At 55.4% G+C, this 138,107-nt stretch overlaps 7 protein-coding genes and 2 pseudogenes across 11 annotated transcripts in view; 4 read left to right on the top strand and 5 right to left on the bottom strand.

The window, feature by feature from the left end:
- Positions 1-6,731, bottom strand: part of LOC107510249 (CMRF35-like molecule 5) — a 6,786-nt gene extending 55 nt beyond the window's left edge. Inside the window, exons 1-4 of the mRNA XM_016143573.2 lie at positions 6,544-6,731; positions 4,175-4,504; positions 2,692-2,821; positions 1-635 (exon numbers count right to left, since the gene is read on the bottom strand). The exon at positions 1-635 is cut by the window's left edge and continues 55 nt beyond it. Of these exons, the coding sequence (XP_015999059.2) occupies positions 515-635; positions 2,692-2,821; positions 4,175-4,504; positions 6,544-6,622 (660 nt within the window). The 5' untranslated portion in view covers positions 6,623-6,731 and the 3' untranslated portion in view covers positions 1-514. The remainder of the gene's footprint in view (positions 636-2,691; positions 2,822-4,174; positions 4,505-6,543) is intronic.
- Positions 6,732-15,863: 9,132 nt separating this feature from the next.
- Positions 15,864-22,328, top strand: LOC107510250 (CMRF35-like molecule 5). Its single transcript, XM_016143574.2, has 4 exons — positions 15,864-16,096; positions 18,137-18,466; positions 19,788-19,908; positions 21,430-22,328. The coding sequence occupies exons 1-4, from the start codon at positions 16,018-16,020 to the stop codon at positions 21,572-21,574; spliced, it is 675 nt and encodes a 224-aa protein (XP_015999060.2). The 5' UTR covers positions 15,864-16,017; the 3' UTR covers positions 21,575-22,328.
- Positions 22,329-34,074: 11,746 nt separating this feature from the next.
- Positions 34,075-44,366, top strand: LOC107510252 (CMRF35-like molecule 7). Its single transcript, XM_016143575.2, has 4 exons — positions 34,075-34,228; positions 39,369-39,698; positions 41,511-41,595; positions 42,004-44,366. The coding sequence occupies exons 1-4, from the start codon at positions 34,168-34,170 to the stop codon at positions 42,164-42,166; spliced, it is 639 nt and encodes a 212-aa protein (XP_015999061.2). The 5' UTR covers positions 34,075-34,167; the 3' UTR covers positions 42,167-44,366.
- A 990-nt stretch (positions 44,367-45,356) lies between these two features.
- Positions 45,357-47,795, top strand: LOC107510241 (annotated as a pseudogene).
- A 14,198-nt stretch (positions 47,796-61,993) lies between these two features.
- On the bottom strand, positions 61,994-74,424 carry LOC107510255 (CMRF35-like molecule 8). The gene is given in 8 exon segments (XM_016143585.2): positions 61,994-62,726; positions 63,408-63,455; positions 63,457-63,513; positions 63,950-63,987; positions 66,374-66,462; positions 68,774-68,945; positions 69,825-70,145; positions 74,240-74,424. Coding segments are annotated over 8 exon segments (918 nt in total). The 5' UTR covers positions 74,301-74,424; the 3' UTR covers positions 61,994-62,594.
- Positions 74,425-76,408: 1,984 nt separating this feature from the next.
- LOC107510253 (CMRF35-like molecule 8) lies at positions 76,409-92,425 on the bottom strand. Of its 2 annotated transcripts, none has more exons than XM_016143577.2 (7): positions 92,128-92,425; positions 87,746-88,066; positions 86,432-86,600; positions 84,019-84,107; positions 81,008-81,045; positions 80,467-80,571; positions 76,409-79,786 (listed from the first exon to the last, which is right to left on the bottom strand). In XM_016143577.2, the coding sequence occupies exons 1-7, from the start codon at positions 92,378-92,380 to the stop codon at positions 79,655-79,657; spliced, it is 1,107 nt and encodes a 368-aa protein (XP_015999063.2). In that variant the 5' UTR covers positions 92,381-92,425; the 3' UTR covers positions 76,409-79,654. The 2 variants fall into 2 exon arrangements, with proteins under 2 accessions (XP_015999063.2, XP_015999062.2); XM_016143576.2 differs by having other exon boundaries at positions 76,411-79,786; positions 86,432-86,603; positions 92,128-92,421.
- Positions 92,426-102,820: 10,395 nt separating this feature from the next.
- On the bottom strand, positions 102,821-121,309 carry GPRC5C (G protein-coupled receptor class C group 5 member C). Of its 4 annotated transcripts, none has more exons than XM_036222765.1 (5): positions 120,825-121,309; positions 111,020-112,102; positions 108,695-108,789; positions 106,560-106,709; positions 102,821-104,726 (listed from the first exon to the last, which is right to left on the bottom strand). In XM_036222765.1, exons 2-5 carry the CDS (start codon positions 112,068-112,070, stop codon positions 104,694-104,696), a joined length of 1,329 nt encoding a protein of 442 aa, XP_036078658.1. In that variant the 5' UTR covers positions 112,071-112,102; positions 120,825-121,309; the 3' UTR covers positions 102,821-104,693. The 4 variants fall into 4 exon arrangements, with proteins under 4 accessions (XP_036078658.1, XP_036078660.1, XP_015999073.2 ...); XM_036222767.1 differs by lacking the exon at positions 120,825-121,309 and adding an exon at positions 118,150-118,531; XM_016143587.2 differs by lacking the exon at positions 120,825-121,309 and adding an exon at positions 117,741-118,063.
- A 6,277-nt stretch (positions 121,310-127,586) lies between these two features.
- On the top strand, positions 127,587-133,054 carry LOC107510257. Its single transcript, XM_016143588.2, has 6 exons — positions 127,587-127,624; positions 127,780-127,897; positions 128,796-129,019; positions 130,332-130,463; positions 130,934-131,012; positions 131,709-133,054. Exons 1-6 carry the CDS (start codon positions 127,587-127,589, stop codon positions 131,919-131,921), a joined length of 804 nt encoding a protein of 267 aa, XP_015999074.2. The 3' UTR covers positions 131,922-133,054.
- LOC118604741 lies at positions 129,304-129,422 on the bottom strand (annotated as a pseudogene).
- Positions 133,055-138,107: the final 5,053 nt, after the last annotated feature.

Here is a 138,107-nt window from a genome sequence, read left to right as displayed (position 1 = left end):
GGACCGATACAACAGAAGGTGCCCTCGGCAGACTTCGGTCCGCCTGGCCTGCCGGGAGAAGGGGTCTTTGCCCTCGTAAACACACCCTGAGGCTCGGTGGTCTAATTCAGGGTTTACACTGACTGGTTGGCCCGGAAGTTACTGGCCGGAGTTCCAGGCAGAGTGATAGTCGTGTCTGGCAGAGCTGCTCCAGAGTCACAGGTGAGGAGGCGGCAGGAGGGTCCGCACAGGTGAGATCACAGGTGGCTCCGAGGACCCGGGGTGTACGGGAAGCACCACGTCTGTCCCGTTCTCTGATCCTGCGGTGGGGGCCAGGTTCCAGAGCTGCGCAGAGCAGGGAGGGTGCCGACCGCATCCCCGAGGCCAGGACGAGGGGAGTTCTCACCGCGGAGGGACCCTCGTCTCTTTTGGAACTGCGATCACTGCCCGGTGCCTGATAAGAGGTCAGGAGGTTCTGCTAGTCTGATGTGCGGGCGTCGATGGCATGGGGGCTGTGGCTCCGCTCAGACTGACTTTATTTCCCCCTGGAGTCCCTCTGATGCCTGTTCAGCCATGCCACAGTGCACAGCAGGACCCCAAGGAGGGGCACCTTTATGAAGGTCAGGAGCAGGAAGTGGACGTCACAGAGCAGGGACCTGTACAAGGATCACAGCCACAGGAGTGAGCCTCTTCTGCGGCAGCCCCAGGCCCCTCCTCTCCCCTCCCCGCCCCTCATGCCCAGCAGCCCAGACCAGGGCGACAGGCAAACCTTGGTTCCCGGCCTGGCCAGGAAGGCCCTTGCAAGGGGCTCAGTCATGCTGCCTGAAGCCTAAGCCTTCAGGGGCCTCCCTACCAGCTCAGCCTGGGGTCCAGCTACTTCCTGGTTCCCCACCGTCCCCCACCAACTCACCCGCAGTCCAACCGAGCTTGCTCTCTGCACCCTGTATCTCCCTTTGTGAATTCCTCCCATCTTTTAAGCTCAGATCTAATATTACTTCTTCGAAGCAGAAGACCCCCCCCCCACCCCTGTAAACCAGTTTTATATACTGGGTTCTCCGGGGAGGAGCCTCTGGCGGGTCGGACCCCCATGCAACAGCATATATGGGGGGTACCACCACATGTGTCCCATATAGTGGACACTTGGTATAGCTAGACTATTGGGCCCGGGGTCACATGTGTTCCCTTGGCAGTCCCTGGCAGCGTATAAGGATCTGACCACCCCTCACCCTGCGCCTCGTCCCCTCGGCCAGGACCCCACCCCCAACCCTGCGGCTGTCCACCCTCGTTCTCTTGCTCAGCCTGCCTTGAGCAAAATGAGCCATGCCGATCTCGCTAACGGTTTTCTTGAGGGAGAGAGGGTATGAAGCATCGCATACCCTAAAAATACCCGCTGTGCTCTTTCACAAGTTTCTCTCCCTGCTGCACCCTTTTCTCTCCCCACCAAGGTTCCTCTTGTGCTTCTCTGGTCTCACTGGGAGCCCTACATCCTACACCCTCGACGCAACAGAACGACCGCTCTCAAAACAGCCGTGAGTGGGACAAAGCCGGGTTGTGAAGCGTGGGGCCGCGCCCCATTCGAATTCATCCCTGAACAAATGGTCCGGTGGTGGCACTGGACTGGAGCAGGGAAGGGAGCCCGTGGAGGGCGAGGCTGAGCGGCTGGGCCCACGGAGAGAATGGGTCTTGACCCTGGACTTTATGGGGGCCCGAAGCCACCGGGCTGCGATCGGATGATACCGGGACTGGGAACTTGGTGATTCCCCTCAGGTGCGGTGCCTTCGAAGGGAGCGGGCTCAGGGCGACATGCGCGCCCCTCCCGCGATGGCGGAGGGTGAGGACGCAGGGGCCCCAGCTCCCCACTCCCTCCTTGGGGAGAGGAGGCCTGGAGTGATGAAACGCGTATGTCCTGGCGCCTACAGCAGGCGGAATAACGGTCCCCAAAGATGTCCTCATCTCGGGAACCTGCGAAGGTGTTATAGTACGTGGCAAAGGGGGACGCAGGGGGGCTAAAGGTCGCTAACCAGCTGACTCTGAGGCGGGGAGACGATCCTGGGTTACCTGAGGGCCCCACGTAATCACCAGGGTCTTTCTACGTGAAAAACAGAGGCAGGAAGGTCCGCATTAGAGTAATGCCACGTGGCAAAGGCTGGACCGGCTCCTGCTGGCTTTGGGGGTGGGCGGGGCCGTGAGCCAAGGAATGCGGGAGGCCTCTGTGAGCTGGAAGATTCTTCCCTAGAACCTCTGGAGGAACTCAGCCCAATGAGACTCAGTTCAGATTTCCCATCTCCAGAACTATGAGATCATAAAATTGTGTTGTTTTAAGTGACCAGGTTGGTGGTAATTGGTTATGGCAGCCACAGGAAACTAATATGGAGGACTTCCTTCCTAGTTCTCTGGGGGCTGAACCCCGCCACACTTCCTTTTGTCTCTCCGGGGGCGAGGGGGCAGGTCAGAGGAAGACCAGAGCCTTCCCCGCCACAGCTCAGCTGGAGAGCCTTATTGGGGTTCCCGTGGGAAGTGGGGCGGGGGTGGGGTGCTCTTTAACGACTCAGAGCTGCGAAGGAGGAGGGGGAGGTCCTGGGCCGACTCTGCTGACTCTCCCCTGGGCTGGCAACGCCAGAGGGCCCCGCGGGGGTCCCCGACAGAGCGGCCTTAGGGGAGCAGTCACAGGGCGGACGTGGGAACGGTCTGCCGGGTCCCGGCTCTGCTCACCTGGTGAGGGGGTGAGTCACAGCCATGCTGCTGTTGACGCCCAGAGTAACCCGAGGCGAGGAAGCCAGGCCGGCCCGTTCGGCCACGTCTGTCGTCACCAATTCAGCCACGTCTGTTGTCATAGATTCGGCTATTTGTGTTGACAGGGGGACAGTCACATTTGTTGTCAACAGTACGGACGAGTTTGTTGGATTTAATGCTAACCGCACAGAGCAAAGCAGAGCTCTGAGGGTGACTCAGGTGCCCCCCCCCCATGGCCTTCTCCACAGCCCTCATCTGGGGATCAAGAACCTTTCCCTCGGCACCACTGGTCGGCCACGTCGGTCTTCACGAGCTTCGTTTTGGTGGTTTCTCATCCAAAACGGAACATCGCTTCGTTTAGAGAGATGCACCGCCCCACCGCCCGAGGGACCTGGGGCCGCAGGCTCGGCAGGCCATTTACAAAGGCTCGGTTGAATCTCCGAGCCCGGCCTGGCACAGCCCGGAGTGCAGGAGCCGTGTTCCCAGCCCTCGGAGCTCCGGTTCTCCCTCGGAGAACCGGCCAGGCGGAAGCCGGCTCTGTGCCGCCTGCCCGCAAGCCAGGGGCAGAGGGCCAGCAGCCTCTGCCTTCCCCGTGAGCCTTCCTGCCTCCCTACACATCCTCATTTCAACCCCTGAAGCTGCTCCGCGGAGGCTCGTCTGGCCTGGAGGGCCCCAGCCTCCCCTTCTCCCGGTGCCAGCTCCTCCTCCCAATGTCTCCGCCCCACCTCTGTTGTCTTTCTCAGTTAATTTCTGGAACATTCTAAAGCCAGTCTACCTCCCTGTTGCATGCATATGCACACTATATTTGCATCTCTTCCCAGGCCTCTGTCTTGGGGGGGGGGGTGGCACTGGTGCTTCTGGGGCAGGCGTGGCTGAGCCCCGAATCCCCTCCGAGGCTCAGAGGAGCCTATGGGAGGCTCCTGCACAGTCATGGAGCCTGTCCCTCTGCCAGTAACGAGTTCAGAGTCCCTCGCCCTGTCCTTTGCCCTTGTGCTGCCAGAGGAGGGGCAGGAGGGTCACTTGTCCTGTAGCTGAGACCCTCAGGATCATGCTTTGAGGCACCCACCCCTTCCTGCCCAGCGACCAGACCCCTGGTCGGGCCGGGGCTGCTGTGGGGGTGGATGTGGTGCCCAAATGACCTGGAACAGAGACCTGCTGTTCCTGGCCAAACCTGTCCGAGCTGAGCCTGTCCTTCTCTGAGCCCTCTGAGGGCAACACGTGAAGACGTGGACGGGCCGCGGCTCCCACTCCCCAGGCTCTCGGTGTGCACCCCCTCATGCAGGCACAGGTGTGTGCACGCCGACTCGCACACAGACACACACAGGGACACACACACAGACACACACACACACACACGTCATCTTGGGGCTCTTCCCATCTGTCAGAGCCGACAGAGGGTAAGGTCTGCATTCTCCACGGGTGAGTGCCGGGGCCTCGGCATACGGGAGGGAGCAGCTCCTACCTGGGTCGATGGTCACTTTAACAAGAACCCCAAGATCCACTCCGGTTCTCTCGATCCCACACCAGTAGCTGTCTGCATCGTCTGGCCCGAGCTCCTCCATGGTCACGGTGAACACGTGGCTTCCCTGACTGTCCACGATGGACACACGGCCCTTCCTCATCTCCCACTCTGATTCAGTGGTTTGAACCAGGATCCTGCAGCTACCCCAGGCAGCTCCTCGACACCACCACTTCCTGTAGGTCTCCCACTCTGGATCATAGCGACACCGCACAGTCAAGGAGCCCCGTTCCGTGCCACTCACTTCCTCTGGACCCGTGATGGGATCTGAACCTGGAAAACACAAATCAGGTACCTGTCACCTCCGGGCTGCGGGCAAGGCCCAGCCTCCGCGGTGTGACTAGCTTCAGTAAGTGCAAGGGCCTGAAGGGGTTGAATGGAGTCAAGGAGGGACTAGTCTCCCACGGACAGATCTTTTGTCCTTCAAAATTCCACTGGGTCAAAGCCACAAGGAGACTCTCGTATGGGCACAACTGCAGGTGTCATAGAAAGAAAAATGTAGACACTGAGCAACTCACCCCTCTCCCCCTCCCTGTGGCCAATGTGATCTCTGTATCCCTGGCACGGTGCTTTACAACCATCTCTGCTTCGTACTGGCCTCAGATCCGTTCCCAGCTTGAGAAACCCTGCCCTAAAGCAAGCGTGGGGTAGGGAAGGAAAATCCTCCCCGTGGACAGAGCTTCAAGCAGTGGCTCTGAACTGGACGTGGCCAGGGTTTGAAGCAGAACCGCTCGTGCTCAGCGGAAAAGTCAGGGGAGCGGACGCTGTGTTCACAGTCGAGCTCCCAACCCCGGTTTTCTCCGGAGCCCATCGGGACCTGCTGCATCTCTGAAAGGTCCCTGAGAAACTCCCACCCGTCATCTCCAGTCTTCATGTCCACATCGAAGAGCAAGTGTCCCCGAGAGCTGGACCGGGAGTCGCTCCGAATCGCTCACCTGCCCGTGCACACTTCAGCTGCCTCCTGAGAATAATGGCTGCCCGTCCACATCCTGTTGATATTCTGTGCACAAATCCAACCCACGCAGGGACAGTGACTGGGAGAAATGTGCTGGACTCTTCTCTGGGACGCAGAAGAGGTCTCACGGGGGGGGGGGGGGGGTGTAATTGACGGCGGACGATGGAGCCCTGCTCACTGCTTTCTCAGCTCTGCGTCTGTGCTGTTAAGTTACCGCAAAATTCACGTCTAAGCCCTAACCTCCCCTGTGGTGATGTTCGAGGTCGGGGCCTTCGGGAGGCCGCCGCGTGAGAGGGGGTCTCATGGCGGGATTAGTGGGTGCCGCCCTTATGGGAGGAGACGCCGGTCAGCTCGCTCCCCCTCTTCTCTCTGACTCTGTGTCTGTCTCTCTTCCTCTCCCTTTCTCCCCTCGCCCCTCACGTGTGCAGAAAGCGAAACTACAATAAGAAGGCAACTGCCTGCGGTCCAGAAAGAGAGCTCTCACGATGACCGGAATCAGCCCGCACCTTGACCTCGGACCTCCGAGGCCTTAGAACTGTGCGAAAACAAATTCCTATTGTTTAAGCCAACCAGAGTAAGACGCGCCTGTCCCCCAATAAGTTTGCGCATGCGCATCTCCCTACCAGCGTCATCTCCAACATGTAGAGTGAATAGATCGATGGGTAAATCGATGCGGTCATCTTATCGCCCATGACGACCTCCTCCCCAGAAGAGACTCTGTCTGCATCCCGCCCCAAGCCCTGCGGTTCCCGTTCCTGGGCGCCTCATCTGGGAGGACGAGAAGCAGAGCTGCGGCCGCCACACGGCCCTGCGTCCCTCGGTCCTCCCTGGAACCGAGTGCCGGCTGCCCCCCAAGTACTTGGCGTTCAGCCCAGAAATAGAAACCTTCGACTCTCTGGTCTTCCCTCCTGCTGACGCCACTCTGTGTCTCGGTCTGTGCTGCTTTTGCACTGACTGCATTGGATGCAGTCTCTGTGGCTCGTCGGGAGCAGAAACTGAGGCAGGTGGACCAGCGGGGTTGAGCGACAGACAGTCCAGAGAGCCTGCCACACCCTGGCTTTGCTGTCGCCTCCTCCCTGTCCTCCCAGCACCTCAGAGGACGGGTTCTCAGCTCTAGACACGAGCCCAGCCCAGCTGTGGAGGCTCTGACACCGTCCAGGTCCCGAGCCGCACCTGGCACCTAATACAGAGCCAACCTACGAGGCGGCAGAAACTTGGTTTTCGGTTAACAAAGAAGTGTCTGGATCATGTCCTGGCTGGCCACTTTCCCTGGCATGTGCCCTCCCCCTGGACCGACCCTCGCTGTTCCCTGCCCAGCCTCAGTCAGTCCCGCTCCCAGAGCCGCAGCCCCACTCACCCAAGGCGCCCACGTGAAGGAGCAGAGGCAGGAGCAGCCGCATGGTCCTGCCTGCCTGGGTTCTGTCCCTGGCGAGCATCTCCCTGGTGACCGCCCACCGCCGGTGCCCTCCAGGGACTGGCGACTGAGGGCGCGGGCAAACTGCTTTCCCTTCGTCGAAATCTACTTCCCGTAATTTTTCATCTTCGGTTACTTCCTAATTTCATTAAGTAAGAGAAAAGCCGTCATCGTGGTGTTGAGGAGGGTGACGATGTGCGCGGTCGTGGGGAAGCAAAGCGTCCGGCCCGGCCAGGGTTCCACTCTGCGAGTGTGCGTGTGTGTGTGTAACTGAGAACACGGATGCCAGCACACCAGGCCATAACGTGCAGCGGGGCCCGGGGAGACGTGCTCAGCGCTCGGGCCATGGAGAAACGGAGACATACCCGCAGGGATTTGCACTTCGGGAAAGACGCGGTGCTCAGGGCGGACACCCGGCCTCGCTGGAGGAACAGCCCCCAGCCTCAGCCTCCCTGCCGGCAGCGCCCCTGCCCCCACAGGGCATCTGAGACGCCCCCTCCTTGCCCTGGGCCATTGTCCCCGCCTCAGGACGACTTCCTCCCAGATCCTGAGTCACTCTGAAGCAGAAGCCACACTGGGGAGATTACAAGGAAGGAGAAGTGGGCTTTTCCCTTCAGCTCCATTTCCCCTAGATGGTTTCCCTGTACCCCCCGCCTCGTCCCTACACACATATTTGTATATTTGGGCTGTTGGCAAACTCACCGCACTGAAACTGCTCGTTAAGTGACTTCCACACACCTCTCTCCTCTTCCCTCAGAGGGCCCTGTCCCCCCTTCTCTATCGCCTGCCTCCTCTCGCTCTGCTTGCTCTGCCCCTCACCCCCGGCACCCTCCGAATTCTGTCCTCGATGCTCTTCTCTCCCGGGGAGTGTCCCTGTCCCTGCCAGGCTCTCTCACATCTCCCCTGAGCACAGGATTGTGGCAAGCGCACCCGTTGCCACCCACATCTCCCAGAACACATCTCCGCTCTCGCTGTCAATGACTCTTGGCACCTGTGGAGAGCTACTTAGCAGCTCAGACTAACCCACAATGACATTCCTTGTCACCTTGTCATCTCCGCTCCTCGAATGGATCTGTCACAACACCTAGTCCCCGGGCCCAGGGCCTCCCCCTCCCACCCGCCCCTATTAGATTATAGCCCCCCTAAGACAAGCCCACAGGGCCTCCTCCCTGTCACCTGTCACCCTCTGATGGCCTTGCAGTGCAGGGACTTGGAGGTGGCGCGCAGAGGGCTTTGCCGGCACAGCGCACGTTCTGGGGAGGGCGGGGCGAAGGCAGAAGAGGCGGAGCATCCGATGCTTGCGGTTCTGCTTGAGGGCGGAGCCTTCTGCCCGGGCTGGGTGCCCAGGTGAGCCTGGGTGCCTGCGGGAAGGGGTGGGGGTAGGGCCGCAGGCGGCATTGGCCTCGGCCCTCCCTCCCTTTCTTAACAGTTATCGAGGTTTAATTGGGATACAGTAAACTGCCTACATTTAAAGCGCATAATTTGAAGCTTTCGTCTTGCTGTTTTTGTTATTTTTCGATTCAGTACAGTTCATTTTGTTGTAGACTTTTAACACAGCATTGTTTCATGGATCCATCACCTGAAACATAGCAACAGGTATTTGCGGATTCATCCCTGTGTGGCGGGCACTCACGCCGGTGAGGTAGGACGCCAGGTGCTGACCTGCCCCTGTGGACTGTGTGTGACTCCATAGTTCAGCCTCCGGAACCCTTGAGGTGTCGTTGGGAACTGCCCCGTGTGTGCCACCTAGTGGCCACTCCGTGACACGGTGCGGCGGTGTACCCCCAGTTCTCAGTCTTGGGTATTCTCTTCAGGGTCTGGTCAAATATGCTCCTCTAGGGGTAAGACTGGGCGTTCTAGGGTCCCTTTCTTTCTTTTTTCCTTTCTTTTTGTTATCAGATTAGATGGCAAAGCGTTATGTTTATTATGTAACAAACCTGTATCTTTGCTATAAGAAGACAATATATGTCGACATTAACAGACCAGGAACTCATCACGATATTACCAAATCACAAAACACATTCAGAAAAGTTACAATGAAAAGCTCTCTCTCACACACAGAATTTCTTCACACGCACACACAAAAGAGAAAAGAATAAAAGAAACGAAGGAAATGAGGCCACAACCAAAGTACACGTTTAAGTGGCTCATTTGCTAGCCATGCGGGAAATTTAACGTTGATCGATTACAGCAGCTGAAAAGATGTATCCAGAAAAAAATAAACGTGTTTTAGACCATTAGCCTTTGGGTAAGAACAGCTGCTTACAGTGTCGAGACCACTGGGAACAACGTCAATAGTCAATTTCAATTATTTAGTGAAGGCAAATTATTTTGAGAGGTTTTCCTTGGCTCTTAATCAGATGACAGGTGTTAGGATACTGTTCATTTGTTCCTATTTATTCAAGCAGCCAATGTTTGAAGTGACTGAAGAATTAGCCTCTTTGAACAGACTGCATGAAACAGGTGAGAATGTTTTCGAAGAAGCTGAGAAAACACTATTTCAATACACCTGAAGGAAACACATCAGCTCTGCTGTGTTACAACTTATGGAAGTAGAAACAGGTTTAGTTTAATAGATTTACCCCTGTGAAAATGTACGTCTGGAAAGGTCTTTATTACTCCTTCATATCTAAAAGAGCGCTGTGCTGGATACATTATTCTTGGCTGATAGTTTCTTTCATTTAATAGTTTGAATATTTGATCCCACTCCTTTCCAGCTTGAAAAGTTTGTGCCGAGAAGTCCAGTGCTAATCTAATGGGTTTTTCCTTATAGGTTACCATCTTCTTTTCCCTGGCTGCCCTGAGAATTCTTTCTTTGCCATTGATGTTTGATAATTTTAATACAATGTGTTCTGGAGAAGGCCTTTTGGGGTTGAGATAATTGGGTGTTCTGTTGACTTCTCGAATTCCAAGCTCCAGCTCATTCCTTAGATTTGGGAGATTCTCATCAACTATTTGTCTGAAAATACTTTCTAATCCCTGCTCCTTCTCCTCACCTTCAAAATGCCTATTATTCTTATGTTTCCTGTCCTGATGGTATCAGTTATTTCTTGTATTTCTCTTTCATTACTTTTATTCTTCAGTTTCTCTCTTCTTCCTTCTGATTTATTTCTAGATTTCTGTCTTCGATATAACACTGGTCCTTTCCTCCATGTGGTCAGTTCTATTTCCCAAGCTTGCTGTTTCAGTTTTCACGTTTTTCAGTGTGTTTTTCATCTCCAGAAGTTCTATTTAGTTCTTTTTGAGGGTTTCAATCTCCTTGCTAAAAACTTATTCTGCTCATCTAGCTTTTTTCTTTAATTCCTGAAGTTGTTGATATGACTTGTTTTAGATCTCACCGAGTTTTTTCGGAAGTACCATCCTGAATTCTCTGCCATTTAAGTCACATATTTCTATATCTGGAAGCTGATTTTCTGGAGACTTTTCTCTTTCTTTCTGAGCTGCCTTGTCCCCTTGGTTGTTCATGGTGTTTAATAGACTATTTCTCCACCTGGGCATTAATGCAAGTGTATTCTGCTATTTTTCCAGAAAGATTTATTATATAAAGGTCTCTTTTCAGCCTGTTGCAAAGAAGGAGTTTTTCTTTTGGTTTCCAGTAGGTGGCGTCTAAGCCTCTTGGATCCCTGCTTTAAGTTCATGATAATGCCTTTTTGTCTCATCGATACTCAATCACACTCGCTACCCTCAGTCTCAGTCTCTGTCAGTGTTAGCGGCAGTTTCGGTGACAGTTTTGGTAACGTTTGCTCAGCTTCCCCTAGGACTCTGGGGTGTTCGGTGTTGGAGGGCATGGGGGGAGGGGCCCTCTGATTTGGGAGATGGTGGCTGCGGCTCGGCCTCCTGTTTTGCAGTCGCGAGCTGATAATAACCAACTGTTGTTTCTCTGCTGTCTCCTGCTTCTCTGCTTCCCGCTCTGATGACTAGGCCTTGCCTCCGGCCGCGTGGAGCTCACAGTTCTCCCAGGCGGAGCTGTTCAGGAAATCCGCTGCACCTTCTCCCCTCCCCCTCCTCCTGCAGGGAGCTCAAGCTGCAAGAGGCAGCTTCTTTGTTTCTCCCAGTTCACCGCCCGACACCCGGGTTCCGGCCTGTGGTAGCTCTTATGGGCCAATATCACGCTCGGACGTGCTGGTGTGCAGTTTGGGTGTTTTTTTGTTGAGTTTTAGATGTTCAGCTTATTGTTGTTTCAAGGGGAGCGAACTGGGGACGTCTCTCACTCTGCCATGTTTCTGACGTCACTCTCCTAGGGTCCCTTTCTTAAGCTGCTTCCCCTTCTTGATCCCTGCCCCCTCCAAGCTCTCAGAGCCCCCGACTCCCCTGCTGGTCCTTGGGCAAGAACGCCGGGGCTTTTCTCTCACTGACTGCTGTGTACTTCCTGAGAGCGGTCAACCCCCAGGGCTGAGCAGAGGGAGAAGAGAGAGCAAATGCAACGGTGTCCTCCCCACGCCGGTGTCCTCAGAGCATGGTTCCCCCTGGGCGGAGGGGACCTGCTCCTTCAGTTCCCGGTGTTGGCCCCCCGAGGTTGCAGATAGACTTGCAGCTTCTGTACTGGGACCGGCTGGGACTGGATAGGAGAGGAAGAAAAACCAAACACGAGAAAACTCCAGGACCCCTGCCTCCTTTTCCCCTGCTGGGTCCCCTTTTCCCTCTGTCCCTGCTGAGTGTGCAGTTTCACGATGTGGCCGTGGGGTTCCTGCCTAGGCGAGGTATAGAAACTCACAGCCGGGGGATCCTTCTCATTCTGGTTTCCTTCCCTGGTTTTCTTGGCACCAATGCCCTTAGCAGAATCCTCAGATGCCGCCGCACACATTCCGTCTGGGTTCTTAGTTGCACTCAGTGGGAGGGATCTGCGAAGTGTGTTGACCATCTTACCTGCAGCGTCGAATGCAAGAGCAAAAGGCTGCGAACAGGCTTCATGTAAGAGAGGAGAGGAGGCATCTGAAAAAATGCAAAGGAAAAGGGCTTGCGGAAACGATCAAGTCAGCCGGTTAGAGATTTACCGGATCCTATAAATCTCTAAATGGCCTTCTAGAAACGCTTGCAACATTTGGTGCTGTGGTAGCCATACCCTGCCTGGCCATTTCCTGCTCAAATAAGTTCATTCCTGATTGCCTTCTCTGCCCCCCTCCAGGACTCTCCAGCTCACATCTGTTGGTTCATAGCTTGCCAAACAACTAATGTTCTTCCTTATCTCTGTAGCTGTGTAGGAATAACAAGACTGTATACAACTGCCTGTTATGTTACAACTGGGGCTCAGTCTTTGGATAGGAATCTGCTGAGCAGGTGCCGGCATCAGTGAGTGCTGCTTCCTGCTTTAGAGCCTCGGGGTGTCCCATCTCTCCGTTGGGGAATCCTATCACAGTGCTGATAACGCCTAGGTCGCGGGTTCTGCAAGACAAACGACCTGTAAATAGATAAGGCCAGTGGTCTGGAAATTCCTTCCCTTTTTCAGCCCCTCCCCCCTCCCCCTGAAACTCCCGCTCCTCATCCTGAGTCATGAGGTACACATAAGACCTCAGACAAAGGAATCATGCATCCCTCGCGCGGACGCTGCAAAGATATAGAAGCTGGAAGAAATCTAACTGAGAGGAGCTCATGCTTTGGTGCTGTTAAGCCCCGCATGCTCCGCCGGCTAATAAATTCTCCTTCTTCTAATGAAATTGTCTGAGTGTCCAGTTTCCTCCATCGGGTGTCGCTTCCTGCAGCACACGGACCTCGATGTGGGGATAGTGAATCGTGGTGGAGCCACGCAGTGGGACACTAGGCTGCTATTTAAAGAGCTCAGTACATGTATATGTAAGGGGTTGGGGAGATTTCCATGGGAAAACTTTAACTCTGCACAAACAAAACGCACTCACGCAACCAGCATCTAGAGCAAGACATCGACGTTACCGTTGTCCCCAAGGCCCCTCTCATGTTTCCTTCCAGCCGTGACCTACGAAGTCATGGTGTCATAAATTCCTCCTCGTCACCGCTTACAAGGTCACCACCCTCCTGTCTTCTAACCACCTAGAATCCTTTGGTCAGTTCTGCAAATTTATATCAGCGAATCGCACAGCACCCACTCTTCTGGCTGGCTTCACTGGGTGACCGTCGTGACTGTGAGATTCATCGACATGGTTGCGGTGTAGTTGTTTTTGTTTGTATTTGTTTATTCTAATCATGGTATAATATTCCACCATGTGAGTGGACCACGTTTATCTATTCTACGGTCGACGGGCATTTGACTAGATTGAAATTTTCAACTATCATGCACAGTGTGGCTGTGAACATTGTAGCCCGTGCCTTTGGTAAACACTCTATCTCCCTTAGTAGCATTCAGGGGGACCGTCGTTTCCTTTGTCTGGACCTAATTTTAAGAGAAGCGAAACTTCAGCCAAGGTTAGGTTCTTAGCCTCAGCAAGGGTTTTAGGACAAATATTTCCTGAGAGAAAAGTGAGAGCCTGAGACTTGGGGCGGCACATCTGCCAATGCAGTTGACCACTCGGCCGCCACTCCCGATTTCCTAGAACCCTCTGGGCCTGCAGAAGTGGCCCAGTCCACTTGTTAGGAGACGATGGCTCCCCATGTTGATGCTGCTGCAGAAGTCTGGAAGGAAGCAGATGCCTCACAGGACACCGCTCACCCCCTGGGGATCTACTGCAAGACTCTGCCCGCATTTCCCCTCCTGACCACAAAACCAATACCCGAGGTTATGGGTCAGCATGGCCCCCCTGGGGATATGCTGGGCTGAGGGAAGAGGAGGTGAATACGTCCTGGCAGGACCCAGGAAAGCGAGCCTGGTAGTGGATCTCGAGGTCCTGGATCAGAGTGGTGGAAAAGACTGTGAATTAGGAAGAAGTGGTCGATATGGGGGAACTCGCACACACAACATGGGAGCGCTCGGCGCACCTGCAAAGCCGGGGAGGCTGGTACTCGCGCATGGCTGGGAGGACTCCCAGGAGCTTGGAAACAACGTCGCCCCACATTGAATGAAGTAACCGTGCCAGAACAGCTGTTGGCAGAGCGTGGAAGACGGCAGAGGCAGGTGGAAGCACTTACCTGTCTGGGGCAAGGTGAGCATAATTAATGGACCAGGTAGCAAGTTCTGATGGCACCTACGTTGGGACCAGTGGAGATGACTATGAGAACAAGAGGCAAGATCAAGATCCTGCAGGCAAGAGAGGTGACTACTTGGTCGGTTCCTTGGCTTCTGGAGATATTAATATTAGAAGTGGGTGCACTTAGCAGTCAGTATGATTCTCTTATTGATTTTTTGGGTTGGGAGGGAGATGTGATCGCCCCGGGGAAGGTCAAGTGGAAACCCTTAAACTGCCCCTTAAACTGCTGTGACCAAGAATGTTAATAAAAAAAACACTAGCACATTTGCTGAGAATGCCAGAGCCTCGCGCCACTTTCTAAGACTTGAAGGACGCAAGGTGGTGGCCCCATCACATGTGCCTTGAACTCACCAATGACGATGGACTAGTATGAACTTGACCGAGGAGTGGCCAAGTTGCGGCCTCCGAGCCAACAGTGATAACTTCACTGGAGTCGATGGTGTGCGTGAATGACTACCGATCTGGCAAATGTATCCTTTTCAATACCCACCAGGAGGAAGGAACAGAGGCAGTTCGTGTTCACGTAGCCTGGACAACTGTATACTTTCTTCGGCTTGTCCCAGGACTGCGTTAATTTTCTTCTCTGTCACGGTTTCATCCTAAGGAACCCGGATCATCCAGACGTGCTCAGAATGTAGTTAGTTCACTGTGATAATAATGACGTTGTGATAAACAGACTTGATAACAAGAAGGAACAAGCAGAGACCTGGAGAGGAACCCTACCCAGATTCAGGGGCCTGTCGCCGCAGAAGTTTCAGGTTGGGTGGTCTGGGGTATACTGGACATAACCTCAAGGCAAAGAGCAAGGAAAACACATTGCATTTTGCAATCCCTGCCTCTCAGTGGCCTGTCTGATAAAACTCGGGAGTTTTGAACGCGGAGTCAGCAGACGTAGGTGAGAAGTGGAGCCGGAGGTGGGGAGGCAATCAATTGGAGCTCCTTCAAGGAGCAGTTCCGTAAACTCCTGCGTCCAGGCATATTCCCAATGCCTGCAGGCAGGCTCGCCCCAAGGGCAACATCGGAGAGTTCTTTCAGGAAACCAGGGCAGCTGGTGAGCCCAGCTTCAATCCTCTTCATTCTGGAATTTAGAAGAACCCCACCCCCACCCCTCCCTCTGCTCAAAGGAGTTTGCATGACAAACCAGGTCTAATTTGCATACTATTTTGCTTCCCAGCTCTGAGGTCTCAGTCAGCTGTGTTCTGGCTGATTTTTAATTCTGATCAGATAACCAAGAATTATCGGACCTTTGAGGAAGGCCTGCAACATAGAAGGACCAAACAAACCAAACCATGGCCGGACCGCCAGGCGAAGAGGTATAAATTCAGGGAGCAGAAGAAAATTGAAAACCTCAGCGGTCAGAGAACGAAAAAGGGGCACTTTGATGTAAACATATGCTTTCTAAAACAAAGGTGTCATCCAAAAGTTGGAAGAGAAAGTAAAACCACAAAATAAAATAAAAACCTGCCGAGAGGTAGAACAAAATTCACAATGATGGAAAATATTTTTTTACAGAGGACAAGATCGGGAGAATGAGAGGGGGCAGGTGACGGAGAAGGGGGGACAAGGGGGGACGGGGCTCTCTGAGGGAAGAGGAGAGAGGTGTGTGGAAGTCACTTAGAAGGAGCAGTTTCAGTGCGGAATAAACAAAGATGTGTGCGTGGGAGGGCGGGGGTGCGGGGGTGGCAGGGAAACCATCTAGGGAAAATGGGGCCCAAGAGAAAAAACCACTTCTTCTTTCTTATTACTCCCCAGGGTGGCTTCTGCTTCAGAGTGACTCAAGATCTGGGAGGAAGCTGTCCTGAGGCGGGGACAATGGCCCAGGGCAGGAAGGGGGGGTCTCGGATGCCCTGCGGGGGCAGGGGCACTGCCGGCAGGGAGGCTGAGGCTGGGGGCTGTTCCTCCAGCGAGGCCGGGTGTCCGCCCTGAGCACCGCGTCTTTCCCGAAGTGCAAATCCCTGCGAGTATGTCTCCGTTTCTCCATGGCCCGAGCGCTGAGCACGTCTCCCCGGGCCCCGCTGCACGTTATGGCCTGGTTTGCTGGCATCCGTGTTCTCAGTTACGCGCACACACACACACACACGCACACACGCACACTCGCAGAGTGGAACCCTGGCTGGGCCCGGACGCTTTGCTTCCCCACGACCGCGCACATCGTCACCCTCCTCAACACCACGATGACGGCTTTTCTCTCACTTAATGAAATTAGGAAGTAACCGAAGATGAAAAATTACGGGAAGTAGATTTCGACGAAGGGAAAGCAGTTTGCCCGCGCCCTCAGTCGCCAGTCCCTGGAGGGCACCGGCGGTGGGCGGTCACCAGGGAGATGCTCGCCAGGGACAGAACCCAGGCAGGCAGGACCATGCGGCTGCTCCTGCCTCTGCTCCTTCACGTGGGCGCCTTGGGTGAGTGGGGCTGCGGCTCTGGGAGCGGGACTGACTGAGGCTGGGCAGGGAACAGCGAGGGTCGGTCCAGGGGGAGGGCACATGCCAGGGAAAGTGGCCAGCCAGGACATGATCCAGACACTTCTTTGTTAACCGAAAACCAAGTTTCTGCTGCCTCGTAGGTTGGCTCTGTATTAGGTGCCAGGTGCGGCTCGGGACCTGGACGGTTTCAGAGCCTCCACAGCTGGGCTGGGCTCGTGTCTAGGGCTGAGAACCCGTCCTCTGAGGTGCTCGGAGGACAGGGAGGAGGCGACAGCAAAGCCAGGGTGTGGCAGGCTCTCTGGACTGTCTGTCGCTCAACCCCGCTGGTCTACCTGCCTCAGTTTCTGCTCCCGACGAGCCACAGAGACCGTCATCCAATGCAGTCAGTGCAAAAGCAGCACAGACCGAGACACAGAGTGGCGTCAGCAGGAGGGAAGACCAGAGAGTCGAAGGTTTCTATTTCTGGGCTGAACGCCAAGTACTTGGGGGGCAGCCGGCACTCGGTTCCAGGGAGGACCGAGGGACGCAGGGCCGTGTGGCGGCCGCAGCTCTGCTTCTCGTCCTCCCAGATGAGGCGCCCAGGAACGGGAACCGCAGGGCTTGGGGCGGGATGCAGACAGAGTCTCTTCTGGGGAGGAGGTCGTCATGGGCGATAAGATGACCGCATCGATTTACCCATCGATCTATTCACTCTACATGTTGGAGATGACGCTGGTAGGGAGATGCGCATGCGCAAACTTATTGGGGGACAGGCGCGTCTTACTCTGGTTGGCTTAAACAATAGGAATTTGTTTTCGCACAGTTCTAAGGCCTCGGAGGTCCAAGGTCAAGGTGCAGGCTGATTCCGGTCATCGTGAGAGCTCTCTTTCTGGACTGCAGGCAGTTGCCTTCTTATTGTAGTTTCGCTTTTGCGCATGTGAGCGGAGGGGGGAGAAAGGGAGAGGAAGAGAGACAGACACAGAGTCAGAGAGAAGAGGGGGAGCGAGCTGACCGGCGTCTCCTCCCATAAGGGCGGCACCCACTAATCCCGCCATGAGACCCCCTCTCACGCGGCGGCCTCCCGAAGGCCCCGACCTCGAACATCACCACAGGGGAGGTTAGGGCTTAGACGTGAATTTTGCGGTAACTTAACAGCACGGACGCAGAGTTGAGAAAGCAGTGAGCAGGGCTCCATCGTCCGCCGTCAATTACACACCACTGCCACCCCCCGTGAGACCTCTTCTGCGTCCCAGAGAAGAGTCCAGCACATTTCTCCCAGTCACTGTCCCTGCGTGGGTTGGATTTGTGCACAGAATATCAACAGGATGTGGACGGGCAGCCATTATTCTCAGGAGGCAGCTGAAGTGTGCACAGGCAGGTGAGCGATTCGGACCGACTCCCGGTCCAGCTCTCGGGGACACTTGCTCTTCGATGTGGACATGAAGACTGGAGATGACGGGTGGGAGTTTCTCAGGGACCTTTCAGAGATGCAGCAGGTCCCGATGGGCTCCGGAGAAAACCGGGGTTGGGAGCTCGACTGTGAACACAGCGTCCGCTCCCCTGACTTTTCCGCTGAGCACGAGTGGTTCTGCTTCAAACCCTGGCCACGTCCTGTTCAGAGCCACTGCTTGAAGCTCTGTCCACGGGGAGAATTTTCCTTCCCTACCCCACGCTTGCTTTAGGGCAGGGTTTCTCAAGCTGGGAACGGATCTGAGGCCAGTACGAAGCAGAGATGGTTGTAAAGCACCGTGCCAGGGATACAGAGATCACATTGGCCACAGGGAGGGGGAGAGGGGTGAGTTGCTCAGTGTCTACATTTTTGTTTCTTTGACACCTGCAGTTGTGCCCATACGAGAGTCTCCTTGTGGCTTTGACCCAGTGGAATTTTGAAGGACAAAAGATCTGTCCGTGGGAGACTAGTCCCTCCTTGACTCCATTCAACCCCTTCAGGCCCTTGCACTTACCGGAGCTAGTCACACCGCGGAGGCTGGGCCTTGCCCGCAGCCCGGAGGTGACAGGTACCTGATACGTGTTTTCCAGGCTCAGATCACATCAGGGGTCCAGAGGAAGTGAGTGGCATGGAACGGAGCTCCTTGACTGTGTGGTGTCACTACGATCCAAACTGGGAGACCTACAGGAAGTGGTGGTGTCGAGGAGCTGCTCGGGATAGCTGCAAGATCCTTGTTCAAACCACTGAATCAGAGTGGAAGATGAGGAAGGGCCGTGTGTCCATCGTGGACAGTCAGAGAAGCCACGTGTTCATCGTGACCATGGAGGAGCTCAGGCCAGACGATGCAGACGTCTACTGGTGTGGGATCGCGAGAACTGGCGTGGATTTTGCATTTCCTGTTAAAGTGACCATCAGGTCAGGTAAGAGTATGTGTAAGTGTGTCTGTGTCTCTTCAGGGCCTGCTCTGTCCTGGTCCCTGAGGTCCCTCTGCAGTGACTTAACTCACTCGGCGTGTATTGAATTCTGAGGTCTCATGTGACTGAGAGGGGCAGGCCTTCTCTCGGATGCTCTCCTGGCTCCCAAGTCTCCTCCAGGATGGATCAAGCCTGTCTGGACAGATGTTTTTTCTCTGTGCAGCTCAGCGTACTGCCCACAGAGATCGGGGTGATGGCCTCGGTTTCAGCCAAGTGGCCAAAGGGACCCTCTTCCATGGGATCCAGAGACCCCAATTCCTTCCAATGCTTTCCTGGGGCCCCTGTTGCCCAGATGGCCTGCTCTTTGTGGCGCCTGGGGCTGGGACTCAGAGCTGCTGCTCCCACCCCTTGTTCCATGGCCAGTCTCAGGGGGAAAGAGGCCCAGCGCAGTTGAGTAACTGTGGTTGATCCCTGAGGTCTGGAAAGTCCGCAGAGGCCAAAGGGCTGCCTTCCTGGTGCCTGAAATCCCATCGTGAGCCATTTATATATCTGGGCTTAATGATGAGCTCTTCCTAAATCCCTCTAGAATGCAGACACTCCTGGGAGTATCTTGTTTTGAACAAGTGCATCTGTTGGGCTCTGCTTCTGCTTTCCCTCGGACAGGCAGCACCAGCTCACAGGGCACTCGTGGTGGTGGTGGGGGGAGGGGACACACAGTCGACAGAGCCCCCACCGCACCCGCAGCCTGGGAGGTCTGTTATACCCACTCTGCGCACACTGCGCAGCACGTTCATTGTCTCATGGAATCCCGACAGCGTTTCCGAGAAGGAACTGTCCCCACCGTGGAAGCTTAATAACTAGTCCAAAGTCAAGGCTCTTCCTGATCATTGTGATTTTGTGTTCAGGCCTGGTCCCAACCTTAGATGTCACAGATCTTGGGTATCTGGCAAGCCCTCATCTTGCCCTTGTCCTTGCTAAATAAATAAGTCGGAGGTCGAGTCCCTGTCATAAGCAGCAGGAGTGTTTAAAGTTCAGTCGCTCCCGCTGCTCTTGACCTGAGGCGATCCTGGGCCCCCTCCCCTTTCCAGGGCCTTCTCGATGTCCTCTCTGGACCTGTGCCCAGTCCCACCTGCCTCTGAGCCTCTGAGTCTCCTCGAGGCCAGGGAGAGGTGAGCGGGCCAGACCATGGGCCCCTTCCCACGGCCTTGCTCCAGGCTCCTTAGCCAAGGCAGCCCACCCTACAGGCTTGGAGCCACGTGCAGGCTGCGGGCAGGTTAGCAGGCAGAGTAGAGTGTAATCTGGTTTATATGTCACACAACAACTACAGCATTTGCCACCATCACCACCGCCACCACCACCACCATCACCACCACCGTGTTCACAGCACCAGTCACCCCGGAAGGCACTACAGGCTCCCCGACTGTGAGCAGCCACCACTTCGTTGACAGGTAAGTCAGCGTGGATGTGTAGTTCCCTGTGGCCCACTTGTCCCAAACTCCTCCAACGTGGGGACCCTTTGCAGTCCCGGGCCCAGGCAGGAGGCCGGCGGCTCTCAGGCCACACGGTGTCCTCGAAGTCCGCGGATCCTGTATCCTGGAGCTAGTGCAGTTTGCAAGTTCGTTGGTTCACCCACCCATCCATCCCATTTGCACTGAGTTGTCTTCTACGTTCCTGACCCTGCGTTGAGCTCCGGAGACACAGACATGGAGCGTCCGCCCCGGAGCTCGGGGTGCGGGAGATGGACGAGCAGGCAGTCAGGGCGGCTGGCGTGGCCGGTGTGCGTGTGGGCTTGGGGGTCGTGGGCCTCAGGGATGGCTCTTGGTCCAAGTGTCAGGAGAACAGGGAGGGCCTGGAGAAGTCCTGTTTCCCTAATTACTGTTAGGGCCACAGCTGTGATACTGATGGTCCCTCACCTCTCTGGAGCACCTGCAGCTCCCAGAGAACTTTCTTGTCCATTATTCTTCTAATGCTTGGACCCTGCCAATGGGCACCCTGAGAGGAGGAATGGGCAGGTGCACACGGTCCCATTTTACAGAGGAAGAAACTGAGCCCGGCCCCTGCTTCTCAGCGCCCTGCCCAGCCATGCAGCCCAAGAAAGGCCCCTTCCATTCCCTCCCTCCCCTCTCCTTGGCCTTCTTGGCTTTGTTTCTGGGTCTCTGTGGTTTCCCAATGCTGGGCTTTCTCACAGAATCCCAGTGAAGGATCCCCCATCTTTTTACCCCAGAGACCCCATTTGTCCCCTCTCCCATTTGGCCTGTAAGCTGAGGAGTTTCTTCATCCTATCAATTGAAGCCATTTTACCATTTTGAGTCTTTGGTCAGCATCGGATGGATAATTCATTCATTTATTCGATAAAAACAACCGAGCACCTGCTCACGCCTATCACCATAGGATGGGAGGATGGACAAAAATGCCAAGCTCTGCCCTCCAGGCACTTCCAAGTGCGAGATAATTCGCGTACCCAACAGAGTTAATTACTCAATCGGCTGACGGGTTTATTCTGCAAATTCCTGTGACTGGCGATGCATACGAGACCGTCCTTGCGTCAGTCAGCTCGTGCCGCGGGGCACAGCGCCACAGGCTGGGCGGCTCAGATGACAGGCGTTTACGTCTGGACGATTCTGGAGGCCGGACGTCTGAATCGACGCGTCGGCAGGGCTGCTTTCTTCCCGGGCCTCGTCCTTGGCTTGTAGGTGGCCGTCATCCGCCTGCGTCTTCCCATGGTTTCCGCTTTGTGTGTGTCCGAGTCCTAATCTCTTCTTCTTCTCATGAGGACCCTGGTCATTTCCCGCCCAGCAGAGCAGGCAAGGGTGGGTGTTGTAAGAAATGAGGAAGGAGAGTTTGAGGGGCGCGGGGGCCATCGTCAGCCTGTAGTCACTGCCCTCACATAGGGTATTGAAAGCCACAATTTGGTCGCAGGGAGGATTGGGAAGAAGGGCTCCGTTTCTGGTCATGTGTCCTTCCCACAGGCCCCTGCTCAGCAACGTCCGCTTCCTGCTCCTGGTCTTCCTGGAGGTGCCCCTGTTCCTGGCCATGCTCGGCGCTGTCCTCTGGGTGAACCGGCCTCAGAGCTCTGGGGGGAGGCCGAGTCAGCCTGCTCATGAGGCTCGGTAACCCCCACGTTCGTAGGCGTCTTGTTCGAGAGAGAGATCCAAGAAGAAAAAGGAATTTTTATGATGAAATGGCTGCACGGCAGTGACCGTGGTTCTAGAGGCAGCGTGGGCCTCGGGAACCTAGAACTGTAATGCCTGGGCTGCTGGCACTCGCCCTGGTTTCCCCCCCTTCTCTGCAGCCCCCCGTCCTCCTTCCTTCTCCCTGAGGTCTACACAGCAGGACATGCGTGCAGAGATCCAGGACGAAAGGCATTTCTCATGGGGCCCAGGTCCTTGGCGGCCATTTCTGATCTCCAGTCTGCGAGCCACCTGCCGCGGTAATGGACATTTTTGCATTCCATGGGGCTCAGGGCTGCAGCCAATGATGGGTTTTGAAATTCTAGAGCCCATGACCAGAAAGACTGAACCAAAGTGTGACGCCGTGCCAATCGCCAGTGAAGACCCGCATCCACTGGCGATCCTTCCCCTGCTGCATTTTCGTCACTTACGGGGAAGGGGACTCTGGTGCCAGCTCTGTCCCTTGCCGCCTGCACGTGCACACCTGAAGCTGAAAGCGATAGCAAGCCCCTCATTGTCACTGTCATCCTGTTAACGTGCATCAATGTTTTTACCTCTTTGGGAGTATTCAATGTGGCTGCTACTCTCATTTTGGGGTGCAGAGGGAGATATCCACGCTTTTGGGGGCGGGATGGAGGAATCCATCCATCAGACCTGGAGCTCGAACAGATTTAGCAACTATGACCTCGGGGAGGTGGTGGGAGGGGCGAGGCTGGAGGTGTCTCCTTATCCTTTTTTTAAAAAAATTATTATTTATACAGATAGCACCTGGTCTTCCTAGGTGGTCTCCCGTCCAAGTACTAACCAGGCCCGACCCTGCTTAGCTTCTGAGATCAGACGCTTCTGAGATCAGACATTGGGCTTGTTCAGGGTGGCATGTCCGTAGACCATGGACCACGGCTCCACTCAGGACCTTCTGCGTGTAAAGCAGCGCACTAACCGCCACACTGTGGAACCACGTCCTCCTTATCCTTTTAAAGAGCCTGGACTAGGATCGCCCCCAGCTGGATGTAGGCCTTTTCTGGCAGGTTGGTTAATTGTGGAGGAGGGAGGAGGACGTTGGGGAGCTGCGTCATAAAGACAAGAGGACAACGCGATTCTTCCTCTCAAGTTTCTCCCCAGACTTTAATGTCAGGGCAGCTTCAAGACCAAAAAGGGAGGCCACTAGAGCAGAGGGACAGCTAACCAGGGCAGGAGAAGCGGCATCAGCCCCGGAGGGATGGTGCAGGACACGGTGACGGGAGACCTGGGCCACAGAGGACCCTGCTCGCCCTGCTCGGCCCCTCACTGGGACGCCCTCCCTTGACACTCATGCCAACCTGCCCTCACTTGGTCGCCCTCTGCCCTTTGCGGGGGCCCTCATGGAGTCCTCCCATGAGCACCTTATTGTTAACAATACATTTGAACTGTCTATTAACGCGGTGCCATAAAAGATGAGGACTCCGGCATCTCACCCTTTGCCACCCTCCTCTTCCCAGTGCTACCGGTGTTAGCATAGTACTTTTTGTATTGATGATGTTTATATTCTCTTCTGTAAATATTTCCCATGGTAGTTTAGTCCTTTTCTGTTTTTAAGTATATTCATTGCTCACCTGAGCCTCTTCTTTTTCCTTATTTGACTTACACCTTTGTTGGCAGAATTTCAATATGATGTAGATTTTTCTATTTCCCAGGGGCTCACGGTGCTGTATTTCATAAGTTCTTGCGTGCGCAAGAGTGTTTGTTACCAGACTACTTGAGAAAACAACAATCCTGGCTACGAAATTCCCAGAATGCCCTGCGTTTTTTCTCGGAACGTGTAGATTTTCCTTCGTGTCTTCTGGGAGGCAGCGCTGTCGCGATGCCCGAGGCCAGCCTCTTCCTTTCATGTATACAACTTACTCTCTCTGATTTCATCCGTTTCCTGAATGTGAACCCACGTGGTGCTGCCTTTATCCTGGAAGTTCTGTAACTTCAGAATATTCTAGGTGTGGATCGCTAGGGCCAGTTTTTGCCTGGGACACTGCGGGCGTTTCCAAATGCAGATTTACTTCAGGATCGTTGTAAATTCAATTCCATTATATTTGTATTTCGCCGATTTCCTCCTCTCGGGTCCCCTACGTCTGCGGAAGCTCTTTTCTCTGCATCCGGCGCCTGCGATTGGCTGTGTTTAACCGACGTCAACCGACGTCGTGTTCAGCTAAACTTCACTCAGCGTCACGTCCACGAGCCACCACATTTGCGTGTTTACAGTCACATTCGTGGCCGGCTTTCGTGTTTCTTTCCCCTCATTCTTTCTTCCCAGGGATGTTGTCTCTCTCTCTCTCTTCTGCTCCATTGCTCTTCCGTGGTCTGCCTGCCTGCTTTTCATCTCCATATTTTGTACTGTGCTCTTTATTTTATTTATTTATTTTTAAGATAAATCCCATTGTCCATTATTTCCTTGAGACCGAGTAGGAATATATGAGGTTTCTTTTTTCTTTTCTTTTTCATTTGTTTCTTTGGGCATTTCCGCTCGTGATGTATGTATGCTCTTACTTGTTCTTTGCTAGTATTTTTTCTTTTAACTTCCAAGCTATTGACGGTGCTCCTTCTTTTTTGAATGGAAGTTGGTATTGGCCAAAGACTGGAATGGGGAAGAGAGGCAGCTGGGAGGGGCTGGGAGCGGGAGCAGGTTCGTGGTCTCAGTGTGCACGGTGTGCTCAGATGCCCTGCTTAGTGACAATCCCATTTGCAGTCTATTGCTGTCCTCCCCTCTCTCTCCTTCATCCTCACACCGGCAGCAATCCGTTCTGTCTGGGGCCCAGGCCGAGTGAGATCAACACGCCAACTCCACAGTCAGATCGTAAAGATAAAAAATTGACGTGTTGGGGGTGGGAGTTGGCATTTATTAACACATTTAGACAAGAGTGGAAAATTTTACAACCTCTCTGGGAATGTCCATCAACTTTGGAAAAATGCACAGACTTTTAACCCAGCTGTTTTATTTATAGGAATTTATCCTACAGGTATAGTCACAAATGTATATCAAGCCACATAGGCAAACATATTCTTTACAGAATTGCATGTAGTTGCAAAAAAACGGAAAACAACTTAAATGCACATCAAGAGGGAAAGAATAAAACCATAATATGCCGATATCATGGAATACTATGAAGCCATTAAAAACAAAATATAAGTATTGACATGGAACAATTCTTAAAATACAATAAGTGAAAATAGGCAAGTGGCAGAAAAATATCTATAATGCGCTATCTTTCTGTGAGAAGGGGAAATACACACACACACAGATATATATATTCTTTAGATGCATAGAATGTTTACCTATTGCTGACTGTATCCAAACTGGGTGGGCCGGGAAGGGGGGAGTGAGTCTGAACCCTGAGCCAAAAGCAATCACGTGACCCACCGAGGGTCACGCAGCTAAAATGCGTCAAAGTGAAACTTTCAGCTGTGCCTCACAAATCACTTTTGGGGAGGTGACGTAATTTTGTTTAAGGTCATGTTGAAAGAAAAATATGATAATTTTCAAATAAACCATCCCAAGAACTAGTGAAAAAAGGACACAAAATATGGATATAAATTTTTGTACCTTTTCATGTACCAAAATCCCAAGGTTTAAAAGGGGAACATATGAACACACAGCACACACACGTGTGCGTGTGTGTCTGTGTGTGCGCGCCTTACTGTTAAAGTGTACAGCTGAAACTGACTGGATTTTGTTAACCAATGTCACCATAATAAAATAAATAAATAAATAAATAAACGGGAACATAACTAAATAGAAGCTTAGTGGACTGAGAAGTCCTCTGCTTCTAGCAAACTGCCTTCTCCCTAGCGCTGTCAGCTCTGTGTGATTGTCAAACACGTTGCGCAGGAAATTGCCCCACCGTGGGGATGGGGGGAGGATGCGGATGCGCGCGCGCATGCGCAAACACACGCGTGGGCGCGGGCGCACACACGCACGCACACAGTAAACCCCAGCAAATATGAAACCTCCCAATGCAGCAAAAAAATAAACAAGCAGGAAATTTATTTACTGGGACATCCTCTGGGGTCTCATGAGGCCAAAGCAAGAGCTGGGGGCTTAGAAGAGCGCAGCTCCCCCCACCCCACCCCGCCCCGGGCTGGACCCAGCCTCAGCATCTGCTCCCCCGCGCTACAAGGCCGATTTCGTGGAGGGTCCCCCGCCTCGTGCACCCATGCTGGGCGCCGCGCTTGGAAGGACCTCAGGCTTGGTCAAACACTCATTACCGCCATCTTGGAAATGTTAATATTCTAGAATGAGGGCATTTTCATTTCGGACTGGGTCCCATCCAGAGAAAGCCTAGTCCTGCCTCTTTGGCCCGGGACCGCCCGTGCCGGCCACAGGAAATTAGCTGCTCATGAAGGAGAGGACTTGCTTGGAAAACCTAGATGGCCATGAACTCAGACTCACACGGGCGTCAGGGCTGTGCCCTAATTTAGAGAAGGGTGGGCAGGCCTGTCTGCTGTGGGCGCGTAACGGGGGAGGGGATGGGGTGGGGTGGCATTTGTTTCTCAGGGAACAGAAATGAGAAATGCCAATTCAGATATATTTTCCACTTACCGTATCATGCCCCGAGCCTCCAGCTTCCTGTATTTTCTGACCGGCTCTGAGAACAAACCAAGTGTAGGCTGAAGAAAGAAGCGGAGACGTGCTCAGAAAAGCAGAAGGAGACAGGTGAGCAGACCCTGGGTGAGGAACCCCCAGCCTTAGGTCAGGCGCAGCGGGAGAGGTCGCCCCGAGGGACAGGGCCATGTGGCTGCTGTCGGCTCTGCTGCTTCTCTGAGTCCCAGGTGAGCAGGGCTCAGGGCGAGAAAAGGGTGGTGAGGAAGGGGAAGAAACAGAGACATAAGGACAGAGGGGCTGAGGTGTGCATGCAAAGACCCCATTGCACCCCGATTCCTCTTTGGGACAGGATAAGCTCCATTATTAGCCTTAGACAGGAAGCTAGCCATCAGCGTGAGAAGTCCTAGCTGGACTGCTAGCATTCAGAGCTTGCACTCAGCCGCACCAGCTGGGCATTTGTGGGTCCGCAGGGTCTCGCCTCCTGCACGCCTCAATGCCCCTGCATCTCTGCATCTGTGTTCTTAAGCCCGCATCTTGAGTGATACATCCTTAGAGGATCTGCCTTATTTCTCTCTCTCTGATTTTTATTTTTGCAAAGCGCCCTAGAAGTCCAAACCTGAGCTCAAGTTTATCTCACTCCAGGCCAAAGATATTTTCTCCAAGAGGCTGCAGACTATCCTCAAGTCCCAGCCTGGAGGAGCTGGAGGGGTCGATGCCAAAGCCTATACAGAAGCATTTGTTTCTCAACCTCATGGGTAAGAAGGAAGGGAACAACCATCACACGCCTGTGGCAGTTCTTCAGGCCACCAATAGATGGCGATAGTGTCCACTTGCAGAGCTCCACTACAGACGTCTCGGAGGACTTACAAACAATTCTTCTCTACAGGATTGCTTCTCAGATGCTGGGTCCCTCCCAGCTGATTCCAATATCCTGACCCCAGCCCATTGCATCCTGCTGGCCTTCCCTTCAGGCTGAGTCCCATAGCCTGGTCCACACCCCTGGCCCCATCCTGCTCATCAGCTTGACCTAGCTGAGTAGAATCACCTCCTCAACCTTGGGGCCAACCAGATGTGGACTTGGACATTTAGGGAGCCAAGAGTCAGGGCTCAAGTACAACCAGGGGTCTGAAGCCCAATGGACAGTTCAGACGGGGATAGATAGAGGCCCTAAAGACATCCGGGGGAGGAGTTAGAGCCAAGCGGCAAAGGTGAAGATGCATCTGACTCCAGTCCAAGGCTTCGACCTTATTAAAGTAGCACCCACGAGGCTCTTTCAGGTTTTACACTTGCTGGGGGAGGTAGAGTGACCCAACACCCCTGCCATGGACATATGCAGCTAGCTTGGGACTTAGCATGGTGACCGCCATCAACACTTATTTCCCGTGAACAAGGGAAGCAGTCTTTGAAGGACGAAGTATGATCAGTGCAAGGAAAGGTCTGAGGAAGGGCAGCTGTGGGGATGAGAAATCCGTGAGACGGGGGCGGGGCTAAGAGAGCTAGGCAGGAAGCGGGGTGGCGGGTGGCGGGGCCTGCTTTTCAGTGTCGCGGGAGAGTCTGCAGTTTTGTTCCTGGAGAGTGGGGATCCTCTCCCGGCGCGTTGTCCTGGTTCTTGATGTCTTGAACTAAGACTTGAGCAAGACACCAAAATAACAGCAGAAAAGGAAAGCTTCCTTAGGAGGGAAGGTCCACTTCCAGACGTGGACGCGGGCCTGAGCAGGAGCAGCGTGGCTCAGAAGGCCTGGCAGCAAAGCCCTCGGGGTTTTTATCCCTATTTGCTGTGGGTGGGCTTCCTTGATTGACAATTAAGATTGACAGGACTCGGTGAGTCATCATTTGTTTTCTGCGCATATTCGTTCCCAGAATTCAGTCTGTTGTAATGATATTAATGAATGGGCACATGCATCGTATTGTAATGATGGTATGATGAGGTTCAGGTGAGTTGAAGGTCGTTGAGTCCTTCATTGCGCAGGTGCGAGTGACTAGCTTTACCTGGTACCTAATTCTCTGCTTACTTGTTTCTTTTTGGAAGTTACTTTTAGCCTAAAAATGCCTTCTGGCTTGCTTAATTGTGGGTAGATTAAGGCGGACCCCTTCTAGGATGGGACGATCTCAGTGTCTTTGCAGGCAGACCCGAAATCCCCTAACTCTCCTGCCTCACTCTTTCCTAAGAGCCATGAACCCCCTTATTATTGGTATGGATGTTGAGGGATGGGAGGTCTTTTCTTCCATATCTGCTTCCTGCTGAGAAGGGTCGTAGTCCCTGCCTACTGGGGTTTCATGGAGCCCTTTCCCTTTCTCCCTCAGTCTGGGCAGAGTCTTGGGTTTCCTGCTGAAGTGCAGCCTCAGTCCCTAGACAAGGAACAGAAGACACAAACTTGTCACTTAAATCATATATCTATTAATTTCTATTGTTGACTTGCCTATTAAAAGAGTAAAGGGAAACAGGCTTGGTTAATACATTTCTTAAAGAGAAAAAAAGGACCTCTGGCCTAAAGTCACCCTCCCCTCTCAGACTCTAAGGGCCCTGTCTGGCCTAACGCCATTTCTGCTAACAATGGGCGATGACCTTTGTCAATAGCCAGAGGATCTCAGTCACCAGTTTCAGGGCAATTATTGGGATTCGAGGGAGAGGGCCTTTTTCCTAAAGAAAGGAGGGAAGAAAACTTAACTAGGTTAACTAAAAAGATAAAGAACTCTGCAAGAGTTCTTTTTACAAGTGATTCCCCATATCAGTTTGGCCTGGGCCTAGCATCCAGTGAACAGCCTCAAAATTAGTCTTTAACGTTATCTCTAAATCGAGTTATCTATACGATAATGTCCACAGGGCTGCATTGACAGAAATGTTTATGCGTGTATTTATATACATGTGTTTTATTCCTACCAAACCACCACTAAGTTAAAATTTTAATGCAATGATCATCTTTTTGTAGTCCAATTAATTATACTTCATGACCATTTGTGTATCAAAAAGTTTAATTGTGAACTTTACACATTTAAAATATACCACAATTTTTATCACCCTATTTTGACATCTCTCTTTTTTTCAAGAGGCTGAGAACTTCGAAACAAATGTGGCCCAGGCTTTTCTGGACCTCAGAGAGACCCCAAAAGCCAGAAGGGAATAAGGCAAATACTTCTGATTCCAACTCAGGAAAAGACAATGACATTTGGCTTTAACTTTATCTTTGCTTAATCATCTTGTCCCTTGCAAAAGAGAGGCCTGATTCACTCTATGGATGGTCCCATGCTATTTAACGCTCAGCTTGTGGCTGCTTAGGCTTTTTACTCTGTGTCTCTCTATGGCAGCTCCTTGAACTACAAATATTTTATCAACTCTAGGAAATATCTGTGGGAAGGTCACTCTGCAGGTGAGTGGAGGAGCCAAGCTGGTGAGGTTTGGGGTCTTGTCAAGTCCTCACATGGATCGTCCTGTGTTAGGCTTGAGAGCTGAAGAAGTAAATTCCCACAGGGTCAAGTACACACACACACGAGTCAGTGTTCTCCAGAGAAACAGAATCAAGATATGTACACATACACATGTATCATGAGCTAATTCCTTACGATTTATATGTAGAATTTATGGAGAGATTTTATATACATGATAGATGATAGATAGATAGATAGATAGATAGACAGACAGACAGACAGACAGACAAATGATAGATAGAAGGCATTGCTCATGCAGTCGTGGAGGCTGAGGAGTACCACCATCTGTCTGCAAGCTGGAAACCCAAGAAAGCCGATTGCGTAATTCAGTCTAAGTTCCAAGGTCTGAGAAGCAAGGGTGCCAAGGACAGGAAAAGACCCACGTTCCAGCTGCAACAATCAGGCTGGAAGGGGCGAATTCCTTCCTCCTCTGCCTGTCATTCTATTCATGCCCTTAATGAATTGGATGATGCTCATCGCCCTAGGGAGGGCGCCCTACTTTCCTCAGTCCACCCAGTCAGACGCTAATCTCATCCAGAAACATCCTTACAGACACAGCCCAACATAACGTTTAATCTGGGCACCATGGCCAGCCAAGTCGACTGGCACATAAAGTTAACAAGCATCATGACACGTACTCAAACCTGAAGCCAAATGCATATTCCCAAGTTACGCTTGCTTTTGCACTGCCCAGCTGTTGGATCTTCCAACCTATCGGCACAGCCAGGAGCTGGCAGAAACTGTGTCTAGCTCGAGAAGTGTTTTCTGCAAAAGGCAGGTGCGCTGGGGAAGTCAGAGAGAAGGGAGGGGCGCTGGGGGTTGCAGACGGTCTAGAAGACAGTGATTCCCTGTCAGGTTTCTCAGTTTGGTTACCATGGCACCGGCTGCTTAACACACACTCCCATTCTGTTTTCTGCTTCTCCATTTTGCTGGCTCGTGGCCACTCTCTGCCCTTTGGTAGCATGGTATGGCGAAAAGGCCCCAGGAGAGTCATGCCAGAGAATTCTGGGTTCAAATCCTGACACCCTCACTTACAATATGCTCCTGGCCAGTTTGTTTACTCTCTGGTCTGTTGGCAAGGTATTTGGGAGGAGGAGAGATTAATATATATAAACTCTTTGCTATGTGAAAGAAAGACCAATAAACGATAACCAAAACAAACAAACAAACAAAATCAAGCAAACTTCCAGAGGTGTCATTTCATGTTTTGGTTTTTAAATCCTTTTATTGAAGTATAATGTACAAATGGAAAGTTATACAAATCATAAATATACAGCTCAGTAAAATTTTAGGAAGTGAATATTCTTTCACTGTCACTACCCAGATCAGATGTTCATGCCTTCCTGTGGGCGCCATCTACATGGCATCAGGGGGCATCTGTGCCATCCACAGATACGGCAGAAGCAATGAATGAATTCCAGGGACAGGTCATGAAATATACCACCCCTTGCTCTCTCTTGGATCACGCACGCAGGTAAACACTCCGATTTGTGACTCTCAGGAAGTGTGAGATAACAATTGTTTTCAGACACTGCATTTTGGGGGGGAATTTGTTATCCGGAGGTAGACATCTAATATAGTGGGACCACAGTTGCCTAAGGGACAGTCTCTGCAGCCAATTCGATCCTTAATCATCCACTCAATCACTCCTTCACTTAAAGCCCAAATTTAGCACATCTTTATCGTTAGCTGACTGTCTGTCACATGCTGCGTGCAGTTGGGCACTGAGTCATTCCAGGATGAATAAAACAGACCCCAAATGCCACTATGACATAAGCTGTATCCTAGTGGGGAGAGGGAACCACCAAAATAACAACAAAACCACCATAACAGTGTTCGCTGAGCTGTAGAGGAAATAAGCAGGGATCAGCGATCGAGACGGGCGGGGCGACCCCTGGGAAGGGTGATCAGGGAGGCCTTTCTGAGGAGGTGACATTCACGTGGAACCTACAGGACCAGAAGAGGCAAGCAGGGAGAGGAGCTGGAAGGGAGCCAGGGAGAGGGACGGGCACCGTGGCGAGATCGCAGGGCCGCCCCGGCGTAGGGGTCGGGTGCACTCGGGGTGTGCAGGCCAAGCAAGGAGAGCGGATTTATTTGCGGGGTGCGGGACAAGGAGTGATGTCCAGCCCTGTGGACTCCTGCCGAAGCGCTCTCTTGCTGATGAGAAGAGAGAGAGAGGGCGTGAGGGGGGTTAGGAAGAAGAGGGATGTCACCGTGGCGTTGAAAGGAGAGAGGACTCTTGTAACATTGGGGGGCCGGGGGGGGACAGCGGGGACAGGGCAAAGTGGAGGGAGTTAGAGTAAGGACTTCTGGGGAGTGACAGAGATTACGAGACCTGGGTCACAGCGATGCGGGAGGTGTCTTTGAGCGTGATGAGACAGTGTGGAGGGGAACGGGCCTGGGGAGCGGGCGTGTAGGGGGAAATCGATGGGCCTGGGCTGTGCGTGACGAGACCGAGACGCTGGCCTCCCTCCCGTTCCAGGGCACCCTGACCCTGGAGCCCTCATGTCATGAGAACGAGCCTCTCTGAGTTAGGACAGACCTGTCCCCCACCTCTTGGGAAGGATCGTCCCCATCTCTGCTCCTTGAAGAGGCCCCTGGTCATCACTGTGAACCCAAAAGAGATGGCCAGTGCCTTGGGTCAGACGGCCCTCTGGTCCTGCGGCCGCTCTCCCCGTGGAGGGGGGCGGGGCTCAGCTTCCCAGGGCCCCCAGGTTCCCATTCACCATCTTCACACCTCTTCCTGCCCGTCCTCGGTCCCCTGTCCTGAATGTCACTTTAAGCCTATGTGTGTCTTTGAAGCCGAGGTGAGTTTCTTTTATGCAGCATATGGTTGGGTCTTTTTTTTTTTTTTTTTCCTTCATCCATCCAGCCCCTTGATGCCTTTTGATTGGAGAATTGAATCCATGTACATTTAAAGTAATTATTAACAGGTAAGAATTTATTTTGCCATCTTATTAGTCGTTTTCTGGCTGTTTTGTGGTTCCTTGGTTCCTTTCTTCCTCTCTTTCTGTCTTCCTTTGTGAACTGATGATTTTCCATAATTGTATGTCTTGATTCTCTACCTTACCTTTTGTGTACCTATTGTAGGTTTTGCTTATGGTTACCATGAGGCTTATGTAAAGCATCTTTAGATATAATAGTCTATTTTAAGTTGATAACAACTTAACTTCAGTCACATACAAAAAGATTACTTTTCATTCTCCCCTCCACATTTTATGTTTTTGATGTCACAGTTTACAACTTTCTATGTTGCGCATCCATTGACAAATTATTGTAGCTAAAGTTACTCTTAATACTTTAACCTTATATTCTTTAATCTTACATGTAGTCTTGTCTGTATAAAGCCTATCAAAATATAATTCTTTTCAGCTTCATGCGTAGACAATCAATTCATCTATAACTATTTGGAATTTTGCTTTTTCCCTTTTTATTCTCATATCCTTTGTTTCTTTTTTCTTGTATTGCTCAGGCTAATCAAAGTGTCCCAGCAAAGTGGTGATTATGAGCATCCTTGTTCTTCGGCTTTTAAAGAAAAGACTTTTCATGACTTGCCTTTGGTTTTAATGTTCGCTTATAGATATCCCCCTATTCCTAGTTTATCATGAAAAGTAATGGATTTTTCATAATGCTTTTCATACAGCTGGCTTTGGACACCTGGGAATAAATACCCTCACCTGCTTCCCGAAGCTGTTCTTCAAGAGTTTTAGCGACTGGGTTATATATCAGGATCCTAATTAAATTGTCAGGTTAAGGTTAGAATTTGTCTTGTAACTAGTGGAGAAACCCATGCCACCAGCTTCCTCTCAGCCCCCTGTCCTGGGCTTGTTTTATCTACTGTTCATGTGCCCTGGACACAAATCATAACACAGAGTGCTAACCCTATTCCAGGATTTTGCCCTCGGAACTGCACATACATTTTCTCATTTAATTGTGAAAACAACTCTCATGAACCCGACTTGCAGATGCAAAGAATGAGGCTCAGAAAGGTTAAGTGAGTTGTCCACAGTCACACAGCTTATAGGTGGTGCTTGTGGGGTAAAGCCCGGGTCCGTCTGATCCCACAGCCTGTACCTTTCTTTGCACTTGGCTAGAACACCTGAACAAATGTATCTCCAGGTATGCCAAGCACTTGACACCTGACGGGGTGGGGGGACCCATTATTGCAGTGGAGAGCCGTTTCTGGAGTTGCATGCAGACTGCTGTACTCCCTGAACCCAAGGCCCGATAGGTCAGATACCTTCTCCCTGACCCTTCCACGGGCACATCTCCCCACTCCCCCTCACCCTGCACGGCACCTTCGGTTCCTCTTTTGTACCTAGTGGAGACTTTCATGTCCTCTGACACAAACTTACTAAGAAATGGCACTCCTTTTGCTGAATAATTAAAAGCAGGAAATACTCACTCTATAAAAGGAAGTGAATGAGTAAAAAACTCAAAGGCGATCTGGACCAGCAGAAGGTGCAAGTCTGGCCTCAAGCAGAGCTTCAAGTGACCAGCTGGGATCCTAGTTTGCCCTCCAGTTGCGGGTCAGAGGGGCGATGAGTCGGAGAGACGGGACCACGTGGCTGTCCCCAGCTCTGCTGCTTCTCGGCCTCCCCGGTGAGTGTAGCTGGGGCCTCGGGAACTTGGCACTCTAGGGGCAGGGCAGGGAGCATCTGTCCCAGGTACAAAGAGAAGTGTCACGTCTGGGAAAATGAGAGGTGGCTTTGTTAACTCATTCAGCAAAAGCTCTCTGGGGTCCTACTTCATGCCAAGCATGCAGCAGGCCCGGAGGACATGAGAGGAAAAGAGGAATAGGAGTGGTTGTTAAAAAGAGGACCCCAGAAGGCTCAGTGGGTGAGTGAGACATACGGATAAACAGCGACTGTTTCCAGGACACAATGAGTCATGCATTGGGAGCTCTCTGTGTGCCGGGTGACACGAGGCTGGACGTGAGGTTGCAAAGGCAAAAGACAAGATTATGCGGGGCCTTGAACACCAGGCCTGGAAACTCAGGCTTCCAGAGAGAAGATGGCCCAGGAGCCCAGGCGGAAGATGGGATGGACGCAGGCATCTCCTCTCTTCGTGGACTAGCAGTGCAGACGCTTAGAGGGCATGAGGAGACCGTCTGGAAGTTTGCACACGTATGCAATATGTGTGGGTCACACAGCCGTCTCCGGCTGTCTGGGGACTGGCCATCTGGCACAAACAAACCGGGTCACCGAGGGGCCAGAGGAAATTGCATAGACGGGGAGTCGGGAGACTTGAGATCTGGGCCTGACAGGGGTGCATGACTTGGGCGGGCCCCTCATTGTTCCGAGACCTGGCTTCTGATGTGAACAGCAAGTCTCTGCAGCCCGAACGATGGAGGACTCGACTGTTCAGACCAGACATCAGTAGATGAGGGCTGTGGGCTTTCCCCGAATTCTTGCTGCCCTTGCTGATTTTACTGATGATGAGACTTGTCAACCAGCTGTGAGGGCGACTTCTCTGGGATGTTCTTTAAGCAGGACTCCAAATGGCCCGGAATTCCCAAAAGACAGCAATTCAGAATGTCTGCCTCTCCCCCTGGGCTCCAGCGTTGCATTTGAGGCGAGCCCCCCACCCCACCCCACCCCCCGTCTGCTCTTGCTCTTGATCTCAACGTCCAGCTCACCTGGAGGCCAAGGAGAAGGGTTTGGGTAAACCAGGCCTGAGCTCACGCGTTCTCACACACACTCGCACTACACACACAGAGGGGTCAAACCCTCACAGCCACGTGCGGCCCCACAGCTGTATCCTCACACACTCCTATCCAGTCACATTCTCAGACTCACATACAGGGTCGCAGACACATGCATGCATTCACTCCCAGGGACACCAAGGGGCACCCCGACTTGCACACACTCGCGCTCTCACACACGTACTCATACAGAGCCTCCCTCACGTGTGCCCGCCCCCACAGACACTCTTCTCCCTCAGGTGAAGGCCGAGACCCGCCATGGCAGATCCGTGGCTTGGGGAGGGTGGGGAGCTGTAGGGACAACACGGGGTGTCCCTCCTTACTCCGACTCTGTGAGTTAACGTGAGCAGGGGGTGAGCTTAGTCAAGGATGGAAGAGAAGCCGGCTCATCACGTGTTCACCTGCTGCTGTGGGGTTACTTCTGTGAAGGGAGGGAGAAAAAGTGGGTGTGGCGCTGCCAGGATCGCCCAGCTTCCAGTGAGACGGGCGCTTATCCGCTCGGTTACGTGAGGCTCCGACCGCCCTGAGAGGGAGCAAGGGTGCTCGGCGAGGGTTGCAGATGGACGACCAGAGCCCCGTTTTGCCAGTGAGGAAAGTGATGCACAGATGTCCAGGGGCACAGACCTGCGCCCCGGAAAGGCCTCTGCAGAACTCGGGCTGGCACGACAGCGCAGGGCCGTGGGCAGAGACGCCTTGCCCCATCCCTGCAAATCGCACGAGCTCCAATCCCGTCGCACGCCGCCTGCTTTGAGCTCTCCTGTGGCTGCCTTTGTCTCGTTTCGTGTGTCATTTGTCACTTGCTGTCGGCCCAGACGAGGAGCTCAACTATTATTTCCATTTTGAGGTAAGAGTATTCACACAAGGATTTCACGGATGTGGCGAACTTTCTTGAAGGATGGGCGCACAGGAGGAAGGTTCCATCTCAGGCTCACGGAAACAAAAAATGGAAATTCGAACAGCCTTATGCTTTTAAAGCCCAGCAGCCTTGTTCCCCGGAATTCTACTGCCTGCTGACCGCTGTCCTATATCATTTCTACCTCTCCTTTCCTTCAGACAAACTCGAAAATCCACGTAGGCCTGATGAATAGTTCCATTCATCATAATCTGCATTTATAAAAACATGCTGCGTGTGTTTTTGAAAATGAGCCCAATCACATTATGAGTGATTTACTGTCAGATTAAACAGGATGGATGAAGCTTCTACCCAGAAGTAGAGCATCTCTTCTCTGCTGTTTGTGATTGTACCTCCGTTTCTACTGCAGTGTGTTATATTTTTTAAGAAAGAAAATGACCCTATCTGCTGATTCTTGCATTCATTTTAAATTTACATCAATGCGATCTTCTAATTGACTCCTTTTCTATTTTTTTAAAAAATTATCTTAATGGTTTTATTAGTTAATGATATCGTAAACATTTTAACATAATTGAAATATATAATTTAGAAAGTGAAAATCTCCCCTGCAAAAACCAATCTCAGCTCTAACCACTGTTAAAAATTTAGAACACATATTTTCAGATTTTTTCCCTACTCATGGGCTATAGAAAAAAAAAAAAAACCACAGGAATGATATTATAACCATTCTGTTAAGCAACTTTTTAAAACCTAATCATAATACATCTGGGACATCTTTCCCATCATTATCCATGATTCGTCTTTTTCTTTTCAACCATGTTGTAGATGGACTCATTTACTAGCCCATTCTCTCATTCATGGCATTTGAGTCTGTTTCTAACATTTACTATATTGCAGCAGTTTTGCAATTAGCATGCTTATAGCCGTTGTCTATTGGTATGGAGATTATAGTTCATCCTAGAATCAAAACGATTATGTCTATGATCACACTGACCAGCTTCTTTTCAAAAACAATCATAAACCGACTAAGTCCAGACGCTGCACAAGGTATGGGGCATGTGAGTGGGAAGAGAGAGAGAAAAAGCAAACACGAGATCTCTGCTCTTTGGGCCGGAGAGAGCATCCTAGCAGCGGAGGCAGAGAGAGAGATGCTGCTAAGGATACTTAAATGACAATGTGGCATTCCGGTTCCCATACAGGGCTGTGGGAGCGTTAGGAGGAAGCGGTTCCGGTTGGGAAGGAGAATAAGACTTTGCAAAGAACCTCGAAGGGGACATCGAGGTTTCGGGTAGACGGGCAGGGGTTGGAGAAGGAGTTTCCGGAAGGAAGAAGGACATGAGCAATGGCAGAGCTGTCTGGGGCGACGCCCCAGAGCCAGGGGACGAGAAGAGTGGGAGTGAGTCAGAGTGCAGAGTGGGAGGAATGGGGAGCCAGGACGCGGCGCTGACAGAGAACTTGGGTCCAGATTACGGAACGACCTGAATGCCACACGGGAGCACTGTACCTCGTTCCGAAGCGGGAGGGGTCCCGAGAGATTTTTAAGCGCTCACTGCAGATGAGGACGAGGTAGGGACAGTTCCAGGGCTCACCCCTGGCAGCTGTATGCAGAGGAGAGTGGAGGAGGGGTGCAGCAGGAGCTGGGGAAACCTCTCCAGAAGAGCGCCCGACCCGACCCGTCGACAGGCTGTTGCCGCGACCCCCGTAGGTCTGGCGTTTGACACGTATCCCGGTCTCATAAACGACGCGCAAGGGAGAAAGCAGCATCGCCATTTTAAAGAAGCCAGACTCAGAGGTTCAGCACCTTATCAAATTTCCCAACGAGTTTGTGGTCGACGTGCATTTCTGTGTCCAAAACACATTCTCTCTCTGCTGCGTCATGCTGTTCTTGTGGACGGCGAAAGCAGAGAAGGAAAGAAGAGAATCGCTTTGAGAAGATTTTTTGAGGCAGAGCGGACTAAATCGGTTACCCGCGGGTTGTGGAGAGAGGAGGGGACGGACCCATGGAGATGCCGAGTTCCCTAGTGAGGCTGGTGGAGTGGGTTTCACGGGCCCGAGGTCAGTTCTGCTGGTTTCATACTATGTTACTTCCTGACACCTGTTTATTGTCTTGCGATTCCACAGTGGTCTTATGAGTTAAGGTCAAGTGCAGGCAGATTGCGTTCCTTCTCGAGGTCCCAGAAAGGAATGTTTTCTCTCCTTCCCCAGACTCTAGAGGCTGCCCCCCGCCCAAACCTTGGTTCGAGACCCTTTTCTCCATCTGCAAATCTCTCTGACTCTGACACTAACCCCCTTTCAATTTGTAAGGACCCTTGTGATGGCATCAGACCCACCCGGCTAACCCAGGATAATGTCCCCATCTCAAGGTCCTTAATTTACTCACACCTGCAAAGTTTCTTTTGTCGTGTAAGATGACATAAGCCTGGGGATTATGACGTGAACATCTTTGGGGGGCATTATTCTGCGAACCACAAATGCAGACCTCAAGGAAACTAAAATAGCTTCAGAGAGAAGGTCGGAGGTGTTGCTAGCAGCCAAGGGGAGAATTTGGGCTACAAATAAGGATGTGGGAGTCATCGGCATGTAGGCCACAGGCCGTAACCAAAACCGCAGGACGGGAGAGCCATTCCAGGCGGCCGGAGTGGAGCGAGACAAGGAGGCTGGAAAGGGGGGTCCTGGGTCCGCCCGTGGTGACCTGGGCCCGCTCAGCGATTCCGCTCAGCACTTCCCGCTTCTGGGTCCGGTGACCTCACATTCATCTTCTGACGAATGTGTACCCACGCTCCCCGGGTTACACAAAGATCTAAAGAGAGAGGAAGAGAAACCAGTGGACGCCTCTGAGACGGCATCGTCAGAGAAGAAGGATTCCTGATGACGATGGCGTTGGGAGGGCAGCCGGGAAGCTGGGAAAGCACCTGAGGGTCAGAGCATCACATGCCGTGATCGCGGCTAAGGAGACGAGGACCGCAGAGGCCAGAGCATCGCCATCGAGGGGGCACGTGAGGACGACGGACGGAGGAGGAAGAGGATGTGGAGTGTCAGCCAAGGGGCGGCTGGGAAGGCGGGGGACCGCGGTCCGGCCGCTGAGCATCAGCTGGGGTTGGGGGGGTCAGGTCAGGCCCGGCCCGGGGCGGGCGGCGGGGCGGGGGGGGGGGGCAGCATCTGTATCTTGGGGTTCTGTTTCCTAGGCTGTCTGTCCATCCGAGGCCCCAAGTCCGTGAGGGGCGTGGAGCGAGGTTCGCTGACCGTGCAGTGCCGCTATGACCCGGGATGGGAGGCCCACGACAAGTGGTGGTGTCGGGGCGAGCTCTGGAGCATCTGCCACATCCTCGTCCAAACCACTCGGTCCGGGCGAGGGACGGACGGAGAGCGGGTGTCCATCAGCGACGATCGGAGCGACCGCTTGATCACCGTGACCATGACGGGGCTCAGGCGAGACGACCAAGACGTCTACTGGTGTGGGATCAGCAAGCGCGGCACGGACCTCGGGGTGCCCATTAAAGTGAGCGTGGACCCTGGTAAGAATTTTCCCGCCCCCTCCCGTGAGGCTCAGGTCTGGGGGCTCCGGCTGCACTCCTCCCAGGGCCGAGGGGAGGCGACCGAGTCCCTGAGGACCAGGCGATACAGAGCGCGGGCGATGACAGACAGCCGGGGAGGGCGGCGGGAGACACCGGGGCAGAGGGGCAGCCCGCCCCACCGCTGTTCCCGTCACAGACCCCGAGGTGCCCCTCCAAGGTAGCGGGGATGGATGGGGTGGTTGGGGTTAGGGGTGTGGCTGTGGACCCCTCAGCCTAGCCCTGCTCTCCCAGGGACCGGATGGCCCCAGAGCCCCACATTCTCTTACAGGGGCGCCAGTGGGCTCCGAACGCCTCCAGGGGGTCCCAGGCCTCACTCTAGGGAGTGGTCAATTTCCGGTAGCCACACTCTGAATCTATCCTTATATGGAGAGGAGCAGGGGACACCTGGAGCAGCCCAGAGGGTGTCAACGCTGAACTGTGGGAGCTCGGCCAACCCAGAGTGGCCCTGGGCCTTTCCCAGCATTCTCCTCTCTGCATCCCCAGTACCACGCCCCCCCCCCACCCCATGTCCTTTATCTGGCTGCATAAGAGGAAGTGAGGGGTAAGAGGAGCCAGAGACGAGCTCAAGGAGCTCACGGAACAGTGGACACTTGCATGAGAAAGGAAGGTTTGGACTACGAAGCCGACGTCGGGGACCTCTTTGGCCGCCCTGGGGTCTCCCTGGGCCTGGAGCCACCAAGGAATTTGGGGGGGGGGTCTTCCCGGTGGCATACAGCTCTGCCGCTGTGGCTGGCGCCTGAGAAACAGCCCTGCGCCTCTTCCGCCCCGCACGCACGTGGCCAGGCGTCCCTCAGCCCAGCGTCCACCCAGGGGCGGATGACGGCGACGTGCAAACAGGCGACGTGGACTTTAGAACAAGCCTGTTTATCGTTAGCACAGGAACCGGAGAGCGACAGGGGCTGCCCCCCGGGGGGGAGTCCAGAGAGGACCAGTTGAGCAAAATGTCCCCGGACTGTCCAGTAGGGGAAGCCGAGATCTGCAGGGACGGGAGAGGCTGAAACGTGCCCCACGGGAGTTTAAGGGTCTCGGAGGGGGCGGCCGGGGAGGGACCCACCTGTGAGGTGATCGGAGGCCTCCAGAGGGGCCGTTACGACCGCGATTACCTGGAGCACAGCCCGAGAGGGGACCTCGCAAGACACGAAGAGTGTGCCGGGCCCACGACGCACACGCGAGGCAGATCACGGACGCTCGCGCCAAGCCGTGACCAGGCAGCCCGCCACGAACCGTCCCATGATTTCTCAGAAAGATGTTTCGCTCCTCAAAGTCACTGTTCGCTATTTAACCGGGATGCGCCCTCGTATTCCCGAGGCTTCCGGAGTGCTCCCCGCTCCCGCCGCCCCGAGAACGAGTCAGACGCCCCATTTCCAGAACCATCTGTCCCTGAGCCCTGCTTAGGCCCTGCTCAACCAGGGATGCTTTTCCCCAGCCAACAGCCCCGCGTAGAGGAGGACATAGAGCGAATGGGAAAGGTAGACCGCTCTCCCCTGGATCAGCTACAGTGCTCGCTCTTATTAAATTTGTATTTCTTCTTGCCGCACTGGAAAATGATGGCATCCATGACTGTGTTTTGATCCGGATGACTCAGTAGAAAGGGGAGAGGCCCGAGGGGCTCATCCAAAGAGATGAAGCTCCCTAATCCGGGGGAAGGGGAGGGCCGCGTCTCGTGGTGAGGACGGGCTGCAGTGGCAGTGTGGCCTTGTGCCAACCCTTAGTCTGTGCCAGTAACCTGTGGCCGAATCTTCCCGTGTCTAGAGGGGACGGTCCTGCCCACCCCAGAAAGCCTGCTGTCTAGGACAACCGTCAGCCACAGAAACATGTCTTCCGGCTCCCACATCAGGTGAGTGGCTGTGGTCCTCTCTCCTGCCCCCACCTGAGGCCTCTCCCGTGGGGCAGCCGGGTCTAGGAACCCCTCTGCCCCTGTGCGGCCACGTGATGCCGGAGCCTGTCATAGGCGGGCTCAAGGCCCGAGCCCCCAATCCATCTCGCTCCTCACCTGCCACCCTCCCAAGCCCGGCCTTCGCCAGAAAACCGCTCTGCAGAACACACCTCCGGAAGCATGTTCTGTCAACGAGAAAAGCGTGGATGACCTAGTGGGTCCACAGTGCCAGGCGTCGGGTGCCACCGAGCAAGAGCGTGATTTGGCAACCTGGAGCTGTCCTTAGTGGCGTGGGGGAGGGCAGCGAGGCACCCGACAGCCTGTCCCGGGTGACCGGCAGGGCCCTGACTGCTCCACCCCCTCTCGCAGGACCCACTACGTGCTCCTGGTGTTCGTGAAGGTACCCATCTTGCTCATCTTGGTCGGCGCTATCCTCTGGTTGAAGGAGTCTCGGAGTGTCCCCAGAGCGGACTTGGAACCGCCAATCCACACAAACTCGTCCTCCGACTTGACCCGAGACACAATCCCTTAGACAGACAGATGAAAAGACACTTCCGACCCTGGCGCCCGCTTCCGGAGGAGACGCGGAACGCGGAAGGAACAGTTCTGAGGCCTCAGGATGCGGTGACTGCGGCTGGGGGCTCTGGGAGCTGGCCGGCCACCCTCCCCGCTCTGCATAGCTCGGGGACGTGACCCGCCTGGGGCAGCGCTGCCTGAAATGCTCCCGCTTCTTCAGGGGGAAAGCAGCCCACCCCGCCCCGCCAGGGCTGGATGGAGCCCAGGTTAGGACGGTGGTGGCCCCGCTGTTGGAGGACCTGGGGCGCAGAGCTGGGGACCGCAGCACAGAGACCGGCAGCAGGAGTGTGAGAGAAAGACGCAGGGGCGGGGCCCTGGCCAGCGCCTGGCTCCCGTCGTCCCCGAGAGCAGCTCCACACGCTCCGTGTCCGAGCTTCCGAGACATGGATAAGTGCTTTAAATCGTTTATTCTTGAGCTAGTCAAGTTGGGCTGTGATGGGAACTGCGCGCGCGCACACACACACGCACACACACACACACACACACACACACACACACACACACACCGAGGAGGGTGATTCTGCGGCGAGTTCCTGGTTCTGGGGCCTGAGACTGAGAGGCTGGACGTGGCCTCTGCTCAGAGAGGACACCGCGCTGAGCACATCGGACCGAGGGAGGATGGGAGCCTCGCCGGGCCGGCCCCAGTGCTGGCCCCCCCTCCCCTCCCTCCCAAGCTCCTGTCCCCCACCCCTGAGGAGCCAGGGCTTCCCGGGGCCATGGCTTGGGAGTCTCCCCTCCTCCCCTCAGCACAGGTGCTCAAGCTCTCGCGGGGCCGCCGGGCCTTGGAAACTACCTCAAGGTCAAGGCCGACGGACAGTCGTGAACACTGAGGAAAACGCTGTCGTCTCTTTCAAGTGATGTTGTTCACACGAAACAACAATTTTACTTAAAACTCTCTGAGGGAAGCGATAGGGCCTCTCTCCAACGATGTTCTAGAGACAGCCTGGGTAATTATAAACGTCGAGGGGCTCGTGCTGCCGCTTTCCAGCTCCCCACTCGCAGAAGGGGCTCCCCTGGGCTCAGCCGCCCTGTGCCTCAGGCGCCCAGAGTCCCCCCACCAAAGGGCGCGTCACTTCCCGTGAGGAAGAAACAGCTCCACTCGAGATGCCCTCACCACCCTCCCCCCCGACACACACGCACACAAACGCCCACAGAGACGCACGTCTGGAACGTGTCTCTCCGGGCCCCTCCCCTCAGCTCCACGGACGCATGATTGACAAGTAAAAAATCGTCTCTATTTATGGCGCACATGTCATTTCTGTTCGAAGACGCACAACGTGACGATGTACCACACACAGACGGGGGGAATAACCACCGCGACCAAGTTCGCGGACACGTCCCTCGCTTTCCATCGCTCGCTCCGTTCTCGTTGCTGGGTTGTCGGTGCCGTATGCCGGATCCCCGAATTCACGCGTCTCGTAACCGAAAGTTCGTGCCCAGTTCTCCCCGCGCCCCCAGCCCTTGGTCACATGGGGAACGTTTCCCTCTGAACGCCCGTGAGACTGTCCATCCTGCACTTTGTCCTAGTAGGTGAGGTTCTCGGCCTCAAGAGGCCGCTGGACGACGCCTCAGCGGCGGGTAAAGGAGGAGGACATGCCCCGGCTGCCATCGTGGTAGCTGGAACCCTCCCTCCCCACTGGGACCCTGCAACCCCTTCTCTTTCCCCTTCCGCCTGTGCCAAACTCTCTCCCACTTTACACTCGGTTTAGGACTCTGGTTGGTGACAGGCCCGAAAATTCCAAAGCGTCCAGAAAGGACAGAGTTTGAGCCGGACTAAGACCTTCGAGTCACCTTGATGGGGACCAAGGCCCACAGTCCACTGGCTTCGGAGGCCATCTCGGGGAATATTACCCCGGATCCAGCCTCCTGAAGATCCTGCTGGACTCAGGAGACCCCGCAGCTCTGCAGGAGGCAAAGCCAGCGCCCGGCTGTCACCAGCTGTCACCAGCCAGCCCACTTGGGGCCACTGGCCATCCTCACACCGAGGCTTTTCCTACCGTTTCTTACCGTTGATATTCAATGACCGCGCCCCTCCTCCCAATCTCTTTGGAGAGAACGATGGATGGGTTGTTACTCTTACACCATCATCAAAGAGAGTCCACTGGAGTGGGCATGTGTTGTCTGTCCATCCTACTCAGTCCCCTCACCACACACACACACACTTGGGGGAGCTAGCCCTTAGGTTCCGATGAAAACTGTCAAACCAGACTTGTATCACATGCCCACAGCCTGGAGTAGGGACAGAGACAGACGATAACTAAATTAGCCACTAGATCTGGAACGGCTTTTCCCAGCAGAGACGTCTCCGTACAGGAGCCTGGCTCAGAGGCCCTCGGGGAGCTGTACCCTCGGACGGTCCTCACGTGCTGCCCTTGGCGCGTGTGGGAGCCCAAATTTGGTAGCGGTAGAGAAGTGGGGCGAGCAGATGCTCTCAGCGGCGAGCACTTCTCCTCGCCCGTGAGTTCCGCCTCACCGGCCCTTACTTCTGAGCAAGTGCCTGACCACAGAGGAAGTTCCCCCAGGGCAGAGGGAAGCTGGGCAGGGGCAGGGGCAGGGAGACGGGCCCCCTCACCAGGACCTGGGACGTAGGGCTCTTTCCTCTTGATGCTGCGTATGTCCTGAATGGTGTTTTCTTAATAAATGGGGCTAAAGGAATAAGTTTCCAGCACTTTCCTGACCTGTCCTCTGAAACGTCCCTCTCTGTGGCTCTCTCGTCTGCCTGGCCTTGACCCACCTGCCTCAGGCTTTCCAGATCCTCATGGCCAGGCTCTCTGTGCTGCAGGGTCCTGCCCCCTGTGAGTCTAGGAGGACTCAAGTCTCCACCTAGAATGAGGGTCCGGATGCAGCTCCGGTGACTCTCCTAGGCTCCCCCTCCAACGGGGAAGGGGCCTGGGGCTCCCTCTGAGCTCCACTGTCCTGCCCCTTTGCTGGAAGGGCATCATCTGTTGTCCTGAGTCATCTCCATCCCAGCTGGTCATCTGCTGGTCACCTTTCCTCAGAACTTTGACCTCAGGAACCTGACACCCACGGCCAAGCCCCTGCTCCCTGCTGCCAGCCCCCACGCAAGCTGACGAATCCCCCTGTGTGAGTGCGGCTCGGTGACTGGGGGCCAGCTCAGATTGGCCAGGACAGGAGGCGTCCTGAGTATGGAGGTCAGCGTGAGTCCCCAACGGATGTGACCCCTGTTCAGTGGAACGCTCCAAGCATGAACTTTTGGGGATTTAGCACCGAGGCTTGCTGTTCCTATTGCAAGCGTGGGATTGGGGCCAGGCCAGATCCTTATCGCCTCACTTCATTCATTCACTCAACAAACGTAACTGGTGAAATGCCTACTAGGTCCAGGCACCGTTCCGGCGCTTGCCGACTATTGCATGAACGAGGGGAGCCTCTCGCTCTCTCCTTTTATACTTTTGGCTTGAAATGCAAGAGCCTGTTCTCAATCCCCCCCCACCCCCCACCCCTCGCCTCTTTTGATCATCGAAGAGGAAGGTCACAGCTGAGGAAAAGGTCACAGGCTCCCCTGGGGCAGCCACCCTTTGGAGCAAGGCTTGGGATTAAAACAATAATACGATCCCACTACACACGCACCTCAGCGTCCCCACCTGTAAAATGAAGATGATCTCAGAGCCTGATTATAGCGATGAAAGAAGACCCCGCCGGTGGAGCATTAGAGACCTCGGCTTGCCCCTCGGAAGTGCCCCATGAAGTCTGCCTGAGGCCGGGACCACACAAGAGCCCTGAGAGAGAGAGAGAGAGAGAGAGAGAGAGAGAGAGAGAGAGAGAGAGAGAGAGAGGAGAGAGGACATCCCGAAGTTCTGAGCAATGGGACAACCCCCTCAGGGCAGCAGCTTCTTGCAGAGGAGTGAATTAAGATAGAATTACCTGAAGGCGGACCAGAAAGGATCTGGGGCCATTCAAAGCACAGACTGAGAAAGGTGTTTGTCTGGCTTGCCAGATAAAACAGAAAGTGCGTAAAAACACGTTCATGAGCTAAGTTGGTCCCCAAGACAAAGTTGGACTTATGAGAATTAGCCCCTTACCTGGTTTATACCGCAGTTCCAAAGAACAAGACACTTTCTCTTTACGATTTGGATGACTCACCAGATGTAGCTGGGTGAGGACTAAGCTGAGGTTGCAGAGAAGCTTCTCGTTTTTCAGGTGAAAGTGCTCAGTGGTGATAACCCAGGGCGAACCACCTGGGCCCGCACTCAGCGCTGAGAACGGCGAGCTTCGCGTGATCTTCCTCTGCACTCGGCAATAAGGAGGACAGCCTCTGTGGCGGGTTCGGGCTTCCCCGCCATCGACCCCGAGTGGCGGCCGCTGCAGAAGGATAAAGCGTCGTGAGCCAAAGCATGCCTGCCATCTGGCAGGCCGAGTCTGCCACCCTCACCCGGGCCCGGTGCCGTCCCCTGGCTCCTCTGGCTTCATTCCAGCCAAGTCTAATGGGGCGGGGGGATGGGGGGGCAGCTTAGGAGCCACATGTGGTCACCAGAGCTTGTCCTCTTGTGTCTCTTCCGTCCCTCAGTCTTCATCCCCGTCTCCCTCTGGCTCATCTGGACTTTTACTTCGTTAATTATCTCGTTCCTTCTGCGAACGGGCATGGAGCACCTCGTCGTCACAAAACACAGTAGGGGACATGACGGGGGGACCCGAGGTTAAAAAAGATACCGAGGAGCGAGGGGGCGGCCTCCACGTTCGATACGATGCTCAGGCACCTCCCTAGACTTTCACGAATCGGAGGTGCCTACGGAGTCCCTTCCACGAGTGAGGGCCTTGAACGCGCAGCCTCGTGCCCCTCAGACGTTTATAATTACCAAGATCATTTTTAAAATATCGTTAAAGGGAGGCCTCCAGACCCTTTGCGCCGAAGCACCCCCCGCCCGCCTTGAGGAAGATTCTTTGTCCTTGCTTCCCATTTCCCCTGATAAGCATGAACCCTGGAACTATCTGGACCCAGAAGAAGAATACCAGACCCGGTTTGGTTCCTGCCCTGCCTGGGCCGACTGCCTTCGCAACCACAAAGGTGGGTTACTCTACCGCGGACGCGCAAGGTATGTACTCGTGCAAATGAAATTGCTGGGAAACCGCTGCCCTTTCTGCTGGGATCACGAGCCGCACGTTGACTTGAGGAATGTGAAGCTCTGGGGACGGTTTGTCCGCGCCCGCTCGGGCGTCCCCTTCCTTGCGCCAGACGAGTCTGTGCGAAGCAGCGTGAGAAGTTGACCCAGGCCGTCCAGAAAGCTGGGGATCGTGGTCTCCCTAGTTACCGCATTCCCCAGGTTGAACCTCGGGACCCTGACCTCGGTAACTCTCATGGCGCCGTGAGTGCAACTCCTCCAGGCCCCCACTCTGGTTTCAGATGACCTCTGGGACCCATGGGACAGCTGGAAACAGCCACCAGAGAGCGAGCTGTCCCGCGCCTTCATCGGCTATGTCAAGGCCACCTCCGGAGAAGAGCGTGGCCCTCCCCCTGACCTGAGTCAGCGCCTGAGATGCCGCTCGCCACTGGAGCTGAAGCTTCCACTGAGCGGGAGCCCCCCACCCCCGAGTGCTCTGTAGACCGGGAGGGGCGCCTGAGGGATTAGGAGATAGTGCCTAGGAATTACGTGATGGAATCGCACCCTAAGAGTTGTGTCTATTTTGTGGCCAGTGGCAGGTCCAGGACCAGACAGAGAAAGGAAATGGTTGTTGTCGAAGGGGATAAATGCATCCGAGGAGGAGGGAGGGCAGTACAGATGTTTGTGGTAAATTCCAACCCCCGTGGAATGTAAAAAGATGCGTTCAACATTCTGTTGCTGTTTCAGACTGCTGCCAACTGCTTTTTCACAAAAAAAGCTATATGTTCTGTCGAAAGAAAAAGGTACCAAGGAAACAATCCAAACACCTATTCTCGCAGCAATAAAAACAAAACAAAACAAAACAAAAAACCCAGCCTGAGATGCTTGAGAGCAGGCGTGGGTCTTAAAACAATTGTGCTGAGTGGAAGAAGTCAGACACGAAATGGTTTGGAACGAGACAGAGGTGACAATTGCATGCCGTGTGAATCTACTAAATGACATTTTGTAATGGTGGATTTTGTTATGTGAGTTTCATATTAAAAAAAAAAAGGAGGTAAAAAAAAAAAATCTAGAGTGATGGGAAGCAGCTCAGTGGCGGCCACGGGGACCGCTGAGCGCTGACCGCGGAGGGGAGCAGAGAACTTCCCAGAGCTACGGCGGGTTCCACATCGTGAGTGCGATGGTGGCTTCGCAGCTGCAGCCACTCTCCAAAACTCGTCGAATTGTACACGTATAGTCAGCATATTTCATTTTTTAATATAAATTACACCTCAGTAGAGCTGATTAAAAAAAAAAAAAGTTATCGAGCGCACAGCCTCGCAAGGAAGGGAAGTTGTTGGACTCATCCAGGTCTTAGCCAATAGCATCCCCGAATCCCCACCTGCAAGCGTGACAACCATTGGCAAAGGTCCCCCGGGGGCCGCATCGCCCCTGGAGTAGACATGCAGCAGGTCCTCCTTCCTGTCTTCCACGTCTCCAGACTTCCCTTCTGTGTGTTCCATCTGCTGCTGGAGAATTTGTCCAGATGCGCAACTCCCGTTTCAGTCACTATTCTGCCGTTTAGCACAACCATTTATGTTCGTAATTTTGATTATTTTTTTCCCCTCACTTCCAGATGTTCTATATAGCCGTTTTTCAAATCTTCCAGGTGAATCTTGAATCGTCTGCTTGCTTCGTCATGTTTTCAACGCCCTCTTTTGTTTCTTTAAGCCTGTTAAACACGCTTTCTGTTTTTCGTCAAATCATTTCGACGTCGGAAATCTTTGGAGAATTGCATCCATCGTTTGGTTCTGCCGACTCTCCTCGATGGTGACTTACGCCCTCCGTACTCGGTAATAGTGTGCCGGGACCTTGCGTTTAGCTAAATTTAACCCGCGGATTGGGAACGCTTCTGTCCAGGAAGCATCTGTATTTGCTTCTGCTGGTCATCAAGGGCTGATAGTCACACGGCACCATTTACGTTTAATTTTTCCTACTTAGGATTTCCTTAACTATGTGTAAATTTGAATCCCAAAGGATAGTTCCAAAGGATACTATTATCAGGATCGTTAATAACTTTCTCTACCTGAGGCTGCAGTGAAGATAGGTTTTTATTAATATTTGAAAAAATCATTTCTCTTTGTTCACAGATAGGGAATTCCCAACCCACCATTCTCCTGGGGACACGGACCCTTGCAGAATCCCGATGAGACGTGGTGTCTCGGGTCCTGCTGCTCCTCACGTCCAATGGTCTGGGTCTAATGGTCCCCCAAACTCTGCAGTTATTCCCAAAGCACTGGCCACAGCCGTTAACTATTATTTGGGGGTTTTGGTTGGTTTGTTTGGCCTTTGGGGGTGCCTTAGGTTGGTTGCCGCCGAGTTCCTTCCTACGCTTTGCATCCTTGTCTCAGCATTGTCTTCATCCTGTGGTTGGTTCCCCGCTAGGGAATCTATAGCAAATAATAATCTCATCCAGATGCAGGACTTCTGAGAAGGAAAATCAGGCCATCTCTCCTGAGAAAGTGCCAGGCCTTCCCTGCTATTTCATTGGCTGGTTCAGAGTCAAGTGACCACCTTTAAACCAATCACTGGCAGGGTGGTTGGGACCATCTTGCCGCTGGGACATCCTTCCCCGATTCACAGTGGGGAGGGAGGACACACAGAGGCGGCTCCACCTTGTGAGAGTGGCAGTTGGGTAGGAGGCGACCAAGGCATCTGCCACAGAAGCTTCCCTAGAAGCCCTCTGTGTTCTCTGACTCATCTCATGTGAACTGGACACACAAGCTCCTTGCTCTCATGCCCACCTCTCAAGCTGGGGTTCTCTGGGGCCCACAAGTTCTCTCAGGAACTTGACCCTTTCCTCTTCTCCTCGGCTTCCCAGCTCAGCCTTCTCCAGAGTCAACAGCAACTTCCTCCTGCAAACAGAAGGCTCCACGAGGGGCTGAGCGCCTCACAGCCCACGTCCTGCATAAGCGATCGTCCCTCTCCAGGTTCTAGGGGTAAACCCTGGTGACTGCGGCCCTGGCCGAAGGCGGGAGGGGAAAGGATTAAGCCTTAACTCAGCTGCTAATTACTCTCCTAAAACTTCTAGACTTATTGGGGAACAACTGGCCCTCAAGTGCTCATGGGCTTTGGCTCGGCTCTCCTCCCTGTCCCAGGGAGAACATGTCCTAACCCCAGGACATCCTCAGGTGACATCGGCCACAGGAAGGGGGGGGGGGCATTGCTGGCGCAGGCCCGGGAGCAGGAGGAAGTGGAAATTCTACAAAAACAGCCCGGAGTCCCCAGCCAGGAGGGCCTTTGCACGTGGTGGCAGAATCTACTTCGGCCCTTTGACGGAGACGCCTCATCAAACCTCAGGGCCACCTGTCTGTCAGGGATCATCTATTTGCACGGACGAGATGCCCTCTGACACCTGACTCTCAGGCTTAGGCAGGAACGCGGCTGTGCCTTCCGGTGTCTTATTCAGTGATGTTCCCCGCCGTGGGCCCACACCACCCAGCGCTGAACACAAAACTGCCCCGCCCCGGTACCCCGGCGTCCCAGGGCGATAGGGGACTGACGGCCTCTCTCCACCTCGCCGCCACGGACGCGCTTCTCACACCGCTGGCGTCTCCGCCACCCATCACATGACATCGATGTTCCAAAGATGAGAAGCAAATATGAGAGGGGCAGAAAAAAAAAACAAAACCAAAAAAACCCAACGCTAATGTACCCTAACTATCAAGCAGGAAAGATGGGCAGAATCTTCGCCTCGAAGACTTGGCCACACAGAGAAAACAGGAAGACCTTGGAGAGGAATGGCAGCTGGCCAGGGGCAGGCAGAGCTGTGACGGGAAGTCAGAAATGACGGCGCGCGAGGGAGGATTGCCACATCCCGGAGTTTTTACGCAAGAACTTTGCAGGTGTCCTGCTGGGCGGACCTCCGAGATCGGGGCTCGCGGTCCAGTTTCCGCCACTCTCTCAGCCCGGCCCTGGAAGTTTTCCGTCACTACTTCCTCCTCTGACATTTTTGTCAGCATCATCTCTTCTACCCCTTGAAATTAAGGCACAAACTGGAGGGGGAGGCGGGGAGGAGAAGGTCGACAAAAGAGAAACACCCAGGAGCTCTGGGCTGGGGATTCGGGAGCTGGGCGAGCAGCGCCACCTCTGAAGAGGTCGCCACAAGCCACGCGGCGCGCGGAGATGTGGCCGGCGCGCACGGAGCGTGCCGTGTCAAATGCACACCAGGTGTTGGCGACCTGACGTGAAAACAATTAGAATATCTCTAATAGCAATGAAACGACATTCTGAGTTGAATCAGATACACTACTAAAATTAATTTCACCTTTAAGAAGTGCTTTTAGGTGGCTACCAGAAAAATGTATATTACCCCCCGTGGCTTCCATTGTGTTCCTATTGGACAGTGCTGAGGTGAGTCCGCACGGAGTTGGGATTCGCAGCCTATTACACATCATCAGGTGGAGGGCAGATCCAGAGGCCGCCCCAAACCCTGCTCCTTCTCAGCCTCCTGGAGCTGGCGGGGCGGAGAGGAAGGACCTGTCCTGTCCCCAAGTGGAGAGGTGTCGGGGGGGATCCAATGATACAATAACTCACCCCTGCACCCACAGACCTAGCGATCCTGTGTGCCAGGCCCTGAGCTGGGCCCTGAGGATGCGACAGTGAACCAGCCATCAGTCCTGTGCTCACATCTGCCGCCTGTCCCCTCAGGGACAAGTGCGAGGCGGGTGTAAGACAGGCGCTGTGGAGGTGGTTGTCACCAGCGACCGCCACCTCGTTCCAGGAGGAACGTTCCAGCAAAGCCTTCGCGGAGGGCGTAACGTTTCACCCGGGAAGGCTAATAGGTGTCTCCCAGGTGGGGAGAAGGAAGGAGGGGGCCCCCCAGACAGACAGGGGACAGATACACAGCATAAAGACATGGAAGAGCTTGGGGAGAGGGATGAGGGGTGCTTCCCGGGGCGGCAGGAGGCGGGGACGCGAGGCTGGAGGAACAGATCTGGGTCAGGCAGTTCCGACCGTCAACGTCCTGGCTCCGGAGGCCGAGGACTTCTGAGGATGAAGTCGGGATGGGAGCTGCATGGCTGCCTTCATCCTCTCTCTCCTGTTTTACCCTCTCTAGTCGTTTTAGCCTCAGGAATAAACTATTTTAGATGAAAATCAACACTAAACGTCCTTTCACATCGTTTGGTAGGACCGGGTTTATGGAGCACCGTGAGAAAGCCTGGGGCCCGTCGTCTCATGACAGACGCACACCCGACGCTGAGTAATGGGAGCCGAGGGCGCCACAGTGGCCTCGGGACATGTGGCTTCGGGCCCCGTGCTGCTGTGACCTCCCGCTCTCTGACTCCCCGGCTCAGCGTACAGCGAGGGCCCGGACCCAGCATCTTCCGACGGACGCTCCGTTTTAAATGTCTGCAACACCGGAGCCCTCTCCGCGTGGCGGGCTCCAACGACTGTTTGTTTCTGTTGGTGACAGAGCCGGGCAGGAAGAGGAACGTGTGAAGCAGGAACCTTGCTTATCTTGCTTCCTTCCCCATCCCCTGGGCAGAGACGGCACCTGGTGCCTCGCAGACAGTTAGCAAAGAGACGCCGAGTCAGGAAATGAGGAAATGACAGAAAGTGGGGGTGGCCGTGAGCATGAGCGGAGGCCCGACTTTGCAAGAAGCACAGTTCATTTAGGTTAAAGCTCAGAGAGACACATGGAATGTTTTCCAAGCCCTAAGGACCAGAGTCATGAACTGACTTGATGTGAATGAGCCGAACAAACCCTCTAAACCAGACGCTCTCATCCAGGGGTGATTTTTGTCCCGTAGGGAACAGCTGACAGTATCGGAGACCATTTCGGTTGTCACTGTTGATGTTTTTTTTTTTGGGGGGGGGGGCGGGGAGAGGGGGGCATTACCACTGACACCTACTCGGTAGCGGCCAGGGATTCCGCTAAACGTTCTACAATGCACTGGACGGGTCTCCACAGCAAAGAATGATCTCACCCCAAACGTCTAGCTACCCAAAACCAAACGTGGAGTTACCACCTGAGCCAGCGATTACCCTGGGAGAATGCCCGGGAGCGGCGAATAAACAAGTTTGCACGAAAACCTACACACGAAGGTTCGCGGCAACGTTCTTCGGGTCGGTCAGAAGGCGGAAACAGCCCGAACGTCCACCAACTGATAGGTGAATCAACAAAATATGGTGCATCCAGACGGGGGAATATTACTCAGCCATAGAAAGGAACAAAGTAGTGATACATGTTACACCATGAATCAACCTCGAAAACGGGAGGCTCCAAAGGGCATACACTGTGTGGTTCCGTTTATACAATGTGTCCAGAGCAGGTCAGTCTGCAGAGACCGGAAGTAGCTTAGCGGCTGAGGGGGCTGGGGAGGGGACTGTGCGGGTGGGGGGGAGGTGACTTCTAGAGGGGACAGGGCTGGAATAACAAAGGTCTGGAATTAGATAGTGGTGGTTGCACAAGTTTGCCAATGTTCTAAGGACCACACTGAAGTGTGCACTTGAAAAGGGCAATTTTTATAGTATGTAAATTGTGTCTTTTAAAAAAAAAAATCGCTTAAAAAAATCGAACAGTGCCAAGGTTGAGACGCTTTGTTTTGAAAGAACAATGGGACGCCAACGGCAGACTGTTTGCTGGTGGGACACAAATGTCGAGGCCAGGTGGGCCATCAGCGGCCGGCCTGGCTGCAGGACATGCCCCCTGGGTCTGGGACACCAGCCCCAGTCCGTGCTCCTGAGCCGCCTCAGGTGGCCTCCCGTCAGACTACTGGAAAGGGGCACCGAAGCACGCTGGGACGTGGGTCACAGGCGTTCAGGTCCCTGGAAAGGGACGTCCCCCCCAATAAATCACTCGAGTATCTGCGGAGTCTGAGCCTCTCTGCTTGTCCGCGTGGAGGTCGGGTTCTCGATTCGCAAGGCTGGGGACCAGGCCTGGGGGAACCCTCCGAAGCGATGTCCCGCGAGCAGGCCTCTTAACGATAACGATGCCTCCGCGTCATCTCCTAACTCCATCAGCCTCAGAAGCTCTGGGGGGATGGGTCCAACCCGACGAATCGAGGGTCCCCCGTGGCCCCCCGAGGGGACAGGCACACCCGAGCACCTGCCGGGCCCCAAACCCTCAGGGTGCTCACGCAGTTTCTCCTTCGCCCCCACCACAGCGTGACCCCCGCGCGACCCCATTAAGTCACTGTGCCGAGCCTAGAATTCACCAGAAAGGAGAAAAGCCTGCCAGAGGGCAGTGAGACAGCCTCGCAGCGGCGGCCGGTCCAGGGAGGGAAGGGAACTTACATCACCGTGCGACCGACGGTGGCATTGCGTAAGGCGCGATCGCCCTGCACTCCGGCAGCTTGCGCCCCGCCGTCCTCCCCGGCAGCTCCGGCTGGTGGACAAGGCCAGCCTCAGAGAAGGTGACGCGGGTCTGTGTACGGCCTGGTCCAGAATCCAGGCTGCGTTAGCAGCGTGGACCCGGGCGCTCGCCCTCACCGCCCTGAGCCCGCGTTTACATCCGTGACGTGGAGGACGCGAGACCTCCTCTGCCCCTTCCAGCCCGGCGTTCCATGGCCCTGAGCCAGCACGGGGTTCCTGTTTCCCCTTTCCAGGCCTCTGCGACCACGGACCAGGCTGTGCCGCCTCAGACAGCAGGGAATTTGAAATCGGAGGCCTCGTTACCTCAAGTATCTGAGTGGAGTGGCTCTTTCTGAGGTCAACACCCTAAAGCTCTGTCCCCGGGAAGAAAGGTGTTTATAATGACCAGGGTGGGGGCAGACCCGTTTACACACCTTCCGGACCAGGTTTCGCCGAGCACCCCGATGTCTGTGGACTTCTCCCTCGGACATGTGGGCTCTGCTGGGCCTGCGGCCTTGGGGCAGGGTGGGGAGAGGCTGCACCCCTGGCTCGTGTTCTCCGGGCCTTTCCGCATCCAGGTTCCAAGCACTGAGCATCTCTGCTTGTGGGCAGGGAGCCCCTTCCATTGATGGATGGGACTCCATGGGCTGAGCGGTGTTACTGCAACCAGCTGGGACACTTCCGGGCAGCGGGTTGTCAGGAACAGCCAGGCATGTCAGCTGAAATGTGGCTCCGGCCACAGGATCAGTGCCAGAGGTGACGAGGGAGGTAGTCCATGTGCCTCAGGGACTTCAGGGGACTGCACAGTCACAGTGACCATGGGGGTTACCGACATGTACTAACGTGGATTAGCACGGCTCTGGGGTCAAGGTCAAAGTCGGAGGGTCTCCTGGTTCTGAGGTTGGAAGATTCTGGGTTCTTTCACCCTCCTCCCCTCCTTCTCCTGGATTTTGGGAGACTCCTAGGCTGCTGCCTGGACCCCAGAGCCTTTCCCCTCCAATCCCTCCGCCGGCTGCAGGAGCGCGGACGTGGGAGTGAAACGCCCTGTGTCTTACAGACTGGCGGTCGCCCGAGGGCAGGGCTAAGGGGAAAATGGGAGGAGGACGGGGTGAAGGGGGTCAGATACGTGGTGACAGGAAGAAATTTAACCATGGGAGGAGAGCGCGCCCTGTAAATATATTTATATGCCTTAAGTTAGAGTGTACAGGCGAAACTTACTGGATTGTGTTAAACAACGTCACCATAAAAAAATGAAGAGTCCTATGTCTTACCAAGAGGAAATCCATGACGTCCGCTCAAGCCCGGGGCGTCCCCTCCCCACCGCAGCTGATCCCGACCCCATTCCCTTCTGATTAGCTGATGGCCCACGATTGCTAACCCGACAAGCCCAGGACGTGTCTGACCCTCTGGCTGACCGCCGAGTGGACAGCTCGGAGCGGTCCCGCACTGCGCGGACAGGTCCTCTCCCGTGGACGCGGAGAGCAGCGCGGCCGACCGATGTTGCGCGGGCCGCTGCGATCCTGCACGCAGTCCGTGGAGTGCGAGGCCGCCATGAACCTCTGTCCACCAAAGCTTCCTGTTCGTGACCCATCGTCCGTTCCGTTCACTCACCGTCCTAACTCATCTGCCCGCTCACGGCTCCGCGTGGATGCCGGCGTCGCGCCCTACTTCCTGGAGAGCTGTGTGTCCGTAAGTCGCGATGTAACGCTTGCTGTCACCGCTTGCTTAGGGCAGCTCAGGTCACCTCAGTCACCTCACCTCTCTGCAAGTGGCCGACGTGTGCTGAGGGTGACTAGGTGTCCCTCCTCGGGGTTTGCCCTTGGCCGGAGTATTAGGAATGCGTTGTGGGTTTTTGCCAGGGGTGGCCCAGATTAGCAGCATATAGGGCAAAGCGGAGAGGCCAAAGGGTCAAATTCAAAAGATCTGGGAAGGAGAATAAATCATCAAAGGGCTTATAGATGCCTGGAAAGAGCCTCAGCGGCAATAAAGCAGCAGGGAGGGTGGGGGCGGGGCGACGAGAGCCTTTACTGAGCCCTTTACTGAGCCCGGAGAGGGAGGAAGCATTGAAGGGCCCCTGGGCCACCGGTTATGGAGGAAGAAACCAAGACTTAGGTGGCCTCGAATGATGGCTTCAGGCCCTGGAGCTGCCTGAGGGCCGAGGTGAGATTTAAAACCTGCTCTGTCTGACCCCACATCCACTACACCAAACACAGGTAGGGCGACTGCCCTTCCCTTCGACACTCTGAGGAGAGGGTGACAAAATCCAGCCATCGGGACGAGACAGGCACCAAAAAGGGGAGCTCAAGTTTGGGGAGGAACTGAGTGTTTTCTCAGCACAGGGAGATTCAAGCAGTGGGTGGGTCGAGGAGTCGCAAAGCTGAGGGGGAATTTTCTCATCCTCTCTACTCTCTCAGGTCCTGTCCCTTCTCAGCTGCACGGACTTCGGAAATAACAGACTTCCTCCTGCCTTGTCTGACAAGCTGCAGCAAACAGGTCCTGGAGTCCAGGACATGCGATTTCAGATGCGGCCACAAGGTGGAGGCACATGATTGTCCCATCCCTACGTCTCACTCCAAGGCCGAGCCATGTCGTTACCTAAACAGAAGACTTGCTGGGGTGTAAAATTGACAAACAAATAAATACAGCCCTGGGTCATTTTTCTAAAGGACTCTGGTTCCTTTAGAAACATCTTCCAGCCCCTGGGACCAGTTGTGACTATACTGACAATTAACCTAACATCGAATCCTGCAGATATCTGCTGTATTGGCACCCTGACTGCACAGAGGGCTGTGTTTTGAAGCGGAATCTGGGTTGTAAACAAAGGCAAGACACAATTCGGGAGGCCTTCAGCGAACACCACTGGCTCACGTACCAGGGCACGTGGAGCGGGGAGGCGTCAGGCTTATTCCAACAGAGATTGTGGAAGCGACCCATGTACAGACGGCCTGGGAGAAAGCCATGCACGGGTAGGAACGAAACATCGAAATTAATGCGGCAAAATGTTAAAACGTAGGCGAATCTGGATAAGGGAAAAATGGGAATTCTTCAGTCCGTTTTCACAATTTTTCTGTACATTTGACATTGCTTCAAAATAAAGGGTTTTATAAAACACTAAGGTCCAGGAGTCCTGGATGCAGGATTCAGATTTTCCACTACCCACCTGAGTGGCACGTGTCATTTTAGGTAATCTCTCTGGCCCATGGCTCTTCTTCTGTAAGATAAAGATGGCCACCGGTTTCCATTCCTCTAAAGTAGCCCCTGGATGAAGAAACCTCTGCTCACCCATTGCCCCAAGAAGAAAACAAGAACGGAGAGAGAAAAGGAGCAACGAAATCGATTTTAATGATGGAATTTATCCCCCCCCCCCATCTATCCAGAAGACTATCATTTCAACATGTGATCATCGTGTTCACTTATTGGCGAGATAATTACGTTCCTTATCTGTGCCAGTCTCCTTAGCCTCACATCCCATCTCAACTGAGACCAGCGCATGTCAAGCGCTAACACCACCTGGGGTGCGGGGCCGCAGCAGGTCTGTGCTGGGTCTCAGGTCCCAGACCCGCCCATCCCCCCCTCCCCTCTGCCCCATCCAGGACACTCTTTCCTGGTCGGAGGCTAGATTCCCTCCATTCTGCGGTGCGGGCACATTTCTCCCTCTTTCGACAAAGGCTTGGAGATTTGAGAACTGCAAAGGCAAGCAGCCGTCATCCCCGGCTCCCCGCGGTGCTGTGCCTTCGGAGGCAAGGAAGGCAGTAAGCACCGTGGACTCGACTGGGTAGAAGGAACGGCGAGGAAAGACGAAAACGTGTTAGTTAGCATTTCGAAATAATGTTTTCTGTGTGTGCATGCATGTGTGTGTGTGTGTGCGCGTGTGCGTGAGTGTGTGTGTGTGTGTGTGTGTTTTGTGGGGCTGAGGGGACAGCTCCCTAGTAGAAGAATTCCCGCCCCACCCCCTCTAACTCTTCCATTCCACCAGGAGGTGATAAGTCAGGGTTCACAGATTTCTATTTCCAGGTCGAGGCTTTGATCCTTCGGCATCACCAGCATCACTCACTGGACTATAAGGAGGATGAGCAGAGGTCAGTTTAGGGTGTGACAGTTTGGCTTGGAGGGCTGGGGAGGAAAGGGCAACAGGGGACAGACTGCAGAGTCTCTGCAGACAGAGGGAGGACTTTATATCTTCTGCATTTAACACTATTGTGATATGTGATTTAAGCACCCCGCTATGTCGTTTTATCCTTGCCACAAACACAGAAAGAACTAGACGGTTACTCTACCATTTTCCAGATGGGAAGACTAAAGATCAGGCAATCGGAGACTTGCCCTATTTCACTGAATTTATGAAAGGTAGAATGGAGCTCAGACCCAAGGGTGCCGCCTAAGAAACCAAAGAAAAGGCTTCTCCCCACTTGGCAAAGAAACAGGGCTGCAGATGTGACTGAGCCCCTCCGTCTTGGAATTCCCAGTCTTGTCTACCGCCGCGTCGATCCGGGCTTCCCGCATGATGCAGACACGCAGACACGCAGCGTGCTTTCAGAAAACGGCGAAACGCCACGCGGGCCACTTCGCTTATTTACGCCGCGTGCTCGTCTCCCTGGGCCGACGCCGTCCACGTGATTCGCCGTTCGTGAAAAGGCCCGTGCCCCTCGCCCGAGCCATCGCATGGGTCGTTTCGACCTTCACAGTTAAGTTTAATCCACCTGGGATGTCTCTCCGCACGCGGGGTTAGGCAGAAACCCAGGCGTGTCTTTCTCCGCGCGGGGAGCCGGTGTTCCCAGCTTCGTCCTCGCCCCCGGCACCCCTGGCTCACCTTTCTCTCACACTTCTTTCTCCACATTCCAGGGGCGCATCCTTGATCTTTGCGTTTTTCCGCGGACGCCTCTGTTTGATGGTGGGACAATTATTCCATGCCGTATTTATAACAATGATAGGTATTTACACACGTAACGATCGACCGTCAACATGTATGAAACAAAAACTTCCAGAAGTGAAGGGAGAAATAGTCCGTTCTATAATAATGGTCGGAGACTTCAATACCCAACTCTAAATAATGGATGAAACAACCAGACAGAGATAAGGGGAGGAAATAGAGGACTTAAACAACACAATAACTCAACCACATTAAATAGACAGATACAGAACACTATCCGACAACGGCAGCATACACAGTCTTCTTAATAACGCGCAGGGGGCATTTTCCAGCACGGACCATATGTGAGGCCACGACTAAGGCTCGACAGATTTTAAAAAGACAGATATCGTACAGAGTATCCTCTCCGACCGCGAAAGAATGAAGCTAGACATCAATGACGAAAGTAAAATGGGAAAAGGCACTAACGACACACTCTTAGACACCCAGAGGGTTAAATTAGAAATCTAAAGTGAATTAGAAAATACTTAGAGCGAATAAAAACACACACACGACATATTAAAAGCAGTGCCAACGGGGGAATTCATAGCCGTAGAGGCTTACTTTAAAAATGTGAAAGGCTTCAAATTGAAACTTAACTTTATGGTTTATGGAACTAGAAAAAGAATAAAATAAGCCATAAGGTAGCATAAGGAAAGAAATAATAATGATTACAGGGACAAACAAAATAGAGAATAGAAAAAAGAATACATGAAAACCAATGGCAGAGGGGAAGCTGGTTCTTTGAAAAGATCAATAAAACTGACACACCTTTTCCTAGGAGAAAAAGAGAGAAGACTGAAATTACCAAAATTAGAAATCAACAGAATTAACAGAACGAATGAATCCAGTAAAATAGCAGGATAAAAACAAAACAAAACAAAAAACAGCACACAGAAAGCAGGTGCATTTCTATACACTAATAATGATCACTCTGAAAAGGAATTCATGAAAACTTCCAGCTAGCAATTGCATCAAAAGCAATAAAATACTTAGAAATTAGCTTAACCAAGGAGGTAAAAGATTTGTACGATTTGTACATTTGTATACCGAACATGGAAACACACCCCATGTTCACGGATTGGAAGAATTCAGACTGGTAAAACGTCAACACTACCCAAAGCAATCTGTGGATTCAGTGAAATCCTTTCAAAATGGCAATGGCTTTTTCCTTTTCCCACAGATGGAAAAACTCGTTGTGAAATTCACGTGGTATCTCAGGGAGCCTGTGTAGTCAAAATAATCTTGAAAAAGAAGAACCGAACTGGAGGACTCACACTTCCTGATTGCAAAACTTACTAGCAGGAGGAAATGCAAGAGAGTGATGTTGGCGTGACAGACATAGAGACCAAGGGACTAAAGCAGAGCTCAGGGTAGACCCACGTAGGCATGGTCAAATGATGTTCAGTAAAGCAGTTAACACCATTCGATGGAGGAAAAGATCGTCTTTTTAACTAAGGGCACTAGAGAAACTGGATATTCACATGCAAAGGAAGTAAACTGTTCTCTTACCTAACGAAACATACAAAAATTAGCTCAGAATGACCTAAATGTAAGACCTAAAGCTATAAAACTCTTTAAAGAAAGCATAGGACAAAGCTTAACTTTGAATTTGGCGATGATTTCTTGGCGAGGACGCCAAAGGCGCGGACAACAAAAGAAAAAATAGACGAGTTGGACTTTTTAAAGCCCTCGAAAATTTTAAAGTACGTTGACATTTTCAGAGTATCAAGCAACCCACAAAATGAGAGGAAAAAACCACCTATGAATTCTGAAAAAATATTTGCAAATGATATCCCTGATAAGGGATCAATATCCAGAATAAATAATTTCTAAAACATAATAATAAAAATATATATATAAAAAAAACCAACCCGATTCAAAAATGGGCAAAGGACTTGACTAGACATTGCCCCAAAGAAGAAATATGGGTGGCCAAGAAGCGTACGAAAAGGTGCTTGACCTCACTGATTATTGGGGAAATGCAAAGCAAAGCTATCATTAGATACCACCTCACACCCATTAGGATGGCTGCTACCAAAACTCAAAACAAACAAACAAACAAAAACCCCCCATGGGAAATCACGAATGTCGCGAGGGTACGAGGAGTCACGAGACCTCGAGACCTCGGTCTACTGTCGGGGGGAGCGTGAAGCCCGGGACTGCGGGGGACACGGCACAGCACTTCCTCGGAAGAGATTAAGACGCGGACCCTGTGACCCAGCAAGTTCCCTCCCGGGCGGATTCCTAAAGGAACTGGAATCGGGGTCCCCTTGACAGAAGTCCCTGCCGAGTCCTCCGGTACAGAGAGAATCGGCCGTGACTGGCCCTCTGTCACTCGATGATGACGTCCTCAAGTTGTCCCCAACCCCGCTGGGTCCTCCCAACGTCTCTGTGTTCATTTGGGGTCGAAGCCAAGAGATGGCTTCAATACAGGGTGGCGGACGCCTCGCAGGCACTGTTTAAGTAACTTCCTTCTCTCTTAAGATATTTCAAACTTTATTGATGTCTCATAGAGCAAAAGGAAACCTGTCTACGAGTCCAGAAGCAGCTGCCCACGGCGGGGCCTGTCGCCACGGGCAAGCCTCGCCTCTCTCCGGCCTCGGTCCCTTTGTCTGTGAGCTGAAGGGGCCCAAACTCAATGACTTTGCATTCTCCTGGCTCTCTGCCAGTTCTACAACCCCACCCCCACCCCAGGAAGCCCAGAAACCTCCACAGGGCTCGATGAATGAAGCTACTTGGAGACAACACCCCACATGAGCCACGTCTACTCCTGGAGTCCCACGGGACTGAGGTCCCGTCGTGCACACGGAGCCAAAATGAAGCGGAAAGACGAAAGACGTGACGAGGGCCAGCAGAGCGATTCCTGCAGGTCTGTCTGCACCAGCCCCCCATCCCCACTGTCCCCAGTGAAGCCGGAGGGGCCGACGGGGCCAGAGGCACGAGCCGCAGATGCCCAGCCACCTTGCCAGTCGCCACTGAGGGGCGTGGGCTGAGGGGAGAGGGGGCGCGGGTGAGAGGGGCCAGCCCTGGGCTTCCCGTGGCCCACGGCGGCTTCCAGGAGGCAAGGCCAGAGCCATAGCCTACGTCTTCCGGATCACGCTGTACTCTGGTTCCTGCGGCCACGGCCTCTGGCGGGGAGCTGTGTCCTTAGAATCCTGACTCTGCGTGTTGAACACCACCGAGCTGTAGTGAACCTCTTCCCTGGGGGCGCCCTGCAGAGAGAGACCCCAGACTCAGGGAGAGGTGAGGGAGGCACACCCCAGCTTGGGAAGGGGGGGACTCCCGAGGGGCCCTGGCGAGGCTCCCCAGGGAGCACCGAGCCTTCTGCACTGTCCTGGCCTCGTTGTCCCGCGAGGACTGGGCGCCACAGTCCTGCCCGCCGGCCTCCACTCCGCCTGGCCCCACAGCACAGAGCCCCGGCCTTGGCTCAGGCCCATCTTCCCCGCCCAGCGGGCCCCGGCCCTGCCTGAACCCCATGGGACTGCTGCAGCCTCTTCCCTTATTTTGGCTCTGCCTAAGGGTTGACCTGCAGCGGGGCTTTGATAAAAATCTAAAAAGAAGCCTCCTTACAAAAGAGATGCTGGGACCAGCACAGCGAGAAATCGCAGGTTTCAGCATTGGGTCTGCGGCACACAGCAGGTGCTAACGAAGCTGTGCTTCACCGGCTCTCAGGCCACGGAGACCGGCTGTTCCCACAGCCCCTCCGCCTCCCCTGTCCACCCCAACCCCCAGCCGCAATGACGCCATGTTCTGGCATTCTCTGTGCGGTGCCGTCCTGGAGAGACGCAGAGTCACCAAAGCAGCCCCGGGCTCCTCTGCCTGCCGCCACCCCCTCAGGTGACGCACCTGGCACGGCCCCTGTCCCCACGCGGGGAACCGGCCCCGGCACTCACCACGGTGCTGTATTCCGTCTCCTCCTGCCTGGGCCTCTTGCGTTCGCCCCCGCGGCAGCGTCTGCAGCTCCAGGTTGGCATTGCAGGGCTCTGTCTGCTGGGGACCCTGTGGGGGGCCGGGGGTCGGGTTTGGCTGGCCGTCCGCGGGGCCCCTGGGAGCTCCAGCCCACACTCGCCTCGGTCCCCGATCTCTGCAGACGGCTCCCCTTCCCGTTATGCCCTGGGCGCTCCAGCCCAGCGTTCCTACCCTGCTCCCCCCTCACCCTAAGGTCTCTCTGGGCCACAGAGCTGGGAGGACCCTCCCTCATTCCACTTTCCCTGGGCGGACGAGACAGGCCAGAGCTCGAGGCAAGACCCAGCGACCAGCTCTCCCAGGCACGTTCTTCCTGCTTCGGGCGAGCACCCCGCTCCACCCATCTGTGATCCACCCGAGCGCCCAGCAGCCGGGACACTGTCCTGCAGCCGGGACACTGTCCTGCAGCCCCCATCACCCCTGTGTCCCTGCCCAGCCCCCTGGCGCTCCTCCCGGTGGCCTTTCTTACCTGCCTGGGCTTCTGCAGTGGCTCTGGATTCCCGCCAGCTAAGGGGACAAGGGGAGAGTGAGGAGGCCGAATCCCAGGACAGGGCGGGGGTGGGGCTCCCTGCCATCCCCCTGGACTAAGGCCTTTCCCTAGAGACATCAGCCTTGGGGACCTATACCTCAGGTCTGCACTGCAGCCAGAAATCAAGGGGTTGTTGACCGAGTGAATCAGTCAATGAGACAATGAACGAAGGAGTGAGTGAGAATAAGTCGACAATGAACTAGCGGCTCGCCCTGGGGGGAGTGGCGGACAAAGCTGGTTCTCAGGACAGTCGCTGGTAGAGAATAGTCCCCAGGGGGAGAACGCAGGAAAGGAAGGGCCCCTGTGGGAGACTCGGAGGGTGTGGTGGGCCTCCTCTGGGCGCTGAGAGCTTTAAGGCTTCATTTATTTTGAGGGTTTATTTCCTCCTTTGTGCTTTTACTTCCTTTTCGATCCTCTACAACATCACATTTCTCTTTCTGACGAGGGAAGCCTTTCTGGGTGAGACAGCGAAGAAACCACTGAGATCCACAGATGTTGAAGGAACCCGGGCTGGGAATCCCCATGAGGCAGACAGTGCTCATGTGTCCACGGACGTTTAAAAGGAGGGTCCCCTAAAGTGATGTGGGAGCAACAGACGAGGAAGAGGACGTAATTTGCTTTGCACACATCGAGCTCAGACGTGCAGACACCCGACTCCTTTCTTAACAGCCTGAGCAGCGATAGGCGGGCTGGGCCCATGGAGGGGTGGGGGTGGGTGTGGCGGTGGGTGGCGGTGAGGGCACGAGGCAGAAGTTGTCCCTACACAGTTTCCCGGCCCCCAGCATGAACCAGTTCCCAATAAGCCCTGCGGCTGTGGACACAGTGACCCCCTCTCCGCTCACCCCAATCTCACTTTAAAAGTCTGGACACAAATTCCTTGGAGAACCCTCTGCTCGGGGAGTCAAGATCTCTTGGCACAGGAAGGGAACATGAGGCTCACGTTCCATCTCCTGCAGAAACCCTACAGGTGTCGGCCCCTACAGGTGTCAGCCGGCCTCCGGCCAGCAACAGGTACACCATGGCGTTTCCCGTTCTCCGCTCTTCTATTCATCGAATTCACGTGTCAAGTACTGACTGGTGCCAGACCGGGCGCTGGGTGCCCCCTACATGTGCTCACTTTTAATCTGACCTCACAGGGGAGCAGCTGGACCACAGCGGCTTCCTGGGGTGGCTGTTGCAGCTGGAGGTATTAAATGACACGTAAACCTGACGCGCACTGACCGTGTGCCTTCTCGAGCCGCGGTCCCGATCCTAAGGAGCTGCAGGGGCCGGTGGGCGGCAGGCCAGGAAGGGGGTGCTGCCGATCTGGGCAGAAAGGGCTACGATGGCAGAGGTCCAGAGGTATGCCCAGGAGGGACCCCCAACTCAGTGTTCGGGGACCAGTAAAAGGTCCCCCAAAAGGGGAAAGGAATTCTGATGGCAGTCTTCTGGGCCCACCAGGCGCGCGTCAGGGAGAGGTACGGGGGGCACCCCGGGTGCCCAAGGAGAACACAGAAGGTGAGACCTGCCTGGGGTGTGACTCTCAGCAAGTGACAAGATGGGAACAGTCATCTCAGGACAAACGGTGGGAGGGAGGCGGACCAGGCCAGACTGTGGAGCGCCGTGACTGTCCTAGAGGGGCCTGGGCTTTTGAGGATCTGGAAGGTCATGGAAAGTTTTTAACAGAAGGGGCACACTGCCTCACGGGGCCCCACCGTGGGAACGGCCACCATCCAGGGAGCTGCCTCCCACTGTGTCGGGAGCCATTTTGAGGCACCGAAGAAGTCCCTTAGCCAATAGCCATGGAGCAGCTGCTGAGACTGCTTAAACAATGGTTCTAGGAAGCAGGGTGTGGAGTTAACCGTTACTGACCCTGGAGGGGAGGTCTGCCTCCTAAAGAAATCTTCTTAAGATAGTGGAATGTTTTACAGCCCAGAAAAGAATAGGAACTTATGTAAATGTCAGCATTCCCATGGTAATGCACACTGTGCTTTGCCATTGTACTCTGTACCTTACTATTGTTCCCTGTGCTTTACTATATTGTACCCTGTGCTTTGCTATTGTATCCAAAAACTTATATAAAGGCTGTGCTAAATGAACTCGGGGCTGCAGCAGTGACTGTATGCCCTCCAGAAGCATTTTCCTGTCTTCTTCTTTTTTCTTAGGCTTCACCCCCGTCTTTCAGGTACTGATCGACATTAGCCAGCTGGCTCTGGCACTGCCGTCTGTCCCTCCCATACTGGGGTCACCGCTCAGGGTCTGCCCCCTAGAATCCCCCGATCTGCAGTCTGAGGACATACATTCCATATCCATTTTGGGAGCAAGGACACACAGCCTTGACAGTGACGGGTGTGGCCAGGGCCCGCCCGCCCCACTCCGGCTCACCTCTGGTCCTTCTCCTTCGGCAGGCCCACAGCGAGGCGCCCGCCAGCAGAAGCAGCAGCAGTGCCGACAAGGAGAGCAGCACATAGCACCTGGAGGACGGACACAGGACAGGGCGGGTGGCACAGGGGACCTTCTCGCCTCCTTTGTTTCAGTAGACGGACAAGGTCACATTTAAAAATATTCCAAGGAAGATATGCAAATGGCCAACAGACATACGAAAAGGTGCTGAACATCACGAGTTATAAGAGAAATGCAAATCATACGATTTCACTCATGTGGATACAAAAAAGGAGGCAACAAACAAACCAAACATAGGAACAAGCGAAAACCAGACGCTCAGATACAGAAGGGCGGTTCCCAGAGACTAGGGAGGTGGGGGGAATTAAGAGGATAAAGGGGATCGAAAACGTGGTGAGGGAAAGAGAATGGACTTTGGGTGGAGAGCACACGATACAGCATACAGATATCACGCCATGGAGCTGTGCACCCGAAGTTTATACATAAGGTTAATAAACGACGTTATCCCGATAAATTTAAAAAGAAACGGTATAAAAGCTCCTTTCTACACAATCCCCACGTATCCGCTTTTCCCCACCCCAACACATATTATACTTAAGAACCTGCCCGAGACCCTTTATTCGAATATGAGAAAATACGAATTCACAATATTTCCCTCCAAAGGGAAGGGAAATATTATCACGCAAAGGAGGCGGAGTATAAATAGGAGCTTTTTACTTAACGGTACCTCTCGGAGAGCTTCCCACGTCAGGATACAGAAGTCCTTCGCTCTCGGATTCTTACGTTCTCACCTTTTAAAGGTGCACCTCCTCCCCCCACACTGTACAGGCTTAGGGCCCCACAGAACCTCGCTCTGCCCACCACGTGTGCATCTGCAGAGTCGCTTTCTGGAAGTGGTGTGTTCGGGGCCTGAATTTCACATCGTCTGATATTAAGACCGTCCCTCGGGTTAAGAGGAAGCCTGTGCAAGGGTCGTTGTGGAGTGAAGAGTCTGACTGCCCTTTGCCCCCTGGCTCCTAGGAGACTCTTGCTTGGAAAGACATATGTACCCTAAACACTTTCGATTCCCCTTGTTATTATGAGCCCCTTGCAACACACACAAGATTATGCTAAGAGAGGAGGTGACTCAGGATGGGGGCTGGTCACCAGGGGGACCAACCATGTGATTAGGGCTCTGAACCTGTCCTTCAGGGAATGGCACAGGGCTGGGAACTGAGTTCAGTCACGTGACCAGTGATTCAACCAATGGTGTCTATGTAATGAAACCCCGATGTAATAAAACTCTGTAATAAAAACTCTGGACACCAAGCTTGGACGAGCTCCATGGTGGGTGAATACATCGCTGTCCCAGGAGACTGATGATCCCTGAACTCAAGCCCACTGAGAGAGGGCACGAAGGTTTCGCATTCAGGACCCTCCCAGACTCCATGCTACGTGTCTCTTCATTTGCTGGTCCTTTGTTCTAAACCTGTAATCATGAGTATAGCACTTTAGCACTTTCTTGCATTCTGTCGGCGACCTAACTAATGATCACATCCCAGGGGGTTATGGGAGCCTCCAGATTTGTACGTGGTTGGTCAGAAGCACAGTGGCCTGGCCTGGGTATCCCCAGAGGGCTCTGAAATGCAGAGTCATGTAGTTTTCTGGGACTGAGCCCTTAACCTGTGGGGTCCGTGCTGACTGCAGGTGTCAGTGCTGGAAATGAATCGCAAAACACCAGGGGGTGTCGTAATGGGGAGTCGGGGACCCCAGGAACAGCCAGGACCCCTCGCGTCTTTCTAGGCAGTCTATAAACATTGCCAGATTCTCCTGGGATTTGAGATATAGAGAGACGCATGATAGATAGATTATACGTAGATAAGTAGGTAGATAGATAGATAGATAGATAGACAGACAGACAGACAGACAGACAAGGTTAACTATTTAGAGAGAAGAACCTAAGATGTTGGAATCACGTGCCCCTGGGTGGGAAGCCCCGCCTGCTTCCTGTAACTACGTGACCAGGCATTAGTCGATGTAACTTCTCCGAGCCTCAGTTTACTCGCCTGTACAGCAGAGTGATAATGGCACAGGTTGTAGTGAGGGGCTTATGAGGACTCACATAAGTCACTTAGCACATGCATGATGGGATGTCATCACTTCTGGTTAAATGTTACTTTCCTTCTATTGGCTCCTCAGCATCTCACCGAGAGGTTCTCATGGAGCCCAGGGCAGAACAGATCAAGCTAGGAGATGCAGGCTGAGGCTTCCGGCCTGGGCCTGGCACACAGGGGCATGACTCCCACCCCCCACGGGACCACGCCGCTGGGGGTGGAGGGAGGTCCCTCAAGCTCCTCTGAGGAGAAGGGCCACGTCCAGGACGCGGGGACTAGGGCACCTTACCTCCAGTCCTGGTTCTGCTGGGTGTCATTCTGGTCCTTCTGGCTGTTTGTGATGGAGGTGACTTCCACTACAGGCAACGTCGTGGACTCAGCTGGAATTTCGGTTGTGACTGTGGAGGTGTTGGCGCTGGTGATACTTGTGGGTGACTCGTAGGTGGCAGATGTTGGTGCTGCTGCGGAAACACAAATCGGACCGGTGATCTCTCTTCTGACTGTCCCACCACTCGCCAATACCTTTTTGGTTTGACTTCACACAAAATGCTCAGTAAGGATGTGGGCAGGATGGAGGAGCCTGGGACCAAAGTCTCCCCTGGGCTGAACGAGGATCTTCTAACAGGATGCAGGTACCCCCAAAGAGTCCTGATTCCACCCTGCCAAGGGGAGTCACAGTCCTCTGGGGAGCCCCAAAGTCAGGGTCCACAACTTCCGGACCATGGACCAGTACCAGTCCGTGGCCTGTTAGGAACCAGGCCGCACAGCAGGAGGTGAGCAGCTGGCGAGCAGGTGAAGCTTCATCTGCATCTGCCGCCGCTCCCAGCTCCAGCATCACCGCCTCAGCTCTGCCTCGGGTTATCAGGCATTAGATCCTCATAGGAACACCAGTACCTGGTAACACAAAGGTTGGGGACCGCTGCCGTGAGTCACCTCCACACCCCGTCTTGTCTCCTTCCAACTAACGACACCCACCTGCTGCCTGTCGGGGACTCTGCTTCACTGCTATCTGACGCGCCACGTGTTAAGGCCCCCACTTCCGGCCGCCTCGGTTCCGCTCCTGACCCTCCCCCACGCGGCTCTGGCTCGGTGGGGCTGACCCACAGTCTCCTCTCCTCCCTCTCCTGCGTGTGCTCCGCTCTCTTGGCCTCACCTTCACCTGACAAGCACCTTCCTATCCCTCACGACTGAGCAGAGGCGCCCGCTCCTCCAGGAAGTCTCCCAGACTGACTCACTCTCTCTCTCTCTCTCTCTCTCTCTGATCGGATTCCAGCCTTGGCTCTTCTGGCCTCAGACTCGTCAGGCAGCCTGGATCTAGGACAAGGCCGTGAGCAGCTCACCTGGAAACACAGACACCACGACCTCGGAGATGGGGTCCAGACCCTGTGGTACATCGATCCCACACGCGTATGTGCCTTCATCATCCGTTGTGAGGTTCTCCAAGGTCACTGTGAAGGTGAGGTTTGCTGGATGGTCCCTGACAGACACGCGGCCATTCCTCTCTGAATCTGTGGACCACACAGTCTTCCACGAGAACAAATGATTCTCTTTACTCCAGTATTTGTCATATTCTGTGAACTCTTTTTCATAGCAACACTGCACGATCAGGGAGCCCCCCACAGTGCCCTCCACGGTGCGGGGGCAACTCAGAGACAAAGAACCTGGAAGACACAGCCGAGTTCCGGCTCCTCACTAGATGGGCCCGGGCTGGGGGCGCCTTGGGGTCACGCCCCGTAGAGTCCCTCCATTGCTCGCCGGTTCCCCCCAGCAGCCAAGTCGCATTGGAGTGTCCTCCCCTTCCTCTCTGTCACCCTGAGATGCAACCACATCCTGTCACCCTGAGATGTGACCTCAGCTGCCCTTTCCTCCAGACTCCGCCTCCTCTGCGCCCCTCCTGCCCCTCACCAACCAGCGGCCTCCATCAACCTCCGGGGCCCTGAGGACTCGCCCCCGAGCACCCTGCTCTCCCCAGAGCTGCACCCCAGCCCTGAGCATCTCGGGGACTTGAGGAACCGCTCACGCAGCGGTCTGTCCCCGCCAGGGGTCATGACGAGGGCAGCGAGAGGCCCGCAAACCGGTTCTCACACACCGCGGCCAGGCCGGGCCAAGTTTGTGGACAAAAATCAGCCACACGCACTAAGCTTGCTGACGAAGACCTCATCTCATCCATCGTACGTCAGTTTGCCCGGCCCCTGTAGACTCTTCAGTTTCAAGGAAGCTCTGTATTTTGTTTCCAAGATTTACGTCCACTTTTGCCCAAACAGTTCTCAGAGACACAGCTGGGAGAGCGAGGTGCCGTGTGCGACCCTAACGCTGGCCACCACACAGAGGAGGCGTCCCCTGCCGTGGGCAGCTGCTCACCACCTCCGTAATCCTGTGACCAGGCCCCCAAACTGGGTGGCGGGGGCGTTTACCTTCTTTACCTAGAGTTCGAAATTCTCCATTTGACGTGCTTTCTCCGGCCCTTAGATGGCTCACCTGAAGACTTTGGGAGACTCAGATGCAGGCTCCCCGAGGACGGAGGCCTCCCTCCCTCTCCAGTGTCTTCGCGTGCCTGCTGCGTAGTAGGCCCTCAAGAAATACTTCAGCGTGAGTCCCTCCCCACCCCAGCTCTAGGCCCAAAGCTAACACACCTGCTCCCATCAGTCTGTCTGCAGGAGGCCCCGTCAGGACGCCCCCTCCTGGCCTGGGTGAGCAGATGCCCCGCAGAGAAGGCTTTCTCAGGCCCTGACCTCACACACCTGACATTTATTTAGATGCCCAGTAGCGGTTGCTAAGGAGATGAGGAAAGAGCATTGGAGGAATCTGGGTTTGAGTCTCTGCTCTGGGAAGTCGCAGCTGTGTGTTCTGGGGCAAGTTACTTAACCTCTCTGAGTCTCAGACATTTCACCTGTGAGGCGGTGAAAATTGGTGGGCCTTGTGTGGCATTTGGGGGCGCTGAGCGAGATCAAGGGTGTAAAATGCCTGGCGAATAAAATCAGGTTAAACCGTCAGAAACTGCTGATATCCAACTGCTTTTGACCAAGAAACCAAGAATTTCATACGATTCGGCCTAATAAAAATAGATAATCCTCCGTCTAGACAAATTAAGAAATGAAAAGAGAAAAATAACCACAGACACAGAAAAAGTGAAAGGAGTCAGGACAGCACCTTGCAGAAATTCCCTGCACGTAAACGCGCAAATCTGCGTGGACGTGTGATCTTCTGGAGAAACAAAGCGCTAAACTGGACAGAGACCGAGCGCTTACAAAATCAGTGCCGATTCAGCCTTCCTTCCCCCGAGACAACGAGACAACGCCGCTGTGTCCACGTCCGGACTCTGTTCCCTGCCTCGCCTCAGCTGTCCTCTCCCTGTCACATTCTCCGCCGGGGACCCTGGCTCCGCCCCCCGTCACTCCCACCCACAGCCCCCCTCCTGGTCCCATCTCCACACGCTCCCTTCGCGTGCTCCCTCTGCCCTCTGTCTCCCTCTGTCCCTCTGTGTCTCTCTGTCCTTCTGTCTGTGTCTCTCTGTCTGTCTCTCTGTCTCTCTGTCTCTCTCTCTCTCTCTTTCTAAGACAAAAGGAAACCACCCTTCTTAGGACATCACACATCTGAAATCTTAGGAGACAAAATGTCACCACTTCTCTCAAACGTTTTCACCCCTAAAGGACTTGGAACTTAGAGAGGGGGAGGTGTCAGAAAACCCGCCTTCTGTCACATCCCCGCTTAGCTGGGACAATGACACTCATGCACAGTCCTCCCAATGCGGCCTTGACCTGTTCAGCACTTGTCACCACCCCCTTGCCGCTGACCGGAAACCACCCCGGGACCCGGGTCCTCACCAATTCTCTTCCACCAGAATGTTCCTCTGTCGTCCTAAATCTCAGAGAAACGAGTGAACCCTCCAACCCAGAAAGTCAGGAGAGGGACACATACAAACACGCCCAGCCGGGAGGGAGGAAAGAGTAAAGTCAGAGCAGAAATTAGTAAATTAGGAACCGGAAACCAGAGGAACTAGAGTATACATTGAAAAACGGATGTTCTGCTCCTTCAGAAGGGACAGACAATAACACAGGCGTTTTCTCTCTGCCGTTCCCTCTACGTGGGCGGCCGGATCCAGGCGGAGAGGGGAGGACACTCGGGCCCGACCAGAGAGAAAAACAACCAGGGAGCTTTGGACGACTCGGCAAACGAGGCTGTAAACTTGGACGAAACCGATGATTTTTCTAGAAAAACATAATTACCAATACGGACCCAGAAATCAATGTTTTCTAACGTAGACCAACAATGACGGCTTTTACCATGGACTCTTTGCAATGAGGCGATGTGGTGACCATTTCACACTGCACGCAAATAGCAAAACATCACATGTACCGTGAAAAAAAAAGGCAATTTCCATTTGTTAATTATACCTCAATGACGCTGGAGGGGGGAGTGTGAAAAGGAAAAAAAAAGGAAAGAGAAAAGTTCTTTCCTTTCCAAAAAAATAAGGCATAAAATCCAGACAGTTTCACAAGTTAGTTCTCTTACAACTTCGAAGAATAGACAAATCTCACTGCATTTAAGCATTTGCAGAGAATATAGAAAGAGGAAGTTCTTTTCATGAAATCAGCATAATACGTATATCGAGACTAAAATTACTATAATTTACCACATTAATAGTTCAAAGGAGAAAAATACAATGATCTTCATAGATAATTTAAAAAGCACTTGTTGCTATTGTTTTCAAAAACCTTTTGTAAATAGATACCAGCAGCAAAACACCTTCATCACAATGATGGATGCGAGACACCTGCCCTAGTCAGGGACAAGGCGGGGAAGACGGTCCCACCTCAGGCCTGGGCACCGTTCTGGCCACTCGGCCCACGATCGGTGAGAGAAAGAAACTAGAGCGACACACGAGGACGGAAGCGCCAGCCCCGATGCGGGCGGGTCGTGAAGACACAGCGCCGAGAAGGTCAGCAGACAGAGCGGATTAAGAAGATGCCCGTTTCCAAAAGCATCACGAGGAGCCACGGCCTTTCCACAGACAGCTCGTCAGCAAATTGAATCACCATGTATAAGCAGAACAACCAAAAAGACTGTCAGTACCCCAGGAATAAACCTAAGCAGACTGCGGACTGCTTGAGGAGAGCCGCGAACCCCTGGGAGGCACAGGAGGGGAGTCTCCCCACTTCCCTTCCCGCAGTTCCTCTGCCCTCCCCTTCCTCCCACGGCCTGCTCTCTCCCCTCTGTCCCCATCTCGCCCTCAGACCCCGGCCCTGAAGGGCCCTGGCCACGCACCTCCGTGCCCCTGGGACCATGGCCTGCCCCTGCCCTGCCCACGTATTCTCCGCACCCCGGAACCGGTGATGAGGGCGACCCCTCCTGTAAACACAGCCCCTCGGGTGCAAGTGGGCTCAGGGCGGCCGCCGCCCTCCCCTCTGCTGTGTCCTGCCTCTCGCCCTCTTTCCTGTCATACTTCATCCGAAAACCTCCGCAAAGCCCCCCCTCTGTGCTCGCCCTCTGCCCCACGCCCCACTGTGGCTGAGGCCGGAGGATGAGGATGCTGAGGGAGAGACAGACCCTCGCCCCTTTCCCCCCGGGGCAGGGTTGCCCCTTGCCATCCCAGGAATGCCATCCTCTGCCTGTCCATCTTACGTGGTGGACGGAATGTGCCCTATTCTGTGTTCAGTGCAGAGTCCAGACTCGGGGTGCTTCATGGAGCACCCTGACAGCCCTACCCCTGACGCCCTCCTTTCCTCCTGCTGACCCACACAAGGCAGCTCCTCACCCGGGACCCAGAGAAGCAGCAGAGCTGAAGGCAGCCATGACGCCCGGCCCTGCTGGCCCATCTCTCCAGCACTGCGGTCACCCGCACCAGCATCTGACTCCAGCCGGATCCGAGGCTTCGGTCTTAGGTGAAGGGGAGGACCCAGTCCCCAAGCGTCCCACTTCCGCTTTTCAGCGAGCCAGCCTCTTCCTTGTTCAACTCCGTTTTTGTTTCGTTCAGGGAACTGGTCGGAGAATGGAGGACCCTGAGGGAGGAAAGTGGGCCAGCCGGCTGGCGAGGTGCCCTGGAAGCTGATGCTCTCCCGCCCAATCCCAGCTGAGTTGCAGGTCCTGTGTGTATTTTCCCTGAAAATACACCCTCCCCCCCCATAACTCACACACCTGCACCTCCCCCCAATCCCAGCTCCAAAACCACAGTCACTCCTCCCCCACCCCACCCATGACCTTCGGTCTGGTGGCCCGGGCTAGTAGCCCCTAGGGAGGACCAGGGGCCAGAGTCCTCCTCCCACCCTGCATGGCACCCCCAGTGTGGCTGCTCCCTTTCTGTGAGCCCCCAGCTCACCTGGGCCCAATGACTTCAGAGACCCTGAATGGCTCCTACTTCAGGAAAGGCGTCCTGAACTTCGCTCAGAGCTCCCCAGGCTGTGACCTTCCTTCCTGTGCAGTGCCCAAGGGGCCCTGCTCAGGGCTGGACACACAGTGGGGACTCAGTGAGCCCTTTGGGCCACAGGAGCACCTTCCCCAGGGGAATGCAGAGAATGGAGGAGACTTGCTGGTTCTTTGTCTGGAAGGTTCTAAGGGTAGAGTTTGGTAGGCATTGGGAGAGTTTCCATAACAAAGCAGTCAGACATTAACCAACACTGGTGAAGTTAAAGACCAAGATCTTGTCCTGAAAGGAAAATGCAGACGAGACGTCTCATTTGCCCGAGCCTTTCCCCTCCTATCCCCCCGCCTGCTGCAGGAGCGCGGACGTGGGAGTTAAACGCCCTGTGTCTTACAGACTAGCGGTCGCCGGAGGGCAGGGCGAAGGGGAAAAGGGGAGGTGGACGGGGTGAAGGGGGTCAGATACGTGGTGACAGGAAGAAATCTAACCATGGGAGGAGAGCGCGCCCTGTAAATATATTTATATGCCTTAAGTTAGAGTGTACAGGCGAAACTTACTGGATTGTGTTAAACAACGTCACCATAAAAAAATGAAGAGTCCTATGTCTTACCAAGAGGAAATCCATGACGTCCGATCAAGCCCGGGGCGTCCCCTCCCCACCGCAGCTGATCCCAACCCCATTCCCTTCTGATTAGCTGATGGCCCACGATTGCTAACCCGACAAGCCCAGGACGTGTCTGACCCTCTGGCTGACCGCCGAGTGGACAGCTCGGAGCGGTCCCGCACTGCGCGGACAGGTCCTCTCCCGTGGACGCGGAGAGCAGTCCGTGGAGTGCGAGGCCGTCATGAACCTCTGTCCACCAAAGCTTCCTGTTCGTGACCCATCGTCCGTTCCGTTCACTCACCGTCCTAACTCATCCGCCCGCTCACGGCTCCGCGTGGATGCCGGCGTCGCGCCCTACTTCCTGGAGAGCCGTGTGTCCGAAAGTCGCGATGTAACGCTTGCTGTGACTTGCCCTATTTCATCGAATTTATAAAAGGTAGAATGGAGCTCAGACCCAAGGGTGCCGCCTAAGAAACCAAAGAAAAGGCTTCTCCCCACTTGGCAAAGAAACAGGGCTGCAGATGTGGCTGAGCCCCTCCGTCTTGGAATTCCCAGTCTTGTCTACCGCCGCGTCGATCCGGGCTTCCCGCATGATGCAGACACGCAGACACGCAGCGTGCTTTCAGAAAACGGCGAAACGCCACGCGGGCCACTGCGCTTATTTACGTCGCGTGCTCGTCTCCCTGGGCCGACGCCGTCCATGTGATTCGCCGTTCGTGAAAAGGCCCGTGCCCCTCGCCCGAGCCCTCGCATGGGTCGTTTCGACCTTCACAGTTAAGTTTAATCCACCCGGGATGTCTCTCCGCACGTGGGGTTAGGCAGAAACCCAGGTGTGTCTTTCTCCGCGCGGGGAGCCGGTGTTCCCAGCTTCGTCCTCGCCCCCGGCACCCCTGGCTCACCTTTCTCTCACACTTCTTTCCCCACATTCCAGGGGCGCATCCTTGATCTTTGCGTTTTTCCGCGGACGCCTCTGTTTGATGGTGGGACAATTATTCCATGCCGTATTTATTGCTCTGGCTTTCTGGTATATCTTAACATCTGGTAAGACAATTCCCTTCTTATTATTCTTCGAAATGTGGAATTAGCTACTGAAAGGCCTTGTTTTGCTATATAAATTTCGAAATACATTTATTAAATTCTTCAAACAAATCTAGCTGGAATTTTATTGGCAATGCGTTGAATTCATTCATTAATTTGGTAAGAACTGCCATCTTTATGCTTTTTAGTCATCCAAAACAAGTGCCTACATGACCTTTATTAGAATTTCGTTTTCTCCGTAGAGGCCTTAGACAGTCGTGGTAAAGTTAATATGGTACTTTTATGTATGGAGCAATCACCCGTAAGGCATCGTTTAACGAGCGCTATTTCAAAGCCGACGTTCATTTGGCAATAGCTCTCCAAATGACAAGTACACAGACCCTGCGACCTTCTTGGATTTTACCTGTCAGCTCTACGTGAAAATGCACAAAACGGCTTGTGGGTCTCGTGGCCCATCCAAACAGTGGAATATTATGGGATGCTCTGCCTCATTTAAAGAGGACGTAAAACAAACTACATGCTTGTGATTCCATGAAGATGCAAAGATTCAGGGATGTTGGGAATGAGGAGGGTATATACGGGAACAGGGGGATATATATATATAATCGAGAGCTACAGAGATATGTGCTGTATATACATACTTACAAGCGGTAGAGAACTACATCGTATAGATACATGCTATGTGACTAAATATCTCAATGAAGAGACATAAGAAACTCTTAACATTAGTTGTCTCTGCATGACCGGGAGCAGAAATAATAAGGAGATTGAATTTCCACTGTATATTTTGAGTTTGAAATCAGGCAGCGCGTAGCCTTCTTATTAATAAATAAAACAAAAAACCTAAAGTCAAGTAAAATGTAAGTTGCAGCATTTCCTGCAGAATCTCCCTAGTTTGAGGAAGAGTCACCTGTTTGCCACCCTTCTTTATGCAATTTTAAGATGTGCGTCCACTGGGAACTTTTCAAAAAAAAACAAAAATAAAAAACAAAATAAAACAAAACAAAACCTGACTCGGCAAAGATCTCCCTTCTCAATGTCCTTTGGTATGGAGAGATTCCTGAGAAGGAGTCAGGTAATTCTCTGATGATTGAGGCAACAAGTCTTCTGGGAAAAGAAGATGGAGAACCAGCCCACTCTCTCATGGGGTTAGACCTTCTCTGGAGCACTGGGATGGTCTCAACCGAGACCCACCCTTGCAAAGTGACATTAAGGGCATCCACGGGGTAGTCACACTGTCAGGTGGCCTCCACTGGGAAACTTAGCCCTATCCTGTGCCTTAGAGACTCATGGGGCGGCAGGTGGGGACAGAATGTGTCTATGGCCGAAATGCCCTCTTGGTCCAGCCCCCGCTGCCCCTCCAACCAGTCCCGCTGCTGTGGTCACGGCTGTTACAGCCCCTAGGATAGACTTCCGCGACTAACACTCTAGGTATTTGCGTTTTACAGAATCTTTCTCTTTAATCAGTGGAAATTCAGACTACATCAAGATTTCAACTTCATGCCATTGGAGGAGAAAGAGTCCTTCGGATAACTCTTTAGATCTTAGATTCTATCTTCTACCATGTCCCTTAGAGTGAGATCATCCTGCAGGGGTCACTTTCAGATTGGAAATGGGATCCCTGTAAGAGCCACTTTAGGTCAGGCCTGGAAGGCGACTGGGCTGAATCCATGGCAACAAATATTTTGAGTGCTTATCTGCACCAGGCTATAGTGGTCCTGCCTTATCCTCGAGGGATACATCCAGACCCCAATGGACATCTGAAGCCGTGGATCGTTCCGAATTCTATATGTATCATGCTTTCCCCTACACGTACATACATTTTCACTTAAAGGAAGCTCTTTACGGCTTCTCTTTGGCAGATCTGAATCGCCAGCATCACTACTCTTGCTCTTTGGGGCCATCGTTAAGTCAGACAAGGGTTCCTCGAACACAAGCACTGTGAGAACACGAGGTGATCTCATCACCAACAAAGCTACTAAGCCACTAGGGGGCGGTAGCGTACACAGCGCTGACATGCTGGATAAAGGGCTGATTCACACTCTGGGTGAGATGAAGCCTGAGGGTGAGAGGTTTTATCTCAGAGTAGCATGCAATTTAAAACTTCCGAATTTCTTATTTCAGAATGTTCCATTTACTAATTTTCAGATGGCATTTGACTGCAGGTACCTGAAACCCCAGGAAGCAAAAGCATGGATAAAGGGGGACCCGCTGTCCGCCTCATCAGGCTCCATGATACTCTTTACGTCCACCCTCCAAGGCCTCATCGTCAGGACTCCAAACGGCCCAGTGCCAGGCCGCACCAGTGACCCCTGTGCGGTGGACACGGCACAGCACTTCCTCGGAAGAGATTAAGACGCGGACCCTGTGACCCGGCAAGTTCCCTCCCGGGCGGATTCCTAAAGGAACTGGAATCGGGGTCCCCTTGACAGAAGTCCCTGCCGAGTCCTCCGGTACAGAGAGAATCGGCCGTGACTGGCCCTCTGTCACTCGATGATGACGTCCTCAAGTTGCCCCCAACCCCGCTGGGTCCTCCCAACGTCTCTGTGTTCATTTGGGGTCGAAGCCAAGAGATGGCTTCAATACAGGGTGGCGGACGCCTCGCAGGCACTGTTTAAGTAACTTCCTTCTCTCTTAAGATATTTCAAACTTTATTGATGTCTCATAGAGCAAAAGGAAACCTGTCTACGGGTCCAGAAGCAGCTGCCCGCGGCTGGTCCTGTCGCCACGGGCAAGCCTCGCCTCTCTCCGGCCTCGGTCCCCTTGTCTGTGAGCTGCCAGTTCTCCCTCCCCCCGGAACCCCACGGGGGCTCGATGCACAAAGCTATTCAGAGGCAACACCCCACATGAGCCACGTCTACTCCTGGAGTCCCACGGGACTGAGGTCCCGTCGTGCACACGGAGCCAAAATGAAGCGGAAAGACGAAAGACGTGACGAGGGCCAGCAGAGCGATTCCTGCAGGTCTGTCTGCACCAGCCCCCCATCCCCACTGTCCCCAGCGAGCCAAGGGGCCGACGGGGCCAGGGCACGAGCCGCAGATGCCCAGCTGCCTTGCCGGTCACCCCCGAGGGGCGTGGGCAGAGGGGAGAGGGGGCGCGGGTGAGGGGGGCCAGCCCTGGGCTTCCCGTGGCCCACGGCGGCTTCCAGGAGGCAAGGCCAGAGCCACAGCCTACGTCTTCCGGATCACGCTGTACTCTGGTTCCTGCGGCCACGGCCTCTGGTGGAGAGCTGTGTCCTTAGAATCCTGACTCTGCGTGTTGAACACCACCGAGCTGTAGTGAACCTCTTCCCTGGGGGCGCCCTGCAGAGAGAGACCCCAGATTCGGGGAGAGGTGAGGGAGGCACACCCCAGCTTGGGAAGGGGGGGACTCCCGAGGGGCCCTGGCGAGGCTCCCCAGGGAGCACCGAGCCTTCTGCACTGTCCTGGCCTCGTTGTCCCGCGAGGACTGGGCGCCACAGTCCTGCCCGCCAGCCTCCACTCCGCCTGGCCCCACGGCACAGAGCCCGGTTTTGGCTCAGGCCCATCTTCTCCGCCCAGCGGGCCCCGGCCCTGCCTGAACCCCATGGGACTGCTGCAGCCTCTTCCCTTATTTTGGCTCTGCCTAAGGGTTGACTTGCAGCGGGGCTTTGATAAAAATCTGAAAAGAAGCCTCCATACAAAGGAGATGCTGGGACCAGCACAGCGAGAAATCGCAGGTTTCCTCATTGGGTCTGCGGCACACAGCAGGTGCTAACGAAGCTGTGCTTCACCGGCTCTCAGGCCACGGAGACCGGCTGTTCCCACAGCCCCTCCGCCTCCCCTGTCCACCCCAACCCCCAGCCGCAATGACGCCACGTTCTGGCATTCTCTGTGCGGTGCCGTCCTGGAGAGACGCAGAGTCACCAAAGCAGCCCCGGGCTCCTCTGCCTGCCGCCACCCCCTCAGGTGACGCACCTGGCACGGCCCCTGTCCCCACGCGGGGAACCGGCCCCGGCACTCACCACGGTGCTGTATTCCGTCTCCTCCTGCCTGGGCTGCCCCGGCTCACACAGCGGCAGCGTCTGCAGCTCCAGGTTGGCATAGCAGGGCTCCGTCTGCTGGGGACCCTGTGGGGGGCCGGGGGTCAGGTTTGGCTGGCCGTCCGCGGGGCCCCTGGGAGCTCCAGCCCACACTCGCCTCGGTCCCCGATCTCTGCAGACGGCTTCCCTTCCCGTTATGCCCTGGGCGCTCCAGCCCAGCGTTCCTACCCTGCTCCCCCCTCACCCTAAGGTCTCTCTGGGCCACAGAGCTGGGAGGACCCTCCCTCATTCCACTTTCCCTGGGCGGACGAGACAGGCCAGAGCTCGAGGCAAGACCCAGCGACCAGCTCTCCCAGGCACGTTCTTCCTGCTTCGGGCGAGCACCCCGCTCCACCCATCTGTGATCCACCCGAGCGCCCAGCAGCCGGCACACTGTCCTGCAGCCGGGACACTGTCCTGCAGCCCCCATCACCCCTGTGTCCCTGCCCAGCCCCCTGGCGCTCCTCCCGGTGGCCTTTCTTACCTGCCTGGGCTTCTGCAGTGGCTCTGGATTCCCGCCAGCTAAGGGGACAAGGGGAGAGTGAGGAGGCCGAATCCCAGGACAGGGCGGGGGTGGGGCTCCCTGCCATCCCCCTGGACTAAGGCCTTTCCCTAGAGACATCAGCCTTGGGGACCTATACCTCAGGTCTGCAGTGCAGCCAGAAATCAAGGGGTTGTTGACCGAGTGAATCAGTCAATGAGACAATGAACGAAGGAGTGAGTGAGAATAAGTCAACAATGAACTAGCGGCTCGGCCTGGGGGGAGTGGCGGACAAAGCTGGTTCTCAGGACAGTCGCTGGTAGAGAATAGTCCCCAGGGGGAGAACGCAGGAAAGGAAGGGCCCCTGTGGGAGGGACCTGGTGGCAAGAGGAGAGAGTGGGAGGCCTTTTCCTCAGCACGGTGAAGACGCTGAACACGGCCGCCCCGCACACTTGGAAGCGGTTAGGGAGGCGAATGCTCCGCCGTGTGTCCCCCCCACACACACACGCAGACCCCCACCCCACACGTACTGAGTCAGCAACGCGGGGGACGTGGTTCAGCCACCTGTGTTTCAACAAGCCCTAAACATTTTAAATAAAAAAAAAAAAATGAAAGAAAAGAGACTGTCCTTTCAAAGACCTTAGAACTGTATGAAAAGTCATGAGAAGTCACCAGGGTCCCGTCTGCTCAGAGCCTGGCCTGGGGGTCCGTCCCTCACATGCAGAAGGCCCAGGGGCTCGGAGGGATCACAGCTTAGAGCACACTGGACCTGCCGAACCGGGCCCCAGGAGCTGGTGGGCATCAGGTGAGGCGCACACAGCCCAGATGCCCCGAGCCCGCTGCCACACGGAGAGACAGCGTGGGCCCTTAGGGACCCCCGGGGTGCAAGGCGAGATACCCGCAGTCGGAGACACGAGGCCACGGGAAGCGCGCGCTGAGCCCACTCAGTCCAGGTGCTCTGGGGTGCAAACGCGTCCTGCTCCGGGCGACGCGAGCGGGCTCCGTGCCACCCTGCTCCTCGGCCGGGACGGGCGCTGTGCCGGGGAGCGCAGCAGGGGCGGGTGGGGAAGAGCTGGGAGCACATCGCAGGGAAGGCCAGCTGGATGGTGGACCTCGGTCCACGACAGCGTCCCCCAGCGCCCAGCACAGGGCCTGGCGCACAGCAGGTGCTTGGAACACAGGAGTGAATGAATGAGAGTGGGCTGAGGGACGATGGGTGGGAAGAGAGCCCGGACTTGGTCAGGAGACAGAAGCTGAGATTCGGAAGCCAGGGGAGGAGGAGTCGGAATGTTCCAGCAGGAAGCCTGGGCCCTCGGAGGAGCAGTTCAGAGGGCAGAGTCCACCCGCCTGCCGGTGAGCTCCGAGTCAGGGATTTTCAGGCAAGGGCAAGAAAAATAAGTTTAAAAGAGAAATAAGGGCATGAAGCAAACACTGTAAGAAATCTCATGTGCATAAGCGGCATGGACAAGGAGCGGAAGGCCACACCTCGGAGGGCATGGCGGCCTCCCGGGGCGCCGGGAGCTTTAAAGTTTCAGAACCCCTGATAACAGTCTGAGGGGGCGTGAGGGGGTTACGGGGCTTAAGGGGGGGGGTATTTCCTCCTTTGTGCTTTTACTTCCTTTTCGATCCTCTACAACATCACATTTCTCTTTCTGACGAGGGAAGCCTTTCTGGGTGAGACAGCGAAGAAACCACTGAGACCCACAGATGTTGAAAGAACCCGGGCCGGGAATCCCCACGAGGCAGGCAGTGCTCACGTGTCCACGGACGTTTAAAAGGAGGGTCCCCTAAAGTGATGTGGGAGCAACAGACGAGGAAGAGGATGTAATTTGCTTTGCATACATCGAGCTCAGACGTGCAGACACCTGACTCCTTTCTTAACAGCCTGAGCAGCGATAGGCAGGCTGGGCCCATGGAGGGGTGGGGGTGGGTGTGGCGGTGGGTGGCGGTGAGGGCACGAGGCAGAAGTTGTCCCTACACACCCTCCCGGCCCCCAGCATGAACCAGTTCCCAATAAGCCCTGTGGCTGTGGACACAGTGACCCCCTCTCCGCTCACCCCAATCTCACTTTAAAAGTCTGGACACAAATTCCTTGGAGAACCCTCTGCTCGGGGAGTCAAGATCTCTTGGCACAGGAAGGGAACATGAGGCTCACGTTCCATCTCCTGCAGAAACCCTACAGGTGTCGGCCCCGACAGGTGTCAGCCGGCCTCCGGCCAGCAACAGGTATACCATGGCGTTTCCCGTTCTCCGCTCTTCTATTCATCGAATTCACGTGTCAAGTACTGACTGGTGCCAGACCGGGCGCTGGGTGCCCCCTACATGTGCTCACTTTTAATCTGACCTCACAGGGGAGCAGCTGGACCACAGCGGCTTCCTGGGGTGGCTGTTGCAGCTGGAGGTATTAAATGACACGTAAACCTGACGCGCACTGACCGTGTGCCTTCTCGAGCCGCGGTCCCGATCCTAAGGAGCTGCAGGGGCCGGCGGGCGGCAGGCCAGGAAGGGGGTGCTGCCGATCTGGGCAGAAAGGGCTACGACGGCAGAGGTCCAGAGGTACGCCCAGGAGGGACCCCCAACTCAGTGTTTGGGGACCAGTAAAAGGTCCCCCAAAAGGGGAAAGGAATTCTGATGGCAGTCTTCTGGGCCCACCAGGCGCGCGTCAGGGAGAGGTACGGGGGGCACCCTGGGTGCCCAAGGAGAACACAGAAGGTGAGACCTGCCTGGGGTGTGACTCTCAGCAAGTGACAAGATGGGAACAGTCATCTCAGGACAAACGGTGGGAGGGAGGCGGACCAGGCCAGACTGTGGAGCGCCGTGACTGTCCTAGAGGAGCCTGGGCTTTTGAGGATCTGGAAGGTCATGGAAAGCTTTTAAACAGAAGGGGCACACTGCCTCACGGGGCCCCACCGTGGGAACGGCCACCATCCAGGGAGCTGCCTCCCACAGTCTGTCCCTACCATGCTGGGGTCACCGCTCAGGGTCTGCCCCTAGAATCCCCCGATCCGACTCACCTCTGGTCCTTCTCCTTCGGCAGGCCCACAGCGAGGCGCCCGCCAGCAGAAGCAGCAGCAGTGCCGACAAGGAGAGCAGCACATAGAACCTGGAGGACGGACACAGGACAGGGCGGGTGGCACAGGGGACCTTCTCGCCTCCTTTGTTTCAATAGACGGACAAGGTCACATTTAAAAATATTCCAAGGAAGATATGCAAATGGCCAACAGACACATGAAAAGGTGCTGAACATCACGAGTTATAAGAGAAATGCAAATCATACGATTTCACTCATGTGGATACAAAAAAGGAGGCAACAAACAAACCAAACATAGGAACAAGCGAAAACCAGACGCTCAGATACAGAACAACAGTTCCCAGAGACCAGGGAGGTGGGGGGAATTAAGAGGATAAAGGGGATCGAAAACGTGGTGAGGGAAAGAGAATGGACTTTGGGTGGAGAGCACACGACACAGCATACAGATATCACGCCATGGAGCTGTGCACCCGAAGTTTATACATAAGGTTAATAAACGATGTTATCCCGATAAATTTAAAAAGAAACAGTATAAAAGCTCCTTTCTACACAATCCCCACGTATCCGCTTTTCCCCACCCCAACACATATTATACTTCAGAACCTGCCCGAGACCCTTTATTCGAATATGAGAAAATACGAATTCACAATATTTCCCTCCAAAGGGAAGGGAAATATTATCACGCAAAGGAGGCGGAGTATAAATAGGAGCTTTTTACTTAACGGTACCTCTCGGAGAGCTTCCCACGTCAGGATACAGAAGTCCTTCGCTCTCGGATTCTTACGTTCTCACCTTTTACAGGTGCGCCTCCCCTCCCCCACACTGTACAGGCTTAGGGCCCCACAGAACCTCGCTCTGCCCACCACGTGTGCATCTGCAGAGTTGCTTTCTGGAAGTGGTGTGTTCGGGGCCTGAATTTCACATCGTCTGATATTAAGACCGTCCCTCGGGTTAAGAGGAAGCCTGTGCAAGGGTCATTGTGGAGTGAAGAATCTGACTGCCCTTTGCCCTCTGGCTCCTGGGAGACTCTTGCTTGGAAAGACATATGTACCCTAAACACTTTCGATTCCCCTTGTTGTTATGAGCCCCTTGCATCACACACAAGATTATGGTAACAGAGGAGGTGACTCAGGATGGGGGCTGGTCACCAGAGGGACTAACCTCGTGATTAGGGCTCTGAACCAGCCTGTCCTTCAGGGAGTGGCGCAGGGCTGGGAACTGAGTTCAGTCACGTGACCAGTGATTCAACCAATGGTGTCTATGTAATGAAACCCTGATAAAAACTCTGGACACCAAGCTTGGACAAGCTCCATGGTGGGTGAATACATCGCTCTCCCAAGAGACTGAGATCCCTGAACCAAGCCCACTGAGAGAGGGCACGAAGGTTTCGCATTCAGGACCCTCCCAGACTCCATGCTATGTGTCTCTTCAATTGCTGGTCCTTCGATCAAAAACTGTAATCATGAGTATAGCACATTAGCCCTTTCTTGCATTCTGTCAGCAACCTAAGCAATTATCAAACCCCAGGGGGTTATGGGAGCCTCCAGATTTGTACGTGGTTGGTCAGAAGCACAATGGCCTGGCCTGGGTATCCCCAGAGGGCTCTGAAATGCAGAGTCATGTAGTTTTCTGGGACTGAGCCCTTAACCTGTGGGTCTGTGCTGACTGCAGGCGTCAGTGCTGGAAATGAATCGCAAAACACCAGGGGGTGTCATAATGGGGAGTCGGGGACCCCAGGAACAGCCAGAACGCCATGCGTCTTTCTAGGCAGACAGTCTATAAACATTGCCAGATTCTCCCGGGATTTGAGATAGATAGACAGATGGATGATAGATAGATAGATTATAGGTAGATAAGTAGATAGATAGATAGATAGATAGATAGATAGATAGATAGATAGATAGACAGACAAGATTAACAATTTAGAGAGAAGGACCTAAGATTTTGGAATTGCGGACCCCTGGGTGGGAAGCCCCGCCTGCTTCCTGTAACTACATGACCTGGCGGTAATCGATGTAACTTCTCCGAGCCTCAGTTTACTCGCCTGTACAGCAGAGTGATAATGGCACAGGTTGTAGTGAGGGGCTTATGAGGACTCACATAAGTCACTTAGCACATGCCTGATGCGATGTCATCACTTCTGGTCAAATGTTACTCTCCTTCTATTGGCTCCTCAGCATCTCGCTGAGAAGGTTCTCATAGAGCCCAGGCGGGTCCAGCATGGCATTAACAGATCAAGCTAGGAGATGCAGGCTGAGGCTTCCGGCCTGGGCCTGGCACACAGGGGCATGACTCCCACCCCCCACGGGACCACACCGCTGGGGGTGGAGGGAGGTCCCTCAAGCTCCTCTGAGGAGAAGGGTCACGTCCAGGACACGGGGACTAGGGCACCTTACGTCCAGTCCTGGTTCTGCTGGGTGTCCTTCTGGTCCTTCTGGCTGTTTGTGATGGAGGTGACTTCCACTACAGGCAACGTCGTGGACTCAGCTGGAATTTCAGTTGTGACTGTGGAGGTGTTGGCGCTGGTGATACTTGTGGGTGACTCGTAGGTGGCAGATGTTGGTGCTGCTGCGGAAACACAAATCGGACCGGTGCTCTCTCTTCTGACTGTCCCACCGCTCGCCAATAGCTTTTTGGTTTGATTTCACACAAAATGCTCAGTCAGGATGTGGGCAGGATGGAGGAGCCTGGGACCAAAGTCTCCCCTGGGCTGAACGAGGATCTTCTAACAGGATGCAGGTACCCCCAAAGAGTCCTGATCCCACCCTGCCAAGGGGAGTCACAGCCCTCCGCGGAGCCCCAAAGTCAGGGTCCCCAACTTCCGCACCACGGATCAGTACCAGTCCGTGGCCTGTTAGGAACCAGGCCGCACAGCAGGAGGTGAGCAGGGGGCGAGTGAGCTAAGCCTCATCTGCATCTGCCGCCGCGCCCAGCGCCAGCTTCACCGCCTCAGCTCTGCCTCGGGTATTCGGGCATTGGATGCTCATGGCAGCACCGGTCTCTGGTGCCACAAAGGTTGGGGACCGCTGCCGTGAGTCACCTCCACACCCCCTCTTGTCTCCTTCCAACTAACGACACCCACCTGATGCCTGGTCAAATGTTACTCTCCTTCTATTGGCTCCTCAGCATCTCGCTGAGAAGGTTCTCATAGAGCCCAGGCGGGTCCAGCATGGCATTAACAGATCAAGCTAGGAGATGCAGGCTGAGGCTTCCGGCCTGGGCCTGGCACACAGGGGCATGACTCCCACCCTGCCTGTCGGAGACTCTGCTTAACTGTAAATCTGACGCGTCACGTGTTAAGGCCCCCACTTCGGCCGCCTCGGTTCCGCTCCCGACCCTCCCCCACGCGGCTCTGGCTCGCGTGGGGCTGACCCACAGTCTCCTCTCCTCCCTCTCCTGCGTGTGCTCTGCTCTCTTGGCCTCACCTTCACCTGACAAGCACCTTCCTATCCCTCACGACTGAGCAGAGGAGCCCGCTCCTCCAGGAAGTCTCCCAGACTGACTCACACTCTCTCTCTCTCTCTCTCCCCTCTCCCCTCTGTCCCCTCTCCCCTCTCTCCCCTCTCCCCTCTCCCCTCTCTCCCCCCTCTCCTCCCCCCCTCTCTCCCCACCCCCCCCCCCTCTCTCTCTCATCAGATTCCAGCCTTGGCTCTTCTGGCCTCAGACTCGTCAGGCAGCCTGGATCTAGGACAAGGCCGTGAGCAGCTCACCTGGAAACACAGACACCACGACCTCGGAGGTGGGGTCCGGAGCCATCGGTACATCGATCCCACACGTGTATGTGTCTTCATCATCCTTTGTGAGTTTCTCCAAGGTCACTGTGAAGGTGAGGTGTGCTGGATGGTCCCTGATGGACACGTGGCCGTTCCTCTCTGAATCTCTGGTCTGCACGATCTTCCACGAGAACAAATGATTCTCTTTACTCCAGTATTTGGTAGATTTCCTGAACTCCTCTTTGTAGCGACACCGCACGGTCAGGGAGCCCCCCACAGTGCCCTCCACGGTGCGGGGGCAACTCAGAGACAAAGAACCTGGAAGACACAGCCGAGTTCCGGCTCCTCACTAGATGGGCCCGGGCTGGGGGCGCCTTGGGGTCACGCCTGGTAGAGTCCCTCCATTGCTCGCCGGTTCTCCCCAGCAGCCAAGTCGCATTGGAGTGTCCTCCCCTTCCTCTCTGTTGCCCTGAGATGTGACCACATCCTGTCACCCTGAGATGTGACCACAGCTGCCCTTTCCTCCAGACTCCGCCTCCTCTGCGCCCCTCCCGCCCCTCACCAACCAGCGGCCTCCCTCAACCTCCGGGGCCCTGAGGACTCGCCCCCAAGCACCCTGCTCTCCCCAGAGCTGCACCCCAGCCCTGAGCATCTCGGGGACTTGAGGAACCGCTCACGCAGCGGTCTGTCCCCGCCAGGGGTCATGACGAGGGCAGCGAGAGGCCCGCAAACCGGTTCTCACACACCGCGGCCAGGCCGGGCCAAGTTTGTGGACAAAAATCAGCCACACGCACTAAGCTTGCTGACGAAGACCTCATCTCATCCATCGTACGTCAGTTTGCCCGGCCCCTATTGACTCTTCAGTTTCAAGGAAGCTCTGTATTTTGTTTCCAAGATTTACGTCCGCTTTTGCCCAAACAGTTCTCAGAGACACAGCTGGGAGAGCAAGGTGCCGTGTGCGACCCTAACGCTGGCCACCACACAGGGGAGGCGTCCCCTGCCGTGGGCAGCTGCTCACCACCTCCATAATCCTGTGACTGGGCCCCCAAACTGGGTGGCAGGGCGTTTACCTTCTTTTCCTAGAGTTCGAAATTCTCCATTTGACGTGCTTTCTCCGGCCCTTAGATGGCTCACCTGAAGACTTTGGGAGACTCAGATGCAGGCTCCCCGAGGACGGAGGCCTCCCTCCCTCTCCAGTGTCTTCGCGTGCCTGCTGCGTGGTAGGCCCTCAAGAAATACTTCAGCGTGAGTCCCTCCCCACCCCAGCTCTAGGCCCAAAGCTAACACACCTGCTCCCATCAGTCTGTCTGCAGGGGGCCCCGTCAGGACACCCCCTCCTGACCTGGGTGAGCAGATGCCCCACAGAGAAGGCTTTCTCAGGCCCTGACCTCACACACCTGACATTTATTTAGATGCCCAGTAGCGGTTGCTAAGGAGATGAGGAAAGATCATTGGAGGAATCTGGGTTTGAGTCTCTGCTCTGGGATGTCGCAGCTGTGTGTTCCGGGGCAAGTTACGTAACCTCTCTGAGTCTCAGACATTTCACCTGTGAGGCGGTGAAAATTGGTGGGCCTTGTGTGGCATTTGGGGGCGCTGAGCGAGATCAAGGGTGTAAAATGCCTGGCGAATAAAATCAGGTTAAACCGTCAGAAACTGCTGATATCCAACTGCTTTTGACCAAGAAACCAAGAATTTCATACGATTCGGCCTAATAAAAATAGATAATCCTCCGTCTAGACAAATTAAGAAATGAAAAGAGAAAAATAACCACAGACACAGAAAAAGTGAAAGGAGTCAGGACAGCACCTTGCAGAAATTCCCTGCACGTAAACGCGCAAATCTGCGTGGACGTGTGATCTTCTGGAGAAACAAAGCGCTAAACTGGACAGAGACCGAGCGCTTACAAAATCAGTGCCGATTCAGCCTTCCTTCCCCCGAGACAACGAGACAACGCCGCTGTGTCCACGTCCGGACTCTGTTCCCTGCCTCGCCTCAGCTGTCCTCTCCCTGTCACATTCTCCGCCGGGGACCCTGGCTCCGCCCCCCGTCACTCCCACCCACAGCCCCCGTCCTGGTCCTGTCAGTCTCCACGCTCCCTTGGCGTGCTCCCTCTGCCCTCTGTCTCCCTCTGTCCCTCTGTGTCTCTCTGTCTCTCTCTGTTTCTCTCTCTGTGTCTGTCTGTCTGTCTAAAGCCACCCTTCTTAGGACATCACACATCTGAAATCTTAGGAGACAAAATGTCACCACTTCTCTCAAACGTTTTCACCCCTAAAGGACTTGGAACTTAGAGAGGGGGAGGTGTCAGAAAACCCGCCTTCTGTCACATCCCCGCTTAGCTGGGACAATGACACTCATGCACAGTCCTCCCAATGCGGCCTTGACCTGTTCAGCACTTGTCACCACCCCCTTGCCGCTGACCGGAAACACGGGAGACCGGAGACCACCCCGGGACCCGGGTCCTCACCAATTCTCTTCCAGTCGTCCTAAATCTCAGAGAAACGAGTGAACCCTCCAACCCAGAAAGTCGGGAGAGGGACACATACAAACACACCCAGCCAGGAGGGAGGAAAGAGTAAAGTCAGAGCAGAAATTAGTAAATTAGGAACCGGAAACCAGAGGAACTAGAGTATACATTGAAAAACGGATGTTCTGCTCCTTCAGAAGGGACAGACAATAACACAGGCGTTTTCTCTCTGCCGTTCCCTCTACGTGGGCGGCCGGATCCAGGCGGAGAGGGGAGGACACTCGGGCCCGACCAGAGAGAAAAACAACCAGGGAGCTTTGGACGACTCGGCAAACGAGGCTGTAAACTTGGACGAAACCGATGATTTTTCTAGAAAAACATAATTACCAATACGGACCCAGAAATCAATGTTTTCTAACGTAGACCAACAATGACGGCTTTTACCATGGACTCTTTGCAATGAGGTGATGTGGTGACCATTTCACACTGCACGCAAATAGCAAAACATCACATGTACCGTGAAAAAAAAAGGCAATTTCCATTTGTTAATTATACCTCAATGACGCTGGAGGGGGGAGTGTGAAAAGGAAAAAAAAGGAAAGAGAAAAGTTCTTTCCTTTCCAAAAAAATAAGGCATAAAATCCAGACAGTTTCACAAGTTAGTTCTCTTAAACTTTCGAAGAATAGACAAATCTCACTGCATTTAAGCATTTGCAGAGAATATAGAAACAGGAAGTTCTTTTCATGAAATCAGCATAATACGTATATCGAGACTAAAATTACTATAATTTACCACATTAATAGTTCAAAGGAGAAAAATACAATGATCTTCATAGATAATTTAAAAAGTACTTGTTGCTATTGTTTTCAAAAACCTTTTGTAAACAGATACCAGCAGCAAAACACCTTCATCACGATGATGGATGCGAGACACCTGCCCTAGTCAGGGACAAGGCGGGGAAGACGGTCCCACCTCAGGCCTGGGCACCGTTCTGGCCACTCGGCCCACGATCGGTGAGAGAAAGAAACTAGAGCGACACACGAGGACGGAAGCGCCAGCCCCGATGCGGGCGGTCGTGAAGACACAGCGCCGAGAAGGTCGGCAGACAGAGCGGATTAAGAAGATGCCCGTTTCCAAAAGCATCACGAGGAGCCACGGCCTTTCCACAGACAGCTCGTCAGCAAATTGAATCACCATGTATAAGCAGAACAACCAAAAAGACTGTCAGTACCCCAGGAATAAACCTAAGCAGACTGCGGACTGCTTGAGGAGCGCCGCGAACCCCTGGGAGGCACAGGAGGGGAGTCTCCCCACTTCCCTTCCCGCAGTTCCTCTGCCCTCCCCTTCCTCCCACGGCCTGCTCTCTCCCCTCTGTCCTCATCTCGCCCTCAGGCCCCGGCCCTGAAGGGCCCTGGCCACGCACCTCCGTGCCCCTGGGACCATGGCCTGCCCCTGCCCTGCCCACGTATTCTCCGCACCCTGGAACCGGTGATGAGGGCGACCCCTCCTGTAAACACAGCCCCTCGGGTGCAAGTGGGCTCAGGGCGGCCGCCGCCCTCCCCTCTGCAGTGTCCTGCCTCTCGCCCTCTTTCCTGTAATTCTTCATCTGAAAACCTCCGCAAAGCCCCTCCGCTGTGCTCGCCCTCTGCCCCACGCCCCACTGTGGCTGAGGCCGGAGGATGAGGATGCTGAGGGAGAGACAGACCCTCGCCCCTTTCCCCCCGGGGCAGCGGTTGCCCCTTGCCATCCCAGGAATGCCATCCTCTGCCTGTCCATCTTATGTGGTGGACGGAATGTGCCCTATTCTGTGTTCAGTGCAGAGTCCAGACTCGGGGTGCTTCATGGAGCACCCTGACAGCCCTACCCCTGACGCCCTCCTTTCCTCCTGCTGACCCACACAAGGCAGCTCCTCACCCGGGACCCAGAGAAGCAGCAGAGCTGAAGGCAGCCATGACGCCCGGCCCTGCTGGCCCATCTCTCCAGCACTGCGGTCACCCGCACCAGCATCTGACTCCAGCCGGATCCGAGGCTTCGGTCTTAGGTGAAGGGGAGGACCCAGTCCCCAAGCGTCCCACTTCCGCTTTTCAGCGAGCCAGCCTCTTCCTTGTTCAAGTCTTTTGTTCCGTTCTGGAGAGGAGCAGGGCCAGAGTCCTCCTCCACCCCGCATGACACCCCCAGTGTGGCTGCTCCCTTTCCGTGAGCCCCCAGCTCACCTGGGCCCAATGACTCCAGATACCCTGAATGGCCCCTACTTCAGGAAAAGTGTCCTGAACTTGGTCCAGAGTTCCCCAAGCTGTGACCTTCCTTCCTGTGCAGTCCCCATGGGGCCCTGCTCAGGGCTGGACACACAGCGGGGACTCGGCGAGCCCTTTGGGCCACAGGAGCTCCTTCCCTAGGAGAACGCAGGAGAATGGAGGTGACTTGCTGGTTCTTTTTCTGGAAGGTTCTAAGGATAGAGTTTGGTAGGCACTGGGAGAGTTTCCATAACAAAGCAGTCAGACATTAACCAACACTGGTGAAGATCAAGACCAAGATCTTGTCCTGAAAGGAAAATGTAGATGAGACGTCTCATTTGGCAGTTTACTTGTCAAATCCTTGTAAAGTTCCCCCTGAAATGTGTATTTTCAACTACCAAAAGGCATGGCCATGGTCTTGAATGTCAAGGTTAACTGGGAGATTCATCAGACTGGATAATATAGTAATTATGAAAATACTCAAATGTGATGTAATAATATCCTTACGCTACTTCCCCCCAAGAGAATACATCTTTAATGAAAAGTAATAGGCAAATAGGATTTGATAGGGAGAAATATGCTTCACGAACGAATCGCCAGGGCTCGATCTTCCTTAGGAACACAGAGAAACACCTGAACTATGGCCAAGAGCAAAGCACCAGGGGAACCGATCCCCGCCCCTCCCATCCTCACCACAAACTCTAAGGAAGAAGCAAAATGACAGAAAATTATCACTTGATGTCAGAAAATTAAGGAAGTGGCACTTTCCCCGCTGCCCCCCACTATTACCAGACATGAGGCAGGAGGGACGAACCCCGAGGCCCTCAGGCTTGAGCCCCCTTTCCCAGGCAGGATTCTGCAACCGCAAGGCCTCTCCCTGGGCTGGGAGCCTCTTCCCAGAGCAGACGCATGGGCTCGGGCGCCAGTGGGGAGGGCGTTGGTGGTGGTGGGTGGGGGCCCTCCGGGGAGCCTTGCAGCAGCAGCAATGAGTCCTGCCAACTGTAGGGGCCCCAGAAAAGACTCGGGAGTGATTGACTTACGGGGCGTCTCAGCAGAGCTCCCTTCCGCAAGGCAGCACAATCTCAGAGGTCCCCCTCTTCCCGTGGCAGTCAGTGGTTCCCCATTCTCTCTGCCTCTTCATCCCTAAGCTCAAAGTCAGCTGGAGGTGGCCGAGGGGTTCATGTGTGGCCTAGAGACCAGGAGGCTGCCCCCACCCCCAGCAACAGAGCAGAAGTGGCCACATGAGTTGGCTGCAGTAGGAAGGAGTCTGATATTTGGTGAGCTGGTGCTGAGGGGGTGGAGGGGACAGAGAGCCACTGACCACCACCACACGCCAGGTGCTCTGGTCACGGTCGGATGGACATAACATGGGGTTTAAAAAATTAGCCAAACAGACTAATTGAATGGGAAGCAGCAGAAACGGGGGATAGGGTACTCGGGGCTTCCTGGTTTCCTTTCCCCAGGAGCCTGGGCGAGACCAACATTGATGGCCCGGCCCCAGCCTGGCCCGCCTGCCTCTCTGCTGGAACCCTGGGAACTGCCCACGCCCCGCCCTCCTGCCCACCTCTGGGGAAGCTACCCTACCGGGGCCGGATCTGCTGAGGCAGCTTGAAACACCACGTTCCAGAGCACCCACAGCCCACGGCCAGAAACCAGGTTCCAGCAGGGGCCAGCGGTCTGCGCGCCTAGAAGGGGCAGCGGGGGTGGGGCGGGGAGGAGGTCTGGCCGCGTGCGCTCGCCTTGAGCTGCATTCCAGCCGCTTCTGCATCCTCCTCCGCCGGTTTCCCCTTCTGTGAAATGGGAGTTCTGCGCTCACCCCGCCCACGTCGCCAGACCCTCACTCTGAGAACACGAATTGACTGACTCGTCCCTTAAGCTGTGATTTACTGAACGAACTCCCGCCAGGTACATGTGTCAACTCAAATCCTTCACGACTCAGAGAGATAACGTACCCACAAATCACATTTCATACGCGTGTCCATTTTAAACCCCAAGCTTCCACCTACCACAGCATCGCTCTCTAAGGGGGCGATTGCACCCCGCAGTGGAAGGCGCTCAAGCTGCTGAGGAAGTTGGGCAATTGGGGCCATCGAACCTCAACCGATGGGCTTGCCAGGGAACCCCACTTCCCCACTTCCCCACCTACCCACCACGTCCGCTTCTTCCTCCTTCCTCGCCCTGGGGATGGCCCCGGTCCCTAGGAACGTAAAACACGACCCCTGGGCGCTCACCGCTGTGCTGGTGGCAGAGTGGGGTGAGCCAGCAAGCCCTCCGTTCAAAAACCTCGGACATCTGCCTTCGGGAGGCGCGCCTCCCCTTGAGCTTGAATACGTGTCTTTCTGACATTCTGGAGATGACGCCAACTCCCATAGGCCTCGGCAAGGTCAGAGGCTTCCTCCCCCACCCAACCCCCACGCACAGCTCTGCAGCCATCTTGACCCCACGGCCCATCTGCCCCCAAACCGGGGCGATCTTCCCACAGACACTTCCAGAAGCTGGGGAAGTGTGTGCGTTTCCAAGGGGGCTACTTGAGGCAAGCCGAGAGGTACTCATGCTTTGTAAGACGTGAGCGCTGGCTCGATGGGGCCGCGCCTGGCTCCCTGCTCCCAGGCGGCAGGTGAAGCCAGGGTGTCGCCGGGCCGTTTCTCGGAAGCGCAGAGAAGCCCCGCCTACTTCCGTTTTCCGTGTCTCCTAGTTACTATACTACGCAATGGAGAGATTTCACAAGAGGGTTAATGAAAATCAGGACGTTTAACAAAAAATCAAGGTTTTTAACATGCAACGCACACACAGGACAGGAAATTGGACTATTCTTCAGACAATTCTTATAAAAATAGGAATTCACGTTGTGGGCTGGTAATAAGATCTAGGAAGAGCTATGGGAAAGGTACCTTCTCTATTTCCCATAAACTCTGAGACTTTGAGGAAATATTTTAAAACTGGGTTCTGACGACGGTCGTACGACTCAAAATTTATTTGTACAAATATCGAATTACACATTTAAAATGAATAAATGTTACAGTATTTAAGTTATACGTAAAAATTTTTTAAACCAAATTTGAAGCCCATTGCGACTAGGAGCCAAAAGACACCGCTCCCCACCCTACCCCACCCATTCCGCATCTTGACCCCACCCATGCGCCTTTCTCCTGGTGGTTCGTCTGCTCTTCTGCTCCCCCTCCCCCTGGCCTCTCCTGGCATGAGCAAATGTTAGTACCGTTGAAGAGCTGATTCCCCCTTCCTGCTGAGGGAGAGGAAACAGGGAAGGCCGTCAACAAACTAAGAACCAAAGTACGTAGTTAGAAAGTTCTGACGGAGGCCTCGGTGCCTCCACCTCTCCCTAGGCAGGGAGGAGCCAGTGCGGTGACGTAGGTGCTCCAGGCCAGTAGAGCCGAAGGCAAGGTCTACTTACAGCCCTGGCCTGGCCCGGCCTGGCCTGGACTCCCGTGTTCTCAGCTCACTCCTGTCCAGCTCCACTGTGCTCTGAATTCCAGCACCTTCCATGCTCTTAACTCCCAACTTCCTCCCTAGTTCCAGATGCCTGGTTCCACCTTGGCCCCATCCCAGCCCATCCCCGCTTGTCTGTCCCATCTCTGGTTGGCCCTAAGGGGACACATAGGAGCCCAAAGACTCTAGGTGGTAGAAAGGGAGTAAGCAGGGACTGGACGCGGAGCTGGGGTAGACCAGATGGCCAAACCTAGCCCTGCAGCAGACAGGATGTGAGGTGGTGCTGGGAGGTCTGACATTTCCTGGTCCTAATTCCCATGGTGGCCAGAGCCAAGGAGTACAAATCAGGCAGTGGGACCCAGCGGCCAAGAAGCAGTGGAGCCTGCATCTTATGGAGAAGCAGCTCTCTTGGAATCCAAGGACATTCAACCAGAAGCAGCCCAACACCCTCTGTTGGTAGTTTCCAGAACTGCAGGCTTTCTCAGGCGGGAAGCTTTCCTCCCACCTCTGCAAGGTGGGAAGCGGAGAGGCTTCTGGCCAAGCATCCAGCGGTGGCGCTGATCCTTTCAAGCTTCCCAGCCGGTAGGCCTGGAACAAGGGAAAGGAAAGGGGTCTGGGGGCTTCAGAGAGGCCGGCTGGCTCCTCTGCGGTGAAGGAGGAGCAGGTGAAAAACGGGGTAGAAGTGATGGAGAAGGAAACAGGACGGCGCCCAGCCCTCAGACCAGGCCACCCAGGAGGGACGGGGAACACTGGAGCTCAGCTCTGGGGTCTCTTGGGCTCCTGATCTGAAGTCAGTGAGACCCAGTGGGCGCTTGGCCGGCCAACTGGACCTCTACACAGAGGCCAGCCTGGGACTGCCCAGCTGCCCAGCTGCCCCATTGGGGTGAGCGGGATGCCCTGTTCAACTTCCTGCCTCCTTGAACTGTACTAGGAGAGGGGCGGGGCTGAAGCTGCAGGTGCGGGAGGGAGGGCAGCGGCCTCAGCTTGGGGACTGAGATGGCAGACGAGGAAGTGGTCTCACTCCTTCCTGCCCTGCCCCCCTGGTTAAATTCTTCACAAGAAGGCCCTGGGCTGGAGCTGGCACCAACCCAAGGCTCCCTGCTGAGAGGGACTCCTTTCTGACCTTGTGTTTTAGCCACAGGGGAACAGGGAGGGTGAGGTGGCCGCAGGAGGCAGACAGGAGGCTTCAGACAGCCCTGGACACGCCCGGGGGGCCGTGGAGGAAGCGCAGAGATCAGCAGGGGCCCCGCTCTCTAACCCCTGGACAAAGTTCTCCCCAGAGAAAGGAGGGGCTCCTCCAGGGGTACTCGACAGGGGGACAAAGCCGATGCTGTGGGACCTGGTGTCCAGGCCCCAAGCCTTCTACAGGGTCAGACCAATGACGCTGGCTCTGAAAATGACGAAATGGACGACCGACCGCGGACAGTGATCGTGAGCGTGGGCTCCGGGCCTCGCTGCCCGGCTCTGAATCCCAGCCCTCACTCTCCTGCATGCCCGCTCAGATTCCCTTCCTGTTCTTTCTGCTTGGGATGGCTCTTATCCTAGGAGAGCCACATCTTTCAAAGGCTCAGCACGCCCCTTCCCACTAGACTTTGTCCAAGGACTCCCTATGCCTACCCCAGCCCCACGTGACCTCGCACTTCCACCAGCTGGGCAGGACAAGAGGGCCCAGGCACCTCCCTCCAAGCTGACTGTTGGAATCAAGATCTAAGACACTGCCATACTCTCTATCTCCACCAGGGGGCACTCTATGCCCAGGCACCATTTATTTGTTTATTTGACCAATATTTGCCTGCGTTGTGCCAAGCCCTGGACCCAAGGATGAAGACATAAAGATTAAAAATAAAACAACTTTCCTTTCCAGAACTTTGTGGTTTAGTGGGAAACATGTAAAAACAAAGACGGGAAAACAGAGCATTACCTTAAAAGGTAGAAGTGGTACTGAGATCAAGGCAAAAATCCCAGTGGCCTGGGTGAAAGAGGGCCTCTTCCCTTTATGGGACAGGAAACGGTGCAGACAAGTGGCCCCAGCCCTGCCCGCACCCTGCTCCCCCCTCCACCTCCTCCCCGACTCATCTCACTTGATCTCTGCCCAGAATTTTGGGAGGATAGACAGAGCCCTTGAAAATTTCAGAAAGATTTCTGGCCTGACCTCAAGTGGAGCCTCCTCAGTCATGAGGAGCATTAGGGCCCCTTTGTCGGGCAGCCCTAGCCAACGAATACACCAGGTCCCCACTCACTCGTCCCAGTGGAGAATGAACCTTGCAGTGACTCAGAAACTCCCCTTTTGACCTGCATGGTTATGACCAAGAGGCTCTCCATCCGGGGTCAGGCTTGTCCCCTTCGACTTCACTTTCCAATCTAAGACATTATCTCCCAACATGGGTCCTTGGACACATGCACACACAGGGGGTGGCTTTGTCCTGGCAACCTGTCTAACAACACCTTATTGACATGGTAAAGCGGCTGTAGAATTCACACAGATGGTAGGGAGGTGGCTCCTCCCAGAGACGTCTGAATTGATTGGGGGTGAGAGATGGAGTTCACAGATTGGAGGGGCTAGAATTGTATGATAGACTTGGGTGCTAGGAGAGAGGTCAGTGTGAGAATTGACGTCAATTAGAATAATGGCAGGAAACAGTCTTTAATAAATATTGATGAACTGATGAATGAACGAATTAATGAGCCAAATGCTATTCCCATGTCTGTATTGTCTGCCTTGCGGGACATGCCATGTTTTATAATAATGAGCTACACACATAGAGAAATTGCAAATGACCAATCTGTTCCATGAGTGTCAATCTAATTCGATCTTCTTAAAATGGCGATTTGACAAGGTCAGGGTGGAGGTGGGCATGGGCGTCTCACACACCCACGGGCAAGGAACACACTCTGCCTTCCCCAGGCTCCCCATCCTCATCCTCCCCCCAAATCCCCCCCATGGGAGAATGCACTGGGAACACTAGGCAGGGCGCAAGCCACCTGTCTGCCTCTGAGGAGGAGGAGGAGGAGGAGGGGGAGGGACAAAGCAGTATGGCCGAGGACCGCCGCCGTGTGAAGGTTGTGGAGCTGCTTGAGTGAACTTCGGGACTTTGTTTCTTTCTTTCAGATCAATTTTTCAAAAATATATAGTTTATTTTCATGGAGGAGGAAAGAAAGAGAGGAAGAGAGGGAGGGAGGGAGGGAGGGAGGAAGGGAGGAAGGAAGAAAGGAAGGAAAGAAGGCAGAGAGGAAAAAAAGTAATTCTTCCTGTCCTTATCTGCCAGGTCCCAGTGACCCACCCCCTCCACTGTAACTTGTGACTTGTTTCTTTTGACTCTTGATGCAAATACAATATCACTGTGGGGGGAGGGGGACTATTAAAAACTTCCCTGGAAGTGTGGGAGTGGATCCTTTTGAAACTTCTACTTTGCATGTGGAGTGGGGGAGGGAGTGGGGGAGGGAGCGGGGGAGGGAGTGGGGAGGGAGTGGGGGAGGGAGTGGGGAGGGAGTGGGGAGGCTGGCGCCACCAATATCCTGCCCCCAACTCGTTCTGTGCCCTGCACAGGCTGCGATGACCATCCCCCGACACCGGCCTAATTCAGGGACTGCAGGGAATCTTCCTCATCTGAAACTGATTTGTTTTCTGTCCTTCTCCAAGACCTCCCTCCCTCACTCCTTATCTCTGTGTGTGTATGTGCATGTGTGCATTTGTGTGTGTGTGTGTGTGTGTAAGAGGTTACTGACCTTTGCCTTTCCAATTGAAAGAGACAACAGTGGCTGAGCCCTGCCATGTCTGGGCAACTCCGAGGACTGGGGTGCACGGCTGAGCCCCTGCTGACGTGCCCCTCAGTCCTGACGGCCTCAGCTGGTGACAGTCCGCTGTGCCCCGTCCCCCAGCTTCTCTCCTGAACCCCAGGGCTGCCTGATGGACAGACACACCATGCGGGGCTCTTTCTGGTGCCCCAACTACTCAGACTGCTAGAGACAAGGAAACACCCGAGTCTCCTCCATCCCCTGTCCCAGGGCCCACATCAGGGCAGGAGCTGAGGAGGTGTTAATACACGGGGCTGGCGGGTCACATGCTGCCCAGTGCTGTCAGGCTAAGGGTCACAGTCCCCAAGCTGAACTGAGAGATGTCTGCGAACCAGCATGAAGCGGGGAGCCCAGAAATACCCTCCCAGACTCCTGGGCTGGTGGACGCTTCGGCTCCAGACCCAGGGCCCCGTGTGGGCTGGCTCAGCACCCACCCGGATGGTTCTCAACCAGGAGAGTTTGCCCCCGGGGAGACACCGGGCAGTGTCTGGGGACGTTTTTGGTTGTCACAGCTAGGAGGGTGGTGCTCCTGCTGGCGTCCTGCAGGCTGAGGCCAGGATGCTGCTTAAAATGCACAGGACAGTCCCTCACCCCACAAAGAATGATCCTGCCCCAAAGTGAACGGTGCGAGGCTGAGAGGCCGGAGCAGTGGGGCTCCCGGGGCGCTGGGCCCCATGGCACCCACCCCGCTAACGTAATGAGCCCAGCGGGCCTCCCGGGAGATTCGCCCTCTTGGGAACTGCGACCTGCTATGTGCTGCGCCCACACAGGCAGCGACGAACGCTGTAGGTCCGGGGGCTTTCAGAAAAAAGGTCACAAACGACTGCAACCCGGGAGGGGAGGCCGAGTGGAAGGACTGGGTCTCGGGTCTTGGGGGCGAGGTGCGGGCACTGCGACCCGCCTTCCCCCGGCGGGAGTGGGGAGCACGGCGTGCCCCACGGCGGCCGGCGACCGCACCGGACAGCCGGTCCCCGGCGGCTCAGGGGGTGGCAGGGATCCAGTTGCGGGGGTGTTGGGCGGGGCTTGGGGGTGAGGAGCAGGAGGCGGCCTCGGGTTGGCTGGGGTCGGGGGCAGGCCCTCGCAGGAGAGTGACGTCCGAGCGCCTGAGGCTGGGACCCCGCCCCCACCTGCCGCCACCCCAGGTGCTTGCGGAGGAGAGGGGTGTCTACGGGGGCAGCCAAAAGGATTCGGGGGTCTGCGCCCTCCCCGCACCCGCTCGGGGCAGGGCCGCGGCTGGGACGCTCGAGTCAAAGAACCATGAAGCCTTCTGGTGCCTCCGTACGGCGAAGGAGGAGCTGTCGCCTTTGTGCGCCCGCTCCGGGCGGCCGGGTCAGCAGAGGGCGCCCCGCCCCGCCGCCTCCCCGGCTCGGAGACGCCTGGAGAAGCCAGCGGAGAGGCCTGGGCCCCGGCCGCGTGCCCACCGGGCCCCTGCGCCCGTCCCACGCACAGCCAGCCTGTGGCCCTGCGTCCGCCCAGCTGGGCTCCAGACCTTGAGTCAGACCGCTGGGGAGCCCTGCGCTTTGGGGTCCCGCAGAACAGCCCTGTGGTTCGCGGTCTTTCCCAACTACTAGGGGCCCCATCTCCAGGGCTTAGGCGGAGCTGGAAGCTTGAAGTCCCTTTCACAGAGCTGGGAGGAACCAGGTCCCACCAGAGGAGTTGACGGCAAAGGTGGCACTTGGGAAGGAGTGCCTGCCAGAAACGGGGTCTGCCAGCCTAATGCTGGCACGGGTGGGAGCCGGCGCCCACCATCGCCACTCCCACTCCAGCCCTGGGGCCTGACCCGGCAGAGGAGCTAGGCTGTGAGCCCTAGCGGTCAGGGACCAGCTCTTGCTCATCTCCATGTAGCCAGAGTGGGCACTCGGTCAGCATTTGCTGACCAAAAGCAGTTCGATGGTAGCTCAACTTGGTTTCTTGACTTCCGGTGCCCCAGGGGACCCTAACCTGTTAATCCCTACCACTCAAGGCACTGCCAAGGGGCCGTCCCTCTTCTTAGCATCCTCCTCCAATCCCGGCAATCTGCCCTGTCACCCGCTCTGGAGACCTGATTCATGAGGGACAGCTGAGGAAAGGGAGGATGTGACAGCTCCAGAGAGCAGGAAACCGGTGAGAGCTGGCCTGGGAGGCCAGCCCGTCTGCTCAGGGAGCACACAGCAGCTAGCTCCTGGACGCTCTGCCTTGGCCGTGACTTTCAGGAGTGACCTTGAGGGGATAGAACACTAAATATGGACTCGGGGTGCTAGCACCCCCATTTCACAGATGAGGAAATGGAGGACTGGTCAGGAGAGCTGCGCAAGGTCACAGAGCTGAGACCCCGTGGCTGCTGACTTCCGGGTCATGCTCCCCCCTCTGCAGACCTGCCTCCTGCTACCAGGGCAGCTGGTGTCTGGCGCCCACGTCCCCCAGAGGGTAGTGGTGTCCCCTCCCTCAATCACCCGCACCCCGCAGAGGAACCCACCGCCCCAGCATCCTTTCAAGATCAAGGTCAGAGCCGCACCCTGAGCCGGAGGATGAGGTCAGAGCATTACGGGGCTGGTGCAGATGCTCAATAATTCATGGGCTGCTGCCGAGTAGGGGCTGCAGCTTCCAGGAAAGCCCAGATGCACTCACACAGCAGACAGGAAACAAAGTCTGGTCACCAGCACCTCGCCTGACCACAGAGGCCCTGCCCTGGGGCTAAGGAGAGTTCTAGGCTTGGTGAGAATGGGTTGGAGAGCTGACAGAGTCTCACTAGCTGCGTGACCATGAGCGAATCACTTAACCCGTTTCTTGTTCGCATATGAGCCGAGAGGGGCCCTGAATGGGCAGTGTGGCAGCCACACGTGTAAACCAAATGCTGGGTGTGGCACTTGGAGGTCCGCCTGCCCCAGGGGGGTACTGGCCATCCCCTGGCCCCAGCACGTCTTCCCACGAGCCCAGCATTTCGCCCAACGGTGCCGCCAACATGCCGGGCAGCAAACAGGACTGTAAGGGCTGTCCCCTGCCCCCTGCCCGCCCCCAGCTTGCCCCCAAGCCTTGTGTGTGGGGGGAGGGGGGAGGGGCACTGCTCTGGGGCTCGGCTGGTTTAGGAGACCTGGTTTCCCCTCCTAGAATAAACCCCATCCAAGAAAAAGGTTACCTAGAAGGCCAAGGAGTAAGCATTAAAAATACATATTCTTAATAAAGCTCAGAACGATTCTTAACGAACACACAGGGATTCTGTGGTAGGTATTCCTCACAAACGGAGAAAAAGGTCGCCAAGTCCAAACGTCTCTGCCTTGAGCAATGGCTCTGCAGAGTGGCTGTGAAACGTACCCGGGTGTCGCCTGCCACACGTCCCGGCCTATCCTGCTTTTCCTCCATTCACGGCTTGTTTGCGATACAGCTGGGGCACTTGTCTACCCTCTCGACCTGGCCAGGGCCTGAGGCAGGGCTGAGGGGTGCATCGAAACCCGGGCCAGCCTGCCCCTCCCCCAGCCTCACCCACGGGCCCCCCGAAGACTGGACTGTGAACGAGCCCACGTTCACTCAGGCTGCTCCTGGGCCCACTGGGCGCTGCGAGGACTCCCGTGGGACTCGCACCTTGAAAAGCAGGGGCACCTGCCTTTATTCACCGTAAGGGATCTTGGGGCCACTAACCTGGATCGAGAGAAGTCTGAGGTGCACAGAGCGCCCCTCCCTTCCATCGGAGGGAACCGAGCAACCCAGGACGACAGGTGGTAAACAGTGGGGGGGGGGGCTGTCACCCGCGAGCGCACAGCCCTTCCCCCCTCCGCAAGGCCCATGCACCCATTCAGCTCTGGAGAAATACTCCAGTGACAAAGGCACAGGCTGTCGGGGGCACAAGGGCAGCGCTGGAGCTGCGGGACTACAGGGCGAGGCTGGGCATAACCCAGCTCACCTCCGCCACCCTTGTCTCGCCCTCACCTTGGCACCCAGAGGTGACGGTGATGCTGGGCTGAGAACCGAGCTCCAGGGCCACACCTGGGGAGGCCCCCCTCAGACGAGCCAGCTCTGTCTGGTCCCAGCGGGCAGAGCAAAGCCGGGGAGACAAATCTGCAGATGTCCCCACAAGTCTGGAGCTGTGCACACCTCCGTCCTCGGTGCCAGCAGCATGCAAATCCCGCGGATGTCCCCGGCTCCCCTGGGTGGCCGTCAAGACCCTCTGGGAGCATGGCCTGGGGGAGCAGAGCAGTGCCAGCACATCGAGGTGCCCCAGGTGAGGTAGAAGCCTATCCATCTGTCCATCCGGAAATGACACGATGCTCAGTCCTGGATGCCGCTTATCTAAGGGGCCTCCCCAAGTCCCACAGGTCAGTCCTGGAAGAGGCCTAGACCCCAGTCCGCGTGGTCCCGGACTCTCAACTGGTCCCTGAGAAGGCAGCCCCAAGCCCCACCGTGGGTCTCGATGGGACCCAGTTCATCGAAGGTGGGGAAGGCAGGCGGTCAAGGCGCAAAGGAACTCAGATCCCAGACCCGAGGAGTAGTGTCTGTCGGGGCCTCAAACGAGCTCTGCCCCAGCTCGGTGGCCTTCCACAGTCCAGGTGGCGGCGGAAGGCCCAGGGGAGAAGGGCAAGGGCCACCTTCCGCCACAGCGTGGCTCCGGACTCCTGGAGGAGATTCGCCTTGATTCACGTAGGCACAGAGCAGGGCGAGCTGACGCTGGACACCGCACAGAGGTGACGACACGGGCATCTGAGGATGGCCACCTGGAAAGCCACAGCATGAGGACACAGGGGCTGTGACGGGGAAGGTGGGCCGCGGGGGACGGAGGCAGGCAGGCTGGGACGCAGACAGCTCCTTGTAGCCTCAGTCACTTGGGGGCCGGGCCGGGCCGAGCAGGGCAGGAAGGGGCGGCCCTCGAGCCCCAGCCACGCGCTTCGGGATTTCACAGGGCCCCCCACTCGGTCCACTGCTCCGGGTCGGTGGCCTCCGGGCCCTCCCGACTCCAATGACAAGGACGGGAAAGGTGCTGGGGCCTGCCCAGCCTGGACATCAGGACGACGTGCTTTCCAGGGACCGGGGTGTCTACCATCTCGTTTTATTTTGTGGGGACTGAGCCTAAAGTAACCAGAAAGAACAAGAGTCAAAGAGGACCCTACCGCTCAGGGCCCAAGTTCTAGTCCATACTAAAACAAGTGTTGGATTCCCCCAGGGGGGTTGCACTCTGACGCAGAAGGAAAGGTCTGGGCCAAGTTTGATTTTTTTTTTTTTTTTTTCTCCCAGCAACCTTTCCCTTCCAACAGAAACATCTCTGTCCTACAACCGGTGTCAGAGAACAGCTTCTGGTCAAAGGGGCAGAAGTATTCCCAAGCTTGGGAGGGGTGGGCTTGGCTGCCCTGTCACAAAGCCTCGAGCCAGTGTCCGAGGGTCAGGAGGATACTGCTGCTCATCCGTGCCCAGGCCACTGGGGCCCGCTGGCTGTCCCAGGGCCACTGGAAGTCAGGGTCTCGAAAAAAACCCGGCTGGTCTTGGTGTGGCCACTTCTAAAGGCTCTGTGGGCTCTCTGGGCCAGTTTGCTGACCCGAAAGAGGGGGTGGCAAAACGACACCCCTAACTTTACCCAAGGACCCACCTAACACTAAAAAATGGCACGGTTCTGAGATTCTGGAATCTGGGTGGGAGAATACTGCCCTGTCCACCTTTTGGGGCAGCCAGGAGGATGACCATGACCTAATATGGAAAGGCTTTACCCTGAGCAAAGGGGCGCTTTAATCCCCACCCAGGAGTGAAACCAACCAGAACCTGGCCCGATCCTTTCTGCTTTTGTAAACCCGTGTCATAAAGTGACCTCAGAGCAGCAGAGTGATCGGCCACCTCGTCCCCTAAAGCAGCGGTCCCCAACCTTTGTGGCACCAGGGACCAGCGCTCCTTTGAGAATCTCATGCCCGAGGATCTGAGGTGGCGCTGAGGCGGTGATGCTGGCGCTGGGGAGCGGCTGCAGATGCAGAAGGAGCTTCTCTTGCTCGCCCGCCACTCCTCTCCGGCCGTGCGGCCCGGTTCCTAACAGGCCATGGATGGGTACTGGTCCACGGCCCTGGGGTTTGGGGATCCCTGCCCTGAAGGATCTTAACCACCCTTCCCACTGAGAAGGGTTGAGGTTAGCCCAGCTTAACACTCGCCCTTTGCTGAACTGCCAGCCGGCCGGCCTGCCTGTCCTACTGTCCCCACGGATGGCCGGTGGAGAGGGTCCCAGAGGAAAGCTTCCTGGTTTCAAACAAGCTCAGTCTCTGGACTAGGCCCTAGACAGGAGCCGGACCAGAAGCGTATCCCGATCACACACGACAGGGACGCAGAGCCTCAGTGGAAGACTCCGTCGCAGGGTAAAAGGTCAGCCACAGCACCGCACAGAAGGATACAGAGGGAGGAGGAGGAGGAAGGGACCACCCACAGGCCAAGAAGGAGCTGATCCTCGGAACCCAGAAGCCCGGCTCAGAAACGACATGCCCAGAGGAAGTTAATAAAGCAGAAACGTGTTTATTAGGCACGCTGTTCCTCACAGAGGAGCAGGACCCAAGACAGAATGCGCCTGCGAGACATCTCGAGGTTTCGGGAATCCCTCTCCAAAGACTCCGGAGGACGTAGGCGCTGACAAGGCACCCCAAGGAGAACACTATCAGGCTGGAGCATGACCACTGCAGGTGACCCTGGCACGAAGCAGGGGTTGGTTCCCCGACTCCACAAACACTGAGGAGTGGATGGGGGGCAGCCGGACACCCGCCCGAACACGGGCCGACAGAGAAGGCTTCGCAGCCGAGGTGCAAAGCCGCTCTCAGCAGGCGAGGGGGCACGGGAGCAGCCCGTCGCCTGGGCCAGGTCCCGAGGGCCCCCCCCCACATCTGCCCGCCGCCTCCTGGTGCCCACTCAGTCCCACACGTAGGGGTTTCTAAAGACCTGAGAATTCTTGTCATCTTTTGGCGGGGTGGGCGCCTGGTGGCTCTGGGCTGCGTAGATGTCTTCAGCCCGCAGGGTCGAGTTGGCACTGCCCATCACCTGGCTGTTGGCGGTGGCCCGTGGGAGGATGACGTCGTAAGCTCCTTCGGACTGGAAGAACGAACAGGCGGTCTCACGGCAGGTTCCGCCAGGGCGGATGCACACACACTGCTTCCTGCAGGGCTAGGCCTGCCAGCTCCCCCTTCCACCCCCCCCTCACCCCTCCCCTGCCCCAGCCAGGCCCCAGTGTCCGGCTGGGATGGATGACAGCCACCTCTGGAAATGGAGGGGCTGACCTCTGACCTCAAGCCCCTTATCTCACCCAGCAGAGGGCCAGACCTCTGGGCATGCAAATGAGGCCCTTCCTGCGGCTTCACTCCCAGGCTGGCCTTTTCAGATGGAGCCTCTTCTCCAGCCCCCTCCCGCTCCTCAGGGCTTGGAGTCCAATAGAAGGGGAGCCACACTGAGCTGTCATCTGTCCCGAGCCCCCAAGCTCCCTTCCTCCAAGACACCTAGGCACCACAAGACCCGCAGTAGCGGCCTGTGTGCCTGGCCCTGGACATGCCCACACTTATCCAGGAGGCTGGCCGGTCCGCCCAATTTGCGACTTAAAACCCAAATGGTTCTGGGTTTGAGGATTATAAGTTTTAAAGACTTAAAACCCAAATTCTCTTCCTGGAAGTGCGTTAGAGCTGCAGCAATCCCGTTCTCGTGTGGGGGAGACGTGGCTGCGGAGTGAGGAAGGTTGTGGGGTGCAGAAGATCCCGAGGCCCCCGTCCCAGCTCCCACCCTCTCGGGGAGGTGAACTCCTGGCCCCATCTGCCTTATCCTGAGGAAAGCTGCCATCAACCCCTGCAGCTCCAGGGCCCCAAGCCACCTTCTGTCCTACAGACCCAGGGGTCCCCAACTCCCCCTCCCCCTGGCCAGGCATTCTCAAACCCAGGTGGTGCGCATGAGTCTCTGGGACTATTTGTTAAGCTGCACCCACCCCTAGTCGGGGGTGATGGGTAAATGTTTAACAGCTTGGGTGGGGAGGGAGCCCCGATCTATGGCATTGTCGGGTTTTTTTGCAGGTGGTCACACCCATCACAGCAGACTCTAATCAGTAAGACGATGTCACGCGAGAGATGCTGACCGTGGGCCTCCATCACGCCACCGGCCCCACCGATCTGCATCGTTCGGACCCCAGGTGACGGTAATCCTGAACGTCTGAGGATGGCGTTTTGAGAACCGCTGATAACGTACCCCTTAATCCAGCGTCCTTCGCACCCCATCCCGGTGAGTGAGGGGTAACGACGGTGGGGCGCCCCGAGTGGCTGGGGGAATGGTGGACTCTGCTCATGTTTCAAAGACTCCTTTGCCCATCCCGGCTCCCTGCGACCAGCCGCTGGCAGGTTCAAGTTCAGGTTCAGGGTGCCGGAAGGGCTGGGGTTGGAAGTTTCACAGACATTGGCTTCACGCTGCCTTAGGGGCTCACGGGAGGAGGGGGATGAGAAGGCCACCCTGCTGACCTCCCTGCATCCTGTTCCCAGGATCCTGCCAAGGCAGGTCACAGCCCTCTCTCCCCAGAGCCTGCCAGCCGGGGAGGAGGGAGGGACATATATGGAGTGAGTGGATCTAACCCACCGCCCTCCCGTTCCCACACCCTCCCCTGGTTAACGGAGCATCTGTTTCCCAGAGCCCGGGGGAGCTGTGAGGTCCAGAGCCGCTCTCTGCTGGCAGGGGCAGGGAGCCAAGGCCCTCTTGGGACAGCTGTGACTGAAGAGTAAATGCCTACCCAGACCTGGCACTTGGTCCTCCCACAAAGAATGACACCTACCTACCTCACTGAGACCCTCCTCTGTTCCCCAATGACACGGGGCAGGCAGGTCCCACTGCAGTAAAACTAAAGGCACTGGGTACATCGACTCCCAGAAAAGGGCATCAGGAGTGGGGGCGCTGGGTTTCCCGAGGCCGACGCCCCATGTGGAGACGCCCGTCTTCCGCCTACCTCCTCCGCCCCACCCAGCACTGGCCCCGCCACCCTCTCTACCCGTCCACTGAGGCTGGGCTCCGTGGCCCCAGCAGGGTCACGGAGGCCTGAGGACCCCACGTACCGGGCCTTTGTGCATCAGGGCCATCTCCGTGGGCTGGTACACGCTGGTCAGCAGCTGCCCATTGTACCCACTGTACGGTGACACCGGCCTCTTGGCTGCAAGGAAACACAGGAACAGTTTCAGAGCTGGGCTCTCAGCTCCCTTTCCCAGAGCTCGAGCGAGGCGCCCCGGGGTTGAGGCAGGGAGAAGCAAGAGGGGCCGAGGCCACCTAGGGAGGGAGCCTGGCCAAGGGTGGCCGGCTTGGGGGCAAGGCTGTAGGTATGGGGGTCCCTCCGGAAGCCAGCGCCCCTTTGCTCAGATGCACTGCTTGTCTTCGCCTCGGGCTTTCCTGCAGTGCAGACCCCCCTCCCCCTCCACCAGCCAGCTCAGAAAAACGCTCCTGTCAGCAAACTTCACATCCTCTTCCGCCCTCCAGGGCCAGAGGCCACGAGGGGCGCATGGGCCTTCGGCCGCCGTCCAAGATGGCCAGCCTCCAGCTCTGGTCTCTCGCACTCCAGCCAGCCGCCAAGTGCTGGGGCGAAACAGCCGACACCCCACCGCCCGAGACTCTTCACATCTTTGGGGGCACAGCCGAGTGCTGACTCCCTAGCACCCACCACCCGAGCCCCCCGGGGGGCACCAACCACACATCCTGTCTCACGCGGTCCCTGGGCAAGTCTCCAGAACTATTCTCAGCTCCAGGAACTTTCGTGGGTCGGTTTCCGATGTGGTTCCCGCCGCCCCCCGCCCCTCACCCCTGTGCTGGGGGCCCCCAGGGCATCAGAGCAGAGCGGCTGACCGGCCCCGGGGCGCATCAGAGGTCCGTCTCCTGCAGGATGACGGCCCTGCGGCTTGAGGGACCACAACTATATCAGGCTTCTTCCAAGGACCAGGGTCACCAGATTGATTTTTCCATTTGGGGGAAAAAACCTTCACAGCCCCAGGAGTGTTTGCCTTGAGACGACAAAGGCTGGGAACTACGTGGGCCTGACAAACATGCACGGGGTACCAGCAGCGGTGGGGGCGGCCGAGCTCCTCCCAGCGCGGCCCGCAAGCCCCCCTCTGTCCCTATACATTCAACTGACCCGACTCCGTGCAAGCCAGGGGCCACCCTGGGGAGCAGGTCAAAGATGGAGTGCCTGGCGGGACAAGAGTCACCACTTTCCTCAAAGCAGAGATGATGAGGATCCCAGTTTGTACAAGAGAAAGGGAGAAAGTTCTCTGATTCTGGAACGTTCCCTGCCTCTAACTCTGACCTCTGGCAGGGGACCCAGGGCTGGCCCCTGACATCAGGCAGGTAAAGTCCTAGACCCCCAAACATCTGGATCAGCAGTCTGGGGTCGGGGGCAGTGCTCTGAGTCTGCACCCCTGGATTTCCGGGTTGCGTCGGGTTGAGGGGCTGCGGCGAGCCTGCTAAGAATGAGACCCGTGCAACAGACAAACACATCAGCAAAGCACGGTGCCTGGCACACAGCAGGTGCTCAATAAATGCTAGTGGTCCTCACAGGCTGCAGATGCCAGGAAATACTCCTTCCTTCGGCAGCTGAGAGTTTGTCTAGCCAAGTCTCTGGAAAAATGGCCACCCCCATTCCTGTCTCCCAAGCTGCTCCCGTGGGGGGCTTGGCACAGACTGCAAAGGCTTCACTCACCTTCCCTCCCTCTTCTATCCTTAGGGCGCCTCCAGCCGAACCCCTGAATACTGGGCTCCGCCAGGAAAGCCTGTCCCATTAACAAAGAGCCGGGGCAGGGGCCTGCGGACGAGCCGGCTAGATGGCAGGCGCTGCTTGTTAGATCAGTATTACGGCACGAGTGCTTTCGTTAAAAAGGGAAAAAAAATTAACTGAAGATTCTGAGAGATAACTATGGACGTGTACGTTAATAGAAAAACGAGTTCTGGAAGGATAATGATAAGAACAGCAAAATAACAGTATTAACGCACAGCTGATAGCTTAACAATTCGAGAGCAGCTCCCAAGTGCCGGGCATGCGCACTAACTAATCTCCACCTGAACCCTACGAAGCAGGATCCGTTATCGCCCCGTTTTACAAATGAGGACGCTGAGGCACACAGAGGTAAAACGGCCATCAGCAGCAGCGGCCAGTTCTAGGGGTGAACAGGAACAAATGGGGTAGAATCGGGGAACCGGGAGAAACTTTGTTTTCTCCGAAACGTTTGACATGTCGCGGCGAAAATGCATTCGTGAATTACGTGGGAAGAGGAAAAAATATCTTTTAAAAGAAATGGAATGTAGAGGCTTGTAAGGCAGAACGCTGTAGTAGATAAATCTCCAGAACGTTCTAGATCGGACTAAAAGAAGGGGCGTGGGTGGGGGGCGGCGCCACCAACCTGAGGCTGGCTCGTCCATGGAAAACGCCTTGTTCTCCACAAACATGCTCTGGCCCTTCTGCTCTTTCAAGATGGTCTCGTAGCCCACGCCTCGGGTGGGGTACAGGTCCCCCTGGTAGCTTTGCTCCGGGCTGGCCTTGGTCACCTGGGATACCTCAGGGATGACATAGAAGAGCACAAAGGCCCAGGCATTGGCGGCGAGGGCAATGGCCAGCGTGGGGTCGTCCCAGGTGGGGCTGTTGTGCTGCCGGTTGCCGAAGGTGTACATGACGATCCACACCACCCAGATGGCGATGGAGACGGTCGTGGCGAGCAGCACAAAGACCCCGTGCTTGCGCCAGCGCTTGAAGCGGCCACACAGGATGGGCCAGGCCCCCGTGAAGGCGCTCAGCAGCAGCAGCATGACGTAGATGAGCGCCATGACGAAGTCCGCGTTGGCGATGGCGCACGGGGAGGCGGCCGCCTTGCTGGCACTGCCGTTGCCCGGAGGGCTGTCCTCGCCTCCCCTGCGGACCAGCGTGATGATCAGCCACTCCGTGTTGATGATCACCTCCACCAGCGTCAGCAGCAGAGCCACGAAGAAGAGCACCCAGCCCCGGGGCCCGTGGTTCTTCCGGGCCAGGAAGTTGAGGGCGAAGGCGTGGGCCACCAGGCAGGAAAAACAGACGGCGAAGAGCACCCCAAAGAGGAACCGCCGGGAGGCGCAGGTGGAGAAGTCGGGCTTCACCACGCAGGCGAACACCAGGCAGAAGAGGCCCAGGGTGCCCAGCAGGAAAAACACCTGGGTCCCCAGGAGGCTCCGTTTCTTGGTGTCCTGCACGAAGGGGAGGCTGGCCACAAGGATGATGGTGAGGACAAAAGTGGTGACAACACCGGCTCCGGCCACCGCCTCCAAGACGATGCCCCAAGCGCCAGAGCGGTCACACAGGTTGTAGTACAGGGGGTTGAGGTCCGGGCTGCAGCCGGGTGGGGCGTGGTTCTGGGCCCGGGCCCCTGGGAGCAGGAAGAGGGACAGTCCCAGGCACGTCAGCAAGGCTTCGCGGAGGGCCATCCTGGCTCCCGGGCCAGGCTCCCACTGGGTCCCTAAAGACAGAGGGAGAGAAGGCAACATCAGTCCTCCAAAGTCAGACTCTGGCATACGAGGTGCTGCTTCCCCATCCGGAACCCGGGCAGGCACTGCATGTTGGCCATAAGCTTGTCCCTCGGGACTTTGGGACCCTTCTTGACACAGAACTCCAGGGAAGCGTATCGACTAACCAAAGAGGCAAATGAGATGAAGCCCATTTCTCCTCATCCCTACCTCTAGTCATGGAAGAGGAAGAAGCTATCACTGAATGTTCGGATCGCTCCACCAACCATCATCTAGGTTCTAACACTCCCCAAGCCGGGGGTGGGGGGGGGTGGCGAGAGGGAATTTATGAGCAAGTCGAACCTAAGCATCACACCCATTCGGCACCTCCTCTCCTGCCCTGGGACTTCCAGAGCTCCAGAGGCCAGATACCATGTCCCTAAAAACTCTGTCCCTGGGATGCCCAAGTCCGTGGTGCAACAGCCGTGTTCATTCATTCCATCATTCATTCAAAAACAAGTATTTTAAAAGCATTTGTGACAGGCATAACCTGCGGCCAGGAAAGAGTGAAGACAGTTGAAAAGCTGTCTTCCCCACCACGTCACCTTTCTGCCCTGCATTTTCCCACTCTTCGGAATCCAAAGTTCGTTGTCTAGCTCAGGTGCTGAAGTCTTGGGATAAAATAGTTTTCCCACTTGGGAGTTAATGACTTAATGCAAACATTCTCCTATGAGGCATTAACAGTTTAAAAGCAAGAACCAGGCAAGGGCAACGCAAAACCCAAAGGAATGGATCTGCGACAGAAGACTTTAAAGGCTGTCACTAGAAAGCAAGAAAGACGTCTTCTATTCACACCAGGAAGCTAACTTATTACTCCGCCTACTCATTTGATGGGTCCCCTGCTCTCCATACCAACGGGATTTCTCCTGGATGAAGCGGTGGTAAAGAATATGGCAGGTCAAGAAAAGAAAGACCAACTCAGTGAGCTTTCCAATCAAAGGCTTTACATTTACTTAGAGAAAATTTAACCGCTCTAAAAATTCAAGTTGCAAATTCCAAAATTCTATGACATGCAGGTACTTCGCATTTAAATCACCCCATATGTTCAAATGACTAGTTATAACCCAGCCTCCCCCTCTCATCTCTTGGGCCCAGGAACCCTCCAGAAAGACAGCAACCAAGCTCTGCTGGGCTGATAGAGACCACTCGTGGTTGGCAGGCGAATGGCATGATTCAAGTCCCCCCATTACCTCTCTTCCTCATTTTTTTTTTGGGGGGGGCAGGGTGGAGGATGGGATTTGCAGTCTGTTCCCTTATATTTTCCTCTTTCCTGGTTACTTAATTTTGAATAGGCAAGCAAAAATGCTAAATCTCAACTGATACAAATTGTTTCTCCATAATGGATGGCTGGAAAGACATTGCTACTAAGTCAGGGAAAATAAAACTAATAATAAAACTGACCTTAGAAAAGGTCAACAATTTTCAAAGTCCTTTAAGATATCTCACCTGCCCCTTCGAAAAAATTGTAGGTGTCTCAGACTTCTCAGCTACTTCCTCATCTTTCAATTAAGCTTGCTTTTCCCATTAACTTTATTTCACTAAATTATTTTTCCAATTACAGTTGACACAGAATATTGTTAGTTTCAGATACTCACCACGGTGATTATTATACAACTTACGCAGTAATTACCCCTTAACGCTTCATAAATTAACACCTGTATGTGAATTTTGCTATTGTTTTCCTTAATACCTGGCACTGTGACAGAGATATTTGTCTAGACTTCCGATGAGAAGGCAAAAAGCATATTTCCCCTGTATCTGTGATTTCAAGAAGCTTCTGCGGGGGACTCCTGCGTAATCATAAATCAATAAAGCCCACACTCTATTTACAAGTGCTGGAAAGAGAAGGGGAGTTAGGAAGGGCTAATGAATCAATCAGGAGGTAGAGTGAACAAATGCAGGAGGTAATTCACATGTACCACGCCATGGGACCCTAAGCACTCAACCCCATCTGCGCGTCTCTGGCTCACAGTAAAGCAGCCAGACCTTGAAGTTGAGAACTGTTGTAACTGAACTCTTGAGAATGGCCACCCAAGACTTAGCCTCTGGGAATCCGCCCAACTTCAAATGCTTCTCACCCCACCTCCCTCTTCCAGGCCCCAGTGGAGAACAGGCAAATTATTCCCAATCTGCAAGTATTGACCGTGCACCTAGGGGGACAAGGCCCAGTTGTTCTCAGAAAACACAGAGGAGCAAACGCAGTCCCTGACTCGGCGGTATTTCACATCTGACAGCAGGTAGGGCCAAGCTAGGTCGATGAGAAAACTACACAAGAGGAAGATAAGCTCCAGATATCAGAATTTACCTCTTGGGGAAAGAAAGGTGCTACGGGAATAAAGGAGGAAGCTCTTCCGGGTGAAGGGGTCAGAGATGACAGAAGGGAGGACTTTCTGTCGAGTTTGCCAAGTATGACCTGAGTCGCTGGCTGATGCTGGAGTAGAAATGCTACAGGGAAAGAGTTTGGGGCGTTAGGCTGAAGGCAACGGGGGGCCACTGCGGGCTGTTTCACACACGATTGGGGCAGAACCAGGGTTGTGGCTTTTAAGATCCGAGTCTGGCACACAGCACAAGCAATGGATTTGTTGAAGACACATTCCTCTGTTTAAAGATAGAGACAAAAGGTAAACCAGCCATAAAGGGCAGATGTGAGTGATTTTTTACCAAAATAAGATCTAAGGAGGGGAAAGACGCCGCACCCATGATATTGGGTCAAATCTGGTAACGGCCCTGGGCCTGTCTTTACGAAACACCAAGCCAGTGTGTGTAGGGGGGGACAAACTCTCCTCTCCCCTCCAGGTTGTTCCGGAGGGTCTAATAATCAAATGGACATGATCAGATTAGCAAGAGAAAATAGCTACACTTCACACATACACTTGTATGGGAACCTTGCATACATGAGGGAATCAGAGACTCCACTCACATACGAATTTCAGAGATAGAGACTCTGAGCTAAGGATGAGGTAAGGTGCCTCGGGGGCCTGAAAAGGTCATTGCAGGATGGTGATTAAAAAAAAAAAAAAAAAAAGGCAGACCTTTAGTAAATAGACATTTGCCCTGCCCTATAGATAGGTCAAAAGTTTTGTTTCTGATAATCTCTTATGGGCAAGGACGCTAATTCAAATTCTTCTAGGTAGCTGGGGGGCAGGGGGTTCCTAAGTCTGCTGCTAAAGTTACCTTTAGCCCAAAACGATCTGCATACCAGAGAGGCACACGTGGGGGTGGCTTGTCCTGGACCCCCATACCAGGGCCCATTTACCCCTGCAACCTACGTCACTGCCCCTTGCTCGGCCTTGCTCTTAGACCCATACCCGTCTGTGCCCCCCAGAACGGGCACTTGGGCCAGGGGAGCGTCGCAGCTCTCCCCCAGGTTTCCTCCTCACTTTGCTGTTGGTTCTGGACCGTACCCTTCAAGTCTCGCCTCTGTTGGCCACTAACACGGGAACGAACTTCCGAGGAAGGAAACAGGAGCCCGCCCCTCCTCCCCCATCCAGGCACCATGCTCGCCCAGCTGTCCCGAAGCGTACCGGCCCGGAGAAACAAGCTATTCCCATCCTATGTCTCACTTAGTAAATGGGCCAGTGGGCAGACGAGGACACACAGACTCGGGTGGGGAAACTGGGCCGGTTGAACTGGGCTCTTTGTTCACTTCCCAGGACAGCAACTCCTGGGAGCCAGCAGACTTCGGGAAGGAAGCTCAGGGGCGTTTAACCTCCAGGAGGGTCCGGATTCAGCCAGGTAGCTGACGCCACTTTTTAAAGATGGTAAAAGGGGAAAGGACTTCAATGAAATAGACCCAGCTCTACCTGGAGATTCTCCGTCCCGTGCACCCCTGGGCCTCCAGGCTGACTCTCCTGAGGCTTGAACGTTAGAATCGTGTGTGCACTTGTCTCCCCTGCCCAGCCCTGAGGTCTGAGGGCAGCAAATGAGCCGCAGCCTCTGCCCCGCTGAAAATCATCCACCGAACGGCCTCAGCGCCCACTTCTCCCCAGCCCAGCCCTGGGAGTCCCATCTCCTGCTTCATTCTCGGTGCAAGGGGTGAGGGGAATGGGAGAAGGCCCTCCTGCCGCACCAGGTCCCCCCACAGCATGGCTGCCATCCAGCCCCAGCTTTAGAGTGTTTTCTGGACAAAAAAAAGGGCCCTTTTGCCTCCCCTCCCTAGAATTAGTGATATAACCGATTTTAATCACTTTTGAAACCCGCCTTTCCCCAAGCTCAGCCACTCAGCCCAATTCAGTTTCAGAATCCCCTTCCGCCCTCTTCCTCTCTGGGGGAGCAGAGACGCCTCAGGAGTGCAGGTGGGTTCAAGGCCCAGCCAGCCCTGACTGGCTTCACCGGGCAAGGATGAGGACAGCCGGGCCCCCTCTTTCCAGAGCAGCCAACTACCACCACCACCCACCAAAGAGCACCCTGGGCTTCCCACTACCACCCCGGCCAGTCTCCCGGGCTCGGGGACACAAAGGTAAGACACAGACCACAGCCAGAGGTTACCTCCGAGGGTCCCACGACCCTTGAGGCACCTATGTTAGCCCAGGATTGCCAGAGCATCCTCCTTCCCACCGGTCACAGATGGACCCACTGCCGGCCTTCCCACCTCCTCCCCTTCTCCCAACCACCTCCTCCCTCTCAGACCTCAGATGCCTGTGCCTGTAAGGAGCTACCTCAGGGCTCAGGCTGGGGGGCAGGGAGGCGCCTGGAACCCGGGCCTGGACCTCCACACCGAGAGTGGGCGTTTGGGCCAGAACGCTGAGCGTTCTGAAACTTGGAGCAGCGCCCCCAATCCAAGGGTCTGTCCTGGAATGCCACTCTGGAATGCACCCCTACCCCCAATATCACCCCTTCTCGCCATCCACACATTAAAGCTGACAGATGTGTGTGTGTGTGGGGGGGGGGGGTGTCCAGGAGCATAAAACCTTATTTCCACATATTCTGGTCCCCACGTTTTATGATCGCGACTGTGGCGTTAAGAGGCTGGGTTTTCCTGGGTGTACACTGGCGCGCCCGGGGATGGAGGGGCGCTACTCGACCTCTGAGGCTGGTTTTCTAAATGGCTCAGGAAGACATTTGGGGGTGGGAGTAGGGATCCAGAAGCCACGCTGCCAGAAATAAAGGCTCTTTGATTGTCTGAAATCTCAAACTTCGCGCAAAGATTCTGAGCGCTCCCCTTTCCGCTCGCCCCCACCGGGGTCTACGCCGACGCTCCCCCCGAACATCGAACACAAGGCGCAGGGCGGCCACCCTCTCTCCACTTCCTCTGACCACAGAAACCTGCCCTCCCCATCTGCGGTGGCCGGCAGCGGAGAGGACGATGGCCCGAGAGTCACTACTGACGACGGACTGGCACAGAGAGGTAACGGGGCTGGAGGCGGCACCCCTTGGAGACCCTGCTGGAGTTCCCACCCCGCGCCGCGCCGGGCCTCCCCCACCCCCAGTCCCCGGCAGGGTCCGGCTGGGAAAGTTTCTGCGACCGAGCGGAGTTGGCGCGGCGTCCTGCCCCCCGCCCCGGTTCTCCACCCTCGTCCACTCCTCGCCTGCCCGGCCCGACTCTTCCGGGAGGCCGAGGGGAGGACGCAGAGGGAAGGCGGCAGCCCTTACCTGGGACGCGCCACCCGCCAGGCGCTGGCGCCGTGTTTGGGGCCAACTCCAGCCCCAGGCGGGGCGCGGGCGGAGGTGGGAGGGACTCGGAGCCGGGCGCGCGCGGGGCCGGGGCCGGGCCCAGCCCTGGCCCGGGGTGGCGGAGCTCCGGCGGGGGCGAGGGGAGCGCGGTCTGCCTCTCCCGGGCCGGGGCCGAGCCGGCCGAGCTCGCTCGCCGCTCGCCCTCGCACTGGCCTCTGCCCGCGCTCGGCTCCCCTGTCGGCGAGGGTGGGCCGGCGCCCGCATCACACCGTGACATCACCTCCATTCAGGCGCGTATCGGGCGGCCGCAGCGCCAGGTATGTGCAATCGGTTTACACAGTAACAAAGCCCGCCCAGCCCTCCTCCCCCGCCCCCCGCCCCGACGCACCTCCAGGCTCCGGCGAGTCGCACCTTCCGGCCGGGGAGGAAGATCGGAGTTTGTGCCGGAGCCGGCGGGTGGGTTGTTGCTGTTCGCTGCCACGCCCCCGCACGCGGGCGCGCGCACACTCACGCGCGCTCACTTTCTGGACTCGGCTTTCTCTCCGGAAAGCGGTTTGGGGTTCAGCCCAGCGCACCTCGCGGGCCGGCACTTCCTCCCCGCACGTCCCAGCGCGTGCGCGCGGGGGCCGCCCCGGCGCGTCTCTCTGCGGAGGACACCTGGCCTTTGTCACCTTCGTCCTGGCTCTCCCGGGGGACACGCGCCGGACGCACACAGTTCCTTGCTCCGTGCTGGAGCGAGGCACACTCCTCAGACACAAAGTCCGCCTTTGTCACCCCTGCGGCGCCCCCTCCCCGCCCCGAGCGTGCACACGTGGACACACAGCACACCGTGTGCCCGCCTCTTGCACGCACGGTCCTTCCCCAGCACCCAGGCCACCAAGCGTGCGTGGGAACGCCACTGGGGGTGCCCCTAATGCGGCGGGCCGAGCCCGGAACCACTTGGGAGCGCGGGCAAACGTCGCCCCGGGCCGACTGCCCCGCGCCTGGGTTTCCTGTGACCGCCCCCGAGTCGGCCCAACTCAGGGCGCGCTCCCCTCCGCGCGTCCCCGTGCTTGTTCCGACTTGTCCTAATTAGCCTTCACGCTTCTGTCCCCCGAGGTACGGTGCCCAGCCCGGCCCCCGCGGTCTCTTCGCTGCTGCACGCGTGGGCCCTGCCTCCGAGGCCTGCCCGTCCCACCGCCCGGGGACTTTTCCACAAGTTCGGGGACCCAGGACCTCTCTACGCCCCCACCCCTCCCTGCCCCGGGGTGGGGGAGGAGGGGATCGGCGGGTTGCCGCCACCCTTTCGCGTCTGGCTCCAAGAATCAACAGAAAGGGAACCGCAGAAATGGGGAAGCGGATCCCGGCGGGGTCCTCCCCCGCCCAGTAAACAGGAGACTTTCCGGCCGCCTTCCCCCGGGGCTGCGGGCTCCGCGCGCGGTGCGGCGCGCTGGCCCGGGCGCCCAGCGGGGCCTAGTTAGCGCGCGCAGTAGGCCCGGCGGGACTCGGCGCATCGGGGAGGGAGAAGTTGTTGAGCCTGGCCGGGGCCCCTGGGGACGCGGAGGGAGGGGCGAGGCGCCGGGTCTCCGGGGTGCTGGTTCTCGTGACGCCGAGTTGCCTGGGGGATCGCCAGAGGCGCGCGGTCGGAGCCAGCCGGTGGCGGGGCGTGTTTGCTCTGCCGGGAGCGCCCGGGGGCGGGGGCCGCGGAGGGAGGAGGAGAGGCAGCTGGTCTCGGGCTGCGGGGTGGTGGCAGGGTGGGGGGAGGGGCGCCTCCCCGGCGGTTTGTTTGCAAGCCTCAATATCTGACCACCGGGAGTCTAACCCCGTGAATCACCCCGAGCTGCTGGAGCGATACACCTCGGGCCGGCCCCTCCCCCGGCACGCCGGCTTTTCGGACTCCTGGAGGGCGGGAGTGTTTGCCGAGCGGCTGGAGCTGGCGGTGGGGCCCGGGTTGTCTAGAACCCTGTCGCCTCGTCGGTGCCTTGCCTTAGCCGGCTGGTCTGGGAAACGTGGCGAGGGCTGAATTGTTTCAGTTCTTTCAAACGTGAAGAGGAAGAACGCGTTTCTTCTGCAGAGTCGTGCCTTTGGACTCCCTCCCCTAACAGCAGCCCTCACCCCACGACTCAGGGCCCCCTCCTGCGAGGGTGTGCAGGTCCCGGCAGCTGGGCGCTCACCATGAAAGGGTGAGCAGCCGGCTGGACCTAAATGAGATGGATAAGTCTTCTGGTCTCGTGAACGATGAGGCCAATACTAACGCTGAAGTCAGTTTGCTGGGGGGAGTCGCTCAGGGACGTAGGTGACAGCCAATTCCGAGGGGCAGGGGGAGGGGAGGGAATAGTCTGAGGGCCGTGGAGACAGTTGAACTGTGGGTCTGTCTCAATTTGCCTTCAAGCTTTGGGAACCCCATCACCCTACTGAGACCTCTGGCAGGAGGCCAGTCTTGCTCTGGGCCAGGAAGGCGGAAGGTTGGGGTATCCAGTGTCTGGCCACCCACTGGGAGGCGTTTGCATGGAGGCTGGGACCCCTCAGCCAGCCTAGTGTGGCAGGCAGCAGTGGACATGTGGGGCGTTCTTCTGAGAGCTGTTGGCTCATTCCTTTTCCTCCCCATCTCACTCTGGAACAGGATCTGCCTTCCGAACCAAGCCAGGCCCTCGGCGCAGTGGGCCTCCAGGTCTCCAGGATGCCTGGTGCCCTCTGCTTTATTCCCCCGGGCCTGTGCTCAGGGAGAGGTGGGGACACTGGAGGTGGAGATAGTGAGGGCCTCACCCGGTGAGCCAGGTGGCCACGGGGGCTGCCCCGGGGGCTGCTGGTCGCAGCAGGCCTGGCTCGGCCAGCAAGGAAGTTCTGTGAGATGTGAGACGGGCCGTGGCTTTCTAAGCCTTCAAGGACAGTGTCACCTTCACCTCCAAATGCCTTTCACCCTGTTTATCAACCCATAGGCACGTGAGCCTTTATGAACGGTCACTTTCAACTAATAACTCTTAGAGAAGTGGTCCCATATGCGTACTGCCCACCCACTGTTGGGAGAGATTTCTGGTTAATAAATTGTAGAGGAGAGGCCGGCTCCCCCCTCCTCCCTCCTACCTCTCTCCCTCCTGTAACTGGGTGCTTGAGCTCCTGCTGGCCACTGAAGCTACCTTCATTCACTGGAATTCTTCCTTCTTTGAGCTGCAAGAGTCTAAGGTACGGCCAAGACCTTGGTGTCCAGAGCAGCTCTGCCACCCGCCAGCTGTGTGACCTCAGGCAAGTCACGCCATCTCTCTGAGCCCCGCTCTCCTCTGCGGTAAAGCCGGTCTGACTCCACTTCCAGATGAAGCCGTGTCTGGAACGTTCCTCGAGCAAGCCTGGCCCTCGCAGATGCTCAGAGGCGAGCCTCTCCCTTCTTAGTCCTTCCTCTCTGAGCCTCAGCCCTGTCATTTAAAAAACGCCTGACAGTTTTTAACCCGAACTCGTAGAAGCTGCTTCTCCAACATTCCTTGGATTCTGTCTCCTTATTTATCAGAATGGCCTTGGCACATCATCCTCTGGGCCGTTCCTTCTACTTCCAACGTCCTTTCTCTCCCACCTCCCTTTCTCGGACCAAAATTTGAACTCTGCCCTGCTTCGCGGCTCGGCTCCAGCGGCCCTCCTCTGCAAAGTTTTCCTCCCGCCCCCCAGGAAGAACCATGTGACCTGCCCTGTTTGCCCATGGCCTATTTATTATGCATTTGTTTATTTATCATCAATCCCGGTGTACCTTAATCAGCTTTCTGAATTATTGTCTCCCCAATCAGACTGTGTCCTTCTCAAGAGCAGGGCCATGCCTCACATTTTGGACTCCCTGGCATCTAGCCCAGAGCTTGGCACGTGGCAAATCCTTTATTCTGTGGTCTCGACAATAGCAGCAAGAGTTGAGATACAGCCCCTGGAGGATGGCCCACGGCTGACCTCCCTCCTCGCCCCAGGGGCCTTGTAAACCCTGCCCGCGAGTGCCAGGCCTTCCACGGGAGCAGGCTAGGCCCAGTGTCTGCTGAAGAAGCTCCCCGCCCTGGGCTGGCAGAACCCTGCATTCGGAGCCCAGGTAGGGGCTGTGCTTGGGGCCCCGGAGTGCCGGAGTTTCGACTTGAAGAATCTCCTTCAGGAGCCATTTCCTCCTCCAGGGAGTGGGAGGCCGACTACCCCTTTCCCAGGGGGCGGAGAGCCCCTGGTTTTAAGGTCTGGCCCCAGTGGAGCGAGAATAGTTCGTGCTGAGCTGAGGGTGGGGCTCTTGGCTCCCTGAGAGGGAGGTACCTGGAATCTTGCACTGGGTGCCCGGGTGCCCCGCCATCCACCGGTAAACAGATTTTGCATTTGCCCTCTGCCTGCCCCCGGCCTCTGTGTGAACTGGTTACGGCCGGGCTGCAGCGTCTGGCTCTGTGTCCTTTCGCTTGGGCTCATGGAATTGCCTGCTGGAAGCAGCAGGTGCCACCTGGTTTTCTGAGAGGAGCCAGGCACCAGCGTGGCCCCTTAAGAAGCAGGAAGCCGGCGGCGGGGCGCAGGCGAGTTAAACATTCAACCACCGCAACTGGCTGCCCGTGGATGATCCCTCTGGAAATGCACCCGGAAGTGGCCCGGGGCAGAGCCCACTGGAGTGCCACCTGATGCTGGACCCTCCGCAGCGGTCATAAAATCTGCCTCTCCCTGTCCTCCCCCTCCCTGTCCGTGGTTTGGTGGCCACTGACCAAGCCCCTGAGGAAGAAAGCACTGGATGTATGAGCTGCCCAGGACTGGACGGCCTCCACCCACAGACCGATTGAATCTAGGAATCAGGGTCAAAGTTCAGGGTCCAGAATTCAGGCCCTTCGACCCACCTTTCCCTTCCGCAAGCAAAAAGGAAATGTGCAAAACTGCAGTTTTAGGCCCCTCTTACCCTCAGGTAAAGTCTTACCGCAGATAGGAGAACATTCCAGGGCGGGTGTACTTTCTGCCTCACCCCAGCAGCTACATGTCCCCAAACTGTTAACCCCTGCTTGAAGGCTTCCTATCACTCCCCAGCACCTCCAGTCACCCCGAAACCCTCAGGCATTGTGGGACATTGCCTGCCTTCACCCGACACTCTGCTCACAGCATCTTCCCCGGCGCCTACTCCCTTGAAGTGAAAAGACCAAACTCCCCGGGCCAGCGTTCGGGGCCTCTGCAGCCCACACCCAGCCTGGGCTCCAGCCTCGCCTCCCTCCTCTTCCCCACAGGAAGTGGCCAGTCCAGCCTGAGGCGTCAGCTCTGAGTCAGGCCGCCACAGGTGCCTTCCTGTGGCTTTACTCATGTTGCCGCTCGACCCAGGATGCCCCTTTCCGTTTGTTTGTGTCCCCAGCCAGAGCATAAGCTCTTTGAGGGAAAGACGTCTGCCTGACCCATCTCTGCGTTCCCTTGGGGACGTGCCCACAGTAGGGCCTCAGTAAATTCTTGCAAGGGAGTAAATAGATGAGGGACCTGCACACACCTGAGCAACAGGACGTTGGCAACAGAGCAGACCCGACGTCAAGCAGGCGGCCTCCCTTCTCAGCTACCCTCCCTGCTCCCAGCTCCATATGCCAGCCCCCGACGGCACCGCGTGTCCTGATTGGCAGGGCTGTGCGTCTCCCTCTCTGCCCCTTCTCCCTTCTCCAGTCCAGTTCCGGTGGCCCCTGACCCCTAAGGTCACGCCCTCTCTGCGCACTGCAGCCTGCCCTCCCTTCAGGACCCCTGGGCTCTTCGCCACCCTTGACAGCCACCGACATCGTTCACTTGACAGCATTCAGAAGACCCAGCTCCTCACCTGGGATTGGAGAGTGCCCCTGACTCTCCAACTCAGCCTGGACGCCCAGGTGATAGGGGCAGAGCCAGGGGGCCACGGGAGAGCCAGAGATGGCGCCTCCAGCAGGGCAGGGCCGCCCAGCTGGCTTCTGGGCAGTGTCCGTCCCAACTGTTGCCTGCGTCGCTTGGGGCCCCGGCTCCTCCGCTCCCTCTCCGGAAGCCCAGCTGCGGAGCAGCCCAAGGCTGCCGGGAACCTAGCCGTGCTATTCTGGGAGCGTGCTGAGCCCCGGGACGTCGGGCAGCAGCTGACATGTCAGTCCCTTTGGTTTCCGCGCTGTTCTTCTCCGCTCTGATGATAAGGCAGAGTTCAGTCATTACGCGAAGTTCAGAACCGCCGATGGTGTATCTGAGGGTCTTAATGGCAGCTGTGGTTATGCTAAAGTGGGACCTGGCCATAAACGGTCTATACTTCAGCCTCTGATGCAACAGCCTTCATTCCCGCTGTCACTCAGGCGGCCCATAGTCCTTTCCCTCTGGTCTTACGGTCGTCCTCATCCTCGCCCTGCTACATTAACCCGTTCGCAGGCATGCCGGCACAGTCCCTCCAGTGAAACGCTGTGATGTGCGTCCTCTGGGAGCTTTTTTTCCTTTCTTTTAAAAATGAGACTGCGTGCCCTGATTCTGCGATGTAAGCAATAAAGGGTCAAGACTGAGTTTAGGTGACAAAAGATGAGAGTCATAATGAAACCCACCTTACAACACAGTGGAGCCCCGTGGTTAGCCTGGTTCTGGAGGGCCCTCAGCTGGGGTTACCCGAATGATGGGGCTGGCTTTACTGTCTTCATGTGGGAACAAGGCCAGGATGGGAAGAGAGCCTGTGTGTGGAAGGTCACAGGGTGATGGACGTAAGGGTTAAGCCTGCTCTTCTGACTTCCTATAGTTTTAGAGCTGAGAGGAGCACAGAACTCACTCCTCTGTAAAATGGGGTAGTAATCGAGGCTTTGCGTGGTTGTTGTAGAGATTACGTGAAACCATTAGATCCGAGAGCCCCTGGCCGGAGTGCCCAGTGATTGGGGACCGTCTGGCCCCAGGCTCATCTCCCTGCACTGCCCGATCTGTGTAGGGACAAAGCAACTTGCAAAAAGGATGGAGAAGATGGTACTCGCTCAGGCTTTCTCATACTCCGTGCACAGCTTCAGAATGGGTTGTGGTGTTTGCTTAAAAAAGAGATTGCTGGGTCCCACTGCGGACTCTTGAACCTGTGTCTCTAGCCAAGAAGCCTAACGGTCTGTTTTATGGAATCCACATAGCCCCCACCCCGCCCCACCACCAACGCGATGAATAATGCACGCTGACCTCGAGAACCAGCGAGACGAGGTGAAAAGGGAGAATTGTCCAAGTCAGCTTCGGGGAGAGGAAGAAGCAGCAGAGGCAACGCACAGAGGACCTGGATGCGCCAGGAAGGATTCTGTCGTCACGGCCAGTGGGCAAGTTCCCTGCTTCTCCAGGAATGGAGGACTTTGGGGGATGGGCTTAAGGGTGGAGCCAGAGTGAGCAAACTCGGAGCGGATCCACAAAGGAAATGTTGCCCAAACCACGAGCTTTCTCTGTTCCTCCCCACACCCACCCCACCCCCGCCCCTGTGTTGAAGGGATCGTAGGAAGTGACTGTCAGGCTTCTCCCCCTTTGTCTCGCCCTCCTGCCCCTTTCCCAGGTGTTTTCCGGCCCTGTCTGGAAATCATCCCGTTTGGGGCAAGGTTCCTCAGGGTTCTACGCTAACCACTCTCACGATGGCCAGGAGTTCATCATCATCACTGTCGATGTCTGACCCCACCCAGATGCTATAGTTGAACGAGCCCTCTCGGTGACAGTTGTGTCTGGTACTGTAATACAAATCTCTTGTGATATACCAGCAGGTGCTTCGCAAGAGGCTCAAGCGATGGACAGAACTGTGGACTGAGGAGCTGGAGTTGACCGGAGGGTGGGTGATCGCTCTGTTTAAATGGACGGCACTCCTGGGATTGGGTTTCGATGGGGTGACAAGTAGGTGAGTAAGTTAGAGCATGGAGTCCTTGGCAGGGGCGGGTGATGGCAGCCTCGCAGTGAGAAGCATTGGCTGGACTCACGTGGTTTGAAGGCTAGGGATCTGTGCCTGTCGCATGCAAGGTGAGGTTCCCAGGAAGAAAGTGTCAGCCGGCCCCAAGGATGGAGGTCAGGTCAGAGGACGTCACTGAATTATTTCCTGTTGGTGTCTGTCCCAGGCTCTTTACGCCCAAACTCCTCTTTCTAGACTGCTAGAGAAAAAGCTCGTGGTGGGAGGGCCTTGGAATCCGGATACGGGGCCCGGGTCAAGTTGATGGAGGGCAGAAGGATAATTTTTCCTCTACCCTTGTAACTTTTCTGCTGGGGTCTGTAACAAAAGACACATTAATAAGCGGAAAACATGTTTGTTAACATATATACCTCATGTATACATAAGAAACCCAGGGGAAAATGAGTAATTAAAAGAAGTGGCTTCGAATTCAGACCTAAATACCACCTTCGGCTAAAGACAGCAGGACGGAAAGGTGTGGGGAGGCCAGCACTAGGGGGGTGACCGGGAAATGTATGGTAATTAAGAGTAAGATTTGTTATGCAGATAGATATACGTCAGTGTCTACCTTAGATAAGATTCTCGTGATTTACATCCATCCTCTTACTGGTGTAGAGAGACCTTACAAAGGGAAGTTTCCTTTATAGATGTAAATTTCCCTCACAAAAGCGGAATTGACTGTCTTCAGAGCTTCTCCTGAGTAGGCTGTTTCTCAAAATAATCAGCTCAAAATCATCCTTATGCTAAAGAGGCGTATTTCGGGATGGCATGTTCTGTCGCTCTTCAGTGACAGCTTAGGAAAAACCACACCCAGTATCCTTCCCTCGGGTTTTACCGGGGCTACACCTGGCTGCGAGGCATCCTGAGAAAGCGACTAGCGCACCTGCGGGTTCTTTGCATCCGATTTTCATAGGTGATGTTGCTCATTCAAAGGTAAAATTCAAATGCTACCGCCTTTTCTTACTTCTGCCCTTTTTTGCATCGCCGGACTCGGTGTGACCATTTCCCGCTCACCGCTGCGTCCTGCTGTCAGAGACGCGGAGCAGAGAGGGGAGTGGGCCCGGGGCCTCTGCGTGTGCAAGGTCGCTCCGATCTGCTTAAACAGAAGTAGCCCCCGCAGCCCGGACTTCCTCCCGGCAGCCCTTTCGTGCTAATGCCGGATTACGTTTCAAAACAGTTGTCCTGCTCCCCTGGCCTGGCTCGTTCCCTGTCCTTGACCCGCTCTGGCGATGAGCTGTGATCCCGAAAAGCCCCCTCAGGGGGTGCCCAGCCTGCTGCTACCTGTCCTTCATGCCTGTCTTAACACCCGTCCGTCCGCAGGGGCTGAGGGCTTCTCGCCCCAGGGCTCGGGCCACAGTCTGACTGGCTGTCACCACCACCCCTAGCACGGTGTGCACAGCCAGCTGTTGTGTGGGCCCCAAGGTGGGGGGAGGGGGTCTGCGTGTGTGAAGGGGGCGACAGGAGTGACGTCATTCCGTTAGATCAGGAGCACTGTGCCGAGCCAGTTAGGTCAGCTCGACTGTGGAGTAATTAGCCGTAGCCTTGGAGACACCCCTTCGCCTCTCTCGAGCTGTTTTCCCACCCATGGAATAACAGTAACTGACATTTACTATGTGCCGGGGACTGTTATGTATATTATGTATCAGTTATGTATGTTATGTCTCGGCTCCTCTGCTCCTGCAGCCGTCTGTAAGCTGCATTTCAGATTCTACTCAGAGAGGCTGGAGTAACTCGGGGACCCAGGCAGCGCCAGCAGAAACAGCGGGGCCCGATGGTCAGAATGGCCAGCCCAGTCGATGCTATTGTCATCGTTGATGGCAGCTCCGTTCTTTAAGTCACTGTAAGTCCTTGATGTCTCTCGGCTGTTTCCCCAAGCCCAGGCTGCTTGCTGTCTCCCGTTTCCTCATGGTTTCCAGTAGATTCTGGATTCTGGCCACAGAATTTGTCCCTATCAGATTCCTCCTTGGACAGGCCCTGGCCCCGAGGCTGAGTCTGGTGCAGAAATGTCTCATTGGACTGCCTATGAAGCCACCATTCCTCTGTGAGTTGTCCCTTGGAAGAGTCCTAGTGCCCCCCCCCCCCAGGACACACCGCTCAGTTTCCCTTGTTCCTGGTGCTCGCTGGCTCCTCAGCCAAGCCAGCCACTCGGCCCTGTGTGCCCAAGACACGCCTTTAGGAGGTGGTTTCCGGTCCCAGCTCTGCCTTCAAGGAGCTGGGTGACCTCCAGCAAGTTCCTTCGTCCCTTCCCACCTTGGCTTCTGCATCTGCCGGGTCCGCCTCCTCGGATCCCTACCGAGTACTCCCAACGTGCCAGGTACGAGGTACGAAGGAAACCGGCTCCTGGCCCCTCCCCCCCCAGACACCCACAATCTAATCAGCGAGATGAATGTCAACTAGTCACTGAGATTCAAGGTGATAGCAATTATAAAAGAGGTACACGAAGTGCCATGGAATGAAGGCAAGGGGCCCCATGTGAGCTGGGGATGGGGGTGGGAGAATCCAGAAGAGGAGGAGAAAAGAGTGAGATTCAGAGTCATGGGTAGGAATTCAGAGGCGGGAGGGAAAGGAATTCTGAGCAGAGGGAAGGGCGTGAAAGGAGACGTGGAGGCTATGGGGTCTCGGGTGCAGAAAGCAGTGCGTAGCCCAATATGGCTTCTGAAAGGGGCCAATGGAAGGAGGCAGGAGGAGTGGAGGCCCTGACCTGGCCCCTGAGGGGGTCGCCTCGTGGGATCCAGGCGAAAGGACAGGGAGCTCTAGGCAGTGAGGGTGCAGAAGAGAAGTCAGATGCAAGGCCTTTTCTAAGGCGGAGTCGGACCCGCTAGAACCCATGGCTGAACCACTGTGAGGGGTGTGAGGAGAGACGGGGAAGCCCCCTGTGGCGCCAGGCCAAGCGAGACGGTCACAAAGGTAGATGTCACGAACAGCTCTCAGGCCCAGCTCGGCCTGCAGACATGTCTTATCCACCCCACGTTTTCCATTTGAATCGATGGCTCGAGCTCGAAAATCCTATTGTGTCTAAGATCAGTGGCAGTTCCGGGACCCCATTCCTGCGGAACAGCCATCAGCGGGCGCGCTTAGCCTCCCTCTCCAGCACCCCCTCCTGCCGCCCATCCTCAGCCTTCTCTCCTTTACGCGGCCCATCTGGCCCCGTCCATGCTGAAGTTTCAGCCTCCCCTCCCTCTCTTCCCCGCCCCCCCCTTTTTTTTTTGCAGTCCAAACAAGTTTCATTAGAAGGCAAGTACACTTCCAGGAGGAGAAGCGGGGCTCACAAAGGCCTAGAGCCCCTTTCTGAATGCCCGGTGCACGCAGGTGTCCGTGCTTGTGTGAGGCGGCGTATTTCGGTTACGCATTTAGTTCCAAGTCCGCACAAGGTCGTTCGGGAAAGGATTTTTGGCCACGCTCTCCAAAATCGTCGAAATGAGAGGACTAGAGGGAGGTAACCTGAACTCTAGGATCCGGACATGGAAAGCCCTGACCTGTTGTTTGTCGTTTATATGTTTGCTTGTTTTTGTTTTATGTGAGCTTTTCTGTTCGCATAAGAGACGGAGAGAGAGCCGGTGGCAAGCCCGTCCCCTCCGCGTCCAGCCCTGCTGGCTGGGCTGGGCCTGGCTCTAGCTGCGGCAGGCGGGCATTGTTCATTGTCCAGGAAGTCCTGATCACAGAACTTCTGTCCTCTGGTTCCCCAGAGGAAGCCTTTTTTTTTTTTTTTTTTTTTTTAAACGGCTATAGCACCTGGTCATCCTAGGTGGTCTCCCATCCAAGTGCTAACCAGGCTCGACCCTGCTTGGCTTCCGAGGTCAGACGGGATCGGGCTTGTTCAGGGTGGCGTGGCCGTAGACCTGAGGCGTACTTCCGTTTGTCAGATTTCCGCATCTGATTCTGGAGCCCTACGAGACAGTCACCGTCATGATAGCAACTGTTCCTGAGCTGCCTCCGGCCCCGTTTTGGTTTCCTGGGGCTGCCATAGCAAATCGCTACAAACTTAGTGGCTTAAATCGATAGACATTCGCTCCCTCTGAGTTCGGGAGGCTAGAAGTTCAAAAGCAAGGCGACAGCGAAGCCGTGCCCCCTCGGAGCTCCCTGGCAAAGGATGCTTGCCTGGGCTTGCGATCGCATCACCCCATCTCTGCCTCTGTCACCGTCACGTGGCCTTTTCCCCTGTTGTCTCTGTGTCTTCTGTCTCTTATAAGGACACTTGTCATTGGATGCAGGGCCACCTTAATCTGAGATGGTCTCATCTCAAGGTCCTTATCTTAATTACATCTGCAGAGACACTTCTTCTCAAAGGTCGTATTCTGAGGTTCCAGGTGAACATATCTTTTTTTTGGGGGGGAGAGACAATATTCGATACACTACCCCCCCAAAAAAAAAACAACTTGTTCCGGTTGTCTATCACCGTGCAACCAAGGACCCAAAACTTAGTAACTTCAAATAGCAATCACTGTTTTCTTGTCTCTCGTGGTTTCTTTGGGTGAGGATTCGGGAAAGGCTCGGCTGGACGGTTCTGGCTCCCCGACTTTCATTCAGTTGCAGTCCCACAGTGGATGGTGCTGGAACCACCTAGAACGGAGGCAGCTGGGGGGCTGGACAGACATCTTTCCTCTTCATGTGGCCTCGGGCCTTCCCGTGTGGCTTCCCCATGTGGGCTAGTTGGGCTTCCTCACAGCATGGCTGTGCGGGGTGGGGGAGGGGGGCGGGGATCAGACCCCTTCATGGAGAGCGAAGGGAGCTTGCATTTTGTGATCTAGCTTCCTGAATCACCGAGGGTCACCTCCACCGTGCTCTATCATTCAAGGCGGTCACAAAAACCTGCCCCTCCCCCTGGAGGCACGAGGCCTCTCTGCAGCTCCGTTCGCAGAAGTGGACTCGGGCTCAGCAAAGTAAGTAGTTGCCAAGTTATTACAACTAAGGCCAGAGCCGCACCTAAACCCAGGAAGGTGACTTCAGAGCTCATAATTACGACACATACCGCCCGTGGTCAGTTTCTCCTCCCCGATTCTTTGTTCCTTCTACCTGGGAAAACGGGCCTGACCCAGCCCCAAACTGCTACCCAGGACGATAGGGTGCAGTGTGAGGGAGGCCTGTGGACAGGTAGCCAGGTGACCTGGCTTCCAGCTCTGGCTCTGCCACTCCTATTAGTGTGGTCTTATGTAGTTTCCTGTTCTATAACAAAAGGCACCGTGCCTGCCCATCTACCTTTCATGGTTGTCACAGGTGAAAGGAACTTCGATAGGTTGGAGTGCTTAGTTAAGACTCTTCAAATAAAAGGCATTGTGTGTCTCTCCGAGTTGCCCAGAGTGCCACAAACATCCCGGCTGCTTTGCAGATACTCGTTGACTTTAATGTAAAGGTTTCCTGCCAAACGCAGAAGGAGCACCTCCCAACAACTCTGCCCCGTAAGCAGGACCCGTTACCATGGAGACCATTGGGTAAATCATCAATGAGGGATTGTGGACTTTGGAGCTTTGGTGGTGGTGGGGGGGAGTCCTTCCTGCCCCAAAGTAGCCAGTGGGTAAGACTAGGGGGGACGTGAAGGGAGGAATCTTTCAGAGCATTCCTGTCCTTGAGGGCTGTGTAAACAAACTACCCCCAAATTCAGTGCTGAACAAGAGAATGCATTTTTATCTCTCGATGGGGCTGAGCTGGCCAGTTCTTCTCAGCGCTGGGGGCAGGGCGTCTAGACAGGTGCCATCAGAGAGCCCCTGAGGCTGTGGTCACCTGACTGGGATGGCTGTCCGAGATGGCGGCTCAGGGCTCCCAGAGCAGGTAGAAATGGCCAGTGCTCTCAAGGGCCAGGTCAGCGTCATTTCAGCCACACTCTGTTGGCCAAAGAGCTGCAAGGCAGCCTGGATACAAGGGGGTGGAGGGCTGGACCCTGCCTTTGTATGCGGCAGGGGCGTGTATGCACAGGGAAGACAAGAACTGATGGCCACCGCCTTTGGAGGCAAGCTACCACCCAGAACAAGGGACAGGTCCCACTTCTCGGGATCCTGAGCTGCCCAGCTTAGAAGGGCTGTTGCTATGACAACATGAGGGGGCCTGGCTTTGGCAGAAGTGTGGGGACAGGAAGAAACCCCTCAACAGAAAAGCCACGGGCAGCCTTAGTCCCCTCCCTCATCACCCAGGCGCTGCTGCTGGCTCGCCCCGAACAATGGGAACGGGGCCTGGCACAGACCCCAAGCCGCCAAGGTCAGGCCCATGACATGGAGGCCTGTACGTGGCCACCGTCCAGCCTAGCCTCCCTCGCACATCCTGACCACGGCTCTGACCAAGCGGCTGGATGGCTTCGTGGGGGTGGTGGCCGCGAGACAGCTGTGCGGGCGCAAAGCCGGATCTGAGGCGGGAGGCAGCTGCCGAAACAGTCCCCGCGGCGACTCGGCTCGCTCCCTTTAACAACGAGCTTGTCGCCGGCCCGTGCATTCGCAGTTCTCAGGCGTAAAGGAGACAGAGCCTCGTCTGGCCGGCCGCCCTGTTACCCCGTTCCTTGCTCCCAGCAGCAACTTCCTTTAAAAGTGCCCCCCACGGCCTCGCTTTCCCAAGGGCCCTGACCCACCGGCTGATCTTCCCTTCCCGTGTCCTTCCCCTGACCCCTCTCTCATCCCGTAGTGTGCCTGGGGGCCCTCGGAGTGTGCCCTGGGCTCCAGGGTCACCGGGAACCACCCTCGAAAGTTCACGCGTGCTGTATGAGTTTCCTGCGGCTGCCGTAACCCATCGTCACACACTGGTGTCTTCAAATAACAGAGATTTATCGTCTCACGGTTCTGGAGGCCAGAAGTCTGAGATCGAGGTGTCGGCTAGGTTGATTTCTTCTGAGGGCCCAGAGGGAGGGTCCGTTCCAGGCCTGTCTCCAGCCGCTGGTGTCTGCAGCCCTTGGCTGACAGAGTCGCCCCTCCGGCCTCGGCCCCCAGCTCCACACGGCCTTCTTCTCTAAGTCGCCATGCACCCTTTTCCAGTCCTCCTAGGAGCGCTGTCGTTTATTTAGGGCCATCTTAATCCAGGGTAATCTCACCTCAATCCTGCCCTGAATCATATCTGTGAAGACCCTCTTTCCCACTAAAGTCACATCTTCGAGGCATCGTTGAACCCGGCACGTGGCAGCATGGAACGTTCACCCAGCAACGCCCAGAAAACCTTTCCACCCCGGACGGTCAGCGTTTTCAGGCAAAGCTCGCAGGTGTGCATGAGACGGGCCCCCGGCTCAGCTCACGGTGGCTCAGGTGACTGCCGTCTTCCTCTCTGAAAAGCGGAAACACAGTCATTCCAGCGGGGCTGCCCCTCTGCCCTTTCGTCTGCGGAGGCCCCAAGCTTCCTGTCCAGTCCCGTCCTTTTCTCCCGGCTTCCTTGTTGACTATAGCAGATCTGTGTGCCCTGGGGCGAGGCGTTGTGTCTCCGAGCCTGGGCTTGTAACATGGGGATAATAAGACCTGCCTCGCAGGGTTGTTGTGAGTATTAAATGAGATCTGATTCCGCAGTTTCTAGCATGGGTCTGACCCTGGGAAGGTGCAGACGGTCACGGGCAAGGCCAGGTTTATGTTACCTGTTGCATTAAATGCTTCCCCTGATCTAAACCTCGAGGCTCCGGGAACCAAGTACTATTTTTATCTCCATTTTGTATAACAAGGAAATTAAAGCTCTGGAGAGATTAAGGAACTCGCCCAAGGTCATTCAGTTCGTGACAGCAGATCTGAGACCTGAACCCGGGTTTTCCCACTGTAGCCGGACCCTAAGCTCTAGGTGACGTGGACAAGTATAAAAATATCTCTGCTCCTGCGCCCCGGTGGGGGCCCCATGGCCCGTCCCCAGGCTTCCAGCCTGTTCTCTAGACTCACATACCTGCTAAGAGGGATCATTCCTTGTTCATCTCTAAGAGGCCACAAACATGGTCACCTGGGAGGTATCTGTTGGGGTTTAATTACATTGGGCAAAGGCGGAGTGAGTAACGGGGTGGAGGGGGGTGTTCAGCTCAGCAAACACCTGCTTCCTCCTCCTCCACACAAACCCTCCTCCTCTCTGCAGTGGTGGCCGGCCAGGCCTGGGGGACCTGGGCTGGCTCCTGCAGGTCCGGAGGAGGTCAGGGAGGAGGGCCCGTCCTACCAGCTGCTCACATCCACCCCGGCAGGGCTCCGCGAGCGAAGCTCCGCAGAACGATTCGGGCTCTCTGTAAAATTGTTCTGGGACACAGCCACGCCCATTTGTTGACCTGCCGTCTGCCCGTTTCTCACTACCGTGGCGATGGCGATGGCGGAGCTGAGTAGTGGGGATGGAGACCACCACCCAGGAAGTGAGAAACCTTTGCTCTCTGGCCCTTTACAGACACCGCCGACCCCCGAGTTAGGGATGTTTTCAGGCTGCGCGAGGCGGTTTCTGTCTGGGCTTCTGCTTGGGCTGGTGGAGGAGGAAGGGATTTGTGTTTTGAGTAAGGGACAGTCTGTTGGGGTCAGGTCTCTGCCGAGCTGCCAGGCCGGGCTCCTCTAGGACGAAAGCAGGTGGCTCTGACGCGATGCTCATCCAGGGGCCGGGGTGTCCCCCACCCCCACCCCGAGTCTCACTGGCCACTGAGCAGCTGCAGCCACCAGTTCCCTCTGTCCCTATGGCCCCCAGGCCTCCTAAGTCTCGTAGGCCATCCAGTTCCCAAAGAATTCCCCTCACACCCCAAAATGACTTGCAGCGCCTGGGGCAGAGGTGTGTCCCTCAGGTGTGTCCCTGAGAGGCCAGTGCCACTGTAACTTGAGCTCAGCTATTAAAGCGACTGGTTTATGCCACTAGCTGGAGAGGCCTGGGCTCTCTGCCACCCCTGCCTCTCTCCCCCTCCCAGGGAGACGTCCTGGGGACCTGCCTCCTGTCCCTTTGCCCCAGTCCATGGGGACCTCCCACTTTAGGGACAGAAGTGGTCTCCTCTGTGTTCCCTTTCTTTGCTCCTGGTGCATCCTGGGTTCTCCATGAACTGCGTCCCCAGCTACTTTCCCAGACCCAGGAGGGGCTGTGAGCGAGGGACGGCTTGTCCTGGGCAGACTCCAGCCAGCCACATGGGGACATCAGCGCCCACACCCTTGCAAGGGGTTTCAAACAGCAAATAAACACAAGTGCACACAGCCGCATTGCTCCTTGCCGCCCAGGGACGGTGTGCCAGCCCCTGGGGCAATGAACTCAGTCAGCCCAGGCTGGCTTCAGTGCCTGCTGAGCCATCAGCATGCCCAGAACCCCCGGCTGCAAGCTGGCTCCTCGGGAGGGTGGCCTCGGACGCCCAGCCTCCTCCCTGTCCCGGCTGCTGCCTCAAGGATTGATTTTGTAAATGCATTCGGTGCTGACTCCATTCTGTTCTACAGCATCTCTCTCCCCTTGGCACCACAGCTCCTGCCCCGCCAGCGCGTCTGGCCAGAAAGCCAGAAGGGACCATATGTCACATACCTGGGGGCTCAGAGGAAAGAGGACAGAGCCCTGCTCAGAGCTGACGTGGAGCCCGCCTTTTCTCCTGCCCGCGCTGGAACCCAGGTCCGCATCTTAGCTGATCTCACTGGCTCCCTCAGACTGAAAGTGTCCACGATGGGCCGAGTGACCAACCCCCGCCCCTCCCCCCGCCGCCCATACGCATGCACAGAAGAGTAACCTGCAGCTTAGCAGGGCTGGAAACTTTTTGGAGATGGCAAAGTGCATTATTCATTAACGCATTTACTCACTGTGAGCATCACAGACTTTTTTTTTTTTTTACCCACAAAAGGAATTCACACTTCTTAAAAATTTTTAAACAAAATCAGAGTTTTGAAGATGAAGATGTCTCCATGCCCCTGTTTTCTACTTCCCCCCATCCCATTCCCTGGAGGAGCCAGTGTGGGCTGTAGCTTCCCAGACATTTCCGTGAGTCTCGCAACGGTTCCATGAGATGCGCGGGTCAGCGGCATAGACGCCAGTTCACGGGCAAAACGAATGTGGCCCGAGGATGGCGAATCGTTTGCCCCGAGTCCAGCAGCGAGAATAGAGGGGCCGGGAGTGGAGGGGTGGAAGGTCAGCGAGGTCTTCAGGCCCCGGAAGGAGGCCGGGGGGGAGAGGGTACTGGAGGGACCCACAGAACCCGCGGGACCCCCACTTCTACTCTGCTCTTGGCTTTGGCATTGGGCCACAGCCTCGTCTGTTCTGGAAACCAGAGAACTGGAGGGCGATGGATTCAGACCCAACGATCCCAGAAGGAGACAAGATGAATTCCCACTCCACCTGTGGAAAAACGTACACGTGAAATTTCTGGCAAGTGATTTGGCCTGATGAAAAACACGTTTTAAAACGGGTATGTACTATCTCGCGGGATAAGTCAGAAGTGTTGTGACCGTTTTGCTGACAAAGATTGAATACAGCTTGGTCTCGCAAGCTAGTGGAGAGCATTCTTTAGTCTGTGACTCTTTATACAAACACTGACTCTGTGTGAATAAAAGAAAGCAAATTTGCATTCTTCATATTCCTCTGGCAAAATACAATCTGGTCACCCAAGAAGCAAGTGAATAGCTGTTTTGAATTTTCTGTAAAAGCAGCATCTCTCTCTCCCTTACAACCTACCCAAAGTCTGGTCTGAGGATCGAAGTCCTACCTACGACAAAGAAAGTTGCGGCGTCATAAGTCTACGCGTTGTGGTATGAGAAAAAAATACACTTTGTCTTTGTCCCGTTTCAGGCACAGAGCTCCTAAAACCCTTATAATTGCCTAAGTGATAAGAATGTCATTCCTTCTTTGTAACAAGCCCTCTGATCACACCGGAGTTTATGCTAATGAGGTGACCTGGGGCGGAGGTCCCTCCAAGGCCTCTGAGTGGTGTTGGTCACCGGGGTGGGGGCTGTCCTGTGCATGTTAGGATGTTTAGCAGCGACCCTGCCCTCTGCCCACGAGATATTGGTAGCAGCCCCTGCTCCTGACAATCAGAAATGTCTCCAGACGTTGCCAAATGTGGCCTGGAGGGCAAAATTGCCTCCCATTAGAACTGCTCTATAAAAATGAAAAATTTTGTTTACGCAAAAGCCTGTGTACAAATGTTTATAGCAGCTCTATTCATACTCACCAAAAACTGGAGACAACCCAAATACACTTCAGCGAATGAATGAATTAAGCAGAGTATGGTACACCCATGCAACGGAATGCTACCCGGTCTGAAAGGAGCAAATTATCGGTGCATGCGACCATCGAAACGACTCTCGAAGGCCTTACCCTGAGTGAGAAGAGCCGATCGAAGGGCTACATACCGCAGACTGCAGTGACAGAGAGCCTATCAGCGGTCCCCGGGCAGGGGCCAGGGGTGTGGGAAGGGCATGGCCCCCCAAAGGGAAGTTTGAGGGAGGGTTTTGGGGCAGTGGAACTGTTCCGTGTCTTGCCGTGGGTTACACAAATCTCCTTGCCAAAAAAAAAAAAAAAAAAGTCAGTTTCACCGTTATTTAACTTAAAAAATAAAATACGGACAGGGAAGGGGAGACTGAACTAAGACTCGAATGAGTTCTTCTTGTCAATATTTTCTTCCTTTAAAGGACGTTTCCCCCTTCCGCCACGTGAGGCCAGAGGCACCTGCTTTGAACCGGAAGAGAGCCGTGCTGGCGTCTTGGCCCCGGACCGCCCATCTCCAGACACTGTGGAGAGTTGCTCACTCCACCCACCGAACCGTGTGTCCTGTCCATGCGGAAGAAAGGATACCTATTTTTTTTTTTTCATGCAAAATACGGTTCCCCTAGCCACTCCTCCGCCCCACCCCACCGAAGGGCTGCCTCCTTTGTCATAGACTGTCATTTCCTAATTTGTCTGTCTAGAGTGAGTACCCTTATTTTTTTAATGCAAAGTTACCTTTTATTTGACGGAGACTTGCACTCCCGTGAAAGAGACCCCTTTAAAGTTTGCAAAAAAAAGGCACGTTGGGCTGTAAAACTGGAAAACGGCATAAAGGCCTAGAGACAGCCCCACAGAAAGGTCAGCCACAGCCGTGCGGCTAGGATGTCTTAGCAAATGGCAGTGCAGTGGACCTAGAGCCACCATGACAGCCACAGCCTCCCACCTCTAGGTCACCGTATGAGCGAGACGTAAACTTTCATTACGAAAAAGAGGATGGCATCCAGCCGAAAGCTGGTGCAAACCTGCTTCGTGGGGAGAGAGGAAAACTGGCAAGCGTTTGCCTTTTCCCCTTCCTTGTTTACCTCTGGTTCATTGTAATTTCCAAGGAAAACGAATCTTGGCTGTTTTAGCTGAGTTGGGGCTCGGAGTGGGAAGGGGCAGAACTGGGCTCCTCCTGCGAGGGCCACGTGTGTCTTTCCCTGCCACCAGGCTGGCCCGGATGGCTCTGCGGAATCTCGGGTCTGCGCTTCAGGCTGCCGGGAGCCGGGGCAGAAGCGGGAAGGGAAGGCAGAGCGGAAATAAGAGAAGGAGACGGGATAAGGAGAAAAAACGTGTCAGAGAGAATGCTGGCCGACGGGGCCGGACGGTCACCGGAGTGGACGCCAAACGCTTTTCTTTTGGATTTGTGCTGGATCCCTGGGAAGTGGGCCGCTCTCAGAGGGGACCCC

Source organism: Rousettus aegyptiacus, unplaced genomic scaffold (assembly GCF_014176215.1).
Source record: "Rousettus aegyptiacus isolate mRouAeg1 unplaced genomic scaffold, mRouAeg1.p scaffold_m13_p_6, whole genome shotgun sequence".
NCBI lineage: Eukaryota > Metazoa > Chordata > Mammalia > Chiroptera > Pteropodidae > Rousettus > Rousettus aegyptiacus.
Note: the sequence above shows the minus strand (reverse complement) of the source record. Positions and strands in the feature narration are given on the sequence as shown.

Bases quoted from the DNA above. Each gene is read 5' to 3' on its own strand.
- LOC107510250 (XM_016143574.2), top strand. From the start codon at position 16,018: ATGCTCGCCAGGGACAGAACCCAGGCAGGCAGGACCATGCGGCTGCTC. The intron at 18,467-19,787 runs GTAAGAGTATGT...CAACAACTACAG, and splicing joins TAAAGTGACCATCAGGTCAG to CATTTGCCACCATCACCACC. The intron at 19,909-21,429 runs GTAAGTCAGCGT...TCCTTCCCACAG, and splicing joins AGCCACCACTTCGTTGACAG to GCCCCTGCTCAGCAACGTCC.
- LOC107510252 (XM_016143575.2), top strand. From the start codon at position 34,168: ATGAGTCGGAGAGACGGGACCACGTGGCTGTCCCCAGCTCTGCTGCTT. The intron at 34,229-39,368 runs GTGAGTGTAGCT...TCTGTTTCCTAG, and splicing joins GCTGCTTCTCGGCCTCCCCG to GCTGTCTGTCCATCCGAGGC. The intron at 41,596-42,003 runs GTGAGTGGCTGT...CCCCTCTCGCAG, and splicing joins TCTTCCGGCTCCCACATCAG to GACCCACTACGTGCTCCTGG.
- LOC107510253 (XM_016143576.2), bottom strand. From the start codon at position 92,380: ATGCGGGGTGGAGGAGGACTCTGGCCCTGCTCCTCTCCAGAACGGAAC. The intron at 88,067-92,127 runs GTGAGGAGCTGC...TGTGTCTTCCAG, and splicing joins GCTGCTTCTCTGGGTCCCGG to GTTCTTTGTCTCTGAGTTGC. The intron at 81,046-84,018 runs GTGAGTCGGATC...TTGTCCCCTTAG, and splicing joins CCGAAGGAGAAGGACCAGAG to CTGGCGGGAATCCAGAGCCA.
- GPRC5C (XM_016143587.2), bottom strand. From the start codon at position 118,047: ATGGAGGTGATGTCACGGTGTGATGCGGGCGCCGGCCCACCCTCGCCG. The intron at 112,103-117,740 runs GTAAGGGCTGCC...CTCTGTCTTTAG, and splicing joins TGGCGGGTGGCGCGTCCCAG to GGACCCAGTGGGAGCCTGGC. The intron at 108,790-111,019 runs GTTGGTGGCGCC...GTTTCCTTGCAG, and splicing joins CATGGACGAGCCAGCCTCAG to CCAAGAGGCCGGTGTCACCG.
- LOC107510257 (XM_016143588.2), top strand. From the start codon at position 127,587: ATGTCTCATTGGACTGCCTATGAAGCCACCATTCCTCT. The intron at 127,625-127,779 runs GTGAGTTGTCCC...TTCCGGTCCCAG, and splicing joins TATGAAGCCACCATTCCTCT to CTCTGCCTTCAAGGAGCTGG. The intron at 131,013-131,708 runs GTAAATCATCAA...CTCATCACCCAG, and splicing joins GTTACCATGGAGACCATTGG to GCGCTGCTGCTGGCTCGCCC.